General features: G+C 39.8%; 4 protein-coding genes across 6 annotated transcripts; 1 reads left to right on the top strand and 3 right to left on the bottom strand.

Moving 5' to 3' along the window:
- Nucleotides 1–30786: 30786 nt before the first annotated feature.
- On the bottom strand, nucleotides 30787–42092 carry LOC140936914 (uncharacterized). 2 transcript variants are annotated; one of them, XM_073386420.1, is made up of 3 exons: nucleotides 41974–42092; nucleotides 36923–37983; nucleotides 30787–36128 (listed from the first exon to the last, which is right to left on the bottom strand). In XM_073386420.1, exons 2-3 carry the CDS (start codon nucleotides 37932–37934, stop codon nucleotides 31081–31083), a joined length of 6060 nt encoding a protein of 2019 aa, XP_073242521.1. In that variant the 5' UTR covers nucleotides 37935–37983; nucleotides 41974–42092; the 3' UTR covers nucleotides 30787–31080. The 2 variants fall into 2 exon arrangements, with proteins under 2 accessions (XP_073242521.1, XP_073242522.1); XM_073386421.1 differs by lacking the exon at nucleotides 41974–42092 and having other exon boundaries at nucleotides 36923–38008.
- A 23315-nt stretch (nucleotides 42093–65407) lies between these two features.
- Nucleotides 65408–72444, bottom strand: LOC140936837 (uncharacterized). The gene is made up of 2 exons (XM_073386335.1): nucleotides 71592–72444; nucleotides 65408–70005 (listed from the first exon to the last, which is right to left on the bottom strand). The coding sequence occupies exons 1-2, from the start codon at nucleotides 72442–72444 to the stop codon at nucleotides 65945–65947; spliced, it is 4914 nt and encodes a 1637-aa protein (XP_073242436.1). The 3' UTR covers nucleotides 65408–65944.
- A 9299-nt stretch (nucleotides 72445–81743) lies between these two features.
- LOC140938724 (probable G-protein coupled receptor No18) lies at nucleotides 81744–83903 on the top strand. The gene has a single exon (XM_073388232.1). The coding sequence runs from the start codon at nucleotides 81745–81747 to the stop codon at nucleotides 82828–82830; it is 1086 nt and encodes a 361-aa protein (XP_073244333.1). The 5' UTR covers nucleotide 81744; the 3' UTR covers nucleotides 82831–83903.
- Nucleotides 83904–85192: 1289 nt separating this feature from the next.
- On the bottom strand, nucleotides 85193–101696 carry LOC140937573 (uncharacterized). 2 transcript variants are annotated; one of them, XM_073387130.1, is made up of 16 exons: nucleotides 101568–101696; nucleotides 96086–96955; nucleotides 95738–95785; nucleotides 95418–95570; nucleotides 94778–94910; nucleotides 94241–94326; nucleotides 94091–94132; nucleotides 93839–93948; nucleotides 93179–93369; nucleotides 92368–92637; nucleotides 91477–91720; nucleotides 89998–90211; nucleotides 89069–89365; nucleotides 88544–88593; nucleotides 88245–88362; nucleotides 85193–87739 (listed from the first exon to the last, which is right to left on the bottom strand). In XM_073387130.1, the coding sequence occupies exons 2-16, from the start codon at nucleotides 96890–96892 to the stop codon at nucleotides 87305–87307; spliced, it is 3198 nt and encodes a 1065-aa protein (XP_073243231.1). In that variant the 5' UTR covers nucleotides 96893–96955; nucleotides 101568–101696; the 3' UTR covers nucleotides 85193–87304. The 2 variants fall into 2 exon arrangements, with proteins under 2 accessions (XP_073243231.1, XP_073243230.1); XM_073387129.1 differs by lacking the exon at nucleotides 101568–101696 and adding an exon at nucleotides 99346–99748.
- Between the last annotated feature and the right edge of the window lie 23344 nt (nucleotides 101697–125040).

The following is a 125040-nucleotide window of genomic DNA, read 5'->3' as shown; positions in this document are numbered from 1 at the left end:
ATAAGTTTCATACTTAATTATTAACAATCATTTAACCGAGTACTGACAAAAAGCTTAAATTTAACTGACAACTGACATTGGACCGCCACCCTTCCCCCCCCCCCCCCCCCCATCCAGACCCTCTTTGGGGGTGGAGACGTGTGAACCTGATAACAGTAAGCAATTCAAGTTAAGACAAAAATCTGACGTTAAAGAATAGAGAAGGAAACGGAGAAATGCTCGTAGAGTTCCTTCAAATCACTAGTCGGTAGTTATTGCAGTCAAAGATCACCCTCCTAAGACTTTGTCGGCAATTGGATCAGTTAAACCGCATTGCTAACTGGCTACGACCACACCAGATTTTATCACGGTTCATAAGTTGTCGAATTTTGTCGGGGTAAAGATGAACATAAGTACGTGGCTCTATTCCTATGTGTAGAGTCTTAAGATAATCATAACGACGAAAGAAACCCAGTGAGCGCCTCAGAAAAAATTCCAGGGGCCATTCGATGGGATTACTTTCAAAAAGGGAAGCCTGTCTAAATACTTTCACTGGCCCGTTGAAAAACCCAGAACGACTGAAAAACTCATTTTCTCTAAGTCTGAATTCAGAAGGTTCTTGACTACTTATCCTAAACGATATGTAGCTGTCAAAAATGTACTGTAAGCTATCGCAAATTGAATTAAGGTAATTGTCAACACGTGGGTTTTTCTCATACTGCCGAACACTGTATGTAACCGATCTTGCATCTAAATGATAAAGTGGTCTAAGTCTGAAAGACAGCGATTTTAAACAAGCAAAAGCTCGAAAGACCTCCTGATTTTTCTCCAAAGCCATGTCACGAGCCAATCGTGATAGTAGTTTTCACGAGCTAAATCCAGGTTACGACCGAAGGAGCAACGAAATGATTTGTTCTCACTTTTTCCATACGACGTCAGAAACGACGTAATGAAGTGTTTTATCATGTCACTGAGATCTAATGTAAACTCGTATGGAATCCAGCCGTAAACGCCGTTATAAATTAAATTGTACTCAGCATCTTCTCTAGGATATCGCATCTCACCCCCATGTTGTTTAATTATCTGAATGACTTTTTTCCACGGATTGTCGAGGCCGTCTTCTACTCTCTGTTGGAAAAGATTTGCAAGGTACATGGGCGTTATCCCATCCGCATTGGCGCAATCAACATCTAACTGGTGTAAACCGCTTTCGTTAAACAACGTTTCTATAAATTTCACTAATCCACGAGATGCTGCTAAATGATATAAAGTCAGGTCTGGTTTGCTGGAGTTGCATCCGACCTTGAATCCACGAGAAACTGCGTGGCGCAGAAGCGTGATAGCTGCTTGTTCGGCCTGTATCAGATGTTGAAAATCTCCATCCGCTGCAACTCGACCCTCACGTTCCCACAATCGCCTCCTCCCTGCATAAAGAACTGCCAGTGTCAACGCGTCATGTCCATTTAGACTTAAAATAGAGGTATCTACACCAATACGAAGAAAATAACGAATTGCTGCTAGATTGGCTCCTTGTGCTGCCCTGTGCAGCGGTGTAAATCCCTCAGCGTCAAAACAGGAGCTTGTCAACCAATGATTTTCTGGGTAACGGTCAATACCCTCAACAAGAGGACCTTTTATCTCTTGGCACGATATTGAGTGCTCATCAAGTGTAATGCATCTTTCAGGTAGGTAGAAAGCGTTATTGAATTCAGAAGTCGAAGAGAGATAACTAAGTAGATGAAATACTGAATAATTTAAAGGCTTTCTACATTCGATGGCGCCAGACTCTGTCAAATCGCGGGGAAGAACAAATGTTGTTCCTTTGCTGTTGTGATGAAAGTAGGTAACCAGCCGGCTTCGTCCGAGGAACATATCAACAATGACACCGTCCTGGTCTCTCCCTGAATAAGCAGGGCAATTAACGGCTTTATGTTCTTGAGAAAGGAGACGATTAACAACTTCATTGTGGCCTGAAGCAGCAGCTGCATAAACAGCAGAAGGACGTATAGATAAATCATGTTTGTCATCATACAATGTTTTGGTGTCATCTGGTAATGGTTCTCCTAAAAGGATGCGCTGTTTGTCTTGAAACCATTCGCCAGATAGACAATCATCCTTGACACCGATGCTCAATAAGAATTCCACCACTTCTAACCTATTGTCTGCAGCTGCACGATACAAAGTCGTATGATCAACAACCGCGCCAGCATCATACAGGGTCTTAACAACCTCAAGGTGTCCATTTTCAGCGGCTTTTTGAATAGCAGTCAGCTGCCCACCATTCAACATAGAAATAGAAGCATTGTTCTTAATAAGATAACGAACAACGCTCGTGTGCCCTCCTTGGGCTGCTGCGTAAAGCAGCGATGAATCAAACACTTTTGATTTAGACTGATGGAAAGACATGTCTATTGCACGATTCAAAGCTGATATATCTGAATCATTATTTACGGCCTGTTGTAAGGCTCGTATTATCCTCTCTTTGTTAAATTCAACCATCGTCTTTGTTTTTTGGTTGATTTCGGCTCCTTTCTCGACCAACAAAGCAAGATTGTCCACAAGTCCATGCTCTGCTGCCAAAAACGCGGGTGTAATTCCGCGATCATCAACACAATCAATACAACTGAAATGCCTTAAAACAAGTCCTAATGCACCCCTGTTGTTTATTGTTGCTGCACGATGAAGTAGAGTTCTATTGTTCTGAGGATCTGATGCGTTGACTGTCTGTGAAGGGAGATTGATAAATTCTTGAACAAAGACATCTTCCATATCACTTAAGGCAATGTGCTGCGCTAAATTCAGAATATATCCCGACAGCTTGCTTTCCTCTGTTTCCCTTATCAGGCTGATATAGTACTCACAAAATGTTTCGTGTCCTTTCCTCTTATTCACAGAAAAATTCTCGTTCTCTTGACTGGTGAGCCACTCAGTTAGAGACAAGTGATACAGTGTTAGTGTATTGTCTTTTCTATATTGCAGAAAGTGGCTTAACCCCTTCAATCTGTTCTTAAAATCGTATTCATCTAGGCTATTCTCTTCCGTTCTGAGCAATTGGAAGATTTGGTTTTGTGTCAATGGCTCAAATGTCGAAACTAATAACTCCAAAATATGCTGAAGAGACTTAAAACTCTCTTTACTTGGATAAAGCCTCTTGAAGTATGCCGTATAAAAAAGATCTCCAAGCGACTTGGGCAAGTCAAATGCGTTGCTTAATTCAGTTGTTGTTTGCTCCCAATTATTAAGCAACTCATTCACGAACAGAAAGTTCCCTTGACTTTTGCTCAAAACCTCGGTTGTCAACTTTGTGATACTATTCACGCTGTCATCCCCGAACCACCGCCTTAAACGAAGCAACAAAGGAGTTTCTTGAAGTAGTCTTCTCGTCACAAAGATTTCAAGGTCTTCAAGGTTTCTTGAGTCTTCAGGATCAATAACTATCGTTTTCACTTTACTTGAATGGAGAAAAGCTTCAGATGCATTTCGCGAAGTCACAATGACCTTGAACCACGGCGGAAACCGGTGAATCTTGTTGTTAAGCAGATAGACAATACTGTGTCCTGTTTCACCTTGTGTAATACATTCATCCAAGGCGTCTACAACTACGAACCAGTTTTTTCTCGGTATATTAGTCACGTTTCTCAGAAGCAACAAAACAGCAAGTTCAAAACAATCAACAGGATCTTGATAATGAATGCAGTCCTCCTCCAACGAACGCTTAATGAAGGAATTATTAGAAAGAAGATAACCGTATTCAGGAAGCCTGCGGGCTATCATCTCTGCTAAATTTCGCACGAACTTTCCTGTCATTTGTGTGTTTTTATCGGAGTACTCACAAAAGTGGTATCCTAGAATAGAAGTGTGAATTATAGGGCTTGATGAACGGGAACATATCAGCTGAGTAGAAAGCGCGGATTTACCAGACCCAGGACTTCCAACTATTTGCACGCCAGCGATGTGTTTATCCTTAAATGCATCTTCGATCTCTCTATAGAGCCACTGACGACCGGTAAAGTTTTCAGCTCGGGCTGCGTCCAGGTAGTCTGGCATGTTGAACTCTTTGGTTTCGAATGGCGCACTAGCGTCTTCTACAGGACATCCTAGGAACAGAAAGAAACTATTAAAATACGTTTTCAGCCGTCAATTCAAAACATGTTTCGGATAAAAAATTATCCCTCTTCAGTTGATTTATTAACTGAGCTGTCATCCTCGATCCTTATTCCACATTCCCACTCTTTTTCCCGAAAATCCCGTCTCCCACACTTTTTTTCATCGCTTTCCCGAATCCTGGTTTTTGTCTCCCGATATATATAAATTTAAAAAGTCTAATTGCTGCAAAAGCTAATAAATGTAAGATGTAGATTAGCCCTTTCGATTGATATTTTGAATTATATCTCAGCATGAACAAGGGGAGGGGAAAAAGCAGAAGAAACATAGCAGGAGTTAGGAGGGTTTATTCCCCCTTTCTCCCATTCCCAACTCTCTTGCAGTTTTTTTCTTGCTCACTTCTCTATGCACCTCACGCACTATCTGAACGCCTGGAGCAGGCTATTCTGGCGTTAGAAGACTCGTCGGTGGCCGCAAGAAACAAGGACACCAAAACTAATACTGTCTGATTCAAAGGAGAAGAGCTGAGAGCAATATATACAGCATTAAATTGACGTAAATATACTAGAAAATAAGATGCGATGGGTACATTAAGTAATGATCCGGGTTGATAGCAGTTTCTTTTGTTATGAGACAACATTGCTTTCCCCACATAGGAATGTTCTCATTTTTACACAGAGAGTGCATAACAGGCGTACATGAAGGCCGTTTACGCAATAAAATGCATTTAAACTTTCGACCTCTTTGAAACGGTGTTTTTTTGTGTTAAAAGATTTTGACCAATCACAAGAGTTGAAAACAATAGCCAAGAAAAGTTTACAATTTTACATGTTCCCCACATAGGATTTCTTTGTTATTCAAACTGAGACCAGATTTTGTTATATGGAAGATGGTTGGAAAGTAAGGATGAATATATGTACTGCTTTATGAAGTTTTGTTAACTTTTGTTGTTTAATCCAATTAGAAGTAAGTACAGACAATAGAAAAGTTAGCACCTTTTTTGCATTCCAACACGTTCGTTGCCGTTGTTGCCGTATCGTTCTTATCTGGACCGTTTCTTAATAAACATTTTACATTATCGATGAATAAATGAATAAATAAAGGAAGTGAATTTTCTATAGAGAACGCAATAAATGTTATTTGCCGCCTTTGAGGGCCGTATACGAAAAATCGTGCCCGAAGTAGACCAGGAGAGAATGGGCTAGTTATATGCTCTCTTCTCAAGACCTTATGGGGACCCAATCCTCCTATACGGGCCAACCAAGGCCGGCAAGTAACTTATCTATTTTGTTTATCTTACTCTTCAAATTTACAGGAAAATGGTTTTCTGAAGCCTCCTAGAAATGTATGCTGGTGTATGAATGCAGTGCAGTTAAAGTTTTTTTTCCCCAAGAGTGCACGGAAACAATTCCTGTAATCTGTCAGTCAAGATACGCACTTACGGTCTATGAAAAGCCTTTGAAGACGACTTTTTGATACAGACCGTAATCCATTCGATTCCTCACTGTAAAGACCCGCTAGAGCGACTGCGAAGTTTGTAGTATAGACAATCTACCACGTTAATAGGGCATTTTATCGGCAACGATCTTTTTTGTTTTGTTACAGGAAATTTAAATCGCCCCAGGGCCCGGTTGTATAAAATCTGCACTTAAGTGCTCACTTAAGTAGGTCTTTTACAAATCCGTTATAGTGACACTTACGGGTGTTGCATGGAACGCACTCAACACTCTCGTAAGTTCCAGTTTTACGTGGAAACTTACGGGCTCACTTAAGGGCACATGTATCTTTGATATATTACTTTATGATTTTTGAGCTAACAATCGGTGAGTGTAAAGAAAGTGTCTAGTCGTTTTGAACACTTTTTAAGCCTCTCAAAAAAAAAAAAAAATTTGCATGCAATCGTTATATTACTTCAATATCTACTGAAAATGATGGTTCGTCTTCTTTTTTCTAATCGTCGGCTTTTAAGTGTACATCAGAGGTTAACAAAGCGCATTAGGACGAATCACGTGAAGGAAAATACTTTTTTTCACTTCTCAGTAAAAGATCTCGTTAAAAACAATAAGAATACGGGACCTACATAGGTCCCGTAAATTTACGTGCTATTTTTCCCGCAAAAAACGTTTTTTGCAACACCCGCAAATTCTGTTGCATAAATGACACTTAAGTGAACACTTACGAAAATCGTAAGTGCAGCCACTTAAGTGAAATTCCTAAGTGGACCACTTAAGTGATTTAATCCAACTCACTTAAGTTACGAGTACACGTACGTATACCCGCAACTGTTACGGGCGTTTTATGCAACCGGGCCCAGAGCCCGTAGGTCACTTACGGATCCGTTATGGGTACACTTACGGGTGTTGCATGGAACGCACTTAGCACTCTCGTAAGTTTCTGTTTTACGTGGTAACTTACGGGCTCACTTAAGGGCACAGGTAACTTTGATATAATACTTTATTAGTGACCCAATCTATTTTTTTTTAAGCTAACCATCGATGGGTGTAAAGAAATTAGCTGGTCGTTTCGAACACTCTTCAGCCTCTGTTAGATGATTAGGGAAATTCAGCCTGTTGAGATAACGTTTTATATAGACAGAAAAAAGTGTGTCATCATTTAACCAAAAAAAAATTATTCGACCGAGAAGTTTCGACATGATAAAAAATAGTTTATTGACGTAATATCTGCACAGGTTCTAAACTACTTGTTAATGTTAAGTTTTCGTCTAAACAACTGCAACTTAAGATCAAGCCGCTGTTCCTTCTTTTTTAGAATTCTCATTTTGACATCATGCTCTTCTTTTAAATGCTCTTCATATATCTTCTTAATGTTCCTTTCTCTATGTTCTTGTTCCCTAACAGAGTCGGAATCAGGTACAGTTTGGTTATTTGTTTGTTCTTCCCTTAAACGGCTTTCTTCTTACTCCTTCTCCGAAGTTCTCTAGCCACTTTCTCATTCAACCACCCTATCTGGGCCTACTGGAAGGTACGATGAAGTTGACGATAGGCTGTGTTTCTCAATGGCGCCACTTGAAGCATCAAGGGTGTGTTCTCTGGCTTGGATATTATCCCCAGAGTCTATTCCACCAACTATAGATACGTGGTAGGGATTTTCTTTTCCGAGTATCTGGGTGATTAGCTCGTCACCATCAGTCCACTCTATTGCACCTGCACCCCAGTCTTCTTTCGTTTGGCGTATTTGGCTTTGGTGGCTGACGACAAGTCCTCCCATTTCTTTTTAAGTTGTTCCTTGGTTCTTGGTGGGAACCCGGCGGCTATACTAACTGTGTGAACCTCCAACCATGTTTGCATTTTCAATATAAATGTCAGTGTAGGAGATAAAGTACCGAATAGAGTCATCTTTCTCCTTTTTACCTCACGGAGAAAAAAATTGTGATTTTATCCGTCTTAAAATTCGGCGCACTTTTTCGGGGGTTAAAGCCTTGTTCATTTTCAGAATTCCGTTTCATTGACATCCTAGAAATGTAGAAATGTTTTTCTAAACGATGATGAAGACGAAGCTACAGGTGACAGCAACAATGCTGGTGAAGGGTACCAAGACGACATTAATGAAACTGAAGAGGGTAGAAAAAAACTTTAGGAATTTGCTCGTTCGTTGTTTGTTTTTTTTTTTTCACAATCCTTATAATCTATTGAAGCTGATGACAGTTTTTAAATAATTTCAAATCATTCAGCAAAGAAGATTGACATTTTAATATCCTATGAGTGCAACTCATCAAGTCCGTTGACTTTCCTTGAAATACGTTTGCATGCCATCGTTATTTTACAAGAATATTTACTGATAACGTTTGTTGCATGTTCCACTTTTTTTCTGAAGGACGGCTTTAAATAAAGTGAACATCAGAGGTTAACAAAGCGCATTAGAACGGAATTACCTAAATAAAAAACTTTTTTTTCACCTCTCAGTAAAAGATCTCGTTAACTTTAGTAGAAACAGTAAGGATACGGGACCTACATAGGTCCCGTAAATTTACGTGCTATTTTTCCCGTAAAAAAATGTTTTATGCAACCCGCAATTTCTGTTGCATAAATGACACTTAAGTAGATACTTACGAAAATCGTAAGTGCAGTCACTTAAGTGAAATCCCTAAGTGGACCACGTAAGTAATTTAATGCAACTCACTTAAGTCACGAGTACACGTACGTATACCCGTAACTGTTACGGGCGTTTTATGCAACCGGGCCCAGCCCATTATAAATAATAAAAGAACTCCGATCACTTCGGTTTTGGTGAATAATCAAAATATGTAAGGAACCAGGGTGAAGAGAGGTTTCCTTTACAAGCCACATTCTTCAGGTCACAATTGCAGGACACTGATTTACTGATAGATAAATAAACCAAATTAATAGTTTTCCCTCAAAAAACGCCAGTTTGGATAGGGATTAAATATGATAATTCTGGTTCTGTTTATTTATTTGAAGCACGATGACCTGTATTCTAACCTGTCGAATGTAACCTGCAAAAACCACGCGAATAATCAAAAGATCTAGCAATATATCATCCGCTTATTGCTTACCGTCTTGGTACGATCTGGGATCAAGAAGGGTGACACTGAAATTACACAGCAAAATGATCATCAACCAAGGAGTAAGCAGCCGCTTCGACATTACTCGAGTACACTTGATTAGGTTGCTGGCCAATCCACGCAGTGAATTACTCGTCGAGAGAGGATTTATTCTCCTGTCTAAGCAAACGTATTTAAAGCTTTTAAATGGAAGTATTTCGAAAAGGGCCACAGTAGCTATCAGGGAAACCCAACAACAGTTTCCTCCCAAATGCATTGAAAACACTTTTTAGGCTATCCAGAGTATTTTTAGACTTCTAGAAATGCTTTCTAATCGTCGCTATAAAGTTTGTATCTGTTCGGTCATCCTCGGGGGAAAATTACAATTATTGTCGAAACTACAATTATTGTCGAATGACAAGGGCTTCAGTATAATTATAACCCCTGGGGAGGGTTATAGAGGATTTCCGGTACGTATTTCCTGGTGTCGTAGCCTTTCCACAGACGTTTTTCTTTGCTGTTGTTCCCGAAGAATGTTTTTCGCTAAACGAAATCTGATTATTGTTCTAATTGCTTGTGCGAAAAGGTTTTTGTCGTAGTGTCTTTCCTTTATTTTTTAAAACGAACGTCTCTTGAAGTGTAAGCTGGAAACCGAGCTGGAATCATGCCTGAGGCCTGTGTTGTTTTCGGTTGCTGTATCACGGCCAATCAAAACTTTACAATTAATCAACTTCTGAACAGCAGATCATGATACTATGTAGAAACTACTTCGCGGGAGACAAAAAAGAAAGGCCGGACTGACGTTTGCTCTGTAGTTTTTACACTATGTCAACGAACAATGATAGCGTATATTTCCCGGAATAATCAATCGATAAATCGATAAAAATCGGTAAATCTGATTTGATTCATATTGATTGTATCGGTCAATCGGTAGAAATCGATGACACACTTGTTGCATTTATCGATTTAACTTGATTTTTAACCGATTTCATCGATTTATATCGGAAGATCTATTTGTTCATCTGTTCATCCAAAAATGAAAACTGATTTCATGCAAACAGTTAATTTGTTGACAATTAAGTTGCAATTGAGAGTCGAAGGATCAAACAATTATCACTTTTTAAAATAATTTTTTAAAAAAATCTGAAAAATCTTTTATTTTCTTCAAGACCAGGTTTATAATCCTCTTCTGGTTTGTAGGCGCCGAGTTTTTCACCATTTAGACCTCCCGCCCTTTCAAAATAACGTCTATGCTGTTCCGGGTGTAGTTACATCCCGGAGTAGCCAATAAATAAAAATCGAAATCGACGAAAATCGTTAGCAGTCAAGTGATTTTTATCGATTGATAACGGTGAAAATCTATTTAGGGGAATCTATGAATGAATTTCAGACATCCCTTCCACTCGAGGGGATGTCTGAAATCTTTACCAACTAAAGGTTGTATTTCTCATGATACTTGCCTGCGAGAACCTGAATGTAATTATATAACCGAACCGTTTACGTTATTACAGTCGAACCTCCCGTAAGCGACCACCCAAAATGCGAAGACTTATTGGTCGCTTACGGGAATCGAATCGCAGGGGGTTTCTTTCGAGAAGAAGTCCGGACACATCTACTTTAAGGAAGAGAATTTATTGCATGCAATTTCCAAGTTACGATATGTGCAGTTCCATGTTGTTTCTAAAGTTCCTCGTATATTCTAAGTAGGATAGTGCACACAGAGACCACAAGAGATCAGAAAACTTGCCAAGTGGTCTCTTACAAGACGTTAAAAACAATGGGAAATCTGATTAGACCGTCAGCCCCAATTAGTTGTCGCGGTCGCTGAGGAGGTAGTCGTTTACAAGAGGTTCCAACTGTAAGACAACTGAGTAGGTTTTGGTGTTTTGGATAGGTGGTTGCTTAGAGGAGGTGGTCGCACATGGAGGTTTGACTGCTAGTGTACAAAACGAAGAGTTTTGGACAAAATTTCGCTGCATAAGACGAAATATCGCTTCGAAAGCTCGTTTTTATCAAGCAGATCTGATTCGTTTCACCAAAACGATATTTTGTCTGCGTGAAACAAAACATGGGAAATTGCTTGGCAATGAGGATTACTAAATGACTAAACCGTCCATTAACGCTGCATAATTTTGGTGTTCTCTCTATATTAAAGTACTGATTAAAGCAAATATGCTTTTGAATCCGGTGCGACACGATAAAAATATGAAACACTTAAGAGTTCTACCAAAAATGTTAGTTATAGAATGTGCTTATTTACAACATGACACGCTTTACCGTGGTCACCCGCTTCAGCATCAGCTGCGGCGTCTGAAAGTGTTTTCATGCACGATACACAAAACCACATACTGTACCTTCCTTATCACCCAGAATTCTATTGTTTTGTGCGACAAGTACTTACAGTGACCAGTTTCTCAATGCGCAGGACAATAATTGAATAAATTGAATGCCGACTACTCTCGTAAACCTCTAGGTGTGAAAGTGAGTACGGTAATTGCACTCTAATTAAAGGCGGGCCTCCCGTAACAAAGAATTTATTCGTGTGCAACTTTTTACCAGATTATCTGGATATCCTCGGACACGCAAGTGTGACTTGAAGTTGTTAATGCTTTCTTCAAATAAATTTTTGGAAGATTTTTCTCAGAAGTCTAAATTCTTCGCCTTTAATAAATCTTTTTTTCACCCCCGTAGTAGCGTGACTGGAAGTGAAATGTCTCTGTCGGTTTAAAATGTGTACGGATTTCAAAGATAGCGTCTTCGTAAAATCTCTCGTCCTTAAACACATTGGTGTCTGGGAAAGTTATTTCATTCTCTGAAATTTCACCTTAAACTTTATCCTAGGATAATGTGCGTTCGCTTCTAAAACAAACTGATTTATCGTCTCCCTTCCTGTTTCCCACAGAGACTGAAAACATCGCCGGATGCATCTTTTCCACTCGAGGGGTTTAGTCTTGCTTTCACTGATAACTTCTGTTTCAATTCTGGGCACAAAAATGTTCGCAAAGGCCACTGCCACGAAATAACCTGCCTTACAGAGAACGTATAGCACTTAAAGAACTCAGATCTAACACAGAAATAGTAATAAAAAAGGCAGACAAGGGCACCACAACGGTCATAATGAACAAAAATGATAAAATACAAGAGGACCAAGTTCAGCTTGATGACAGGCAAAACAACACGCCACTCGAAGCACCAATGGCACAAGAGACCTCTCAAAAGGTCCAAGAAATAACTAATGATCTCCATCAAGGAGGTCATATTGACATAATGACCAAGAAATGGCTTTCACAAACACCTTTCCCAACGGGCATACCACTTTTCTACACACTAACCAAGATTCACAAACCAACCCTAACTAGAAGACCTATAATTTCGGGCTGCGACGGCCCAACAGAGAGAATACCATCATTCTTAGACCACATTCTTCAGCCGACTGCTAAAGCACGAAAATCCTACCTCAAAGATACCACACAATTTATTAACTTTATAGAGGAGAGGAAAGTTCCTGAAAACGCGATCCTAGTTTCAATAGATATTACTAGTCTTTACACAAATATTCCTCAAGGGGAAGGAAGAAACACCGTATGCCAAGCATGCGAACTTCTTCGGTTATTTTCAATTCCCATAGAAGGCTCTGAAAAAACAAGCTTTGGTTTGTGGGGGCGATGAAAAACGTCTGAGTGGGAGGCTAAATTTGTGTCGACACAGATTTGCCTCGGTTTGAGGCGATTGCCTTGACGCGCTAACTCACGTGGCGATTCGTGTGTCCTTGGCGTTCATCTTTTAAACGTTTGCTGAGGTCTGCTATAGTGTCTCCGTAAAACGTTCATCTTTTAAAAGTGTGCTGAATCTTCGGAAAGCGTACACATTTAAGAGTTTGCTGACGGTCTACTATCGATCTGTGTTTAATGAATCTTGAAAGCGTTCATCTTTCAAAAGTTTGCTGAAAGTTTACACCCTGAGTAAAATTTTCCTTTGGATTAAGCCTTCACACGTCATATTTTTCTTTGGAAAATGCGTGCGACTTCTGGTGCATGCATCAAATCGGGTCGGCGTCCGTTGTGCCACAAAGTAAATTTAGCGGCGAGTTGTGAAGCTCGGCGTCCGTTGTGCCACAAAGTAAATCTACTGAGTTGTGTAGCTAGGCGACCGTAGTGCCACAGAGTAAATCTACCGAGTTGTGTAGCTCGGCGGCCGTTATTCCACAAAGTAAATCTACTGAGATGTGAAGCTCGGGGGCGCCGTTTCATCATGATATTTTCGGCACTGGACAAACGAACATTTTAGCTCTATGTTATTTATTCGGAAAAACGTGACCAGCCCACAGTAGCGCCACTCAAGCCACTGAAAGCATTAATACACTCGACCAAATTACTGGAAACGTTATTGACGAGAGCCGCACACACATTCCACCGAAGGCTTTGATGATTCCCTTGAAACGAGTGAAATTGAGAGGTGTAGTGTAAGTGAGCCAGTGTTAAAACACAATCATTGTGTCCCAGCGTTCACCTTAACCAGGCACTCTTTCGCTGCAGTTCACTCAACTTAAAATTTTCTAGACTGAAATGACACCGGTTTGAAACTTCACGAAGTCAGAATACTACATAAACGTTCTAAAATTTGCGTAATTTTAAATTTGGACTCGTTAGAATACTTCTAGGGACCATTAACTTACTGCCCGGCGTCAGATAAAGGGCTTAATCGGCCTTTGAATGAGTTTTATTGTTTTCAATTGCCAGGTAGTAGAATGAGTTGAAATTGTTGCTAACCCGGTTTTCAAAAAACTTGGGGTGCTTACCATTTGACAGAAAATTTCGGAAATTCCGGATGGAAGGTAAATGGTAAGGTCACTTTTCGGAATTTCCAACTGAAAATTGAAGAGTACGTTTTGAGGTAGTCTGTTCATTCCAGTTGGTACGAACCAAACGGAATGTTGCTTACCATTTAGCAATTTCTCGGTTCCAGACTCAGGCTATACAAATTCGCCCGTTTTTTGGATTCAAACCGTAAGGGATGTGGCAATTCTACGGTAAACTGTGGTAAACTGGTAAATCGCTTACCATCATGCTTTCGACACCCCAACCGGATTTTCCTGTCAAATGGTAAGCACCTCAGGTATATACTGATTAGGTTGTGTAATCCTGGGATAGAAGTACAGCGGCCGGCGTTTTATTTCTTTCCCCGTCTCTATTTTTTGCTCGCTTTCGCGCACCTCCCGCGCTTCTCACACTTGGTTAAAAATAGAGAGAAATGATTACATGTGCTGTCTACGAAGATACCTTCATGGTCCCCAGTCATGCTTTCCATCCTCTGAATAGCGTTGCACTTTGTTTCGAAGGAGCTTCGGGCCTTTGGAGAATCTTCTGTTGCAACAAAATGGCGAAGACATGCTATTGCAGGGATTATGTGTGTATAACTATAATCATATATGTGAAGTGCTGCAGATAAAGACTATGACCGAAGGGTATGACGGCCGCTCTCCACAGACCATCTGCTGAAAACAATGTACCTGAAGAAATTACAAACGTTACAGTTTTGGTGTTTTCAGCATAAGGTTCAGATAGGTATCCGCAAACATTTTTGTCAAGACTTCAGGGCAAAACTTGTAAGCGATCCTATTTTTGTTTCTTTTCATTTTTCTCTCTATTTTTACCTGATAATGCAGTGCCGTAGCAAGGTCAGATTTATTGGGGGGTTGGGGGGGGAGCAATCACGAGTGCCGAAGGCTTGCGGTGCTAGAGGGGTCCGGGGGCATGCTCCCCCGTAAGATTTTGAAATATAGCGTCTCTGAAATAGCATTTTCAGCCTTCCGAGAGCATCAATTTCCAGTAATTTTTAACTGTTGAAGACATAAATAAATAACTCGGGCTTTATCGAACCGAAATAAACACATTGAACCGAAGAGCAACGTGAAGAGCGTGGCAGCTGACCAAATTAAATGTGCCTGTCAAAATTATTGGGGGGGGGGGGGGGGCTCCCTATGCTACGGCACTGTAATGTGCCACTGAAGGAAATATAGTTGACATTCCTACCATGAGTCAGGCTGATCATCTTGTCAACTAACTCCTTTATCTGTTTGGCCCAGTTGTATTTCCTGCAATAGGAATCACGCAAGGTCACCGCTTCCTTAAGTCGACATTCCCTGTCCTTGTTCCAGATCTTTTGAATGGCTGTGGTCCACATTTTGGGGTTCTCTGACTTAATCACAAATGCTGAACCAAAAGCTGTCCTGTGCAGTGCTTCTCCAAAGCCAGAATTGCGACTGACAAGCACAGGGAGACCAGCTGACATTGCCTCGAGTCCTGTTAAACCAAATCCCTCTGTTCTTGATGGCATGACTACAAGATCCGCTTGCTGCAATAAGCGCTTTAATCTCTCTCGGTCTCGAACAAATGTTTTTACCTTCAATCGACTTGCAGGAACACCATACTTCTTAAACCGCTTCGCAATTTCTTCTTGTTTTCCATCCGGTGCCCCAACAAAAACAAGACGAGTATCTTGTAATTTACTAATCGCTTTCCCAGCGATGTCAAATCCCTTTAATTCAAAATCTTCTACGTCTCCACGACCAAACACCAAGACTGTGCGTTGTCGCCTATCGCTTCGGCTGACTTGCTTTATAGCCTCAAACTCTTCAAATACTCCAGGAGTGAGTTCAAAGACATTACCATCTTTATTACAACCAGACAGATATGAGCGATAGGTCTCGCTCAACTTGGGTCCAACTCCTACAACATGATCAGCCATTTCACACAGTTCTACTTCGTTGTTGTGCTTTTGTTCACCCTTTGAAATTGGGTGGGAATAGCTTTTAAACATCCCAAGTTCCTCAGGGTCTGTGTGCACTACTTGAACCCATTTGCACGTTTTAGATTTCTTAATGACCTGCGCTTGTTTACCAAGTTTAACTCCATGACCAACAGTTATGTCGATTTCCAAATCTTCTGGCGGAAAGAAAAGCCAATCAAGCTGTTCAACACAAGGAAGTGGCGTTGCCTCTACGATCTTTACTTTGTGGTCAAGGGCTTCCTTTTTGTCCTTTTGACTGCATTTTGGTAAAAAGAAAGTTATTTCCACTTCAGGGAACTTGGCTAACTGAATGGCTAATTCTCTGTTAATGGTAGAAAGCCCCCCATTACTTGTTCCCCATTCAGATGCCAAAATAGTGACTTTCACTTTGCGAGATCCATGCACTCGGTCATCATGCGTTTGAGCTTTCTGTAAAGGTGATGCCATGATCAAACATCAAAGTCGTCGTCCAACATCTAAAATAAAAATTAATAGTAATGCCTCAATTACAACTACTACAATGGACCAACCTCGTCCCCAGGGCGCTTTTCCCTGGCTTTGCACGGAAAAGCGCCCTGGGGACGAGGTTCACAATGGACAATAGAGAAACTACTACAATAGGAAAAAAATGAGAATCAATTACAGTTACTACTGGGAAAAAGGAAAAACGTTTCACTGGGTGGTACCGATATCGGTCTAAACAACCTTTCAGAACATGAAAAGTAGTAGATCACATGACCAGAAAATGCATTTTCTAACCGCTGGTGCTTTTTACTAGCCTGGGCTTTTCTAGAAGAAAGGAAAGATAGTGAAGAGAAGAAGAAGGCCTTTGTGTGTCAAGCCTTTCTCCTGTTTTGTCCCCCCACTGTTTCGTCTTAATTTCCCCTTACCTCTTATTAAGGCCTGAAACGCAGATTAGCGTGTGTGTGTGAAATATTGGTGAGGTCAAGGGGGGAGGGTGTAAAATCTGGCTTTAGAACAAGGGGCCTGATTACTTGGGCCTGGCTGGTTTGCTTTATAGCTAGAGATCTCGGCACCTTAGTTAAACGCAACAAAACTCAACTTTGCGATTTTATGACAACCGAGCCAGCCCGGTTAGCTGGGATCCCAGTCATCCCGGGTGGAAATTTTCCAAGTAATCACACTTGCCGGGCGGCCCGGTGAATTGCAAGTCAGCCTACCTCTGAAGAAAGGTCTAGATACTTAAATACATTTAGTGAAACACGAATCTCTCCAAAAGAGGACATGGAAGTTAATTCACTTTTTTTAATTGTTAAGGCAAATCACCAGAGAGAGCATTGCATCACCAAGAAAAAAAAAATGAATGAAAAATTTGTTATGCATCAAGTCAAATTTACCTTGGTTCAAGCCAGACTCGGGGCCAGTCGCTATTTATGTGTTTTTGAGGTGAGAGAAGATTTAGATCGGGGGTTAGGTTGAGTCGCGCACGAAACCCCAATCAAAAACTTCTCTCACCCCAAAAATACATAAATAGTGACTGGGTATGAGTCTGGGTTCAAGCTTATTTTCCTTTTGACAGGGAATGGTAAGGACTTCGAAACTGAGTATTTACACAAGAAAAATGTAATTTGAGATCAGTGCCACTTTGCCTACTCCACGTATCTGCAGCATGTTAAGGCATGACCCAAAGCCTATTTTGCATAAAAGCTGCAAAGAGTCATAACTTAAAGAAAATTTAGGTAAACATGATGAACCTTGGTAATAACATAAAACTTGACATCCTTAAGTTAGTGTTCTGTTTAAAACGGGAAATTTTTGCGTCACGTGACCTGTTATACCAGTTTTCGTACGTGAAGAGAAAAGTGAAAATGGGTCACAAGATGACATGCCATGGGTATATGTTAAAACACCAACGTAATTGTCTGGTTTCTAAACTTAAGAATCTGTCCAGAATGGATGACTACCATTTACCGTGAAAGACAAATGTAAAAATTAGGCCACGTGACCATTTTGTTCTTCTAATAACTTATTAATGAAATGAGATTTTTCTCCGTTCTGGACAGAATTTGAATTTATGCACCAAGTCAATGAATACTGCATGGTTCTTTGACTGCCACGTTTAAACACCATTGGCCCATTTCATTTTCCTCTTTAATTTCTTTAATCATGACGTCAACAAACACGTGACCACAGTTAAAAAACCCTTAAAATGTGAAGGATGTTGAATTATTTCTGCTTCGTACTTCAAATGGTCAAAGGAGCTAAAACAAAACTAAATGACACCGCAGTCCGTAAGAAATTTCTATCCAAAGAAATTCCATTCTTTATGTAAATCAAAGAAGCTTTCTAAAGATTTGCCGCTGAATGGATGGGAATTTGCATATGACCACTTTTGATTATAGAACCGTCCTCGACCTGTAGTCAAGCATATCATTGATATGAGGACATGACAGAGTAACTGCAGAGCCAACAAATCAAATATTAGTGAGCATTTAAACTCCTTCTAAGCTGCGAAAGCTGATAAAATGATGATAACGATAATGATGACAGTGATGATGATGATCATGAAAACAATCCGTACTGTTATAAATAAAAGCGGGATAAAAGTAAAGGTGGTAATGATAATGTAGATATGGATAGAGCTGGTTACTGCAAAAAGTAAAGGACATTGCAGTTTAGTGTATTAATAATAAAAACAATATTCATTCAACTAGAATATATGGAACTACACAAGTGTTTTATCAATAATGATAAACAGCTAATAATCCTCAAATGTGAGGGGTAGGCTGCAAGCAGTAAATGTAACTGTCACAAATAAAGTTACTTGATCTTTCAATGCCATCTAAAAAAATTGGCATTCCCCAACTTCCTGCCTTTACAAATTTTATCATTCCCCCTTTTGCCTTCAAAAACCTTCAAGATCCCCCCAAAAATCCTAAGCCCCCCACCCCAAACCCCCCTGTGGTATACATAATGAATGCAGCCTTATGGCTGCCCAATAGTCAGCTGTAGAGTTCAGGTCGAGAATGCGCGTGACAACTCCACCTAAAGAATACTAGGAAGGAAAACCAGCCAAAGAAAAATATGTACTATTTCTAAACTAGTAATAATTGCCAGTTAGGGAAGTGCATTTGATGGGGAGGGTGGTGGGGTGGTGGGAGTGAGTGGTAGTGGGAAGGGGGTACAAAACCTGATGGGCTTGTAATATTGAGAAATCAAAATCAAACACTTTTATCAATACGAATATCAGCAGCTGTCTTCATCAGTGTTATTGTTTATCCTCCCACTTTACAATTCGTTACTATTTCATATTTCCGCAAAAATGCAAGGTGACAAACAAATGGGCGTATGGAAAAGCCGGAATCCAGAATCCGGAAACGGAAACGGAACCGGAACCGGATCCTGATCCGGATCCGGAACCCGAACCTAGGAAATAAAAATTGGAGACGTTTCTGTCTTGAGAGTGTCACTAACAATAATTTCTCGATCAAGACTTTTCATCCCCACATTATATTTATTTAATGCTATTATATTTTTTACTGTCGCATTTTTTGCGCACGGCACAAAATTTTTCTTTGAGAATTTCATATACGCGTGAGCGTTGCAACTTGGGATCATGATTGGCATGAGTACTCCTCCTCCCTTTGCCGCCTTTCCCTCACAATGGATGAAACACGGAGCCCTTTTAAGAAAAGGTACGAGGAAGAATATAAAAGTTTTCAATCTTTCCGTTTTACTGAGTTTGAAAAAATGTTACCATTTTACAAAAACATATCTGTTTTCGGTTACAGATCGCAACAAAGCGACGAATCAATTGAAATGTGAGTATGTGTGAAAATGTGAAGTTGTTGTGCCTTGAATTTATGCTCGAGTCTGCGGCAGAACAGCATGGACTAATTCTTTGAATTATAGTGGTTATGTTCTTTTTTTTTGCAAGTCACTTTCTAAATGTGAGTATATCGTTGGTATCACGATCACTGTGCTGAAAATTTCTCAAAACAGTGATAACAGAGGACGCCACCTTGAATTTTATTTCCACACGGGTATCGGGAACTGGTTTCAGTGCTTCCTAGTTTACCCCAGTCTCAATTCAAGTTACGGTTCCGGTTCCGGTTCCGGTTCCGGTTCCGGTTCCGGCTCCGGTTCCGGATTCCAGATTCTGGCTTTTCCATACGTCCCAAACAAATGGTGACAAACAAAAGCAAATACAATGCTGTAAATAGCTTGTAAAAGCAAAAAGATGTAATTTGTAATAGAATTAAATATTGTCAATCCAAGCTGATCTTGCTTGAATCCATCAAAACAAATAAAGTGTGCAGAAAGCATTGTTCTCATAATATCTACACAGCCTGATATCTACATATCCGATTATCTCAGAATGAAAATTTTCCTATGTAAAAAAAACTTAATTGAAAAAACTATAAATAAACCTGTAGTAAACAGAAAATCGCCAACGTTTCATCTGCGAATGAGCGTCACAAAATAGATACCAGCTCCCGGGTGAGAAAAACTGAACACATAAGATCGAGGCAAAATGTGTCAGGCCGGTCCAAGATGGCGTCGCATGCATACAGAACGGTTACTACCTCATGTACGGTACGGAAAAAGACTCAAATAGTATGCGTTCTCCTTCGTCGAAAACGCAATAATTTTAGTCATTTTGCTACTTCGTAATTTCGGCATTTCGTTTCTTATACACTCCAAACCCTTTACAAAGATGTATAAACCAGAAAGAAAAGTATTCCGCCGTCTTAATGTCGCTCACGTTCCCCATTCGCTTGGCAAATCGACTAAAAGAAGATAGAATACTTTCAGGGGGTTACAGCAAGGCGTTTCATAGAAAACCAGTGTAATTTTCTGACTGCCAGGCTAGCATTCTCAGGCTCCTGGGTATTACTGCGATTTGAATATCAAACACCCCGTAAACAAGCGGAAATAAACGGGGACCTCGATTGATTTCATATCTTGAAACTATTGCTCAGTGTCCTCAGTTAAAACGAGGACAACAAAACGTTCGAGAGATACACAATGAAGTTATGAATATAAGAAAATCATTTATCCACTGGTTACAGACAGACGCGAAGATAAAGAATGATAACCATTTACGACTTGACAGACTTGATTCACTGTGCGGATGCAAATTGAACTGGTGAATTTGAGCACAGCGGCCTAGCGTTCATGAATTAAAGTTGCAAAGTGTCCAAGAGCTTAAAATCACAAAAAACTAACCTTTTTCCGTCCGTTTTCCATGGCAAAAAGACACACAACCAGCGATTCAGCAAAGGTAAAAGAAAGAAGGAAGTCTTCCCTTGGATCACTGCACCGACACCGAGAGCGATAGCCGCAATATGACGTCAATGGGTGTTAAAAATAAGTCATTAGAGACCTTTAGCATCAGGCAAACCGCAAACCGCATTTTGCAGTTACGCGTTTGCAGCCGACATTTCAAATTTTAGCACGGCGTTCAGTTCAGCCAGTTCAGTTCATTTTTATTTAGCCGAAATATAATGCAATACAAGAATACATATAGGAATTGTAAGGTTGCAAGGGAGCCCAGAAGAAACCAGAAGGCTTATGAAACTTATGCAGCCTGGGCTCCCCAGTCTCAAAGAAATAAGCAAAATAAAATGAAACTCGCGGAGTGATACGTTAACAACAGGAACTAAACAGAGACTGAGTTAAGTTATGAATTCAGTAACAAGAAAGAAAAAAAAATTAACTCTGGATTGGAACAGATACCTTTAAACGCAAAGCTGTCCATTTTTTTGTGGCCAAAAACCTTGCCGTAAACTGACTTACCGCTGTTCAAACCTGAACTATAAACGGGCGTCGATAAAACCGGGAACATGGAACATCCCGGAACATCCCGGAACATGAAAAAATAAAAATAATTTTCATGAATAAAAAAATAATAATAATAAAATAATTTTTGTAAAAATTAATAAGAACGTAAAATAACAAAAAATAATGAAAAATAATGAAATAATCAAGAAAAAAAACTGGTATCCTCTCTGAGTATGAGAAAACAATACTAAAATTTGTTGGGCGAGTGAGGGTTCATGCAAATGACAGTAATGAGTGAAGGCTTGCTTCTAAATTCAAAATATATTAACATGGGTCGCGATGAGGGGGCTTTCAAGCTTTCCTCACACAACCACCTCTTGTAATTGTTTGCCATGAGTTAATTATTTGGCGGTTATCCATTTACGGTTCTGCGATGGTCTGAAATGTCGGTGCAGTATTTCATGTCAAGCCAAGTCGGTAAGTAACTCATGTCAAGCCAACATATAGTCTCCTTATATATAACTGACATTTGCTTACTTAAGGTGCTTTACTTCACTTGAGGTTGACATGAATTACTCACAGACTAGGCGGCAAACCACTAGACTGGGCCGGGTTGTTCGAAGCTGGGTTAAGATAACCCAGGGTTAGTGCGAAATTTGAACTTAAATATAAGAGCTTAAAAGGCAAATTTTGTTTAATTCCCTTTGCCTACAATTTGGTGACTGTATACTCTAAAAAGAATAGAGAAAATTATCCGAAAAAGTGCTGTTGATAACAAGAAGAAGGAATCCGGGTTAAAATTTAACCCCAGGTTAGCGCTAACCGGCGTTCGAACAACTGGGCCCTGATGCTAAAGGTTTCTATTGCCTAATTTCATACCGCGCGGGAGCCTGACACTACCGAATTTTGCCGGACTGTTTGGTCGGACTTTTTAAATTCCGGATTCAAAATGGCCTTCAAATTAAAAGGTAAAGTGAAAACCCGCGAGTAAGAACCTGAAAATTAAGAACCTGTTAGCCTAAAATTTGCCATTTATACCCCCTATACACAAGAACATGTTTAGCCTAGAAAATGAAAAACAGGTTCTTATTTTTGAAAATCATATTAGTGAAATGCAGCTGCAAAGCTGTGCAAGAATCCTGTTTGGAGAATTAGGAGCTTGGCATTGCAGTGCAAATAAAAGTGCTAACTTATTGATGTAATAAAAAAATTAAGTGCAAGAGGTTAATATTTTGGAATTGAAGAATAGGCTGATTACCATCTTGTTTTGTAGCCTAAATAGCCTAAAATTGTGTTAACTACCATTTAAATAAGAACTTGTTTAGGCTAACTCCAGGGTGAAATGTAGGTTCTTACTTATGGGTTTTTACTGTAGTGGTTATATAAAAAATGCCTAATAATGAGAAATCACCCCACCGCGTCTCACCTTTCTCGCGTGAGGTGATTTTCACGCGCGCTCGCTTTTTGCTCGCTCTACTATCCCTAAGGAAAAATGGGGACTACTCATAGTCTATCAACGAGTGGAATCCCTCTCCTGTCATGCTTTCATACACCTGAAGTCTGAAAAAGGTACCCCTTTCGAGCGGGCCTCTCCGTATAGGCCATCATAGGAAGTAAACCTCCCGAGGTAGTTTTCGGTTGTTGTATCATGGCCGATCAAAACTTTATACCTATATACTTCGCGGGCGGCAAAAAAGAAAGGCCAGACTGACGTTTGCTCTGTAGTTTAAGCCCTAATACAGTCTAATACGCGACGTCAACGAAACGAACAATGATAGCGTATATTTTCATCACTGACTGATCATCCCGGGGAGGGGGCATGCTAATTATTACGCCGTGACACTGATCTGTTCCTGATAACCGAACGTTCGAGAGTAATCAGCCTAGCTACTTTCTTTACAAGTGCCCTGATATGTATTTAAACCTCTTTTTACGCAATTGCTCATTTTTTTGGTGAATACTTTCCGTACGTTTATGGTAACGGTCTTTAAGGCGCCTTGCCTGTTTGTTGAACGTATGAAAGTTGCATGCATAAAATAACATAGCCTTGTTACTGAAAAATATCCCGAGAAATTTAAATAGCTTTTCATTTCATGGGAGATCCGATCCGGCTGCATAAAAATCGAATGGCACGTGCAGACGGCCCCTTAATCGCACTTCCAGCTGCACTTCCTACGCTACTATACGTGAAAATAAATCCATCTCAGTTTTGTTGTGACTTATCATATCTTTACAGCTTAGTATAAATTACGGATGCGATCGTAATGACGGAACGCACCTAGTGTCCATTGATCCTGAATTCGATTATTGGGAAAACCAGTCTACATTAACCTGAACAGATTCCAGGCTGGATTTTTGGAGAATGTCAGGTGGAAAGTGTCAAAAAGCTGAACAATCAAACTTTCATAGAGTCCACTAAAAGTCGATGCATTTTGCTGGTAAAATATGCAACGAAGCACTTTTAAGATATACATAGGGATTAAATACATACCGTTATTCTTTCTCTGAAAAAAAAAAGTCCCTTAGTGATCTTTTTAGGTCCTGCAAATTTGACTTGACTTTTCAAGGACTGCCTCTGTCGAAACAGCCTGAATCAGTTCAGTGACACGTATTAAACACTGCGAAACTTTAAAGAATAAGTGAAATAAAAAAACTGAAGTATTATGCAAATCTGAAACACACCGGGGGCAAATTGATGAGGGGTAACGAATTCAAAAGGATCAGCAACCGCGACAGTGGCGATAGTGACAGGTAGCGCGCAGCAACTCTGATTGGTTCGCTTAGTGAATTTATATTTTAGTGGCTGCAAAATTATGCATGGCTCGTGCGACAGTGAATGCTAGGTTTACTCTTCTCTCTAACAGGCTATCAGTCGTGGATATGTGGTTGATGTGGACGTTTTTCTGCTGGGTTTGTTAAAGAAGGAATTATCGGTCTTAAGTGAAACGTAGTAGACATCTCAGCTAAGCTAAGTTATCCCTTGGGCATGCAAATGCCTATAGTATTCCACTTTCAAATCTATTACCTACTGACCTGAGACATGTATGAGTGTCTAGTCTCCCATTGGTTAAGCAAAAATGTCCGGATATTTTTTATGACATTTGTTAAATCCGGAAGATGACTTCCATGTGTGACGGGCGCACTTCGTTTCCGGGTTCTCTCTTGTTTCCTCCCTTGTCGTCGAGTTGAGAGACCCTGGTCAGACCTGATCATGTGGCCTCCTTTCCAATTTAAAACTGCAAGGGCCGGGTCTGTCCTCGACCACAATTTGTCGACGGGATAACTACACACTATCTCATAGGGGAGAGTGAAATTTCCGAGTGATATTTTCAAGATGGCCCCTTTGCTGTGATCAGACGGGGATCCGTTCGTCCATGTTGTGGCAGTTGTGTCGTTAAGTCGATATCTCAATTCATCTTTTAAATTTTTGGCTTATGTTACTTTTCACTATAAAAAATTGCGATAAAACATTTCTTAAAATCATTTTAAGATTAAAAAAATTGCTAAAAAGCGACGACGTTTCGACGTTAGCTGAACGTCATTATCAAGTCAAAATAAGTTAGTGATTTTTGGTCTATAAATACTAAAAAAAAACAACAATAGCTGATTAAAAAATTGTAACGTGAGAAAATATTAAACAAAGAGTTTCGCACGTATGGAGTCCGTCTGAATATTTAAATTGGGCTTAAGTTTCTTGATGAAGAGCATTTCAAATACTAAACAATCAAATTTGCTCTGGCACTTTCTTAAAACCGTGAATTGGCTTTCTCTCAAAAGGTTGTTGTTACCGTGAGCTTCTAAGGGACTGTTCGTTATTTATGCCTAAGGGGGGGTCGGTGATTTTCAAGCAATTCAGGCATATGAAAAATTTACCCCTCCCCGGAAGTGGGTATTTTAAAAAATTACCCCCCCCCCCCGTTTATGTGACAGGCCCAAAATGTAACCCCTCCTACCCCCACCCCCTCCCCTCAGGACGCGACGTGCCTCCGATTGCGAAATTGCATACAAGACGTGTTCTGGCCGGTTGCCGATAAACCAAAATCCATTGTAAGGTCATTTGTGATCGTACAGTATGGAAGCTCTAAATAAGGAAAGCGAATTTGCAGCGCCGGTGTTAACGTGGGCCCAGAAAAGATCAGATTTAAGAGAGAAGTCAACGGTAGGAAAGTTTGTAAGGAGCTCATTCAGTCATTGCAAGGATTGTTGTTGCTAGTGCCGTAAAATTGCGGCTGCAAGTTTGTTGTAGTCTATCTCCATATCCGCAAAAATGACTCCTATATGGCGTTGGCAAGCTGGACCAATCTCTAGTTTTGCTGTTTGAGGATTATAAAAGCACTGACAATACTGTATTACAACTACAACTGGCCCCGGCAAATGACACGTGGGTGGGTTTTGCTATTATTAAATATCAGATTGCATGTAAAGGGATTTAATAAGTTAATATATATTGGAACCTTTTAATAAATAACGCTACTCCACGTCACGTTTTCTTGGCTTTTCAAACTATAAAGACCAGGCGCTTTGTATTAAAATAGAATTCTCAATACAGAGTTCAACTTTTTAAATATGTCTGCAAAACGGCTACACAAGTGTTGAAACAACAGTTTCTAAAAGCTTACCCCCCCCCCTTATTTGTATTTTAAAAAAACACCCCCCTTTTTTCATTGATTTTGAAAATTTTACCCCCCAACTCTAAACACCGGCCCCCCCTTAGGCATAAATAACGAACAGTCCCTAAGAAATGTCTACCGATTGCCGAATTTTTGTGCTCAGCAATGCGTTGATGAAGGTGTCGGGCTGTGTACCCGACATAATCTGCATCACACAGATCACATGAAAAATTGTAAACAACACACTGCTTATTAACAATTGACGGCTTGATTTCTTTGGGTCTGAGGTCTTGCCCCAATTTCTTGCTCACGAAAACTGGTTGCAAAGTAAGGCCAATCTTATCACAGGCAGCCCAAGCTCACGTCACGTGAAAGGATTAGATTAATTATTAGCGGTGTGCGAGTCGGGACGTGACTGTTCAACGAAAGCGGTATTGGGTTACATGGCGGCCGTGAATTTATAAAGGATTTGTATGGGAATCCACGTTATAGATTTAGGAAGATAAATACTCGTAGAAATTCTCAATAAAAAACGTCTTACCTTATTTACATGGTGTGTTCTTGCTTGCTGTGTGGTTATTTTCCCGATCCGGTGCGATTTTTTTCATTTCTGAGTTTCCACTACTAAAGAGAGAGCAAGGCCGAACACTTCCAATCTGGACAGCCCGCCGAACGAAGCCAAAAATTCCAGGTTAAAATATCCCCACGGCCAAAATTCCACCGCAGAATCCAACTACAAAGGTTAAACTTTCATTTCAACTTTCTAGCCACGCAATCGCATCCCTGCGAGCGACGCCAGGCGGCAGTTTGTTTCCCCGATGAAACAGTAAAACGTTGGGCCAGAACCGCGTACAAATCCACCACGACACAACGACCGTTGAAATCGGCTTGGTAACCTCGTCACGTTGACAAACAAAGACTCACGGGGTACACTAACGCAAATTGTCAACATGAATTTCTGTTCTCATCCTGGGTCCCCTCGGGTGGTCGCTTATCTGGTTCCATCCACCAACAAGTTCCATGCTACTTTCCCTAAATTGCTGGAAAGTCTCCTGTGGTACTTCGGATTTTTTAGGATCTTTAGGTCTTAGGTTGAGGTAACAGCTTCGCCGATCTTTGCGTGGTCCACGCTTCACTAATTTGACTTTCTCTCCCCATATTTCACTAACAATTTTTCCAAGTAGAACGGAATTCAAGTTGGAGGAGAAATTTTCTTTCTGTTGAGATCCTGCCAATAAAATATCTTTAGCCTCCGTGAGACTATCTGCACTTTCTTCGTAGTTACACATCACCCTATGAAGAACAACGCTTTTTCTTACATCGATACGAGCAAGCGAATATTATGAGAAGCTTACAAAATCCGCGTAAAGGCGAATACTTACCATGACTTCCACTTGAGCAATGCCTTAATCTCCTCGTTTTCTCCTGAGCTTTCACTGTCGATCGGACGTTTCCTCGGCCTTGCAGCCATTTCAAAGAAATGTGTGTAGTGTACAACAGAACGGTTTTCAAAATTTGTAAACACGACACGGCGCGATTTTGATTGGTCGATTGAGACAATGCGGTATTGTCGATTCGACCCGAGGGGACCCAGGATGAGAACAGAAATTCATGTTGACAATTTGCGTTAGTGTACCCCGTGAGTCTTTGTTTGTCAACGTGACGAGGTTACCAAGCCGATTTCAACGGTCGTTGTGTCGTGGTGGATTGTACGCGGTTCTGGCCCAACGTTTTACTGTTTCATTGGGGAAACAAACTGCCGCCTGGCGTCGCTCGCAGGGATGCGATTGCGTGGCTAGAAAGTTGAAATGAAAGTTTAACCTTTGTAGTTGGATTCTGCGGTGGAATTTTGGCCGTGGAGATATTTTAACCTGGAATTTTTGGCTTCGTTCGGCGGGCTGTCCAGATTGGAAGTGTTCGGCCTTGCTCTCTCTTTAGTAGTGGAAACTCAGAAATGAAAAAAATCGCACCGGATCGGGAAAATAACCACACAGCAAGCAAGAACACACCATGTAAATAAGGTAAGACGTTTTTTATTGAGAATTTCTACGAGTATTTATCTTCCTAAATCTATAACGTGGATTCCCATACAAATCCTTTATAAATTCACGGCCGCCATGTAACCCAATACCGCTTTCGTTGAACAGTCACGTCCCGGCTCGCACACCGCTAATAATTAATCTAATCCTTTCACGTGACGTGAGCTTGGGCTGCCTGTGATCTTATGGCTAAGATCGCGTAACTGCTTACGAACCGCATTAGCGGCCACTTGATCTTTAAAAGGAAGACTAATTCTTACTATGCTACTATCATCATTGTTTCTTTCTGCTTTGTTCGCTGAGGAATTTAGAAAAAGAAACTTTTTGATAGCAGAATCAATAACACTCATTGGATAAACACCGGATTGCTCCTACATTTCCAAAGTCACACGGATAAACGCTATAAAGACTCTTTATTACAGACAATGATACATTGTGCCTATTCCTTGTCGTCTACAACAGAGGCTTTCAATGCAGAATGTGCCAAGTTGCGCTCTATATTTAGTCGCCTTGACTATCCAATGAGTGTTATTGATTCTGCTATCAAAAAGTTTCTTTTTCTAAATTCCTCAGCGAACAAAGCAGAAAGAAACAATGATGATAGTAGCATAGTAAAAATTAGTCTTCCTTTTAAAGATCAAGTGGCCGCTAATGCGGTTCGTAAGCAGTTACGCGATCTTAGCCATAAGATTGGCCCTACTTTGCAACCAGTTTTCGTGAGCAAGAAATTGGGGCAAGACCTCAGACCCAAAGAAATCAAGCCGTCAATTGTTAATAAGCAGTGTGTTGTTTACAATTTTTCATGTGATCTGTGCGATGCAGATTATGTCGGGTACACAGCCCGACACCTTCATCAACGAATTGCTGAGCACAAAAATTCGTCAATCGGTAGACATTTCTTAGAAGCTCACGGTAACAACAACCTTTTGAGAGAAAGCCAATTCACGGTTTTAAGAAAGTGCCAGAGCAAATTTGATTGTTTAGTATTTGAAATGCTCTTCATCAAGAAACTTAAGCCCAATTTAAATATTCAGACGGACTCCATACGTGCGAAACTCTTTGTTTAATATTTTCTCACGTTACAATTTTTTAATCAGCTATTGTTGTTTTTTTTTAGTATTTATAGACCAAAAATCACTAACTTATTTTGACTTGATAATGACGTTCAGCTAACGTCGAAACGTCGTCGCTTTTTAGCAATTTTTTTAATCTTAAAATGATTTTAAGAAATGTTTTATCGCAATTTTTTATAGTGAAATGCTTTTCAAAATCACTTCTTGTTCTTATGTTACTTTTAATGGGGGTTTGGCTGCTCTAGACTTTGTAACGGAGAAAGAAGCTAAGCCTTTTTAGCCTACACACTGTGTGGAAAATCTCCCCGCACAGCATCTACAGTTCCTTTCGATCATGGCCCATTAGTAATCAGATATCGGATTTTGTCTTCTTAGGGATGTTTTGAAAAGGAACAGTTCTCTGTTCCAATTACCCAAGTCAATACCCTGATACATATAGTTGCGTTTATATGATTCTACTTTAGGAAGAAAATTCAAATTCATGTCCCCTACAAGTATTTCGTCTCTTTGACTCTTAAAATGAGTCTAAATCTAAAGAGGTCGGATGGAGCCAAGTGATTTGGAAATATTTAATTTAAAAAAAGTACCGTAATTCGTCTAGAGCTAGCTGTTTCAGGGTCTGAAGTAGTTGGACGAGGCAAAAGAAAAGTGTGAAAGAGAAACTAACTAACTAACTGAGAGCCTGGAACAAACAAGTGTCACTAATGCAGTAAATTCAGACAATCTTGCTTTATAGCATTAGTCACCAGCCCGATCATACCAGTTTATTTTTAACTATTTAAGTCTTAGATCTCTCTCCTCTGCAGTTGCTCCTACTGGTATTGCACATAATAATAATTATAATTATAATAGTTATAATTATAAGAAATGTGAAATGATGTGATCAACATGTCACGAGCATAGGATAAAGAAAAAATCAGAGGTCTGGACAGGACTTCTGTACCTGGGTCAGATGCCCTAGCCACTGAGCTGCTGATCCTAGCAGTATACAGGACGGCATGTCATACATGAACTTTGTACATTGCCCAGCTCGCCACGAGTCCTTCGTAGCTCAGTGGTTATTAGAGCATCCGACCGGTGTACGGAAAGTCATAGGTTCAATTCCCGTCCGGAATTTTTTCTTTGTCCCGTGCTCGTGACATGTTGATCACATAATTTCTCAATAATAATAATAATAATAATAATAATAATAATAATAATAATAATAATAATAATAAGCGGATGAGAGGGGGTGATTCGATAAATGGCCCTTCTTTTGCTCTTACTTTCTTCTTCCGGTCATCGTCGCTCACACGCCGGGTTTTAGCCTCTCCCCAACCTCCTATTGGCACAAAAGAGGGTTCGGGTGAGGAGAGAAGTGTTAGATGTATCCCAGGCCAAGAATGGATTGGGCAACAGCCAGTTAGGTATCGATACTGAGCCTCGCGTAAAATAACCTCTCGAGTTCTAAGGTCTAAGGTGGAGCGTGCATTTTCACGGAAATGATCGATATCTAACTGGCCTTTGCCAAACCCTCTTGGGATTTCTACTTCTCGAACCACATCTAAAAAAAAAACTTAATTACGAAACTACGAAGGCGACAGCAACGAGAACGCAAAAAAAGCAATCGATACACTAGCGTCACGCTTTTCTATCAATTTCTTTACCATCCCAATGACAAAATGTTCAGTTCTTTAGAGAATGTAAATTGCAAAGCGATCTATTTTGCCGTATCTTGCTGAGCTTGGACTATGTCCTTTCTCTTCAGCTTTAACTTGTATAATTAATTTCCCAACTCTCAAAAGATAAAACGAGTCGGAAAATAATCGCGATTACGTTCGAAAGGGCGCGAAGTCGCCCTCAATTTCTCAGATCGTACAAGCCCGAGCCGTTAAGGTTCCTACAATTAACATGATTCTCCACACGTTTTTGCATCTTCTTATTTATTTTGTAATTGCTATGTCGCCGTTGATATGCGTGTCTTCGTCAAACCACTAGTCTGGATATAAACATAACAAATTGCCTCCTTAGGGTTCACAACTTTTCTTAGGATTATTAAAAAATAATAATAATATTTAATACTTCTAGAGCGAATTTTAACATAGGTATATGATCAAATGCGCATACACAAAAATTATTGTTTTCCCTTTGTCATAAATGACCGATCAGTCACATGCAGGTCTTCGGCAACTGTGGCAGAGGGATGCTACCCGGCTCCAAATACCTTGTGTCATGATCAGCTAGTACCAGAGCAAAACTTTACCACGTTCTACAAGATTTCTAATCTTATCAGGGTAAAGGTGAACGTAAGTGCGTGGCTCTATCCCTATGTATAGTGTCTTGAGATAATCATAACGACGATAGAAACCAAGTGAACGTTTCAGGAAAAATTCCAATGGCCACTTGATGATGGGCCTACCAGGATGAAGAAAATATCTGGATATTTTCATTCGCTCCTCGACAAAATCAGGTCGGCTGAAAAGTTCGTATTCTCTTAATCTGTATTCAGAAGGTTGTTGATTTCTTTCCCGGTGAGATGAATAATACTGGAAAATAAATCGTAGATTTTGACAAATTAAGTTAAGGTAATTATCAGGACCGCTTTTCTCATATTCACGAATATTATGTCTTGTCACTTCATCATTCAAACGAAAAAGTGGCTTAAATCTGTCAAATAACGATTTTGCGCAGGGAAACATACGGAAGACTTCCGTGTGACGCATCTTCATCAAATCGAGAAGTTCTTTTTGAAACCAGTTTCGCTGCATTTTGCTAAAGATTTCCCAATTCCCGCTTTTGGCGACTTTTTTCGGGTACAGCTGTCTGTGCAAATCAATTCTTGAGAGGTATCGATAAAATTGATCCACATGTAATAAACACCGTCTCAAGTCCTTACGAAAGTATTCTTCTTCACGAGAACACTGTTCTTTGCGCCTTCTTCGAGAAGTCGACGGATGTTCTTCTGAAAGCCTCAACATAGATACTGCTGAGCTGTTGACGTGACTCCACAACCATTTTATTGGCCAATAAAGAAACTCCGAATTAACTTCAAGATAAGGGGAAAAGGAGCAGTGAAATGGTCTCTTCTCCCTTTTTTGGAAAGATTTTAATAGCGACGTAATGAAATGAAAGATGTCAGGTCTTAAATCTAATGTAAACTCGTTTGGAGTCCAGCCGTACACGCCGTTATAAATTATACTGTATTCAGCCATCTTTTTAGGATATTGCATCTTGCCACCGTGTCGTTTGATTATCTGAATGACTTGTTCCCAAGGATTTCCTTGGCCGTCAAGTTCTTCATTCTGTTTAAAGATCTTTGCTAGATACATTGGTGTTATCCCATCCGTGTTAGCACAGTTCACATCTAGCTGATGCAAATCACGTTCGCTGAATATCACCTCTATAAACTTCAGTAGACCACGAGAAGCTGCTAAATGATATAAAGTCAGCTCTGCTTTGCTGGAGTCGCATCGTATCTTGTATCCACGACTTTTTACTGCGTGGCGCAGAAGCTCAATAGCCGCTTCCTCGGCCTCTACCCGGTGACGAAAATCTGAATCCACCCAAACAAGTTTATTGCGCTCCCACAATCGCCTCCGCCCTGCATGAAGAACAGCCAGTGTTAGAGCGTCGTGTCCATGTGGACTCAAAGTAGAGTCATTTGCACCAATTGCAAGGAGATAGCGAATTGCCACTAGATTGGCTCCTTGTGCTGCTCGATGCAGTGGTGTAAATCCCTCGGTATCAAAACAGGAGCTTATTACTCTTTCTTTCTCAGGGTGACTTTCAATAGCTACAGCAAGGGGACCCTTTTTTACTTCGCATTTTGGGTTCTGCCTAGTATCAGTGCATTTCCTCGAGTGAAAAAAGTTATTGCCTGGATCAGTCGGTAAGCGCCAACTTAAAAGATGAAACAATGAAGTGTTAAAAGGCCTTCTACATTGGATAGCAACAGACAAGGTGAAATCACGAAGAACTACGTCTATGAAGTCTCCGCCGTTTTGAAGGTAAGTAATAAGGGGTGTTCGTCCAAGACTATCTCTACATCTCAAGCTCGCTCCCTTTAGCAACAAGAGCTGAACGATGTTAGGCTGTTGGTTTAGGATTGCCCTGTGAAGCAAGCTACCATCTTTCTTCTTGCATTTCCCAATAGAGGCGCCATAACTAAGAAGAAGAAAAACGGCCATCTCATGATCAAGTAAAAATCCTCTTAAATCTTCTATTTTGTTCCCTGTAAGAAACGATGTATGAATTTTGATTGGTGCATTTTCAACAGCCACTTCCAACGGTGTCTTACCATTTATGTCTTTTATCTCCAATGATGCTTTCATCTGAAGAAGAACGTTAACAGCGTCAGCTAATCCATTCTGAGCAGCAACATGCAATGTTGTCTGCCCTTTGACATCAGCAGCATCTACTCTGGAGCCAGTGAAAAGTAACTTGAGAAGAGTGTCTAACCAGTGTAAACGGTCAGTACTCCTGATTTGCTTTTCTTCTGAAAAAAAGCCAGACAAATGACCCCTTCTGTCTATTATAACTGGCGTCAAAGTTCCATTGAAAACGCTGTCATTAAGGAACATTATGCGATTAAGTTCACTTGATTTGATTTTACGAACTGAATAGTGCAGTGCTGTCAGGCCATTATCATCAACAGCTGTCAGGTTTGCTCTTTTGTAACGTAGATAATCAATTACCTCCACAGCACCACATGCCGCAGCACTGTGAAGAGGGGTGGATCCATTTGAGGTCTTAGTATTGATGTCGCCCTCAATGTTTGGATGAGAAAATGTAAAAATTAAGCCAGCATGATTGTGACATGCAGCCACATGAACGGGTGTGGCTCCATTGCAATCCCGGTCATCAAGGCGAGCCCCTTTTTTCATGAGCGATATTGCCAATTGGTGACGGCCATACCTCGCTGCAAGATGAAGAGGAGTGTAGCCACAATGACAGACATCTGTATAATATTCACTTAGTTCGTCACATCTAAGTTCTTCTGCGTCGACGTCTTGCCAATATTCACACTTGTAGTGTATCATTCGCGGTTCTTTATCGAGCAAAATATCAACTATTTTTGGATGATTTTTTCGAACCGCCTCATGAAGTGGAGATCTCCCGGAATAATCATGGCAGTTTAGTGCATTATGTTCTTCGGCAAGAAGACGAGAAACAACCCTGTTATATCCTGACGCAGCAGCAGCATGAAGTGCAGTTTGACATAAAATTAAATGTTTGTCATCATAAAATTGATCTCCTTCTTCCGTTTCCTCCAACCAGGAGAAAGAGCCATCGCATTTTAGACATTCGTCTTTGACACCAACTTCTAAAAGGAAATTCACTACTTGCAGTCTATTGTTTGCGGCTGCATGATGCAGAGCGGTTTGATCTGGAATTGCACCTGCCTTGTGCAACGTTTTTACAACTTCAAGGTGTCCGTTTTCAGCGGCTATTTGAATAGCTGTCAAATTGACACCATTCACCGTCGATATGGATGCGTTGTTCTCAAGAAGAAAACGAACCACGCTTACGTGACTTCCTTGAGCTGCTGCGTGAAGCATGGACGCGTCAAAGAATTTTGATTTGATCTCAAAGACTGGATTAACTATAAAAGGAGCATGAAATTGGAAGAAATCATGTCTGCCTTGGTCAAACGCTGTTCTTTCCTTGGCTTTGTAAAATGCATTGATTGACTTTGTTTTGTGGTTCACATCAGCACCTTTTTTCACCAAAAATTTCAGATTGTCTCTAAGTCCACGTTTTGCTGCCAAAAACGCGGGTGTTATTCCACGACTATCAACGCAATCAATGCAACTAAAATGTGGTAATAACAGTTCTAGTACATCTGTACTGTTGATTGTCGCTGCAAGATGTAATAAAGTTCTGCCTTCACTGAGCAGATTCGACGAATTGACTGTCTGGGAAGGGAAATTAACAAATTCTTGGGTATAGGTTTCTTTTAAACCACCAAAAGCAACGTGCTGGGCCAAAGGAAAGATATATTTGGACAGCTTACTTTCATCTCCGTCTTTAACAAGATTAAAGTAGTACTCACTGAGCATTTTGTGCCCTTTTTTTCTACTCACAAAGTACTTCTCGTTATCTTCACTAGTTAACCAGTTAGTTAGCGATAAGTGATAAAGTGTGATTGTATTGTTCTTTCCATATTTCAGAAAGTGACCAAGTTCTTTTAATCTATTCTTGAAATTGTACTCTTCATCTAGGTCGTTGTCCTTTATTCTCAGTACTTCAAAAATTTCTTTTTGATGTAGTGGCTCAAATGTCGAAACCAATAATTCCAAAATATGCCTAGCAGGTCTAAAGCTCCTTTTTCCAGGATAAAGTCTTTCGAAGTAACCGTGGTACAGGTCTTCCAAAGATTTTGGCAAGGTATACGCATTTCCTAATTTGTACCTTGAGTGCTCCCAATGGTTAAGCAACTCTTTAACAAACAGAAAGTTTCCTTGACTTTTGCTAAGTAATGTAGCTGCTACCTTTGTTGTACTTTCGATACCGTCATCTCCGAACCAGGACGTTATGCGGCCTAGTAAAGCACTAGGTTGATATAGTCTTGTCATCACAAAAATTTCAATGTCCTCCAGGTTTCTAAAATCTTCGGGATCAATGACTAAGTTTGTTATTTTTGTTGAGCGCAGTAAGGCTTCAGATTCATTTCGTGAAGTCATTATAAGTTTTAACCAATGTGGAAACCGATTTATCTTGTTTTCTAGGAGATAAATTATGCTGTCACTTCTTTCACCTTGTGAAAGACACTCATCTAAGGCATCCACCATGATAAACCAGTTGTTTATTGGTTCATTTTTTAGGTTTCTCAGTGGAGTAATGACAGTTTGTTCAAAACAACCGACCGGATCATGATTCTGGATACAGTCCAGATCAAAAGAGCGTTGAATGTAGGAACTATTGGAAACTATATACCCATACTCGGGCAATCTGCGGGCTATCATTTCCGCTAAATTTCGCACAAACTTCCCTGCCATTTGTGTATTTTTGTCTGAGTACTTACACAAGTGGTAACCGAGGATATGAGCATGAATCGCATAGCTTGTTGTTCGAGAACAAATAAGCTGAGAGGACCAGGCGGATTTGCCAGTTCCAGGATTTCCTATAATTAGTACCCCGCCGATGCTATCATCCTTAAATGCATCTTCCACCTCCCTATACAGCCACTGACGTCCGATAAAGTCCTCAGCTCGTGCTGATAGCAAGTACTCTGACATATTAATATCTTTGGTATCGAATGGCACTTTAGCCTCCTCTGCAGGACACCCTGGAAACATGAACATTTGAATAAAAAAATATTAGTTCTTGTTCTATAAAAGAAACGCGAACCCTTTCATAATACGCAAGGCCTGTAGCCGACATGGGGCATGATAAACTTTAGCCAAGAGACCCAGACCCTTCAGGTAGGCCCTGATTCCTTAGCCAGACCTTTCAGCACTCACCTTTACAGCGCTCTTTATTTAAAACTAGCTTGAGCCTGATTCGGAAAGATGGGGGCTAGGTTACAGCTGAGGTTATATAGTTCTACTTTTTAGTATCCAATGCAAAGCTTAAATTATAACTTGCCTTCAGTTTAGCCTGCTTAACAGGCCGGAAATGTATCGGCTTTTCATTTGGCTAAAAATAACCGACATCCCAAGGTGCCGAATTGAAGTTCCTTCTTATGTAAAAACCAAAAGGGCAGAGCCATGTTTTTGGATGCGAATGCTATAGAGACGGACTTCCACAAATTTTGGACTTTCCAGCATCTAGTAAATCGCCAATAAAAATAATACAGCTACATGTAGCCATGTGCACGAGTAGTTCTTCTATACTTTGTAACAATTCAGGGGGGTGTTCCGCAGATATTTATAGTTTTGTCTTGTTATTTATTTTTTACTTTTTTTCCGTTTTCTCATCTAACAAATGACAAGTGATAAAAGAACCATAATACATTATTTAAGCTTTGCTCAGGCTGCCATGCCCGCATCCCGTTACCGTTTACCCGTCAATCTCGAGCTCGAGAAATAATACTGGGATATACATTTGTAAAACCAAACAGACCAAACATAATCTACTTACCATCCTTGTGTGAACTTGGATCGAGAAGGGTCACGCAGAAAATGCACAGGAGAGAGATCTTCAGACAAACTCTAAGCGGCAGCTTCGAGAAGGCCCAAATGCTCTTGATTAAGCCTCTACATAGCAACAGAGGGCCACCTTTGATGAGGTTTACACACGAATTTAATGCTCCTATCTTCTTGTTTACGTTTTCCAATGATTTTTGCATCTTGCGTAAACGTCCCTCCAAATGGCTTCGAAGTTTTTGGTTACGCTTGGACTCGTTTTCGAGTTCGCTCCGCAGGCGTAAGATACCTCTTTCGGTCATCTCTTTATATTCCTTGAGAACTTGGGCCTCAAAATTGCTTAAGTATGATACACATTTGAGTGTCTGCATTTTGCGTAGGGCTTTTTTGACGTCCGGATCGTGAGCTAAGTAAGGATCCTGCAGCAAGTTTTCTATTGATGCGAAGGCGTTAGCCTTGTCAGCTTCGGTCAACTCCAGCTTGGGCACATGTGCCCACTTTTGGTTCCTAATGTCACGGATATCTTTGATCAAAGCTTGAGGAATGGGCCGGAAGTGATCACACCAGTCTATTAGGTTCAAGATCCCCGTGACGTCCATGCCTTCCGCACTCGTCATCACGTGTCCCCCAAGATCCGGGAGGAAAAGCTTGGCTATCTCCCAAGGACCCTGGATTGGATCCGTCCATTTGGTGGAATCACTTTGTTTCCAGTTTGGCCTGCCTTTATGATGACGACGTTGAAGGAAGTTAGCCCACGTGCAGCTGCTCATGTCATGATATTGATTTGGTCTTCTTCCTGCGACAAAGACACAAGTACAGGGACCAGAAGCTACAAGTGTTGCAGTTACGTTTGTATAGAAAGCCTTCATCTCTCTGTTGATAAATGGGCGAAGACCTTGACAAAGCACGGTTGTTAAGGCATGCCCTAGAGCGAGCCAGTTCCTGTACTCTGGTGTAGTGTGCTGGTCCGCTGAAAGTGCTGGTGTAGAGGAGCTTGGTATAGCCATTCCTCTCTTAAGTCCAATTTTAGCGCACCACAAAACTTTTTCGGAAAATCTAAACGACCAATATCATCAATTAAGTAACTCCTGTGAATATAGAGAAAAGCAAGCTTGTTGGGTCAAATAGCTATAGTAAAATGGCTGGATAGTAGCCTAGTTGTTCTTTTTTTTTTTGCGTTTTTATGTCCGAGACGAAGTCAAGATCTGAATAAAAGTGCAAACAAGAACGAGTATCCAACCATTTTTCGTGAGCTGGCAAGATCGACCCCATCCTGCCCGCTGGTTGGCCGATCAGAACACAGGATCCGCTTCGTCTTGCACTCTCGCGCATTCAGCCATTTATGGGTCAATTGAAACATTCTGTGCGATAGAACAAGTGAATTTGTCAAACATAAGGTTCAAAGATGGCATGGGGAAAAATTGTTGTTGGTCGGAAATATCTGTATGTCGTAAGTGTTAATCATTATCTTAAGTGATATAAAATAAGCGACGATTCAACTTACAGGATAGGAAAAAACCTTTTTACTTCGCGTTCCGGCGAAGTAAAGGATTCGCGACGCTCAGGAATGTCCCAAAGTTGATATTTTGGGGACAAGATTGGGCACGCAAAGTCTGTAGGTTTTCGGTTTTATTCGGCTATTTGACCGGCTACAGAGAGAGCCGAATTAGTTCGAGATATCTCGAGATCATTTCCATTTCTTTGATTTATTCTTTAACTTATTCGAGGAAGAAAGAAGTCTTATTTTGTCTTTCCTGGGGTTTGAACCGACCCCGGGGGGCACTTGGGTATTTTTTGGGTGGGTATGTGCCGCCCGGGACTCCAAATTGGCACCGCGATCTAAAGAAAATTTCCCCTACAATTGATACCCCGTTCTAGAAATGGGCCAATTTTTTGATACCCCGTTCTAGAATTCGCCCTAAAACTGATACCCCGTTCTAGAAATGGGCCAATTTTTTATACTCCGTTCTAGAAAGTTTGTAAATTGAAATAGCCCTGTTTTTTTGAAAAGATATTTTTTTATTTGTTCGACTTACACATCAAATAAATGCTTCTTCATAATCAGCAACAATTTTAAAACACAGGGTGCAACAAGAGTACAACAGTTTGCTTGTTAACGCATTGAACCGTATTTTTAAAAGCAATCTGTCCTTGAATAATTTCAAATGGCTGCTTACAAAACTGGAGTTTTCGTGCGTTCGAAATACTATACCCCGTTCTAGAAAACACCTCTGAAATGGATACCCCGTTCTAAATCAGCAGCTTCAAAATCACGACCCGTTGGGCGGCACCTATCCGTATAGGTAATGTATGGGAGAAACCCCCCCCCCCCCCCGGGGGGAACTGACTCACCTGTGTGACCCGTCAGATCAGAGGAGACTCTAAGTTGAGGGATCAGCCGATTACGCTACTGCGACCCAAGGTATTTCGGGATATGAAAAATAGCTATGAAATTATGCACCAGTTTCGGGACAAGATTGGGCACGCAAGTTCGTGACTTTTCGGCTTGTTTCGGCTATTTCACGAAATGACACCGGACTACTTCGTGATATCTTGAGATCACTTCGAAATTAGTCATTAATTTACTAGAGGAATAAATAGAGGATATTACATGGCCGCGCAGAGACACGAAATTTCTCTTCTAGTGTTGAAAAACAGTTCACTAGTGAGCGCTCCTTTCGAACTGTTTTATGATGAATTTACAACTGAAATGCTGCGCAAAAACGTTTTGTCTTTGTTGAATGTTAAGTGGTAAAATTACTTTCATGCGTTGCGTGACTTTCTCGAACGTTCTCTACGCTTTTGGATTATTCATGAATAATTAATTAGGGCATGTTTACATTTCAGCATGAGTCAGCAGATTTGCATCAGTTACTGAAATCATAAAATATGTCGAAAATCTACTACTATTTGCCTGTTTAGTATTTTCTAGAACCTTATGTTAAACGGTATACAAGTTCCAAGCGAGTTCTTTTGACGAACTAAGTTTTTTCCCACGAGCTGGGGTGCCGGTTTTCAGTCAAGTGTGAAGGAGGTCGATTTTCAAGTTCTGTGTTTACAAGTTGGTGGAAGCCGTAAGATATTCAAGTGAGAGTTTGTTATTATTGGTAGAGGCTGTTTAGTTTTACTTAAGTTCAAGTCAAGTTTGTGTTGGTGGATGCTGTGTTTTAAAGCTCTGTAAAGACTATGTTCCTTTGGTATTAAACTTCCCGGTGTTAATCCGACACCCGGGGGGGGGCACTTGGGTATTTTTTGGGTGGGTATGTGCCGCTCGGGACTCCAAATTGGCACCCCGTTCTAAAATAAAATTTCCCCTAAAATTGATACCCCGTTTTAGAAATGGGCCAATTTTTTATACCCCGTTCTAGAATTCACCCTAAAACTGATACCCCGTTCTAGAAATGGGCCAATTTTTTATACTCCGTTCTAGAAAGTTTGTAAATTGAAATAGCCCTGTATTTTTAAAAAGATATTTCTTTATTTGTTCGACTTATACATCAAATAAATGCTTCTTCATAATCAGTAACAATTTTAAGCAGAAGATAAAGCCGTGATCCACAATTTTTTATACCCCGTTCTAAAGCTCCCCGCCTCTGAAATGGATACCCCGTTCTAAATCAGGAGCTTCAAAATCACGACCCCGTTGGGCGGCACATACCCGTATAGGTAATGTATGGGAGTACCTCCCCCCCTCCCGGGATCCGACATCCCTGCGTGCTGATAGTTAGTGAATAATTATCCTCAAAACATTCGAACTCGTAATGTTGAGTTTTAGCCAATTCCATGCTCAACGTAATTAAATCCTTTCCTTACATATTTTTAATGTTGCTCTTTGGTGTTTTGTCACGTGATTCACAGTAGAAATCACGTAACAAAATGCCCAAAAAGATTCCGCGATTGAATCGAAGCTTTCTGCGTAAAAAGTTTTTTCCTATCCTGTAAACTGGATCGTCGTTTATTTTATATCACTATGACAGGATTAAGTAACTCTTTTTTCGCAAACACTATCTTAATAAGGTCTCTATTAATGCGATTAATCCACTTTGCTAATATATTCTCTGCCCTGTTTTTCGTATCAGGGGAAAAGACCTTGTGAGTCTCGGTTCACCTACTCGTCATCTTGACGAGTAGGTAACCGCGTGAGAAATTACAGTGTTTGTATGAGAATTTAAGGTCGAATAATTTCCGTAAAGCGGCTGTTCTGAAAAAAATATGAATGGCTGTCAAAACAGTGACAAGGTCTGTTAGTCACTCATAAACATGTAAAACCTAATGAATTAACCCGATGTTTCGGTGACCTCATGACGCTATTATCAAGGAATGGAAATAAATGCAAGTTCAAAAAGGAGTTAATATAAAGTACTCTAAATTTGCATAAATGAAAAATACAGCTAGACAAAAACTTTTTAGCACGGAGCATTCATTAGTAAATTTCCCCTACCCTTCCCCACTCCGCCCCATCTACAGCCTCAATATTCACATACTAAGCGCACAAATGTATACTGTAGCGCAAAGACTATTCTAACGAATCGGCTATATTTTCACATACTTTACCAACCAGCTTAAAATTATCCTGATTTACTTATTTGTTTTCTAAGATTTTAAACTGGTTCCTTTCTTTCAAACTGACAGTGAAATAATGGATCTTATTGGGATCCCTAGTAAAGTATAGTTCTGAGTTTCTTTTCCTCGATGTTTAGTTTCTTATGTGCCGAGAATCAACCTTTTAACAAAGGTCCAAAGCCTAAATTGGGCTCTGGTTGCTAACGTACAACCGAATCGACAAACATTTTGGCCTACGATTTTTGACAGTGGCTTTTCGACCTATCAACGTCTTTTTAGCAAGCGCACATCGGCCAATTAGATGCTATATACACTATTAATCAGTTTTCTGGCCTAAACTACGCTGCCGAAAAATTGTATTCAGCGTTTACGGCGGCTAAACAGAGTAGGATTGTTTTAAATGTTCAGCCACGGTCAAATAGACGTGGTTTGCAAAGACTGTAAGCAAAAAAAAAGTTTCAAAGAAAACTTAGTAATACGTACTGTTGGTTATCAGAGCTTGATAAAAGATCCTTCTGCGGTGAAATGTTGATGAATGATAACAGGTACTCAGGAATACCGCCGTGAATTTAGGGAAAGGTTGTTTGTTGTGCAAAGCAATTTGCAGAGCAAAAGCGGAAGTAATATGCAAATAAGGGAAACATTCGACCTCAGTCCCCTAGGAGTGGTTTTGTTGGTTCACAAGACGTCACTAAAATTCAAACTACAAAACTATCGATCCTACCGAGATTTTACTTTCACGGTGCATTAGAGGAACTGAAAACTAATTTTCATACAAATTGTCACTTCAAAAGGGTTCTTGGTTTTGTGATAGAAGGTGCTTGAATTTCTAAGCTGTTGCGTGACTCAACATTTACTTGACGGCCAAGAGAGCTGCCACGTAGGTTAAAAATCAAAGGCTCCTAGGAGCGAGCTCATGGATGAATTGAATTAGTGTAGAAAAGACAGTTCAATAATCAAACAAAAACATATAAATCTTTTTGAACGGTTCATTGTGTACGGACTTGCCAAAATACAGCGTGACTCGAAGTATCAGATTGCATGTGCACCTGAATATTCTAGAAACTTGTCAAAGATAACGCTTTTTAGTTGTAACCAGGCGGTGTTGGACACGGTCCGAAGGGCATCATGGGGAAAAAATCAAAAAAGGCTCATTTGCATCTGACCTTCGCTCTGTTCACATCTCTCGTTACGCCATAAAAATACCGGGAGAAATAGTGTGATATGGGCATTATAGGTCTTTTTCCGCTTTTAAAAGATATAACATGCGATGTTCATTTGAGATCTTTCTCCGGAAAGGTGGCTGCAATCGACGTTTACTGCTGGCTTCACGAAACTGTTGTTTTCTGTGTCGAAGAGATAATTTTAGGGTTCGAAACAACGCGGTACGTATCAACACTTCGTTCTTACATGTGGTTAAAGTGCTTGATTTTGAACGTAAGCTTCTCATCAGTGCTCTTCTCACCTCAGATTTTTTTCTAGGTACATTGACGTGTGCATGAAGGATACTGATCTTCTCAGCGAAAATAAATAATAAATTCTGGTTTTCCAGAAGAAGCTGGAGCGCAAGGCAAAAAGTGGAATCCTCCTTCGCTAACTTGTTGTTGTTGAGGGCAACAGCAAGTTAGCGGAGGTTTTCTATTCATTTTAGTCCGTATGAATTCAGTTTTATTTGTCCGTTGTTTTTTGTATGATTTATCAGGGATCGTGAAGAATCTCGCACAAGTTTAACTCTTTGCAAACAAGGGCAGAAGGAAGAAGCCAAGGAACTATTCAAAGAGGAGGCCCTAAGGGCCGCTTCGATGACATATATATCACAAAAACATATCATATTTTTTAAGACGAATAAAAAAGGAAAGAAAGAAAGTATTCTAAGCTGATCGTGTAGTGAAAGTCTTCTAAGCCGATTCGATCGTGACCGCGCGAGTATATTTATAATACTAAAGATGCCGCGGAATGGAGTCACGATTCACGCACGCAGGTAAACTTCAAGTGGCATTTTGACCCTTAAAACGGCGGGGCCCGCTGGGGCCCGCCGACCATTTCAGATACTTGAACAACAAAACTAATAGATTATGCTAAAACTGGAGGTCAGGGGTCGTTGAACACTGAGAAAATGTAGACTGAAAAGCATAAACAATAGCTCTTAATTAAACACAGGGATCATGCGCATGAAGAATTCCAAAGAACAATATCAATCAATCTCGTTCCCAGAGGCCGCGATCCTTTTGGTCAGCGACAGGGTCCCCGTTGCCCGTTCAGGTTGACAAAGCAACGCGGACTCTGGGAACGAGATTGAATATCAATAGAAAACAAACATACATCATATTGTTTTAAGAACTGCGGCTTGCTACATCTGTCTACTCAAACTTTTCCAAAAAATATAATCGTAAACCACTTGTTAAACTGCGAAAACCGAAGAAAATCGAAGAGACTACCCGCACGAAGGAGAAAGAATCGGTCCGCCATCTGCAATGACGTGATTGGACAAAATTGGTCACGTAGTAACATAATTTTCTTTCTGATGTGACTGTCAAACACTTTCCGAACGACAGAGCACCTTCTTGTAAAATAACCAAGTTTTACATAAGTACGAGTTTTATTTAAACCGTGGTTTTAAACAATTATTTTAATGGACCTCGAAGGTTTCCTGAAAGTGCGATGCTTTTAAATAAATGTTTCCATATGATGAGTACGTAACGGTTAGTATATGTAGTACGAGCTATATTAAATACAGAATACAGGCGTTTATGGCTTAATTGAACTAAAGTTATTTTAATAAAAAGGATTAAGCTCAAAGCAGTACGTGCTCTGACCTAGCCAAGTAATTTAAACGCAGTCGAAGTATCCGATTGCCTTTCTCCACCTGAATGTTCTAGAGACTTGTTTATACCAGCGCAGCATTTCATGTAGAAATTACATTAATAGCACTGCTAAATGGAATCACCGACAAACAAAAGCCTACTTTAAGGCAAAGATCACCTTTCAAGAATTCAAGCAAAATAGCAAAATAGCGTAGCGCTTGTTAGTTCTAAAACCTGTGCTTCTAGTTGACACAACATTAATTCATTCCCTGTTTGCATACGAAGACAAATGGTCGAACGGATTCGTCCAAATAACTGAGTAAACCACAATAGATACTCCTCAATGTCGCTTTAACAATTCGAGGACCGTTTTTTGCAGTGACTATAAGGCTCTTTGGCTTATTCGCTTTTCGCTGAACGAGATCCCATCGTCAGGCTGCGGTAGCTCTTTCACACTCCTGTTGATCGCATCTTCTCCATATCAAGTATAATATCGGGAACAAATGTGCAAAATTCGTCCAAATATACAACAATGATCCACGCTCAATTATTTCAATGCCTTTTTAACAATTCTAAGTCCATTTCTTGAGGATGATATTATCAGTGTTCTTTAGAATATTTCCATTTATACAAAACCCATCTCTATAATTAATGTGTCGGGAAAAAAATTCGCCTTACTAGTACCCTCTAGAATATTCCAAACATATGCGTACTAAAGGCACTTGGAACAAAAGTAATACTAAGTAAGGGAGGTAAGAGTAAAATGTTTAATCTGACTTTAATGAATAAATTAATGAGAATCGAGTGAGTGAGTGAGTGAGTGAGTGAGTGAGTGAGTGAGTGAGTGAGTGAGTGGGTGAATGAGTGAGTGAGTGAGTGAGTGAGTGAGTGAGTGAGTGAGTGAGTGAGTGAGTGAGTGAGTCAGTGAGTGAGTGAGTGAGTGAGTGAGTGAGTGAGTGAGTGAGTGAGTGAGTGAGTGAGTGATCGAGTACCATTCGAGTGCCTCCAAAAGCCCATGGCATGACTACGTCATCCATGAGCTAAAAATGATTTATTTCAGGGAATTTTGCTATCTAAACAGTTCATGTGTTAGAAAAAAGTATTACGTTAATGTTTATGAGTTCCTCGAAGAATAAATTCACGCTTTTGTAGCAAAACTCGGTAACAGATGTTTCTGTTGGTTTCCGTCCGCCATGTTGGTGCTCATCCGGATGAGCACCAGCATGGCGTCTCCATACAAATCTCTATAAATTTGGGTAAAACATTTCTTCGGATATCTCGTATACGAAGTATTCCTCTGATCTGAATCGTGGCGAGAGTTTTTGCATATTTACCTCCTTTCATTTCCCAGATTCTAGATTTTAACTATCGAACGGTTTTGATTTTTATTTTTATTTATTTTGAATGGCCTGACACTGAAAACCAGCAATAAGGGGATCTGTGCTAAACAAGTGCCCCGATTCTGTTTTAAAGTAGTTTACCTTTATTAAGTTCTTTAAGTTAATTCACATCAACTCGCATCTCTTCCCCTCTCTATTCCCAACTCTCCTAACCACTAATCTCTTACGTCCCCTTTCTCTACAAGGTTCCGGCGCGTTTAACGCTCGCATACCACTTTCCAAAGACTGCAACTGATAATCCAAGTTACTAAAAGAAAGAATTTAAGTCAGAAATACTTGGCAAAATCATAGCAGCGTTCCTACGTTTAATGACCTGCTTTAAAACTGTGAACCTCTGTCGGGATGTGTTCTTTGTTCTTGCACCTGTTTGGGGGAAAACAGAAAACTTCCCCCCAGGGTTCTTCGATTTCTCGAGGGGAAACGTAAGATGAGTGATGTACGAAGACGCTGGAAATGAGGTTGAGGAAAAAACCTTTTTTACAAATGTCATGTGACATGAGATGGAGGTGGGGGACGAACGGTGATGGAAACAAACTCAGGGGGTGTCATGAGGTGCCCAGAGTCGGCGCTGAAGGAAGTCAAAGTAATTCTCTGTGTACTCTACAATTACCGAATTATAAAATGTTTTCTCGGCCTTGTGTTTTCTTTTTAATTTCTGCACTAAACCTAGAAGAAGCAAGTACCTTGTCTCTACATGTTAGATTTCGTGTAGGTTCAGACTGTCCCTAAATTCTGGGGAAAAAAATACACTTTACTTAAGTGTCAATGTATTTAGAACGGACATACTAACTGAATTGAGGGCACTCTTTTTACTTCTCCTTAGTACTGGAGATGGGACTGCCATTTTGCGTAGTTATCCGAGCCACACGAAGGTTTACCCATTTGGAGAGCAAAGGAAGTATCTTCATTTCTCAGTTATTTTAAGAACCTGAGTATTAGTCTGGTCCCGGTAATCGAGCCCACTACCTCCTGCTCTGCAGTCAAGCGCTCTGTCGAGTGAAACTGGATCATCTGTTTAGCCAGTTATCAACCATAGTTATCTTATGAGAGCTAAATAACATCAAAGAAAGCACAAGCGATAACATTAAATTTATTTGTAACGGCATCCTCGTATTTGTAAGGCATTGTTCCATCATGGTTGATGTGAAGGAGCTTTTTGGGAGCTGAGAGCAAGTCACAGGTGTTTGCACGTGTGCATAATTTGTTGAAGAAAATAGAAGACACTGGTAGTCGTATATTTGTTATGAATAATTAATATGATTATAACAGTACAACAAAGAAACAATCAACGAAGTTCTTAATGTATAAATTCATGTATTGACAAAAGAAAGATGGCCACTATGGACATGGTCATGTGATCGCTTTCACTTTACCAACCATACAGATAAATGGTGTAAGAAAAATTGCAATCCGTACAAGACTCAGCCACTGTTGTGTAACCAAAGGAAACAATATTAAGGTGATTGAAGGAAAATTTTTCAAAAGATAGACTAACTTGACAAAACGCACACTTTGCTACTAAAGGAATGAGAACATAGCTTTTACCGCTGAACTTGAAGTGTTCGTGGCTTACAGCCCAAACACACTATGTCCGCCATCCTGTAAATAAAGTCACTCTAAGGAAATATTGGGTTGAAAATGACAACAACAATCTTTATTTGTACTGTCACTCTATCCAGGACTACATTAGACATAAGGGCTAGTGGAGTCAGGGCAGCCAATAGGCTGCGTAGCTGGCGGGATAAGCGTGGGAGTGCTGTGGGTATACACCTGACTAGTTCAATCGATAAAACTGATAATCGATAACAATTGATAAAATCGATAAAAATTAGTTAATTGTATCGGAAATCGATAAAAATCGATAAAGGGATACATGGTGAGTAATCGATAATTATCGATTTTTAAATTATTGTTATCGATTTTATCAAACTTATCAAATTTATATCGGCGCAATATGTTTCCACGTATTTAAGGGCAGCGAAGCATCAGAACTTCCCGAAAACCAGTCTAACAAAAAATTACTCTCGTAGGACAAGTTTAAAGATTTATCTCACAAATCAAATCTTGAACAAATACGTAACATGGTCGGTATTATACTTAACATTATTCAGCGGAGAAACAAAACGTAACAACTTCTTCTTGCATTATATTTTTACTTAGGAACTATTCAAGTTAAACACAGCTAAGACATTGTACGACGGTAGTGCAGTGGACGTCGATGTAACGAAAGGGCCAAGGGACTGACAAAATGTGTTCGCTATGTAGAGGTTTCGTCATAGCGAGGTTCTTTCGTCATATATCTTACCATAAATACTGGGGCGAAGAATATCGTTCGTTAGGCCGAGGACCTCGTTATAGAGAGGTTCGTTAAATCGAGGTTCCACCGTAGCTGTCATTTCAAGTACCGAAACTACATTGTAGTTACAATTCTAGACATAATCTCCTGTAGACATTTTGTTAGAAAAACCCTTGCTGCGGCAAAAATCATACTGCATAGCAGAGTTTAAAAATCGTCTTTTAATAATGACAACAAAGTAGATGATGAACTCCGCAGCAAAACCAAAACAGAAGTATATGTACCAAAAATAACTGATATAAATGTGAGAGAAAATCGACATTAAAAAGTGCAGAAAACATGTGAAAATGCCAATAAAATAGACATTAGAATTATTGAGCGAACGAGTAGGTCTTAAGACGCCCAGATAAACCCCCGTATTAAACGCACCGGCAAAAACACAGCTTGAAGCTTGCAGAAAACATGTGAAAATGCCAATAAAATAGACATTAGAATTATTGAGCGAACGAGTAGGTCTTAAGACGCCCAGATAAACCCCCGTATTAAACGCACCGGCAAAAACACAGCTTGTTTTTTAAACGCTGTCTCGGAAGAACCGGTATTTTACATTTACAAGTGTCAACAATACACTGTCATTTAATGAAAACGATAAAATCGATAAATCTATAAATTCAATACCTTAAAAGAGCAGCGATGGTTGTGAGTATCGATTTCTATCGATTGATCGATAAAATCGATCACGTTTAAATTTGAATTATCGATAGTTATCGATTTATCGAACGGTTTTCCGATATCGGTTTTTATCGATTGAACTAGTCATGGTATACAAGTCAATTTCAAGATTTTCTCTCGCGGCTTCGCCACTCACTTCGCATGGTGGCTCCGCGCCGAAAAAGTTCCCCTGGCTCAAGAATCCCGCCAACTACGCAGGCTAGGCAGCCAGTTGTAGCCGCTATCTGTCTTGCTGACCTGCTGAACTAACTATATATTTGTAAACTACCGGGTATTGAATAGTCATTAACTTTGTCCTTTGTGTTGTTTTCCCTTTAGGATGTAAACACAGAAGTCTGCGAGCAGTTATTCTCATGGCTCTCACGATTTTCGCATATTACAAAGCATATGAACAGATGGCGTTTTCTTTTCTTTATGCTGTACTTATTATACAACCATAATGAAGATGTTGCCAACACTTTGTAAAAGCCATTCCCTCCTTAAAGGAAAACCCAATAATTGGTCTTTCTAAATGCGTCTCAATTACTGCCTGAAATCGTTTTTGTATTTTTAAGAACTCTTCTGTGCTACGTTTGAGCTGCCCTTAAAATCCTTTCTCTGTGAGGATGTTTTAGGGAAACTTTGGCATCTTTCTAATTATAGGGATTTCTTCGCCTCATCAAAAAGATTTAGCGTTTGTATTAGGACCTCCCTAAACGTCTTTCCCATAATTTCATAAACATTTTTAGGATTTTTTTTCCTTCTACCTAAATTTTAAGGAGGCCATTTTTACCTATAATTGCCTGATCTTTAGTTTGTGTAGTAGGCGCTTGGATGTAACGCGCAGAAAAGAACTGAGCGCGCGAGAGAGACACGCGAGGGAAGAGGGACCTACTTCTCTGGCGTGTGTCTCTCGCGCACCCCGTTCTTTCTTGCGCTCACCACTTCCAAGAGCCTGCTACGCAGGCTACCTGATCTTATTAAATGACACAACTCAACCTCCGAAAATGGTAGGGAAGTTGATTGCAAAATGGGGAATATCGTAGATAAATGAAGCGGAAATGTTTAGCTTTTCTTAACGTGTACCACGATATGTATGATTATTAAAGAATATTTTGGGGTGGAGATCTGTTGTGTGCAGTGTGACATGCCTTACTTACATTTGTGGGTGTTAAATAAACTCCTTAGACACTTGTGTGATAAAGTGTGCCTTAAAATTATTTACAAATGCGTATACTACCGTGTACTACACAAAATACAGTTCGGGGAATCAGCATCTCCAGCAAAAAATTCAATTCTGGCTTTCGAAAACGCTGCTCAAACACATATAGTGAGTGGGTCGCTTCCAGTTTTGGCCACAAACTAGGTTCGAAATTTAGACGCTTCCGTGCCTCCAAAAATTATAATACAATGAATATACAGTGTGTAGAGCGCTTGCTCCTTGGCGTGGCTTATGTCGGATCTTTGCTTATAGAACGAGGCACACACAGTGTGTAGGGCGCTTGTTCCTTGGCGTGGCTTATGTCAGATCTTTGCTTACAGAACGAGGCATACACAGTGTGTAGAGCGCTTGTTCCTTGGCGTGGCTTATGTCAGATCTCTGCTTACAGAACGAGGCATACACAGTGTGTAGCGCGCTTGTTCCTTCTCGTGGCTTATGTCGGATCTTTGCTTATAGAAAAAGAGACCTTTATTTCAGTTGAAGACAGGACACTTTTTCGGGGGAGAGGGAGCGTTTCGACGTTGTAGATATACTATTAAAGTAATGATGCCATTAGTTCATGAGCATAATAGAGAACCGGTCCTCAGTATCTTTAACTGAAATAGCTGTCTGAGTCAGTTTTCCGTCATTTTCAATAAGTAATGGTTGTCCATAAGCCCACTTCCTTTTTGTAGCGTGAATACTTGGCAAACTTCCGTCTTTGCCGCACTGGACGGCACACCTCTTTCTCCGGCTAACGATCTTTCATCAAACCTGGGGAACAGATTGAGGATATTGGCCAAAACTGTTTTGTGGCCAATCACAAGCACGGATTTCATTATATGCTTCTGAAACTCGTTTGTACGAAATTGCTGGTAAATATCCTTCTACTCCTGGGACCGACAATCTTCGAACCCTCTCAGCCGATATCTTTAATGCATTTGAATACAGAAACTACGTCTGTGAGTTCTAATGACAAAATCACTTCAGAAAAATTCCGCTGAGTCGTAAAAGTCGATAAGTCAGGAGTACTTTTTTTTAATAGGATGTGTCTTTCACTATTTACGTGATCAAACCGTTCTTCAATAGCTGCCTTATCAAACCTGATAACAGTAAACAATTCGGGTAAAGACAAGAATCTGACGGTAAAGAACAGCGAAAGAAACGTAGAAATGATCGCAGAGTTCCTTCAAATCCGACTAGTCGGTTGTTATTTCAGTCAAACATCCCCCTTTTCTTCTGACCCTATCGGCAATTGGATCATGCAGTTAAACCGCATTGCTAACTAGCTATGCATGATCATACCACATTTTATCACGATTCATGAGTTGTCGAATTTTGTCGGGGTAAAGATGAACATACGTACGTGGCTCTATTCCTATGTGTAGAGTCTTAAGATAATCATAACGACAAAAGAAACCCAGTGAGCGCCTCAGAAAAAATTCCAGGGGCCATTCGATGGGATTACTTCCAAAAACGGAAGCCTGTCTAGATACTTTTACTGGCCCGTTGAAAAACCCAGAACGACTGAAAAACTCATTTTCTCTAAGTCTGAATTCAGAAGGTTCTTGACTACTCATCCTAAACGATATGTAGCTTTCAAAAATGTACTGTAAGCTATCGCAAATTGAATTAAGGTAATTGTCAACAGGTGGGTTTTTCTCATACTGCCGAACACTGTATGTAACCGATCTTGCATCTAAATGATAAACTGGTTTAAGTCTGGAAGACAGCGATTTTAAACAAGCAAAGGCTCGGAAAACCTCCGTATGTCGCATCTTCATTAGAATGAGAAGTTCTTTTTGAAACCAGTTTCTTTGTGCCTTGCTGAAGGTTTCCCAGTTATCGTTCTTCAGGATATTTTTTGGATAGGCTTGTTTATGCAACATAAGTTTTGAAAGATATCGACGAAACTGCTTCACGTGCAACGAACACCGTCTCATGTCTCTTCGAAAGCGTGCTCTTTCCCTTGATAAACGGGGTCCCTTGCCTCTTTTCGAGGTCGACATATCTTCCTCTGAAGGCTTAATAACAGGTCCAACTGTATCACTGATTTTTCTCCAAAGCCATGTCACGAGCCAATCGTGATGGTAGTTTTCACGAGCTAAATCCAGGTTACGACCGAAGGAGCAACGAAATGATTTGTTCTCACTTTTTTCATACGACGTCAGAAACGACGTAATGAAGTGTTTTATCATGTCACTGAGATCTAATGTAAACTCGTATGGAATCCAGCCGTAAACGCCATTATAAATTAAATTGTACTCGGCATCTTCTCTAGGATATCGCATCTCACCTCCATGTCGTTTGATTATCTGAATGACTTTTTTCCACGGATTGTCGAGGCCGTCTTGTACTCTCTGTTGGAAAATATTTGCAAGGTATATGGGCGTTATCCCATCCGAATTTGCGCAATCAACATCTAAGTGGTGCAAATCGCTTTCGTTAAACAACGTTTCTATAAACTTCACTAATCCACGAGATGCTGCTAAATGATATAAAGTCAGGTCTGGTTTGCTGGAGTTGCATCTGACCTTGAATCCACCATTCACTGCATGGTGCAGAAGCCTAATAGCCGCTTGGTCGGCCCGTATCAGATGTTCATGATCTGCATCGACTGCAACTCGACCCTCACGTTCCCACAATCGCCTCCGTCCTGCATGAAGAACTGCCAGTGTCAACGCGTCATGTCCATTTTGACTTAAAATAGAAGTATCTACACCATTCGTATCAAGAAAATAACGAATCGCTGCCAGATTGGCTCCTTGTGCTGCTCTGTGTAGCGGTGTAAATCCCTCAGCGTCAAAACAGGAGCTTATGATCCATTCTTTCCCAGAGTAACGGTCAACACCCTCAGCAAGGGGACCTTTTATCTCTTGACACGATATTGAGTGCTCATCAAGTTTTATGCATCTTTCACCTAAGTTGAAAGCGTTATTGTATTCAGAGGCCGAAGAGAGATAACTAAGGAGATGAAATACTGAATCATTTAAAGGCTTTCTACATTCGATGGCGCCAGACTCTGTAAAATCACTGGGAAGAACAAATGTTCTTCGTTTGCTGTTGTAATGAAAGTAAGTAACAAGCGGTCTTCGTCCAAGGATGATATCAACATTTACACGGTTATTCTCCTGGTCGTCTTCATCAAGTGGAGCGCTTCCTGAATAAACAGAGCAATTCACTGCATTATGTTCTTGAGAACGGAGGAGTCTAACAACCTTGTCGTTGCCTGAAGCAACAGCCGCCGCAAGGGCAGAATCATGTTTCGTTGAGCAGGGGCCTATATCATCTTCGCCATCACAAACTGTGTTGGTTTCATCGGGATCTGGCAATAGTAAGCCTAGAAAAATGCGTTGCTCTACTTTAAAACTGTTAATGGTTCGACAATCATCTTTGACACCGATATCCAACAGGAAATTCACCACTTCTAACCTATTGTCTGCCGCTGCAAGAAAGAGAACGGTTTTATCTGCAACTGCGCCTTCCTTAGACAAGGTTTTAACAACCTCAAGATGTCCGTTTTCAGCGGCTATTTGAATAGCAGTTAGATGCCCACCATTCAACATAGAAATGCAAGCACTGTTGTTAATAAGATAATGAACAACGCTTGTATGCCCTCCTTGGGCTGCTGCGTAAAGCAGCGATGAATCAAACAATTTTGATTTGGACTGATGGAAAGACATGTCTATTACACGATTCGCAGCCGATATATCTGATTCATTATTAATGACTTGTTGTACGGCTTGTATTATCCTCCCTTTACTAAATTCAACCATCGTCTTTGTTTTTCGGTTAATTTCGGCTCCTTTCTCGACCAACAAAGCAAGATTGTCCACAAGCCCATGCTCTGCTGCCAAAAACGCGGGTGTAATTCCGCGATCATCAACACAATCAATACAACTGAAATGCTTTAAAACAAGTTCTAGTGCAGATCTGTTGTTTACGGTTGCTGCACGATGAAGTAGAGTTCTATTGTTTTGAAGATCTGACGCATTGACTGTCTGTGAAGGAAGATTGATAAATTCTTGAACAAAGGCCTTTTTCATGCCACTTAAGGCAATGTGTTGCGCTAAATTTAGAATGTATCCCGACAGCTTACTTTCCTCTGTTTCCCTAATCAGGCTGATATAGTACTCACAGAATTTTTCGTGTCCTTTCTCTTTACTCACAAAAAAATCGTTGTTCTCTTCACTGGTGAGCCACTCTGTTAGAGACAAGTGATATAGTGTTAGAGTATTATTGTCTTTTCCATATTGTAGAAAGTGGCTAAGCCCCTTCAGTCTATTCTTAAAATCGTATTCATCTAGGCTATTCTCTCCCGTTTTGAGCAATTTGAAGATTTGCTTGCGTTTCAATGGCTCAAATGTCGAAACTAATAATTCCAAAATATGCCGAACAGACTTAAAACTCTCTTGACTCGGATATAACCTCTTGAAGTAGGCGTAAAAAAGATTTCCAAGCGACTTCGGTAAGTCGAACACGTTCCTTAATTCAGTTGTTGTTTGCTCCCAATTATTAAGCAACTCATTCACGAACAGAAAGTTCCCTTGACTTTTGTTCAAAACCTCGGTTATCAACTTTGTGACACTTTTCACGCTGTCATCCCCAAACCACCATGCTAAACGATGCAACAAAGGAGTTTCTTGAAGTAGTCTTGTCGTCACAAAGATTTCAAGATCTTCAAGGTTTCTCGAGTCTTCAGGATCAATAACTATCGTTTTCACTTTACTTGAACGGAGAAAAGCTTCAGATTCATTTCGCAAAGTCACAATGACCTTGAACCACGGCGGAAACAGGTGAATCTTGTTGTTCAGCAGATAGACAATACTGTGTCCTGTTTCACCTTGTGTAATACATTCATCCAAGGCGTCTAGGACTACAAACCAGTTTTCTCTCGGTTTATTAGTCAGGTTTCTCAGAGGCGACAAAACAGCAAGTTGAAAACAACCAACAGGATCTTGATAATGAATGCAGTCCTCCTTCAACGAACGCTTAATAAACGAATTATTAGAAATAAGATAACCGTATTCGGGAAGCCTGTGGGCTATCATCTCCGCTAAATTTCGAACGAACTTTCCTGCCATTTGAGTATTTTTATCAGAGTACTTACAAAAGTGGTATCCTAGAATAGAAGTGTGAATTATAGGGCTTGATGAACGGGAACATATCAGTTGAGAAGAAAGCGCGGATTTACCAGACCCAGGACTTCCAACTATTTGCACTCCAGCAATGTGTTTATCCTTAAATGCATCTTCGATCTCTTCATAGAGCCACCGACGACCAGTAAAGTTTTCAGCTCGAGCTGCGTCCAGGTAGTCTGGCATGTTGAACTCTTTGGTTTCGAATGGCACACTAGCGTCTTCCACAGGACATCCTAAGAACAGAAAGAAACTATTACAGTAAAATACGTTTTCAGCCGTCAATTCAAAACATGTTTCGGATAAAGAATTATTCTCTTCAGTTAATATTATAAACTGAGCTGTCACGGTCTGGAAGAGGGATGGGGTTGGGGGTCGATCCTGATTCCACCTTCCCACTCTTTTTCACGAAAATCCCGCCTCCCGCACTTTTTTCATCGCTTTCCCGAATCCTGGTTTTTGTCTCCCGATATACATAAGTTTAAAAAGTCTAATTGCTGCAAAAGCTAATAAATGTAAGATGTAGATTGGCCCTTTCGATTGATATTTTGAATAATACCTCAGCATGAACAAGAGGAGGGAAAAAAGCGAAGAAACGAAGAGGGAGAGAGGAGGGTTTATTCCTCTTTTCTCCCACCCTCAACTCTCTCGCCGTTTTTTTTTTTTTTTCGTGCTCACTTCTCTATGCACCTCCCCCACTATCTGAACATCTGGAGCAGGCTATTCTGGCGTTAGATGACTCGTCGGTGGCCGCAAGAAGCAAGGACACCAAAACTAATGCTGTCTGATTCAAAGGAGCAGAGCTGAGAGCAATATATACAGCACTAAATTGATGTAAATCAGGGGCGGATCTAGGGGGAGGGTGCAGGGGTTGCGCACCCCCCCTCCCCCTGAGATGACCTGCGGTTTTCTAATATAACTGGTATTCTGCCAAAAAAAAAAAAAACTATGTGGTTTATTGGTGTTGGATCCGAGCAAGAGACAAGGCACCCCCTCCTAAAAAAAATCCTGGATCCGCCCCTGTAAATATACTATAAAATAAGATGCGATGGTTAAATTAATAAACATTGTACATTACGGATGAATAAATGAATAAATAAAGCAAGGATGTGAATTTTCTAGGCACGCAATAAATGTTATTTGCCGACTGTGAGGGCCGTATACGGAAAATCGTGCCCGAAGTAGACCAGGAGAGACTGAGCTAGTTGTATGCTCTCTTCTCAAGACCTTATGGGAACCCAATCCTCCTATACGGGCCAACCAAGGCCGGCAGGTAACTTATTTAATTTGTTCATCTTACTCTTCAAATTTACGGGAAAATGGTTTTCTGAAGCCTCCTAGAAATGTATGCTGGTGTATGAATGCAGTGCAGTTAAAGTTTTTTTTTTTCTCAAAACTGCACGGAAACAATTCCTGTAATATGTCAGTCGAGATATGCAATTACGGTCTTTGAAACGCCTTTGAAGACGACTTTTTGATACAGACCGTAATCCATTCGATTCCTCGCTATAAAGACCCGCTCTAGAGCGACTGCGAAGTTTGGAGTATACTAGATAATCTACCACGTTAATAGAGCTATTTATCGGCAACGATCTTTTTTGTTATGTTACAGGAAATTTAAATCGCCCCAGGAGTGCTTATGACCGAGATACTCGTAGCGTAAACATACAGACGGTCGGTCGAGATATTTCTGGTCCTTTAATTTGTAGCACGATGACCTGTATTCTAACGTGTCGAATGTAACCTGCAAAACCACACTATCTCTTAACTGTGTTGAATAATTAAAAGATTTAGCAATATATCCTTAGCTTATTGCTTACCGTCTTGGTACGATCTGGGATCAAGAAGGGTGACACTGAAATTACACAGCAAAATGATTATCAACCAAGGAGTAAGCAGCCGCTTCGACATTACTCGAGTACATTTAATTAGGTTGCTGCAGAAAAACAACCCGCTATTCTTGACATGGTTCATAAAGGAATATATATTGCCTTTGGTTTTAAGGAGGTTATTTGTTTTTTCCAACTTCTCCTCAACGATATTTAGCCGTTGCTCTAACCGCTTAAATTTTGTGTGGAGTCAGTCTGAAGGTCCAAGATCAATTCTTTATACTGGGTGAGAATTTGTGCTTGAAAATTGTTTACGTTTGTCACAGTTTTAAGTATCTGGATCTCATGCAGGGCATTCTGGGCGTCTCGATCATGGGCTAACTTGGGATCCTGAAGCAGCGCTTCCATTGCTCCAAAGACGGTGGCCTTTTCGGCATTGGTTAACTCTAGCTTGGTCACGTGCCCCCACTTGCGGTTTCGATAATGACGGACCCGTTCGATCTTTTTTCGAGGAATTGTTCGGAATTGATCACACCAGTCCATCAGATTCAAGATCCCCGTGACGTCCATATCCTCTGCGCTCGCTATCACGTGTCCCCCCAGATTAGGGATGAAAAGTTTGGCTATCTCCCATGGACCCTGGATTGGATCCGTCCACTTGGTCGAATCACTTTGTTTCCAGTTTGGTATGCTTCTATGGTGACCCTGGAGGATTTTAGCCCAGGTACATGTGCGCATGTCATGATATTCGTTTGGTCTCCTCTTTGGGACGAAAGTGCAGGTACAGGGTCCAACGTGCAAAGCTGCAACTTCTGCCGATACCTTATTATAAAAACTCTCCATCTCTCTTGTAACAGAGGGGCGTAGGCCATTACACAAAACATTTATTAGGCCATGGGCGAAAGAAATCCAGTTTACGTACTCAGGTGTAGTGTGTTGTGCCATCCTGAAGAGCGGCTGTAGAGGAACCTGATACTTCCGTTACTAACAACAGTACAGGTTGTACAACTCCATCGACCTTCACAAAAAAAACAAAATTGTGTCAAAAATTCTATAGTGATGGCAGGGCTGCCTGAAAGCTTACAGCTACAGTCAAATCTCACTGAGTGTTACCATGTCAGTATGTAACGACAATCAACATGGATTTAGACCATCAAGATCTTGTATTACCCAGCTACTGCAATTAGTACATGAGTGGTTTCAGGCCTTGGATAAACTTGGATCAGTTGATGCAGTGTTTTTGGACTTTGCCAAGGCTTTCGATAAAGTCTCCCATGCCTTTCTCCTATACAAATTGGAATGCTATGGTATCAAAGGCCAGATTTTAAATTGGTTAAGGGATTTTCTCACGTCAAGGAAACAGCGTGTAGTGATTAAAGGTCAAGCATCTGACTGATTAAGTGTTACATCTGGTGTGCCCCAAGGCAGTATACTTGGGCCTTTGCTGTTCTTTACATACATCAACGATCTTCCTTACCCAGTAACCTGGGACTCTTTAGAACTGAGACGGAAATATCTTAGCCTAGTTCAAATGTATAAGATTATATTTGGTTACTGTGATATCAATTGCCATCATTACTTTGATATTATTGGAATAACTCGAACTAGAAGTAAGCATGAGTATAAAATAAGGCCCAAAGTTGCTCGTACAAATTATTTTAAATATTCATTTTTTCATAGATATATTAATGATTGGAACTCTTTGCCTTCTGAAGTAATGTCATCTCCTAGCCTTCAGTCTTTTAAAGTTTCACTGATTAAGTACCTTCGCTCATAATTTACCTTAAAATACTAGGCATAGTGTCTTTACTATAAGTTTATGCATTATTATTAGGCATCTAGGTTTATAATTTATAGTCTAACTTATAGTCTTTTAATATATGTTTATATATTAATTAATTATTATTTTTTTCTTTTTTCTTTTTTGGAGGGTATGTCTTAGCATGGGAATTTGGTTTCCCCCTACTACCGTCCTGTTAACCATTTTTGTATTTTTGTTCGATTGTATATGTTAGTATTAGTTCACTTGTATCAGTTATGTATGGTTACGAACTGTGATTAAAGATTAAAGTAAGAAAGCGACCACCTGTCACCCTCTAACATTACCCATCCAAACATACTAACCCGAGATTAATTATTGATATATATATCGCTTTCAAGTTTTAAGGACATTTAAGACGAGAACAAGGTAAAGTGAAGTCTCGTTCACTGAAATCTGTTATGTTTCTGCCGCTATGATCAAGGTAAACTTCACGCAATAAGCCAGGATTTATACCCTGAAGTTACCATGCATATTCTTGGCTCTGCCCGGGTAGCATTTATTATGCATACCGCTGATACATGTTTCGACTCTTTTTATGTAAATTATTGGTGTAAAATAGTATAAAATTGCTGCATGAATTATACCCTATGTATGGAGCTGTACGGAAATCCTTATTTTTAAAAAAAAATCCTTACTTTTTTTAAAAACTACATAAACGGAAGCTCTAGCTAAATCCTATGTATTATTTAACATTTAAGAATTCCGAAGACCTCTGCCTTAGATCAAGACTGAGCTGGTGCAGTACTGCTGTGCAAAAGTCTTTACAGCGAACCTAACCCAAATTAACAAATTGCGATTTTTCGCCTAATTATAAGACGAAATATCCGCGAAATTTCACGACTAGTAAGTGGTCGATACACCGAAAATAAATTTCGCTGCATAAGACGAAATATCGCCGGGCCGGGAAAGCTCGGTTTGATCAAGCGAATCTGATTCGTTTCTAGCCAGAAGTGGGAAGTTTCTAGAAAATAAGAATTACTAAACGACTAAACCAGCGTTATTATTTTGGTGTCCCCATTAGGATTATAAATTGCTGATTAAAGCATTATAAGAAGTGGTGTCCCAGCTGAATCAGCCGAGTTTTGGGGGAGCAAAAGTGGAGAGTAAAGTTTAATAAACGCGTCATCATGAATTAAATGCTCGGGAAACTTGTTTAATTTATGCGTTCACACTGTATAAAAACGGAGCTTGGGATAAAAGTGAAACCGAAAACGGATTATGCAAATGTGGTGGCACACAAAGGATGCGGTACCTGATGTACCTCAAGCGCAATAACGTTTTGTTAGCAAGGACCCATCCACGCAATACATATCGATCAGTCGGTGCTATATACACTATCTGTTAGTCCTAAACTATGCTTTCAAAAAATTGAATTCATCGTTTACGGCCGCTGAACAGAGAAGGTTTGTTATAAACATTCAGTCACCGTCAAGCTATCCAGGAGCTAGAGACGATTTCGCTCAGTCTAAACTGTCTAACTGTACGCAAGAAAAAGTTTAACAGAAAGCTTAGTAATACGTACTGTTGGTTATCGGAGCATGGAAAAAGATCCTCCTACACTGAAATGTTGATGATTGGTAAAAAGTACCCAAGAAAAACGCCGTGAAAGTGTTGGGGAAGGTTGTGCAAAGCAACTGATAGGGTAAAGGCGGAAGTAATATACAAATAAGTAAAAGACGCCGCCTCAGTCCCCTTGGAGTGGTAAAGAGAGATACTGGAAACTTTGACTGTGCGTGTGTTAGCCCTACGGGTGATCAGCATCAAATTTCTCCCTGTAATATCAATGCTTTGTAAAACAGAATGGTTATGAGTGTAAGGGACATGATCACACAAGATGAATTTGTTTGATATTTTGTCAACTTCCCCCCACTACTTTTGTGGGAAATGAATAGGGGCAACAAATGAGAATTCAAATTTTGATATTAGGGTTTAAAGGGTTAAGATCAAAGTACCTTTGCTTTGATTAAGTCCTTTAAGTGTATTCTATCAACTCGCGTGTCTTTCTGTTGCAAAATCTTCAGTTGATAGATTTTACTTTACCAGATTCTATTTCTACGGTTTTTCGCCATCATACACTCATTTCCTTACACTATGCCGAAGTTTAGTTGGAAGAATATTAACTCCTCACGATTTCAAAGCCTCTAAAGACAAAATTTAATTGATCTTTCGATCTCCGTCTAATGCAATTAATTGGCCTTAATTCCATTTTTTTTTTAATTAAGAAATAACAACCAACAATTCTTTTCAATATAAGAACGCCAACGTTATACTCCATTTTACTCCACTATAATTGTTAGTTAACTGTTCCCTACTTTCAGTTTTCAACAACATTCGAACACGATGATGTCATGAAGGTTTCTGCGAGAGAAAGAGCGAGCTTTTCGCGTTTCGTTAGCGAAGAGAGAGGACCGAGATTTTTTTCTTCTGAGTAAGCAGGCCTGGTTCTGACTTGGAACTTCACATGTGATGACAAACCCAGAGTTGATGAGTAAAAATCGATTAGTTCTGCTTCCGATTATTAGGTTCGTCCAGAAGCCGATCGTTTTCTGTTTCGTCAAATGAGAAGGGCCATCATGGCATGACGTCATGTCAGCCATAATGGTGTTCCAAACCAGTCTTGTGGGAGTTTCACCTTACGTAAAAAAAATTCTTTTGTTCTGATAAATTTGCATAACTGCTGGTCACATGAGTAAAAAGACTCTATTTTCTGCGATCTGCGACTTTCAATTTCCATAATGCAATTTTTTGCCCACAACATCTTTGCGTAAGTGTTATTTAGTTTCTCAAGGGACGATTATTAATGGTTAGCAGCAAATGTTTACACGTAATATCGAGACAAAGTAATCTTGGGCGACTTGAAAAATGCCTTAAAAAGCTAATTTAAAAAAACAACAAACAACAAAGCAGTTGTCATCGCTTTGAGACGCGGAGTGAACACGGTGAAAGAATTAAGTTTTGAAGAAACTGTTTACAAGTACAGAAGTATCAAGAAAGAGAAGGAAAGAAGAGCAGCGTTGGTGACTGAGAAAATGCCTAAACTGAGTAACAGTTACAATCCGCTACGGGAAGCGTGCTACGATTTAAGTTTCCCGATTATTTTTTTCTGTTCATTGAATTAGACAAATAGATAAGATTCCTTTGTGCCTTGAGCAGGTCTTTTCGGTAATAGATCACAGAAGACGTCAAAATGTCTGCGGCTCATGTGCCAAAACACATTTTAACATAATCTTTATGTGATTGATTACTGAACAGGCACATGGCAAAAAGGAACCAAGTGGTAAACTATAATAAGTGATTCTCTTAGACATGATATTATGATATAAATCTTACGTAAATCGTAGATAAGTTATAAAAGAAGAAATGTGTAGGAAAAAAATTTCGTGCAAAGTCTGTGCCTCAGAAAAAAAAATCCTGCAGACACTGGGCTTAAAAAAAATTCATGAGCTTTTTATGGAGACGCCCTGTTCGTGTCCATCCGGATGGGCACCAACGGGGCGGCTGGAAACCAACAGGTACATCTGTCACTATGCCGGTATCGTTAACAACGAGTGTATTCATCTTCTTAAGGAACTCAAACATTAAATTAATACTTTCTTCTAATACAATGACTGTTCAGATAGCAAATTCCACCAAAAGAAGTCACTGTTTTAACCTACACGACAGCACTCTCGGCTGCCATGTACATGCTGCGCGCGTCACGGAAAAGTGAATATCCTGCACTATTCACTGATTCACCTCCAGTTCCTCTGAGCGAGCGACGCCAAACTCACGTAAGTTGCGAGCAAAATGCCTTCCCGGTCACGAGTGCTGCCGTAACAAACTAAGAAAATTCTCAACTAATCAAGCAAGCTATTCCCAAAATACATGAAGAAGGTGACGAAGTTCGGTTTGGAAGTTTTAACAGGTAAAGCTTTGTCTTTTTTACTTGAATTTATCGACTAGTAATAGTTGACACTACAGCTGCCCCCGCTCTGTAAATTGTCGGTCAATAGTATTCCGGGATAGTATTCTTGCTCGTTGTGTAGCTCTTTGAAATATACCGATTCATAGTGGAGATTTTCACACATATTACATACAATAGGTGAGATAAATACAGGAAACGCAAGGTTCCATCGGTGTATGACATTTGCAGACTGCAGACTGCAGACCGTAGACTGCAGACTGCAGACTGCGTGAGGCAGCAAGACTGTAAATTGAATGAAACCAAAAATATCGTAATAAAGGTGGCATCATCATCAACATTACCTTGTTCCAAGAAGTACATGTAAGGCCTAGAAGCGAAATTTATATTTTTCACGCAAATTACACCGACCTCATTTCTGAAGGAGTTGTTGGCTGTTCTTCGCGTATTGAATTAGAGCAGAATAATGTCTGCCGATGTCACAAACTTGCTCATGAATCGATAGCAACAGGCTAGCAATTGAGCCTGCTCCACAGACGAAACTAAACTCTGGTTACCGTAAAATTCCGAAAATAAGCCCCTCAAAATCGTAACGCAAAAAACCTTCCGTTAAATCACCCCTCCGAATATGAGCCCCCCGGGGGGCTTGTACATGGAATTTGCTCTCGAATACAAAGTAAAACAAAGCAAAAATGGTAAATTTCCTTCCCACTACAAGCTAGCCCAATCGATTTTGAAACGCAAATTTCCCTCCGTCCATAAGCCCCTCCAAAAATAAGCCCTTCAAAAGGGGCCTTTGAAAAATATAAGCCCCGGGGCTTATAATTTTCGGAATTTTACGGTATATAAGTCTGTCTGTGAAACAGCGCCGGAATCCTTATTGTGCGGGGGCCTCACCTGTGTACTAGGATTTGAGTATGAGCAATGATTGGCCTGTTAAAAAAGCCATTGTCGATTTGCCTATTTAGAAATTCAAAATGCACTTCCGGTAATTCGTCGAGTCCAGGTAGGATCTGTTCGGTTTAGATTATTTAGCATATCCTTAAATACTGCTAACTAAGATGAAACACGTCATTTGAAAGGTGTTAAATGTCCGTGATCTATCCTAGTTGTTTTTGTCGACGTAACTGTAGTGAGCACGAAGTGCTCGCAATCTAAAAACTCTTTTTTACAAAAGACTACTATTTAGACAGGCATTAGTGGGCACTACTACCTGTCATTATCAATTCACAATAATCAAAGAAGAATTAAGAATCAACGCAATTAGTGATAAGCCGGGTGAGTCAATAAAGAGTCGCGTCGGTGAAGAATAGCCAACAGTATCTTGGAAATGAGACCAATGTAACTTTGCGCAAAAATATCAACCTTGTTCCCAGGCTACTTTCTCACTTTCACACGATGTTATATTTTTGATGGCGTCACCTTTATTAGGAAGACTTTTGGTGTCTTTTAACTTACAATCTGCAATCTGTGGTCTGTAGTCTGTAGTCTGCAGTCTGCAGTCTACAGTCTGCGGTCTGCAGTCTGCAAATGTCATACACCGAGGTTCCATGCACAGTTTCAGTTCCATTTACACAACTTTGAACAAAACATTATCTAAACTTTCTCTTTCACATTTTACATTCAGTTCATTTTCTTTGCCGGAAAGTAAGCCTTAGAAATTAAAAGGACGTTTGACCAATTCACGCTCGCGCATTGTAGTCTTATTTTAAACTTTATAGCGGAAGGACATCTGTGAGCAGGGAAAAAGTCAGCACAGAAAATTAATCGTCCATTGTTCTGCTAGTGATAAGCTAGCCGTTGTTCACTGGTCTTGCTTGTTTGGGGCTGAATCTTATTCCGGTCAAAAAAAGATAAAGAGTATCTGGCAAGGTTTCCAATCAAAGATTTGTGAACTCGCGTCTGGCAAACTTTCCGAGTGTTTATCGATATACACAGTTATACGCACCTTATAACTTCATCTGCGCTTAACGAGTGTCTTTTGGGTAATACCTTTCAAAACAACTGCTCCACAGAAAGTCACTGATAACACGTAACGCAAAAGAGTATCGAGGTATGACTGCACAATAAATGTCACAAAATCTACCAAGGCGGATTTTCTGTCTTTCCGTCATCCTAACCATTTCGTACTTACGGGCGAAAACAATAGAAACGTCATCATTTCCTCACGGCCCCTGTTCAAGCAAATCGAGATTTTTTTCTGGTATACCGACTGTATATTTCATCTGTAAGTACTTTCCTTAACATACGCGCGAGTTACTAGAGTACCTCCTTTGGGATTTCCCCTTCTGGGCGAAATCCCTGCGGGGGCAACAAAACCGGTGAAAAAGTTTTTTGTTTACAAATGCAAATTAAGCTTAAGTCATGCGCTACTTTATTTAGTTTACTTGTTCATAAATAAGCTTAAAACTAAATTTAATAATCTTTTTTACAGAACAATTTTAAATAGAAAAATAATTCACAACTCCTTTTGAAGAAACTTCCCCGCAAGAGCTAAACAAACGCCTTCAAAAGTTTTATTTGTCGCCAAGAAAAAGTGACGACCGCGGCCGCTCGGTCATCGCGCGCCAAAATTGTAATCGTTGGCAACAGTAAATGAGTTTAAAATCATAAGTTTTGTGCTCAATTATCTCACTGTTTTAGTATATACTAAAACAATTATTCGCCTGAGTGTCGGTGGCTAGTAGTGGATATTTACCTCGCCGCTTCGCGGCCTCGGTAAATATTCACTACTAGCCACCTCCACTTCGGTGAATAATTGTTATATATCGTAAATACACTCGGACTTTGTCTATATTATTGTGAACTCTAATGACACGAAATCTAACTTCTTTGCGCTACAAATGTCAATTTCTGATTAATATTTAATCACAAAATAATCAAGTTAAGCATCACCTATTTCTTTCCCGACAGAGGGCACTTAAAATGCTTTCAAAAAAACTGATTAAAATCAAGGAACTACTGATCAGTTTTCGAATTTTATGTTTAATTCACATCATATTTGGCTTTTTAGCTAAACATTGGATCAAAAATAAACAAATAAGTTTCATGGTTAATTATTAACAATTATTTAACCGACAACTGACAAAAAGCTTAAACTGACAAATGGCCAAAATGTTTTAACTGACAACTGACATTTGGACCCCCCATCCAGACCCTCTTAGGGAGTGGAGACGTGTGACATTTCAGACTGCCTGAACCTGGTAACAGTAAGCAATTCAAGTTAAGACAAAAATCTGACGTTAAAGAATAGAGAAAGAAACGGAGAAATGCTCTTAGAGTTCCTTCAAATCACTAGTCGGTTGTTATTTCAGTCAAAGATCACCCTCTTTAGATTCTGTCGACAATTGGATCAGTTAAACCGCATTGCTAACTGGCTACGACCATACCAGATTTTATCACGGTTCATAAGTCGTCGAATTTTGTCGGGGTAAAGATGAACATAAGTACGTGGTTCTATTCCTATGTGTAGAGTCTTAAGATAATCATAACGACGAAAGAAACCCAGTGAGCGCTTCAGAAAAAATTCCAGGGGCCATTCGATGGGATTACTTCCAAAAAGGGAAGCCTGTCTAAATACTTTCACTGGCCCGTTGAAAAACCCAGAACGACTGAAAAACTCATTTTCTCTAAGTCTGAATTCAGAAGGTTCTTGACTACTTATCCTAAACGATACGTAGTTGTCAAAAATGTACTGTAAGCTATCGCAAATTGAATTAAGGTAATTGTCAACACGTGGGTTTTTCTCATACTGTCGAACACTGTTTGTAACCGATCTTGCATCTAAATGATAAAGTGGTCTAAGTCTGAAAGACAGCGATTTTAAACAAGCAAAAGCTCGAAAGACCTCCGTATGACGCATCTTCATTAGAATGAGAAGTTCTTTTTGAAACCAGTTTCTTTGTGCCTTGCTGAAGGTTTCCCAGTTATCGTTCTTCAGGATATTTTTTGGATAGGCTTGTTTATGCAACATAAGTTTTGAAAGATATCGACGAAACTGCGTCACGTGCAACGAACACCGTCTCATATCTCTTCGAAAGCGTTCTCTTTCCCTTGATAAACGGGGTCCCGTGCCTCTTTTCGAGGTCGACATATCTTCCTCTGAAGGCTTAATAACAGGTCCAACTGTATCACTGATTTTTCTCCAAAGCCATGTCACGAGCCAATCGTGATAGTAGTTTTCACGAGCTAAATCCAGGTTACGACCGAAGGAGCAACGAAATGATTTGTTCTCACTTTTTCCATACGACGTCAGAAACGACGTAATGAAGTGTTTTATCATGTCACTGAGATCTAATGTAAACTCGTATGGAATCCAGCCGTAAACGCCGTTATAAATTAAATTGTACTCAGCATCTTCTCTAGGATATCGCATCTCACCCCCATGTTGTTTAATTATCTGAATGACTTTTTTCCACGGATTGTCGAGGCCGTCTTGTACTCTCTGTTGGAAAAGATTTGCAAGGTATATGGGCGTTATCCCATCCACATTGGCGCAATCAACATCTAACTGGTGTAAACCGCTTTCGTTAAACAACGTTTCTATAAATTTCACTAATCCACGAGATGCTGCTAAATGATATAAAGTCAGGTCTGGTTTGCTGGAGTTGCATCCGACCTTGAATCCACGAGAAACTGCGTGGCGCAGAAGCGTGATAGCTGCTTGTTCGGCCTGTATCAGATGTTGAAAATCTCCATCCGCTGCAACTCGACCCTCACGTTCCCACAATCGCCTCCTCCCTGCATAAAGAACTGCCAGTGTCAACGCGTCATGTCCATTTAGACTTAAAATAGAGGTATCTACACCAATACGAAGAAAATAACGAATTGCTGCTAGATTGGCTCCTTGTGCTGCCCTGTGCAGCGGTGTAAATCCCTCAGCGTCAAAACAGGAGCTTGTCAACCAATGATTTTCTGGGTAACGGTCAATACCCTCAACAAGAGGACCTTTTATCTCTTGGCACGATATTGAGTGCTCATCAAGTGTAATGCATCTTTCAGGTAGGTAGAAAGCGTTATTGTATTCAGAAGTCGAAGAGAGATAACTAAGTAGATGAAATACTGAATAATTTAAAGGCTTTCTACATTCGATGGCGCCAGACTCTGTCAAATCGCGGGGAAGAACAAATGTTGTTCCTTTGCTGTTGTGATGAAAGTAGGTAACCAGCCGGCTTCGTCCGAGGAACATATCAACAATGAAACCGTCCTGGTCTCTCCCTGAATAAGCAGGGCAATTAACGGCTTTATGTTCTTGAGAAAGGAGACGATTAACAACTTCATTGTGGCCTGAAGCAGCAGCTGCATAAACAGCAGAAGGACGTATAGATAAATCATGTTTGTCATCATACAATGTTTTGGTGTCATCTGGTAATGGTTCTCCTAAAAGGATGCGCTGTTTGTCTTGAAACCATTCGCCAGATAGACAATCATCCTTGACACCGATGCTCAATAAGAATTCCACCACTTCTAACCTATTGTCTGCAGCTGCACGATACAAAGTCGTATGATCAACAACCGCGCCAGCATCATACAGGGTCTTAACAACCTCAAGGTGTCCATTTTCAGCGGCTTTTTGAATAGCAGTCAGCTGCCCACCATTCAACATAGAAATAGAAGCATTGTTCTTAATAAGATAACGAACAACGCTCGTGTGCCCTCCTTGGGCTGCTGCGTAAAGCAGCGATGAATCAAACACTTTTGATTTAGACTGATGGAAAGACATGTCTATTGCACGATTCAAAGCTGATATATCTGAATCATTATTTACGGCCTGTTGTAAGGCTCGTATTATCCTCTCTTTGTTAAATTCAACCATCGTCTTTGTTTTTTGGTTGATTTCGGCTCCTTTCTCGACCAACAAAGCAAGATTGTCCACAAGCCCATGCTCTGCTGCCAAAAACGCGGGTGTAATTCCGCGATCATCAACACAATCAATACAACTGAAATGCTTTAAAACAAGTTCTAGTGCAGATCTGTTGTTTACGGTTGCTGCACGATGAAGTAGAGTTCTATTGTTTTGAAGATCTGACGCATTGACTGTCTGTGAAGGGAGATTAATAAATTCTTGAACAAAGGCCTTTTTCATGCCACTTAAGGCAATGTGTTGCGCTAAATTTAGAATGTATCCCGACAGCTTACTTTCCTCTGTTTCCCTAATCAGGCTGATATAGTACTCACAGAATTTTTCGTGTCCTTTCTCTTTACTCACAAAAAAATCGTTGTTCTCTTCACTGGTGAGCCACTCTGTTAGAGACAAGTGATATAGTGTTAGAGTATTATTGTCTTTTCCATATTGTAGAAAGTGGCTAAGCCCCTTCAGGCTATTCTTAAAATCGTATTCATCTAGGCTATTCTCTCCCGTTTTGAGCAATTTGAAGATTTGCTTGCGTTTCAATGGCTCAAATGTCGAAACTAATAATTCCAAAATATGCCGAACAGACTTAAAACTCTCTTGACTCGGATATAACCTCTTGAAGTAGGCGTAAAAAAGATTTCCAAGCGACTTCGGTAAGTCGAACACGTTCCTTAATTCAGTTGTTGTTTGCTCCCAATTATTAAGCAACTCATTCACGAACAGAAAGTTCCCTTGACTTTTGTTCAAAACCTCGATTATCAACTTTGTGACACTTTTCACGCTGTCATCCCCAAACCACCATGTTAAACGATGCAACAAAGGAGTTTCTTGAAGTAGTCTTGTCGTCACAAAGATTTCAAGATCTTCAAGGTTTCTCGGGTCTTCAGGATCAATAACTATCGTTTTCACTTTACTTGAACGGAGAAAAGCTTCAGATTCATTTCGCAAAGTCACAATGACCTTGAACCACGGCGGAAACAGGTGAATCTTGTTGTTTAGCAGATAGACAATACTGTGTCCTGTTTCACCTTGTGTAATACATTCATCCAAGGCGTCTAGGACTACAAACCAGTTTTCTCTCGGTTTATTAGTCAGGTTTCTCAGAGGCGACAAAACAGCAAGTTGAAAACAACCAACAGGATCTTGATAATGAATGCAGTCCTCCTTCAACGAACGCTTAATAAACGATTTATTAGAAACAAGATAACCGTATTCGGGAAGCCTGCGGGCTATCATCTCCGCTAAATTTCGAACGAACTTTCCTGCCATTTGAGTATTTTTATCAGAGTACTTACAAAAGTGGTATCCTAGAATAGAAGTGTGAATTATAGGGCTTGATGAACGTGAACATATCAGCTGAGAACAAAGCGCGGATTTACCAGACCCAGGACTTCCAACTATTTGCACTCCAGCAATGTGTTTATCCTTAAATGCATCTTCGATCTCTTCATAGAGCCACCGACGACCGGTAAAGTTTTCAGCTCGAGCTGCGTCCAGGTAGTCTGGCATGTTGAACTCTTTGGTTTCGAATGGCACACTAGCGTCTTCCACAGGACATCCTAAGAACAGAAAGAAACTATTACAGTAAAATACGTTTTCAGCCGTCAATTCAAAACATGTTTCGGATAAAGAATTATTCTCTTCAGTTAATATTATAAACTGAGCTGTCAGGGTCTGGAAGAGGGATGGGGTTGGGGGTCGATCCTGATTCCACCTTCCCACTCTTTTTCACGAAAATCCCGCCTCCCGCACTTTTTTCATCGCTTTCCCGAATCCTGGTTTTTGTCTCTCAATATACATAAGTTTAAAAAGTCTAATTGCTGCAAAAACTAATAAATGTAAGATGTAGATTGGCCCTTTCGATTGATATTTTGAATAATACCTCAGCATGAACAAGAGGAGGGAAAAGAGCGAAGAAACGAAGAGGGAGAGAGGAGGGTTTATTCCTCTTTTCTCCCACCCTCAACTCTCTCGCCGTTTTTTTTTTTTTTTCGTGCTCACTTCTCTATGCACCTCCCCCACTATCTGAACATCTGGAGCAGGCTATTCTGGCGTTAGATGACTCGTCGGTGGCCGCAAGAAGCAAGGACATCAAAACTAATGCTGTCTGATTCAAAGGAGCAGAGCTGAGAGCAATATATACAGCACTAAATTGATGTAAATCAGGGGCGGATCTAGGGGGAGGGTGCAGGGGGTGCGCACCCCCCCCCCCCCCCTGAGATGACCTGCGGTTTTCTAATATAACTGGTATTCTGCCAAAAAAAAAAAAACTATGTGGTTTATTGGTGTTGGATCCGAGCAAGAGACGAGTGCACCCCCTCCTAAAAAAAATCCTGGATCCGCCCCTGTAAATATACTATAAAATAAGATGCGATGGTTAAATTAATAAACATTGTACATTACGGATGAATAAATGAATAAATAAAGCAAGGATGTGAATTTTCTAGGCACGCAATAAATGTTATTTGCCGACTGTGAGGGCCGTATACGGAAAATCGTGCCCGAAGTAGACCAGGAGAGACTGAGCTAGTTGTATGCTCTCTTCTCAAGACCTTATGGGCACCCAATCCTCCTATACGGGCCAACCAAGGCCGGCAGGTAACTTATTTAATTTGTTCATCTTACTCTTCAAATTTACGGGAAAATGGTTTTCTGAAGCCTCCTAGAAATGTATGCTGGTGTATGAATGCAGTGCAGTTAAAGTTTTTTTTTTTCTCAAAACTGCACGGAAACAATTCCTGTAATATGTCAGTCGAGATATGCAATTACGGTCTTTGAAACGCCTTTGAAGACGACTTTTTGATACAGACCGTAATCCATTCGATTCCTCGCTATAAAGACCCGCTCTAGAGCGACTGCGAAGTTTGGAGTATACTAGATAATCTACCACGTTAATAGAGCTATTTATCGGCAACGATCTTTTTTGTTATGTTACAGGAAATTTAAATCGCCCCAGGAGTGCTTATGACCGAGATACTCGTAGCGTAAACATACAGACGGTCGGTCGAGATATTTCTGGTCCTTTAATTTGTAGCACGATGACCTGTATTCTAACGTGTCGAATGTAACCTGCAAAACCACACTATCTCTTAACTGTGTTGAATAATTAAAAGATTTAGCAATATATCCTTAGCTTATTGCTTACCGTCTTGGTACGATCTGGGATCAAGAAGGGTGACACTGAAATTACACAGCAAAATGATTATCAACCAAGGAGTAAGCAGCCGCTTCGACATTACTCGAGTACATTTAATTAGGTTGCTGCAGAAAAACAACCCGCTATTCTTGACATGGTTCATAAAGGAATATATATTGCCTTTGGTTTTAAGGAGGTTATTTGTTTTTTCCAACTTCTCCTCAACGATATTTAGCCGTTGCTCTAACCGCTTTAGATTTTGTGTGGAGTCAGTCTGAAGGTCCAAGATCAATTCTTTATACTGGGTGAGAATTTGTGCTTGAAAATTGTTTACGTCTGTCACAGTTTTAAGTATCTGGATCTCATGCAGGGCATTCTGGGCGTCTCGATCATGGGCTAACTTGGGATCCTGAAGCAGCGCTTCCATTGCACCAAAGACGGTGGCCTTTTCGGCATTGGTTAACTCTAGCTTGGTCACGTGCCCCCACTTGCGGTTTCGATAATGACGGACCCGATCGATCTTTTTTCGAGGAATTGTTCGGAATTGATCACACCAGTCCATCAGATTCAAGATCCCCGTGACGTCCATATCCTCTGCGCTCGCTATCACGTGTCCCCCCAGATTAGGGATGAAAAGTTTGGCTATCTCCCATGGACCCTGGATTGGATCCGTCCACTTGGTCGAATCACTTTGTTTCCAGTTTGGTATGCTTCTATGGTGACCCTGGAGGATTTTAGCCCAGGTACATGTGCGCATGTCATGATATTCGTTTGGTCTCCTCTTTGGGACGAAAGTGCAGGTACAGGGTCCAACGTGCAAAGCTGCAACTTCTGCCGATACCTTATTATAAAAACTCTCCATCTCTCTTGTAACAGAGGGGCGTAGGCCATTACACAAAACATTTATTAGGCCATGGGCGAAAGAAATCCAGTTTACGTACTCAGGTGTAGTGTGTTGTGCCATCCTGAAGAGCGGCTGTAGAGGAACCTGATACTTCCGTTACTAACAACAGTACAGGTTGTACAACTCCATCGACCTTCACAAAAAAAACAAAATTGTGTCAAAAAATCTATAGTGATGGCAGGGCTGCCTGAAAGCTTACAGCTACAGTCAAATCTCACTGAGTGTTACCATGTCAGTATGTAACGACAATCAACATGGATTTAGACCATCAAGATCTTGTATTACCCAGCTACTGCAATTAGTACATGAGTGGTTTCAGGCCTTGGATAAACTTGGATCAGTTGATGCAGTGTTTTCGGACTTTGCCAAGGCTTTCGATAAAGTCTCCCATGCCTTTCTCCTATACAAATTGGAATGCTATGGTATCAAAGGCCAGATTTTAAATTGGTTAAGGGATTTTCTCACGTCAAGGAAACAGCGTGTAGTGATTAAAGGTCAAGCATCTGACTGATTAAGTGTTACATCTGGTGTGCCCCAAGGCAGTATACTTGGGCCTTTGCTGTTCTTTACATACATCAACGATCTTCCTTACCCAGTAACCTGGGACTCTTTAGAACTGAGACGGAAATATCTTAGCCTAGTTCAAATGTATAAGATTATATTTGGTTACTGTGATATCAATTGCCATCATTACTTTGATATTATTGGAATAACTCGAACTAGAAGTAAGCATGAGTATAAAATAAGGCCCAAAGTTGCTCGTACAAATTATTTTAAATATTCATTTTTTCATAGATATATTAATGATTGGAACTCTTTGCCTTCTGAAGTAATGTCATCTCCTAGCCTTCAGTCTTTTAAAGTTTCACTGATTAAGTACCTTCGCTCATAATTTACCTTAAAATACTAGGCATAGTGTCTTTACTATAAGTTTATGCATTATTATTAGGCATCTAGGTTTATAATTTATAGTCTAACTTATAGTCTTTTAATATATGTTTATATATTAATTAATTATTATTTTTTTCTTTTTTCTTTTTTGGAGGGTATGTCTTAGCATGGGAATTTGGTTTCCCCCTACTACCGTCCTGTTAACCATTTTTGTATTTTTGTTCGATTGTATATGTTAGTATTAGTTCACTTGTATCAGTTATGTATGGTTACGAACTGTTATTAAAGATTAAAGTAAGAAAGCGACCACCTGTCACCCTCTAACATTACCCATCCAAACATACTAACCCGAGATTAATTATTGATATATATATCGCTTTCAAGTTTTAAGGACATTTAAGACGAGAACAAGGTAAAGTGAAGTCTCGTTCACTGAAATCTGTTATGTTTCTGCCGCTATGATCAAGGTAAACTTCACGCAATAAGCCAGGATTTATACCCTGAAGTTACCATGCATATTCTTGGCTCTGCCCGGGTAGCATTTATTATGCATACCGCTGATACATGTTTCGACTCTTTTTATGTAAATTATTGGTGTAAAATAGTATAAAATTGCTGCATGAATTATACCCTATGTATGGAGCTGTACGGAAATCCTTATTTTTAAAAAAAAATCCTTACTTTTTTTAAAAACTACATAAACGGAAGCTCTAGCTAAATCCTATGTATTATTTAACATTTAAGAATTCCGAAGACCTCTGCCTTAGATCAAGACTGAGCTGGTACAGTACTGCTGTGCAAAAGTCTTTACAGCGAACCTAACCCAAATTAACAAATTGCGATTTTTCGCCTAATTATAAGACGAAATATCCGCGAAATTTCACGACTAGTAAGTGGTCGATACACCGAAAATAAATTTCGCTGCATAAGACGAAATATCGCCGGGCCGGGAAAGCTCGGTTTGATCAAGCGAATCTGATTCGTTTCTAGCCAGAAGTGGGAAGTTTCTAGAAAATAAGAATTACTAAACGACTAAACCAGCGTTATTATTTTGGTGTCCCCATTAGGATTATAAATTGCTGATTAAAGCATTATAAGAAGTGGTGTCCCAGCTGAATCAGCCGAGTTTTGGGGGAGCAAAAGTGGAGAGTAAAGTTTAATAAACGCGTCATCATGAATTAAATGCTCGGGAAACTTGTTTAATTTATGCGTTCACACTGTATAAAAACGGAGCTTGGGATAAAAGTGAAACCGAAAACGGATTATGCAAATGTGGTGGCACACAAAGGATGCGGTACCTGATGTACCTCAAGCGCAATAACGTTTTGTTAGCAAGGACCCATCCACGCAATACATATCGATCAGTCGGTGCTATATACACTATCTGTTAGTCCTAAACTATGCTTTCAAAAAATTGAATTCATCGTTTACGGCCGCTGAACAGAGAAGGTTTGTTATAAACATTCAGTCACCGTCAAGCTATCCAGGAGCTAGAGACGATTTCGCTCAGTCTAAACTGTCTAACTGTACGCAAGAAAAAGTTTAACAGAAAGCTTAGTAATACGTACTGTTGGTTATCGGAGCATGGAAAAAGATCCTCCTACACTGAAATGTTGATGATTGGTAAAAAGTACCCAAGAAAAACGCCGTGAAAGTGTTGGGGAAGGTTGTGCAAAGCAACTGATAGGGTAAAGGCGGAAGTAATATACAAATAAGTAAAAGACGCCGCCTCAGTCCCCTTGGAGTGGTAAAGAGAGATACTGGAAACTTTGACTGTGCGTGTGTTAGCCCTACGGGTGATCAGCATCAAATTTCTCCCTGTAATATCAATGCTTTGTAAAACAGAATGGTTATGAGTGTAAGGGACATGATCACACAAGATGAATTTGTTTGATATTTTGTCAACTTCCCCCCACTACTTTTGTGGGAAATGAATAGGGGCAACAAATGAGAATTCAAATTTTGATATTAGGGTTTAAAGGGTTAAGATCAAAGTACCTTTGCTTTGATTAAGTCCTTTAAGTGTATTCTATCAACTCGCGTGTCTTTCTGTTGCAAAATCTTCAGTTGATAGATTTTACTTTACCAGATTCTATTTCTACGGTTTTTCGCCATCATACACTCATTTCCTTACACTATGCCGAAGTTTAGTTGGAAGAATATTAACTCCTCACGATTTCAAAGCCTCTAAAGACAAAATTTAATTGATCTTTCGATCTCCGTCTAATGCAATTAATTGGCCTTAATTCCATTTTTTTTTTAATTAAGAAATAACAACCAACAATTCTTTTCAATATAAGAACGCCAACGTTATACTCCATTTTACTCCACTATAATTGTTAGTTAACTGTTCCCTACTTTCAGTTTTCAACAACATTCGAACACGATGATGTCATGAAGGTTTCTGCGAGAGAAAGAGCGAGCTTTTCGCGTTTCGTTAGCGAAGAGAGAGGACCGAGATTTTTTTCTTCTGAGTAAGCAGGCCTGGTTCTGACTTGGAACTTCACATGTGATGACAAACCCAGAGTTGATGAGTAAAAATCGATTAGTTCTGCTTCCGATTATTAGGTTCGTCCAGAAGCCGATCGTTTTCTGTTTCGTCAAATGAGAAGGGCCATCATGGCATGACGTCATGTCAGCCATAATGGTGTTCCAAACCAGTCTTGTGGGAGTTTCACCTTACGTAAAAAAAATTCTTTTGTTCTGATAAATTTGCATAACTGCTGGTCACATGAGTAAAAAGACTCTATTTTCTGCGATCTGCGACTTTCAATTTCCATAATGCAATTTTTTGCCCACAACATCTTTGCGTAAGTGTTATTTTAGTTTCTCAAGGGACGATTATTAATTCCAAGAGAAATTGAAAACAATAGTTATGTCAAATTTTGTGGGGAAAAATCTGCCGTATGGGGAACTCAAAAGTCGCATATAATTTTTTATTCGGTGGTCACTGCGTTCGACTAGAGTAAAAACCCCCCGACTAAGAAGTTGGATTTTAAGAACCTGTTAGGCTAGAATTTGCCAGTTAAGCCCCCACCCCGCCCCCGGCTATATAAGAACCTGTTCAGCCTAAAATTTGAAACAAGTTCTTATTTTCTAAAATCTAAGCATGAAAAAATTCATTTAAAATCCTCTTTTGAGACATAGGTGCCCATCACCCCAACTGCAATGAAATGGTTTGCAGATTTTACATGAGGAATAAGCTGAACCACTAAATACTCTGAGCTATATTGTATTTTTTTTCTTCAGAAAATTACAGCCTATTTAAGAACCTAAATAGGCTAAACTTCTGCTAACTACCATTTATTTTCAAAAACCTGTTTAGGCTAACTTGGACTGTGCCACTACCACTGTTCGAGAAACTGAGCACAGTTTTTTTTCTGGACTCGGGAAAAAGGCGGAAATCTCTCCTATCAAAATGTATGCCAAGGAAACTAAATCTCTCGATTTATTAGCATTAGGCCACCTTCAGTATTCGTCAATTAGAAATTTAAAATGCTTCCTTCCAATGATATTATCACTCCGTTTCCTGCCAGTCTAAGGACAAGTTGAAAACCACTTTCATTTAATAATGAATAAGGGGATATCCCTGCCATGTTTACTCATTCAGATGAATTTGTTGAGCGTCACGTTTTTATTTTCAATTGGAAACTTAAAATAATTTTCAACGTTCGGAGGCAACATTTAGATATGACGCTGACAGAGAATTTATTTAGCAAAACTGCCAGGGTAAAGATCATTCCTTTCGGTACACGTGACTTGTTACACAAAGCCATGTCATGTTTGCAAGTCATGTTTACCATTCAGGAGATTTTTATTGACCACGTGTTTTTTGTTGACCAATGCGATGCACTGTTATCCATTTCCAATTTGCAATTAACAACATCCAAGCATGATGTCATATCAAACGATTCTTAACAAGACAGCGCGTTAGCGAGAATATTTTCGAAAAGAAAAGAAAGCACCTTTACTATTCAAAAGGTAAGCAGTAAACTACTTTACAAAAATGCACGTCATTTGTCGATCGGCTTCGAGAACTTGGGCAAAACGCGCCCTATAACGAACTTTTTAAAATTCATTATGTCTGGAAACTCCTCTGGCTTCAATAGTTTACCGATGAATCAAGCGCCAAGTTTTGTTTAAGTTCAAATTTTTCCTTCAAAATGGAAAAACAATTACTTTGACTCCTTGCAATCCTGACCGCAGGAAATATAATGTTCGAAATAAGCAGCACGATTGGCAATTTTTTTTATCAAAACAGTAGCTATAGGTATACACGATATAATTACACGCAACCAGATTAAAATTTCAAATCTCGATGAAGTGAGGTATAAATGTTTAATGAATCTAGATTCGTACAGGACAGCCTGAAATAAGTATTTCGGTTATTACTACTTTTTCGTCTCATATTTAATTGTAGAAATTTGCATTATTATTCAAAAAGCCAGCTTTTCAAACCCAAAGACAGCGGGTCGCATAGTTACCATGGTTTGTAAAAATTAAACTTAAACAAATTTTAATTGAAAAGTAAAATATATTGATCGCATCATAATCAAAAACTTTCCAGTTGCTGATATTTTTTCTAGCGTTATTTCCAACATTGTTTGCATTTCTACACGCTTTATCTTTGTTTCTAACATTCAGCTAACACGTTAACGAAGTCGTATATGCAACCATATTAAAAGCTGGAATTAAAAACCCATCCCCGATTATAATTATAACGCTTATGCGGCTCATCTGAGTTATTGAGAGCCTCTCGCAAATGAATGTATGCCCTCAATTGCTACGCTGTTAAAGAGATGAAAATCATACATTATTGATCTTCGAAAATAAACATAAATGAACGAAAAAGAGAATTCTAAGAGCCTTTTTTTATTAAAAATGACAGGCAATAAAGAAGCAGATTTTGTTAGTATTTAACTGTGCGTGCTTTTAAGAACGTATTTATGCTGAGAAATACAAATGAATTAAACACTCCGTGCAAGTTCTTGCTGTTTAGCGAGTTGCCCTTCTCTTTCAACTTTTGCCGCTATAAACCCGATTCCCTGCTTCCGGTTGCTTTTAGGAAATTTTAAGTCTGGACCGAGCTCAGTATCAGTAACATGTTTTCACGTGCGTCCGGGACTCGGTTTCGGCGTCGGTTTATGGAATATCACTTACGAGAACTAAATATTAGCAAAATCAAACGGCAGCTTTGTTTTGCGTAAGGATTCTAATACTTTGTGATAAAAGGTCATTCGAAATGTGCCAATTTCGCATGCAGCCAGGGAAGATCCACCGAGACTTGAAATACGTAAAATCAACTCAAGCGGGCTAGTGCCGTTTCAAGTGCATGCTTTCTATTGAAGTGGAGTTATCCTGTGAATTCATCGGTTAAAGGGCGCGTTCTATAGGCCGTCATTTTAGTTCAGTAACCTTAAAACAATCTAACAACCTCTTTCAGGAACACGTGACGTTTCACATTTTGATGGGTGTTATGCACAGAATCTCTGAAGCGGTAGATCCCTTTTTTTTTTGGATACTAAAAATGGTATAAAATGTCTAAAAGCCCATCAGGCGTTCAAAATGTTACTCCATCGGTCACCCCTTCAAACCTCTCCTCGACACCTTCCTGACTTTTTTCTCAAACGTGTCTGAGAATGAATGAATTTAAACGGATTTTCCACCCCTAAATGAAACTTGACAAAGAGTGAAGACGGTAATGAATTATCTACCCTCTGATCAAACTAATTCGCCCTTTATCAAACAGGCTAGACAAAGTCTAAAGAGTATCTTCACGAAAAGCATTGTCTCTGTGCAAAACCCATGCCAAGCCAAGGTTTTGAGCTTGAGCTGGACTCGACATTTCATTTCAGCGCCTTTTTCTTTACGCTTTTATGCTGGATTTCCTTGGAACTCTACTGCTGCTGATTTTTCCTCTGCAAAAAAATCTAGAATGAGATCGGAAACTTTGAAACTGTGGTATTTTATAAAATGGTAATGCAAGCTGTTCTTCCGGGGCGCCGCCGCCTCGAGTAGTCCGTTTACGCCAAACTTAGAGATACTGAAGAAATTAGTTTGCTGAGCTTGAGACTACGAAGTTTTTTTAGAGTTGCTCTCAGTCAGTTTAATGGGAAAGAAAAAAATCCATAAGAAATAGAGGTCAGACGTACTAAGCTGCAGATTAATATCAAGCAGCGGGAATTAATCCCAAGTATGTCATCAGGCCGGGAAAAAACAGAAAACATTCTCCTTTAAATGTGTTATATTTACGAAAAACACCACCTGAAAAATAAGTCGCAAGAGAAATTAGTCTAGAGGTTCTAGAATGGTGAAAATACCGAGAGGCAACATATTAATCAGAGAAAAAAATTATCGAGACGAAAGAGCAGTGATCAATGTGTAACCACTTTTCTGAACAAGGTTGTGACTCGTTGCCTTTGAATTTTGCCTTCTTTCTTAAGCTCTAAGTTTCTTTCTTTCTTTTCGTTATTTCTTTCTACAAATTATCTATACTTAGTTTATGAATTGCGGATAATGAACTAAGACTGATACTAAATCTAAATGTAAATGAGAGGCAAAACACGCTTTTGTTTTGGTGTGTCAAATTGAAGTTTTCAGTGGTAATAATGTGATCTATCATCATAATGGCTTTCGTTTATTATAACTTCAGTGATGACGATAACATCTGTTTTGCAGACAGATCTGACTATGCGGATCAGTGAATCTTTAAGAAAGCGTTTTCAGGTATTGTACCTTCGATGTTGTATGAAGCGAAATGACGGCTCCAACTCTCATTCTTACTTTATATTGCTTTCTTCAAAGAGAAAAACGCGAGTAGAATGAAGAATGAGCTAAATTTCCAGCTGAAATATGGTTTTAAAAATATTAGGACTGGTGTACTGATTTCATAATACAAAACGCTTTGAAATAGAAATTTACAATATTTTTGGCAACATTCTGTGAAATTTTTTTTCAAAAAAGCCGCTTCTCTTTTTTCTCCGATAAAAACTATCAATTTAATTATCATTTATTTTCCAGAATCGACAATTCTGAAATTCAAAAAAACTTTAAAAAAATATATATATATGAAAAAGTAATATGAAATGTGGACGCTGATAAGTTATTCAAAGACGTTTTGACTTGAAGTTACACATGGCATAATTGCAATTATAACTTTTGCGGCATAATCTTTTTCCTAATGACACCTGTTTTGCAGGCGGATATGACTATTTCATGTCTTTCATGAGGACCGGGCTGCCGTTTAGAAAGACATTTGTTCTGATAAGCACGTTTTATAACGTTAAACGTAAACCATATCTTCACAATCTTGATACGTAATCGCGCAGGCTGGCAGTGCAATCAATTCCAAATTCTACAGTTTATCCCAGAGGAACAGGTAAAAGATCATTTTTTTTCTGAGACATTAAAATATTGTCAAAAATATGGCATCATTTTTGCGAATTTTCTTCTCGCAGAGTAGGCTTAGATGAAATCTGCTCAGTCGTAAAATGGCTTAATCCCTTTACCGACAATGCTCGCAAAAATTCTTCTCGAATCCGTCGAATACTGCTTGTCACCCGAAAAATTGTCCGCCCTTCTAGCCTTATGTATTTTTACGAACATGAAAGAGGGGCCTGTGTCTAAACCCCTTTTTTAATAGCAAAATTGTAATTCATGGCCCATAGTACTTCGTTCAATATCAATCATTTGTCGAGGCGGTTTATTTTTTCTTACAATCTTATAAGTCTTGCTTTGTATTTAGTTTTCAAATGTTATGCATATTATTAGAATTACTGATTTTTTGTTACATTGACGACAAATTTAAATTTGTGCAAAACCTATCGCAGATCGAGTCACTGATTTAGTGGCCATAAAACAGATAACCTCAATTCCTAGTTTTATATATTTCGGTTGGGCAGACGTATTCTAGATAGAAGATCATAGCATTCGGCAACCTGATAATTTGACCACGTCTTTCAATATGAGAGGAGGCAAATGTAACTTAATGAATTCTGAAATAATGTGAAGTATATATGAAATAATTCATTGTGAAATGTTTACTTTACTGCGTAAAGCTTGCATGCCGACCAGATAAACATTGCTAAAACCATACGTCAAATACTGGTTAATATATATTAATGTAAAAAAAAAACGTTTTTTATTTACGACATTTCTAAACGATTTATGCTAAAACACTGCAATTAATGATCTTTACTAATTTTGATGTGCTGTTTAAACCAGAGGACAGTTTTCCTTTCGGTTCGCAGGTGCCGGGGCAAAATACAGTCCATGCAACGGCAAAATCAACAGTACATGTATTTGGAATCAATTTTATCTCCTTACAGTTCCTTTTACTCATTTCAGGATTTACAGCACCCCAAAATAATGATAACTATTTCCAACATGTCATCTCCTCAAACAGAAAAATTTCATCAGTACAAGGCTACCACAGCAAAGTGGTACTGGACGCTTCGAGTGACCATAGCCCTGTTTACGATACTTGGCAACGGGCTTTTGATAGTTCTTTTAATGACGAGACGTAAGCTACGACGTAACCTGTCAAACCGGTTTGTCTTGTCATTGAACCTCGCGGACCTGTGCGTGGGCTTGTTTGTGACCCCACCCGAACTGCTCTGCACCCACTGGGTGAGCTGCTCTCGAGAAACGCAGCTAGCGATGTACGAGTTCTTTGTATATTCATCTGTATTGTGTCTCTGTGTAGTGACGTGGGATCGTTATAAGTCAGTGACTCGTCCTTTGACGTATCCAGTAGTCATTACTGTCAGACAATACGTGATTCCTATTGTCTTGTGCTGGGCAGTGCCTTTCGTGGTAGCTCTTCTTCACTTCACCTATTTGCTTGACGACCGCGAGAAATTTGCCTCGCCTATGAAAGTGTTTACAACAGTGGAAACCGTATTTTTCATTGCGCTTCCTTGTCTCGCACTACCACTTGCTTATCTACACATCGTCTGTATCATAAGGAGACACAAAGACCGCGAGAAACGCCAGCAAGACCAAGTTGACTACAACTACTCCTCGGCAGTGCTGAGCGACCACGATGACGCGCTCAGAGAAACCGAGTTCTCCGCTTCGAACCTGAGCACGCGTGCGCACGAGCCACCTCCAAGCGACAAGCTGAGCGTGTGTGGACCAGACTCCGATATTGAGCGCTCCACAGATAATGGCCGTTCCGTGCCACTAAAACCAAAACAGCGTCACCCAAACCATGACCGCTCCATTACTGTTCTTGGTATTGTGATCGTAGTTTTCGTTGCTTGTTGGCTGTTTGCCGCCTACCTCCATTTCGAAGAAGTTGGCGACATTTCTCATCCAGAGCCTAACACGACGATGAACTTGTCTTGGTTGCTGTTGTTGGCCCATTCAGCTATGAACCCATTGGTCTATGGGTTCGTCAAGAGAGACATTAAAAAAGAAATGGGCAAATGTCTCAGGTGCAAAAAATATTGAATAACTTAACAGTGACACTAATTCTGTGATGTTAACATCCGAAGCATGTGACAGCTGTTCATGCAGTCAAGTGCTTGATAAGGATTGAACCAGCCCAGTCACTCTACGTGCGTTCTCACTCGGTCAATCCTGGACTCTACCGGTACCCTTTCGTAGACTTCGCTCGGGCAGGAGACAACGGCCAGAGACAGGGCGCAAGGAGAGACCCTCTCTCCTAACGCCATGCCTAGGGACTTGGCTGGGACTGGCCAGCACTAGGATGACATGCAAGCGTCGCGCTTGATACGTAGTGCTCGGAGAAGACACTCCCATGGGGACAGTTCTTGTTTGGGGGTTGAAGTTACAGATTTTGGTCTCACTTAGGGTGTTCAGAACGGAATACCAATATTTTTGGCCATAAAGGTATCAGTTGGGGTTGTGCGTAGAGAATTAACCATTATAAAAAGACAAATGCTGTCACACATTGTTGGAATATGGTCTCCTTTCAAGAAGGGGTAAAATAAAGCCTCAGTCACACCCAGATTAGTAACCTTTAGGGATCTAATTCTAATTTTCGAAAAATTTTCCTGTCACTTTCACACAGGAGCAAGGGGGAATTGAATAAGAGAATTGCTTCCAGCTACAAGACCAAGCCGAAACCTTCATTTAGTCAGGCCACGGTTGTCGGGTTTTGAAAAGAGTTCTTGTAGAGTTGATGAAAACAACCCTTTCTAGCAAGGCCAACTCTATGCAGACATTTGGTTAGAATTAAATACGAACAAGGCTTAATACATATTTATAATACACAAGCTAACACTGCAGTGACAGTTATACTCGCGTCTAATTTTTTAAAGGAGCCTACAGAGTAGTAGGTTAGATCGAGATTTTTGATCAGTGAACCTCATCGACATATATCAGACCGCAGTTGAGATATATCACCAACGGTTTTATAACGAACTAGCTCAAATAACGCACAATTGAGTACTGCATACGCCTATATAGCTTGTATAAGCCCGGCGTTTTTATGACTTTTATAAGATAAATCAATTCAGGTCTTAAACGTACAATCAAAGCCGACATGTAAGTGATTCAAAGTAATAAAGCATACAGAAACCAGGATGTTAAATTGTTTGTCTCTAATAGTTGTCCTTGAAACTTATAATCGCATTGTGGTTCAGGGGCGTAGCTAGGGGGGGTCCTAGGGTGCCCGCGACCCCCCCTTGGTAGGCCTTCTTTTGAGCAAACAACCTACAATATTCAGGTAGCGAAAACGCCATGACAATATCTTGGTCTTAAAAGCCATTGTTGAAAAGCCCACTGTTTTAAAATTTGTTTTTTTGTGAAGTATTTTCGTCAACGGCTCTTGTCTTCAGTTAATATGGGCGTGGAGGTCGACATGACAATCTGGTGAGTAGCCTCTGTGACCCCCCCCCCCCCCCCCCCTTCGAAAAATCCTGGCTACGCCTCTGTGGTTTGAAGTAGAGGCCTAATGGCCCCTGTTATTGAAAAAAGCTAGGCGGAAACAAAACCTAGCCACTTATATACGCGCGATCACAAAACAAGCTCATGTTTAAATGAGCCAATCAGATCTCGAATTCAAGGTGGGCGCAAAACAGCCGTTCGTCTCATCGGTAGTATCCTGGAACTAGCTTGTAGTGGACGCTAATGTTGCCCGGCCCCCGAGCAAGCTAGTTCCAAAAGTAGATAAATATTTAGTATTATTAAGTCGAAATATTTCTCTCTAGTTTCTGATTGATTTCTCCGGATTATTTATAACCTGCCGATGCTGGTGTTTCAATTATTCCATCAATGACGTCAGATACAGATGTCAGTTAAGTAATAATTGCGAGAATATTAGGCAAGACAGCGGCCGGGGTCTCGGTGGATAACACTCTCTTTGATCTGCTAATTCTTCGTAACAAACTCGGTCTCATTTAAAGTGGGGCCAGATATCTTAGCAAGCACAGGTGCAATCACTACCAGCGAAAAACATCTTCCCTTATCGCTGTGCCTGTGAGATTCTGTCTCCTTAGATGTAATGAAATACGAAACGCATAATATGCACGGCGTGGTGTTTAAGTTGCTCCTACTGGAAAGCTGACCATGGGTCAAGTTTTAAAAGGACGTTTAATGCAAGGAGGTTAGACATTCGCTCCAAAACGTTGTCACAGTCGCTTAGGAAAAGTTCCAACTACGTTCTTTGTTTTTCTGGGAAAATTTTGTTCTGTTCAATAAGTTGTTGCCAGCATGATACATTCGCTTACAAAGGGTGGTAGCAAGTAGGGTTTGAGTGCAATCTTAGTGGATATTTCTGTGGAAGTTTTTAACATAACAGTCGAAAGTACTTTTCTAGTGGAGCAATTCTCAAGGAAGACAGCCATGCTCACATCCTCACCAATTTTATTAGCCTCTTTACCGAGTTAAAAGATACAAATTATTGTACAATAAAATATACTAATATGACAACGTGGGTAAACAATTTTTTTCTTTTTTAGTGTGCTATTTCCAGTCATTTTCTCTTACTAACGCGCTTGAATCAAGGAGAAAACTACGCAACAGTTTCGTTGCACCAAGACGGTCTGGCTTTCATTTTTTCGCAATAGCTTCAATATATACTGAAATGTAGGTGTTGAACAAAGCAACAACCCATTCTTCCCAGCAAACAAATTAAAGTCGCACGCCTTAATTGAATCACGTGACGTCAGGAGAATTTTGACGCCAAAATTTGCCCCGACCTAGTATACTATTTTACACAATTGGTTTTCTTAAGCAATATTTTAACGGCTAAATCTTGCCAATAAATCGCCTCTTAGAATTAAACAACCCTCCAATTGGTACATACGTAACGAAGAGGAGTAATGATTGGGGTATTTTGTTAAATATCACAATTTTAAAACTGCTGAAGACGAAATATGAATAAGCATTTGAGCATCTCGAGTCAAAGACTTTCAAACAGAACAACCGTTCCGTTCAGAAATACCATAACATAAACCAACGGAATAACCCGTAGATTATAAAATATTTTAGTCATTTTCACTGTGCTGGTTAAACCCACGTACAAATTAAGAGTTCTTAAAAATTATATATAAAAGCCCTAAAGAAAGATTCCAAGCAAAATTACATTCAACAAATAAAACCCGAAGTATATAAATACGTACTACAACCGCCACCCACATTTGCACGACTTTTAAAAAAATATCTAGAACTAAATAGTTAATTAGCAACTTAACGTATATGTAGCAAAGAAAAGAAAATTTCAAAACCTTATGAAAAAGTTTAAAAACGTTATGAATAGGACAAAAATCACATAAACTGCACGATGAAAACAGGACATTGTTAGACTCTATTGCTGACCTAGCCAAAAAATAGATCTTCACAATCACATGGTAATGTAGACGACTCTACGATTCTTTCACGAACGTCGCCTAATTCATTTAATATTCTAAATCTAACTGAAAGACGAAACACATCAACTCTTTAATACGACACAATAAACTGTCAACGAATCAAATCAAAACAATTTTTTTTCACAATCATAAAATCTATGGACACCACGTTTTAATATATAGAGATAACCTACTGATCCTTGAAAGAATAAGCGACTGCCTTCCATCAATTAAAGAGTCAATAAATACTAAAGGATACGAGTGCCACTATGTAATCGTTACTTACGTTCTCACACAACGCTTGTGAAATTTTGCGTGACATGCGTGACTATTCAAAACAATTCCTAATTGGATTGGAGGCTAGTAAATTTTTTAACTTCCAAGCCCTTTGTAAAGCCCTGGAAAGACTTAGGGCTTGTTTTACAAAAGCAAATATATGCTCTAACCGATCAATTATAGCAAACTACAAATTTGCACTTTCTGGTCTGGTAGGTCACGAGAAATAGCAAATGCTTTCAATTCTAACTAGTTCTCGAAAATTTCTCAATTCAAGAATCCACCTACAAAACGCATTGCAAAGCCAGCAGGCAAATAACTCGTCTAATTGCTTTACACTTATACAAAACAATTAGCGATTACAACTCAAAGGAGTTTCCATTTTCTTGTTTTCTGTCATTCAATCAGTCCACCGCGTCAATACTTGCACATTGACAGTAACCACGAGATCTCCACGTGAAGGCGGAATATTCAAAACGTGAAAAACACGTGATCAACACTATATTTACTTCCATCATATGACAAAATTGAAGATCTCACCGTTCATTTCCCGCTTAAACTGGACTATCTCTTCGATGAAAGCTTTCGCCACAGGCCGACACTTTAAAAGTGCTTAGGATTTAGATCAGATTTAGCGACACCAAAAAGAAACACTTCCAGTTAGACTGGGACCTATTTGAACACACGATAAGATTATTTGATAAAAACACCTAAAACAGGAAGGGTCTCATTTCACACTTGGTATTTGACTCGGCTCTACTCTATTTAGTACACAGGCCCTTGCTAATGATTATTTACACACAAAATTGCTAATTTAACAAACGCAACTGGATTCACTCTTGCACGCGGATGTCTCCATTACAGCCAGACGTCATCTTTGACGTATCCATGACATCATCATTGTTAGTCAATGAAGACCCACACGACCCGCGGAAGCTGCTAAATCCGCTGAACGCATCAAGCTCCCCGGTAATTTCACTACCTCCACTACTGCTAAAGCCAAGCCCCATGGGGGCCCCGCGGGAGATTACTTTCGGATACGGCTTCATGATACACCGGGGATCCGGAACAAGCCCCGCCTGCTGTACATCCCTGATAGCCAACTCCTGGGCGAGCTTACGATCATCCTGTTCTTGTTTTTCTCTCTGCTGTTGTTGTATAAGCTTTCTTCGCTCCTGAAGCATTCGCATATGCTCTTCTTTCTTCCTCCTCTTTATTTCGGCCTCGCTTTCTGCGCTATCAAGAGTCAGCATAGAATCAGGAGAGTCCTAAAAAAAATTATAAAACATAAGATAAGAGGACGAAAGAAAATCGTGAATTTAACTCTTAGGGCCCCGTCCACAAGTATTCGGATATTTTTGAACGCGGAGAGTTTTTCTCCTCCGTTTGCGAAAAAATACGCGTCCACACGTAGCGTATTCGAGTCGTTTTCGCCCGTCCACAAGAAAACGCTAAAACGACGAAATACTATAGCATCCCTCACAGAGCATGCCTACTGCTAGTAATATATGATGTATGACATCATCGTATTCGAAAACCTTTGTTGTCGTCCGTCCACAGGTAAACGAAAAGCCCAAAATTCATTTCACCTCCTTTACTAGAGAACACTTCATCACAAAGTAAAAGAAGGAATCCGCTCACAGAAACGTGTGGCAATCAGGGCAATTTGAACAGGTAACAGCACTTGACAAGACCTCCAACTGTACAAAGTTTATCTTCCAGTTATGCGCCACTCTCCCCAGCCTCCCCACCCCTGCTGTCATGTTCACTTACTTGGTGATCACCAACATCACGTGTTTTTGAAGTTTCTGGCGGCGTGCAGCCAGCGTGATCGTATTGCTCCTGAAGAGCTCGAGCGAACTGTTCATCTTTCTTAATCTGGTCTTCTTTCCTAATAAATCGGAACGAAGTAAACAAAGTTTTCAATAAGAATGCGTTGGGGACACTGTTATCAAATTTTTTCACAATCTTTAGTCAAAGCTACGGGTATGTTTCTTTTCTCGCTCTTACTTGTTCAGGCGAATGCATAAAAAAGCAGAAAATTCAAAAAAAGGGAAAGAATGCACTCTTACCTCGACCATTCATCGTAAGGAATCAATGGCGGTCCCCACAGTTTACGAACCTATTGATTGGAAAAAGTAGAAACATGATGAGTGAAGGCCAAGTAAACGTGGGAACGAAAAAGAAAACAGAAAGAGACCAATCAAATAACGAGAAAAATTACGGTGTTGGTAAATGACGGTACAGAACAGACCGTCACTGCCGCTTATATATCCTGTGCTTACGTAACTTCGTACGGGGTTCAAGGAGGGTTTATAAACGGAGGGGCATATATCCTAGGGGGTTTATAACCGGAGCAGAAAAAGCGGTTGCGAAACAATCTTTAGCAATACTGATCAAAATACGTTTGGCACTTACTGCTTTTCCATTAAGCTTCAAAACGTCACGATAAACCGACGTCACTTCCTGTTTTAATACATTTGGAGGAGGGGTTATCTCCGGGGGGGCTTTTTGTTTGGAGGTAGATGGGCCTAAAACTGAAGGGCTTAAAAATGGGGGAAGTTCACGGTAATACAAAAGTGAATTGATCTGCCAACCTCATTTCCATGCTGCCAAATTGTATCAGTAATCCCGGGAGGGGGCGGTAAGGCATTGTTGTCACTCCAGATGTCAGCCTCACAACCATGCTGCCACCCCACAGGGGACTGTTGCCTAGGTGACAAACTAGAGTTTGATGATTGGCTTGCAGCTGGAGAGTGACTCAATGGGGAGCTACTGCTAACACCACTGCTGGCGCTAGACAGGCCAGTGTCTTTCCTGGTTAAGGTGTACAAGTCCAGGATGTCGCAGTCAGCTGCTGTGTCGCTGCTTCGAGGAGAGGAAGAGTCGGCGTTCTAGCAGGTAAAAACAACGTGGTAAACAACTCACGTAAGATAAAGCCCATATGGTCAAGATTCCGGCACACACCATCTTATGGTAATTGTGTGCTTTTTTTTTGCATTTTAGTCAGCTACAAGAACCTACTCTGGCGTTGGCGTACGGAGCTTAAACAACAACGAAAGCGATGGCTCCGAAGACGTCACTAGAAAGTTAAGTCGCGCTGCTTCCAACTGTATCGCGCTCATTCCATCTCGTTCAGTTCTTCAAATGTTCGCAATTTTTTCTGAATCTGAATTCTGAAAGACTGTATCGAAGTTCAGGAAAAGAAAACAAAGTCGTTGTTTTTGCTCACGTCGTAGTCGTGCAGTGACGGCAAAGAAATGTACCAAAAAGCGTGATGCACGTGCAGAGTTGTTGTTTTGCCAATCTAAACCTACTGCTTTCTTGCCGTTCTCGTTACTGTCGCCGTCGTCGTTGCTTAAGCTCCCTAATACTGTTGTGTTCACGCTTTATGTCGAGGCAAGAGCCATGGTGGTGGTCGAGGCTATCCCCATCAGCTTATGAGATTGCTTCGCCCACGTTTAAGCTCATGCTCGCGTCACTAGTGAGGAGCAAGCTTTAATTTACTTAGTTAATAATTACCAACCTTTTCATCGATTAGATCGCTAGGAATAAAAGGACATCTTCGCTGCATCTGCTGAAGAATTCCTCTGCCCATCACTGCATCAGGAGAATCAAAATACGGCCGTCCATAATAATCGCGCCCTGTGTAATGGTATCCCACTATTCCCTGTTGTACTTGATCATACGACAGGGCCGTTCTCCCAGCATATGCTGCGCTATAATAGTCAGCTTGCGGACTAAAAAGAAACATTAAAATAGACATATTCAGTATGATTTTTTTAAAACTGCACACCCCTAATATGGAACATGGCGATGCAGCGAGCAATATAGCCGACACGAACGCCTACATATTATTACAAAAGAAACACTCTATACATATTATGTGCTTATTTTTATACATGAAATAATAACTTTAACCACATTCATTCTTTGTGCCACAAAATTTAGGACAATGAATTTGGGGATTTAAAGAACTACTTAGTATGTTTTTCAACAACATATCTTCTTGTCCCTTGAGGTGTGGAAAAAAAACAAAGCTTAATTGGCCCAAGTAGAACTCTTACTTCCACTGCTATGAAATTCTCATTACTTTACCAACGTTATAAAAAAAAATGGTAACCTGCGCCACAGACAAAACTAAGCCTCTAAGTTAAAGTTTTTGTTCGGTCACCATTTGGCAACCAACTCTTTTGGTTTAGCGAGGTTTTTTTTACAAATCAAGTCGCCAGCTCCAAAATTTTAGGCGCCATGGCGACCAAAATGGTCGCAACTTGAAGGGTTGCTCTAGTTAAGTTCATCTGTAAGCCAGTGCCAAAATCCTTGTTCTGAACCTCCAGCTGTGTACCAGGATTTGAGCACGTGCCGTGATTGGCCTGTTAAAAAGCCATTGTTGATTTGCCAATCAGGTTGAAGGGAAATTCAAAACGCAATTCTGGTTGTTGGATCTTGGCACTGCTTTACTTACATAACCCTTTAGGTCCTAATAGTGACCAACATCAATTTTCTCCTAATAATATTCATACATTGTCAAGAAATAAAGTTATGAGAATTAATAAAATGATCACCAAAGAGAAAATGCCTTGATCTTTTATCAAATTCTCCCAACTAATTCTTAAAGGAAATGTATAGAGATCAGTTTGGAGAATTTGTATGTGTATACTGGGGCTTAAAGGGATAACTAGGCAGGGTTAGATATGTCTGTGATGCAGACTAAAACAGGGTTCATACAAAAAATTGCGACCATTTTTCAAGGACTTTTGATATGAGCTGTGATTTACATTCTGTCTTAGACAAACACAAACACTTTCCAGGCCACTACATTCAAATTTGAAAAAAATTCAAGGACTTTTCAAGGACTTGCACAGAAATTTAAGGACTTTTGAGGGAAAAATGGAATTCAAGGACTTTTCAAGACTGTATGAACACTGTAAAAGATTTTTAAAGAAACTTATTCAAATATATAAATGTACATGCAATAAAAACTGTCTAAATGATTCCCTACCTACAATACCCAGTGGGATCAGATGGATAACCATAAGGCTGATCATAAGGTTGATAACCATTATGGGGTTGAGATCGTATGGGTGCCATGTCTCTTCTGGGTTGTGCCGCCCTGCCATTATACAAGGTGTGATGGTGGTTCACGTGACCATTTGTCATTCCATTCATACTACTTATGCCATTCACTCCATTCATTGCTTCATCCTGAATAGTTAGCGGAGAGTTTCGAGGTGGAGTCATGACACCTACACAATTAAAAGGGAAGAATATGTAGGTAATATTTTATAATATATAGCCTAATATTATTACACGCCTTATGCCAAAATTTATGCTGCTTCAGGGCTTTGAAGCTCTGACAAATATTCTGTTAAGAATCATGCCTTTGTAGGCCTCAATAATCAACAGAGTTCTGACAAGAATGGTCATAAACTACCACCTAAACTTTTTTTGTCAAAATGGTTTGAAAACCCTGCTGGTTAAATGTTGCTGTTGCCAAGTTAAACTCAAAACATGGCTGGCAAACTGTCAGAGATATGCAGGGGTGCCCTTAACAAATCACAGGGACTTGTAGGTCTTTTTACAGCCATTCTCTTGAGGTCAAAACGTTAAAGTGTCGCTGATTATCATGGCTTGTGCTTGCAAAGTGTTTTCCATCTGCTCCCTCCCCTTTCCCCCTACTGTAAGTATATGGTAAGTATCTAAGGTTCCACTGGTAAGCAGTGTGATGGTGCCTGGGTGGATGCAATTCTGTGGATTGACAAGGTTACATATTGCACTTGGCTGCAGTTTAGGGCTCCATTAGCCTGACAGGGCACCTCCCCCCATGCTCATCTCTGTTTATGAGTTTAAAGCCACTGTCTATTACAACACAAAGGTAAAACAGTTTTCTTACCAACTGGAACATCCTTTCCTCTAGACACGACATTAGAATATGAATTGCCAGGCGGGTAATACTGGAAATATGCACCTCTCTCACTTCCAGAAGAAGCTATATAAGATGGCTGCACATGATCATATGGTGAGCGAGGCCCCCCATAGCCATCACTCTGGTACATGTTCAAGTGCTTCATTCGCTGACTTATCATCTGAACTTGTTCCTGGCTGTCTCTGCGGGTTACTTGTGGTGGAGGACCGTAACTGGGTGTCGATTGTGACATTTCACCTGACATAGAGGAACAGAAAATATTCTGTTAGTTTTCTACATGGAGACATAAGACAGAAGTACAGTGTAGTACTGTATGCTATTGCACTAATCTAAGGCATTTGAACACACATAAGTCACAATTATTAATCCTTGTCTTTGAGCAGTGAATCATTGCTAAAAATATACATTCATGCAATATAAGTCTTGTTCTTTATTGATCATCACCATGAAGTAACATGTCAAATAAAACACACAAACTGTACAGAACATTAGTCTCTCCTATAGATATCTTGCTATCAACAGCAATGAGGCCCTTGTAGCAGGGTGCATGTCCTACCTCTGAATTTTAAAACCAATCATTATGGTTTCATGCACAGAGAAGAAAGCCATGTCCCTGTCGATACTGTACTATTGTATTTCCTCTTATCTTTGTGGCAGTCGCAACATAAATGGCTTAACTTAGGAGGCATGGGTGAGCCCTTACAAAGGGAATTACATGTACAACGTAAAATATTATACTGTATTTTGTACAAGACACTAAATTCTTCTTGATTCATACCTGTAACATAGTGTGGAGAAGATCTGGCCCCACCATTGACAGCATTGGTAGGAGCTTGGGTAACAGTTGGGCTTGTGTCACAGCCATTTTCTATGGAGCCATGAGGAGAATACTGATCAGGCCCTGCCCCAGGCCCCGATCCTCTGGGTATTGTTGTAGGGCGGGGTCCCCGAGTTCTCCTCTTGCTGAACCTAATGATACATCACGTACATAAGATGAGAGGTATATCCCTCTTCATAAAAAGAACATTGTAATCAAGTAAGGGTTCACAATAACAATTATTGTTGCTTAATCAAGGTATCATTTTTAAAAAACTGAAAAGGTTCAGTTATGATTGACTTTATTAAATTACGACCAGGAAAATTTTACTCTGTTGTGGAATTGCAGTTTATTTTTAATGAGGAATCTCTGTATTTTTTATGAACTGACCTAATTACCCACATATCACCGTTCATGATACATTTACTGTGTATATAGTTTTTTTGTTTTTTTCTTTTTTACTTCTTATTTACTAGTATGTTACTTACTTTTTGGAAGAAATCTCATGCTGAAAATAATAATAACAGCATCCTTTCCAAGGAAGGATGCAGCTTGCAATCAAGACAAGTAGATAAAATTACCAGCCTGAAAAACCCGTATTAAGATGATTAAAATACTCACCTCTCCATCTCCTCCTCAGAGTGTGCAAATGTGCAGTGAGCTCCCCTGGGGCATCCTCCTCGTGAGTGATCTCGGCACATGCTGGTTTTAAATTTGTTGTTGCTGTAAGGCTAAAGAAGACAACATTTAATTCAAATGAGTCGTCACTAAATTCCCCTATAAATTGCATATAAAGTAACAATTAAGTGAACTGCATTTGTATGTGATCTAGAGTATTGGCTCAGGATCAAGCCATCACTGTCGATAACTAACCTGAGGTGGATCACTAGAGCTTTTCATTCCCTTGCCATGTGCCTAGTACACAAGGAACAACAATTACAAAGTGAGAATAGAACCCAAGAAACTGATCGACAAAGTAACAATGCACTCTTTAATAAAAACAATCAATAAGAGGGCACTAACTTTTGAAAACTTTACAAGTCCATGAACAACAGAATGTACTGCAGCCATTGCATTCTCTAATTCTTTCCACTCTGGACAAGCTGCCTCTGTTATAAAAATCAAAGAAACTGAAACATTAATGGTTAAGAAATTTAATGCCTAGTACACTCAGCTGTTCTAGCTAAAATGCTGGCACTCCTCTCAAAGGATCATTAAAAAAATGATGGACATGTAAGTACCAAATCCAGCATGTGGCACGAGTGAGCTGACTCAGTCCACTGTCAATAACAGAGATTGTCAGTAGAGTGATGATCTCTACAGAATTAATTGCATTGCTTCTGTCTTTGACAGACTGAGAAAATCATGTACCATTTCTCAACAATCAAAACCAAATCTCCAAATTGTGACTTGTGACTAACTAACCGAAGTAACTTAATTCACATCTAGTTAAACTTACAAAAACGTAGCAATACAAATTACATTCTATCAATTCCCCAAAAAAGAATTATTTTATAACACCTCTTATTATGCAATACAGGCCTCGCATAGCACACAAACCTGGCGAAGCATCAATCTGTGAGAGTAGATCAAACTGGTCACGCATCTGGCAAAGGTCACCTGGGTCCCCAGACCTCTGCAGAGCAATGATCAACTCCTGGATGCTCTGAGAAAAAGATGCTGGAGACTGAAGCTGAAATGTACAAAAATAATATTAGATTTATCTTCAAGACACCCTGGTATAATACAAAATATCACAATAAGGATGTGAAATATTGCTTAAAATAGAATGAATTTGCCTCGTGCAAAGAAAGTAGTGTCCGATAGCCTGCATGGGCTGGTGGATTTTGATATCGGGCTATTTCTATTCTTAACTTGCCAGATGGGCAAATGAACTTTTTTTGAGGAATTCAAATTACAGAAGAACTGTAACCAACACTCATCAAAATTCTTTTCCGGCTAGTTGAAAAGACTTTAGGGCTAGCACATGCTAGCTACAGCTTTCCCAAACGGCAAGCTGTAAAACTGACTTTCTTTGCACCCTGATTTGATGATATACCAACGTAACTAAAAGATAACTATTCAAGGCAAATTTCTTGCACACAAGAATTCCTTACAAGGAATCCTTACTGTACCAGTTACTTTGCTTTCTTTTGCAAGAAAAAGTAACCAACATGAAAGACAGTAATCATTATTGCACCTTGTCGATAATGGATTGCATGTGGGACTTGTGATCTAGATCTCCATACAGCAACGACGACCACTGGTCTGGAAGAATACGCAGCCCTGCCTCTGTAGCAATCTGTACAATCTGTGCATCATGTTCTTTTCGCAGCGCGTCATATGTTCGGAACTATGTAAAGCAAAAGAACAAGTGAGTGAAAAATTAATTTAGATATCCCAAGCCTACATCATGAGGTTTATTTTACATGTACAAATGTATACATGTTCACATTGTTGAATTATCAGCATAACTCTCGAATATTTCTTTCACCTTCAAACCAGGAAAAATTACTGTACCTGTTCTTTAAGCTGCATCAAAGATGATTCATTGCTCTTTTTTTCCACCTAAAACATAGTCACATGAATGCATACATTAATTTACAATTACAATCACATTGAAAGACTTTTCAAGATTTCCGAAGATTTCTGAGCTCACTTCAAAGAGTTCCAAAAAGAAACTTAATATGCCCATACAGACTTTGATTTTATTTTACTTTATAAATTTCCCAAAAATGACTCAGTTTAAGGCTGTAACTAGTACAAAATTTGTTTCTTCCAGGTGTAAGAAAGTGGTCCACAAGTAGTGTGTGATTGACCAGTAGGTGTTCAAGGTACATTTATAGCAGATACAGTGCAATAACTCACCTTAAAACATGATGCCCTGTAAAGTAACTGTACTACATGGCCAATACTTGTCTTAGAGGCTTGTGGAAACTGCGGCTCCAACTTTTGAACAACAAAAAGAACTAAAACTTTCCTAGACAGAGCTTCTCCTCCCTCAAGAGCCAATAAAATCAGTTTTAAAGCTTCCTCTTGCATTGCTGGTCCTAAAAATTGACAACCACGGTTCCTTACCGCAGCCCATAAATTTGCTGACAATTGTTGCTGATTTTGGTGCAATAAAATAAGCTCTGTAACTGTTCTTTCTCCAAGGCTTCTCGCTGCACGCATAGCCCTGGTTCGTCCATCAACTTCAGCAAGCTGACAGTTTATTAAAGTAACCAGCTTACGTTGCATTGGTCTTGTTAGTATACTGTTTCCACTTCCATTAAGAGAACCAACACAAGCACTTCCGTTGCTGTTACCGTTAACTATTCCATTTGGAGCACTGGACACAGGTTGTAAAAACAGTGCAAGCTCTTCAATAGCACGTTTGGCCGCTCGATATTGATCTGCATTCTCCCTTACACTTTCTATGGCTGGAAGTGAATCATCTGGCACTTCTACTCCAACTAACTGAAGCAGAGCATAGTTGTAAGGAAGCTTGGAAATGTCTGTGTCAACAATAGCCTGGTCAAATGGACACTGTGTTCTTGGCAGCTTTGATAAGCAGGAAATGCACATTGTGTGGCCACATCCAAGGCTGATTGGCTGTCTGGTCTGTGCGTCGAAGTCGTTGGTACATATCGGACACTGTAAAAATTCTGTCCACTGGGGCGTTTGTATCGGCATGATTGATTTCAGCTATAGCAGATTGCAGCTTAACTTAAAATAATGCTAAATACCATGGGTATCCTAAAAATAAAAACAGTTATAATAAGAAGACTTGCTCTCTTCATTCAAGTCAATGTTAGTGACGGTAAAGTTCTTACATCTGTATAACACTAAATAGAACATGATTTGTAAGATTGCAAGAAATTACAGACTGAGTCATACAGTCACGTGTCAAAACTGAAAGCACTTCCAAGAAGCTGAAGAGACATGCTTCCAAGAAAAAGAGCCGCTTTGGACACTCTTCCCCCTTGGGGAGCACATGAGCTGTGTAAACTGACAAAAAAAAAACCACCCATAACAGACCATGTTTAGCTTCACTAGAAATGTTTTTGGATATCTAAAATTATATAAATATCTAAAACTTAGAGTTCTAGTTAATAAATTCTGGTATCAAATGTGTACCCCTAATACTCTGAAGAATCTAGTAACTTATCATGCCATTCTCTCAAAACTAAAGTATTCAAGCAACTCAGTTTGTGTTGATTTTCTCTTGAGTAGTCATCTCTCTGCTACAATTTCATATTATTTCATATAGGTCACCATTTCATGAAATTCAATGCAAAAGTGCACCAAGGTTAAACATGAAACCATTTTAATTCCCTGCAGAACTATTGCAGCAATATCAGGATATTTTCTAGAGAGAATCTTAGACATTCTAACTGTGTGTGTACACATTTATTAGAACAGAAGAACTGAACTGCATCAAAGAAAAGTCAAAAACCTACATGTACCAAAAATAGAAAAACTGAATAATTAACAAAGGGCTTCCTGTTTACAACTGATCAACTTGCATAAAAGAATTTACATAGCTTGTGATCTGCCATCTCACCAATTAAAACCATCACTGTCCCTTACACATGTGGTACAAGTTTAAACCAAAACAACAAGAAAAGACTTGAGCATCAAAAACTAAAACTGTAAAAACAGCTAGTGACTGTTGGACACTGTAGCTAACTTTCCAAGAAAACTGCATGAAAAAAAGAAAAAGTAACCCTTTCGTCAAAAAATAAAAAGGCAATAACAGTCGTAAAATTCCCCTCCAATCAGATTATTGGTTTCATCTATGACAGTCGGAAAGCGCGATCAACAATCAAATCTACATTCTACTACAACAAGTCATCCACAAAAAATGTAAACAGTTAGTTGGACATTATTTTCAGCATTTTCTCCTTCATAGGTGAGAACTTCCTTTACACTATGCAGAAAACTAAATGTTTTACTATTTTAAACATAAACTTTAGGGAATGATATTTTCAGAAACCACATATTGTTTACTCCAGGGCTAACCTCGAGATGTGATAGAACTTGAATCATGATATTGGAAGCATTCAAAACTATTTTCTTATGAACACTTTATTTCTGTACAGTGGTCCATTTAGTATGACTTGTTTCAGATTTTGTGTGAGCAATATTTTTTTTTTTCCCTCACTATGCCAAAACACAAGACTAAAAAGACTACTAAATGGATAAAAAACAGAAAAAATAATTTAGAAAAATATATTAATGCTACAACATCCTGGCGACTGATCCGTGAACCCAAAAATGTTTTAACGAGATTACGCCAAAGTTTAGCAACGAAAAGCTCTAACAATTTTCGGACCCCTTTGATCAACAAGAAAATGAACTTCTTTCAGTAGTTTTACAGTACAACGATCGGATCCTTGCTCGATCAATTCTTGAACAAGCTATTTCGTGACCCAAGCTGGAATTTGCATTGACAAGCACAAACCATGGCATCGAGACTTCCTGATGCATACTAAAATATTGAACTTTCTACGAAGCTTGATAAGAAAACAACAACATCGACGAGCATTCTTTCTATTTTATGGCCTTCAAATTAATTTCCGGTAGTTAACGTCAAGTAGACGCAAAAACAAACACCAAAGAACGAGTACAAGATTTGGAAATTCCAGTGAGTGCTTTGAATAGACCGAATAGGTCATGCGACGAATACAAAACAAAGCTCAATATGATCATTCGTACGTGCGAATTGCAGATTATCCCGAAATTATAAATCAAATATGCGGATAAAATGGGATCTATTTAACCAGTTCTACGTAGAAAACTACCACCTGAGCATTGTAAATATTTCCAGATCGTGAGATGGACATTTTCTCGCGAAATTTCTGAACAGTTGACAAGCCCAAACAAAGACTCACAACAATACGCACGAGAGAGCAACATGATTAGTTTTAAGCGCGATCCCACTATATACCGATTTGTACCAAAAGCTAATGTAAAGAGATTGATTCTACAGTCTTAAGGAACGAAAACAAATACAGAAACGCTAGGAAAACTCCACGAGAACGACAGATTCAAGGCATAAAACATAGTGTCAGTTTACGTGTTTCTGCACGTTCCCACGGACTGCAAATCGATCAAAAAGCAGCATTCCGCGCCAATAAACTCACCTTAAACAAATACAAAATCACTATCCAACACTGGAAAATACTTGTGTGCACAATAAATGTCGTCAGCAATTAACTAGGCTTTTCCAGAAAGCAGGAACGTTACGATGAATCGCAGTTAAACAGTACCAAAGCGGTCAATTATCCTCGCAAGCTGAGGAAGTCAAGTTTCGTTTCCAACACGGAAAGAGGAATTTAAGCTTTAGACACACAAAAGATGTCGTTAACGGGTCCTAAAACACTCCCAAAGGAAGTATGGTGAAAGTATTAACTCTAGTGAATGAGCTGAGCTCCTCGCATTTGAAAATACCTATTCGAGTCGACGTATTTCACGACGATATTCACCAGCTTCGTCAGTTTCATGATTGAAATATACGCCATGACCGGATAAAGCAACTGACGGTATCTCCCCCCGGGGATAACGTCATCCTTCTACGCCTGCGCTCTAACTCTTACCGGAAGCAAAAATGCCCTTCTGGCAATATCATTGGTTGATTGCACTCACAAAGGAGCAAAAATCTGCTATTCTCTGGGGTGGGGGAGGGGTGATGAATAACTATCTCTTTGTTTCTCGAAAGATCAGCTGTAATCTTGTTAGCTGTGAATTAAATTAGGCATTACATCTTACGAGGTGTTTGAGTTTCCTTTCACAATTGAGCGCTTTTTAGTAACAAGCCTGTTTGACAAAATGCCCTTTTTTTGTTATATTCCCTTCTTTTCGGACTTTGACTCGCTTCAAAAGTGAACTTTATAACCTGCTTTTGATGCATGAATAATTCCTATTGGATACAGGCCCAGGCTTGTCTAACTGTCGCAGTAGCGGTTGTAATTTACATTGTTTGTTCCTAGCTTTTGGATCAATATTTACCACTGAAATTTTTTTATCCTAGCTATGTCAGCTACAATCGTAGCGTTCTTTACTGCCATTGATCTAGAGATGCGTGGAAATATAAACAATTAAATACGATTCCAAACATTCACAAAAATATTTGAGCACAAATTTCAGTCCTATCCTAATTCACAACCTGGCCTGGCGCAAATTAAAACCATAGATACGTTTCAAACTTGCTTTCCTATAAAGCCAAAGTAATACAGATTTCAAGATATGAAAATGCAAATAAAGCATATTTATTCTTCAAAAAAATACAGACAAAATCTGCTGATTCACATCTCCGACGCGCTGTTCCGATTTCACACAACAGGAAATGGTTTATGTGACACACCGGAAGTGTATGAAACAGCGGAGCTATTCTACGTTGATAACTATTTCAAAATGAATATTATTACTTATTCAAATACTGGTCTGTAGTCCAAAATAGGCTGAAACATATAATGCAGGGAAACGTGAAATATTAATTCCGGTCTTTAAATCGAAGACATTTTTCGCCCTAAATATAATGCTTAGGAAATCTGAAGGGACTTGTCTTTTGGGCCCACGCACGCTGAAACTGACAACGAAACAAACTTCCGCCAGTTAACGAACCGTAATAAACAGAATGCCGATTTGTTCTTAATTTTTAAAGTTGGGAGTTTCGTAAACTGTAGGCTTCATGCCCCGCCCGAAATTGCGACTGTTGTTTATGAGATCGCAGGTCGTTCAACAGGTATTTTGAGGTCGAAAATTTCTTATGGGCTATGGTTCATACGTAGTTATATAGGCGTAAACAAGCCATCGCCGTGTAACAACAGTCCAACAAAGGCATCGAGCGAACGTTTGCTAAGAAATACTTCTCTTTCTGGCTTCTTCGAGAGAAAGTGTTCCTTTCATTTTACTCCAGAAAAGCTCACGTGTGTTTGGGTAGTGTATTTAGAAAGTGTACGCAACAGGTGGTATTGAGAGAAATACATACGGCATGAAAAACGAGCCTTGTGTCTGTTTAAAGCCTTGTCTGTTTAAGTGAAACCGTTTTTCAAAAAAAACGAGCTAAGCTCTAAAACAGCTTATCATAAATTGTATAAAGCGACTAAATTAAGTACATTTACTCTGAAAGTATTTGCTCGAAATTGAGCTGGATCGGTGTTACTAATATTCCAAAACAAAAGGCAAACTTCTCGCATTGTGATGTGATAGATATGTGTTCATAAAGACTTTTTCAAAATTTCGCTCGGACTTACAGTAAATTCTACCAAAAATCCACAAATATACAGAAAAGTTCGATTTTTTTGTTCGAATTCACAGAAGGCGACAATTAAAATTGCGTATACGTTCTAATAGCTTTACTCACCTTACAACCTGGCTCCAAATTCACCCACCAAGGACAAATTCTCGTTTTGGTCCGGTTGGAAACTTCACCCTCACAGCTGAGGGCTTTTCTCGACGCTTGCGGAAACTTATGGCTCACACACCCTGGTTGCAAGCGGGGAAAACAAAAAAAAAACACTTATAAAAAACAATTACGCCATAAAACTTGAGGCAAATTGTTGACTGGTGTTTGTTCTCACATGCGCCAGATTAAGGCGTGGCAATTTGTTTACGGCGAGTCGTCGTGTCACAGTAAAATATAGGCTGCATGTGAGATGTTTAAAGCTGTTTTCGTAACTTAAACTGCATGTAAAACTTAGAGGCTATAAGGAAAATATGAACGGTCGCCTGTCACCTGTCTGTACAGTATTAATTTGGAGCAGGTTAATAGGGTTTTGTGAAAAGGGGGATGGTTTTCGCACGTTCTTTTCATGACAATGAGATTGTTATTGTCAATGTGATTCTGGTTCTCACCAGTTTCGACCGTGCAGGTATCGGAGGGGTAAGTGTGGGGGTTGGGGAACGCAGGATTTTAGAAAGCATAACCGTTTTGTTGTTTGAAAGTTCGAAAATGTTGCGTAGTATGGTCTAACATTGTTCAAAAGTAACACGACTTTGTTAAGTAACTCCACATTATATAGTTCTAAGTGAAATCAGCGATAGGCCTAGTGCGAAGAGAACTATATATTTCAGTATGTTCAAGTCAGAGTTTTAACATTACTCCCACCAAAGAATTTCGGAATCTTTGCTCCCCCCGGGTTCGCGGACAAGGCAATAGTTTGTTTATTTTGAAGATGTGAGTTCCGCAGTAGTCTGCCAGCATGCAATGAAACAGGTGTGGTCTCTGAAATCGAAACTAAATGGACGTTTACTAAATATATATATAAATGGATAGCACTTTAAGGTGCCCTGCATACCATTATTTGTATTCTGGGTCTTATCCTGACTAGCAATGAGACATAGGATGTAGGACTTTCATTTTGAACACCAAAAAAGAACAAAATTTACAGAAAACAACATTTTATGTTATCATGATCCTAAATAATAGGTGAAAGTCACTAGTTTACCTATTTCTGTTTTAACGTGTCTAGCCAAACTAGAACCTGCCAAAAGCCATATATGTATAGTGCTTTAATTCAACACTCTTTTGGTAATTTATTCCTGCGAAATTTGCGCAATAGACAAACGTGTGCTCGAAGGTGCCACCTGAAATGTTCTCAATCATGGCATATGATTTTTAGGAGCTGAATATTAGCATGAATACAGATACAAATTCTTAGCATTAAGGTCAGTTCAGGGCCCGTTTACAGCTAATCCGGGATTAAAATTTTAATCGACAATTGTATATATCCTCCCATTGTTTAGGGAATGATTTTGTGTTAATCTCTGATGACTGCATCACATCTAGCAGGAGTAAGAGCTCAATACACATTTCAGTTAAGTTCCTAGTTTAGAAAAAATTGGATTTGAATTTGAATTCACCACTTCACCATGGGTAAAACTGACTTAACAAACGATCTTGCGAACTGACTTGGACTATATTAGTTTAAAATGGTGCATGTTTCTAACGTATTATAAACTAAACATAACAAAATGAAAAGTCACTCTCGTTTAGTGACCTCAGTTTGCTGTCAGTCTATATTTATAAAAAGCGCGCATCTTGAAACTTTGTTAGGAAGAGACTGTTCTCCCACGGATAACTCCTACAGTAAGTGTTTAATTAATTTGTTTTTGTTAATATGAACGATTAACAAGCGATAAGATTGCGGTTATGAACTGAAATTCTGAATGTCAAAACGGTTGTTTGTCGCCAAATTCATATGGAAAAGGCTACATTTTGTCCTCTGCATATTAAACAAGAACAAGTGCAGAGTAACTTGGTTAGCAGGTTTGAAACAAGGAATTGTATTTGGAATCAACTGCGGTATTACGCGATGTGTACACCTGCAGAATTCTGAGGATGTCTGCTTCAATTTTTTGCATAAGTGACAAAATAATTATAACTGAATACAAGGGGAGCTATATAACCTGTCGGCAACAGTAGCAACAAGTTCTGTCTTGTGGTTCAGGAAGCGTATCCCGGTAATTAACAATTTGCATGAACAAAGCCGTGATCAACGAAAATAAACATTGAAAATGCGCCCGGGTACCTCAGTATATGCTGTACATTCGACAAAAGGGGCAAAAAGCCTTTATAAATGACAGCGGAGAACTGGAAACGACCAGCCCTTATCGTGATTGTAACTCTCAGTCGATCAGTTTTTAGTTGCCCTTCCGGAATCAATAAAAAAAGCACTTTTTGCTTCAGTCAACATGTTCTACGGTGTTAGTTCTTCTTTCTTCTAGTTTTCTTCGTTTCCACTTAGTCCACTTACTCAATCCTAAACGTAAAAAAAACTTGAGATGTTTTCAAAACTGTCCGCCATGTTTATAAATAAAAAGAGAAACTGCCTTCGCTTTGTCAAGTGTTATGTACAAAGTGCGTCAAGTATTGTCAAAGACCAATCTGTCAAAATGAGTGCAGAGCAAGGTTTGTTCAGCGCGGGCGGGCAAGATAAAGCGTACTCGAACGGACTAAAAGAAAACGCCAAAAAAGAACTCAGTGACCGATATTCAGTCATTTTGACCTCACGCTTGCTGAATAACGCATACCTTAATATACGTTATATAATTGTATGCAGACCATATTATTGCATTTTGCACTGAACACTTCAGCCCTAATAAAAAGTACTGAAAGACTATTTAGGGTAACAAAGATTGGTTTAATGGCATGTCCAGTTATTTTTAGAAGGGACTTCGGACGGCCTACTAAATGAGTTTATAAAACTAAAAAAGACTGCATGCTTAGAATAAAGAATGAACTTACGAAGTATCCTAACCTTAGACGGAGTTAAGTCTTTTTTGCCAGTAAAAAATACACAGACCTCATTAAGAAAGACTAATTTTAACGTTCAGTTTTGATAGCAGTGAACATAGTGTACCAGCTAAAATACTTTATGCGGAGTGATCTTATCCGGATCTTTGATACAGACAAAAGTAGGGTGTGCAATTGTGAGAGTAAAATAAAAAAAGTAGTTCGATCGTAAATCGAACAGGTTTTCAACGAGGTCGCTTAATGCAGTCTCTTTTCATACTAGTATTTGTAAGGGAGCTGTTTGGCCAGAAATCTAGTTTGACTCGTTATAAACAGTCATATCATCCGATGGCCCAATCCCATCCGTAACTAGCCTTGACATCGCAAAGTAAAAATTGTGAGGGGCAGGGTAATGTGCGACAATGCCCAAAGTTGTTTTAATTTGTAGCAATTGATCAACTTGCAAGATATGTGCTCTGAGTGTGTTATTTAATACTGTTACATACTGAAAATAATTTAAAATCAAATTTACGAAGGTAAGCTTTAATTTTACTACAAAAACGGAAGTCCGTCCTTCACTCAGTGATCCATTTCACGTGCACTCCTAGTCTAGAAGAAGAACTCATGGTTTTGTTTGATGTTATTCCATTCAGATTGTTGTTCTATTATTATTTTATTTTTATTTTTATTACTTTGCACTGAATTTTAAAGAATACATCTCATGGATATAGAATCAGAGTAGGAAGAATATAGATAACCGAAATAAAACTTTGACCTTCACGAGACTGATGGATGTCCAGCATGCTACAGTTTGTTTTGTTGTGTAACGTGAGCATTTTTTGTTATTATGACCATGGTCAATAACTTCTTGTCATCGACAGTTATATTACGAGTGAAATATTTTTCGTATTTTTAGCCCCTTTTATAGGTTTAGCCAAATAAAGCTATTTCTTGGGTCTTCTTATCTTTAAACACACAGGGCATTTACCAGTTTAGAGACATAAGTTCAATGATTGCTCACTAGCAAATAAATTTCCGGAGATTGTCAGTAGAGTTACAACTTTTACAAGTTACAACTGATTTTGCCATCATCAAACCGTTCAAATAGGAAGTTTAAGAGCCTACCTTGAAAGCCAGAACTTTCATAACTTCAAAAAAATATATGATTTTCCAGTTAATCGACCGACTCCTCGACCGTTCATTTTCACATGTAAGAACGCAACTGAACATGTTAAATCGTTGTTAATAATGATCAAATGACTGAGCACATGATGCATTTATGATACGATAATGAAACACGAACTTCAAAATTAGAAGATTACCTTCAGCTCTTCCAAAAACCTGAAATTTCAAAAATATGGATTTCATTTGTGAACCATACTACACTGTACCAATTAATTCAGCTTCCATATCGCTCCGCATGGAAGTTCAATTTCTTTTATTGGCTCTTTAACTTTGAACTTAAATGTTAATCTCGGATTTTAACAATTAACTTACTAAGAGCTGGCTAAATAAACTCATCAATGGACGCTTTTCAGAGTTTTGGCTCTGATGGTACATTATGAATTGGAGTTGGGATACAGGCCATTTCCGATGAGTTCCAAAAACCATCACTTTCAATTAAACTGTCTTGCAAAAGTGAGTTTTATTTGTATGAGAATTAGCCTGTATACCGACGTTTACGGGCTGTCGGTCAATAAACCTCCTGCGGTTTATACTTTATCACCCTACGCTCGACGGACTTTGAAGAGAGAATAGAGGGTCTGTGAACAGGCTATATGAGAATAAAAACAATCATTTTCTTGTCAAAGGCTTCGCACTCACCCTAGCCTGTTCCAGGTTCCGATATAGTCTGGGTCGTGGGGTTTGAGGAATTGGTAGCGGTCGCGTCTTCCCCACTATCTGAGAGCCTGGAACAGGCTACACTCACCCTCGTTTTGAAACAGAGGATTCAGGCCAAAATTTTTGAAAGAAAACAGCAAAAAAGGTCCAAATGGAGATTCATTACTCATAGTAGAAGGTTCCATCAAAACCTTACGTGGGTGCCCAGGCTCTATTGAGGGCAAGCGAGCTGATTAAGTGACGAACACAAACTGAAGAACGGTTTTCCTGAAAAGCAGTGCATTTATCTTGTGTAACTACACACACAAAAAAACATAATACTCTTGAATGCTAATCTTCGTCCTCATTTACAGAAAGATCTTGGCACGGGCCGGCAGGTGCTAAGCATTAACCTTTTTTAACATTTTGCAAAAAAATGTAGGTACGGAACGCAGCGGTACAAAAACGTTGGCCAAAAAAATGTTTATCTCCTATAATTAAGTTCGTAGCCTACTTTGCATTTGACAATTGAGCTTAAGCAACTAGTTCAATAGCAACTGTCTCCTCGAACTTTAAATACACCGCACCATAACAAAAAGCTGAGCGGAACACAGCGGAGCTGGGCTACGCCTGTACATTGATATTTAAAGAACCATTTCATAGAAAGTGAAAATAGGAAAAAATTTAAGAACGTACCCCACCTTAGTTGTCTAACTGTGGCCTTACGGTCTACCTATCTATCCATTCGTCCATCCCTACATACAGGTACATACACAGTCATCCATCTATTTATATTTTCACACGTATTAGTAACATGACTCTGACTGATGTTTGAACAAAAATAAGATTTTCCCACCTACAGTTTCTCAATGAGCAGATCAAAAAATCACCACGTAGAACTTATTCAACTGCTAAGACAGAACGCTGATAACCAAACAGATACGAAGGCGGACTCGCTGAATGAAACAAATTTTATTGTGAAAATATTTTTAAAAATAAGTTAAAAATTAATTGTAATCGTTTTGAGACTCAATTCATCTAGAAAAAAAAATCAGTCTCAGCTCAGCGTCAGCTCAGAAATAGAGACTCTTCTTATCACACGTAACACGTCACGTTTCAGCTCAGTTTCCGGATCGAAACCAACCTCGTTCCCAGCGGAAGTTCTATGTTTCACCCGGGTCAACGTACGGCAGCCGGATGCTTGCCGGAGACGAAGTTAAAGCTTTTTAGAACCTTCTTACGGTAAGCACCCGTGTTGATACGCTGATATTGACGTAGGATGTATTTTTTCCTTGTTTTTGACCAAAAAAAGAATTCCTTTCTCGTCTTGTCTCATGAGTGAAGAACGAAAACAACCTCGAAAACAGCAAGCAGTCTCTTTTCGGTCTGTCGCGTCGAGGCTTCTTGGCAGGGCTACCCTACAACGCTCGTCACAAATCGTTCAAACAGGAGCCATTTGTCTTGAATTTTCTCCAATTTTTTTACATTCGCTCTTCACACCCTTTTTCTCACTCAAATGTGCCCCTCTCCTTCCCCAATGTTGAGCCGAGCGTATTTTGGAGCACTGAAATGACTGCAAACCCAAATCAACATGACTGGGGAGCGGAAAATCACTCAAGTGTTTCAACAAGATTTGTGACGAGTATTGTAGTTCAATTGCCGCGGTTTTTTTTTCCTTCTTTTTGGGGCCGAAGGAAACTCGAAACTCTTTACACTTCTCGCCGCTGGTGAGCAAGAAGACCTCTAATATTCAGGCAGGTAGATGGCATGACTCGTTAGAGCGGCGATTTTATAGCCTTGAAGTGAGGTGGCGGTTTGCCTCATTCGCTCGCACTTAGCATGTCATTAGCCAACGTAACAACCCTACAAACCGTAAGGGACTGCTAACAGTCAATTAACCTCGATTTTTGGGTGTGAATAATATCAAGCAGCCCTTCAGCAGTTCAGATAACTGCTACACCACTCCCCAAAATTGTCGCGCGAGCTACCGGCGAATCGTGTTGAAAATGTTTTGATAGCCGCGGGTTCAGACTACAATCCGAGCGAAAATGTTTCTCCCTACGGTCCTAGACCTTGAGATAAGAGCCGGGGGGCCGGTTATCCAGATCCTGGGGGGACCGATCTCAGGGGTCTACACTAGCAGCTTACGAACAGTTTTATTTGGTTATATAACAACATGGCAAGACCCCGTACATATGTGTAATCGCGTGCAGTAGAAAAGTGTCAGCAACTTAAAGTAACTTTTGCGGCGTAGGCAGGCAATCCCTTCAAAAAAATAATAACTTGGAGAGATTCACATGGACTTCAGGGCCAAAGCCCACGGGCAAAAACATTCTTTAGGAGAAATCATCGATAAATTAAGAAGAGAACAAGGGCCCTCTTTGATTCACCCGGGTTTTATACCACTTATGACCATACGGTCGAAAGGTTTACCATGCGAAAAGACCCTCTTCGAATGTTAGTAATGTTATGCTCTGTTGTAGGAAAATTTTCCGCTTCCCACGTAGACCACATTGTCATTGTTAACCAAACTTGCTGTCAACTGAATGTAATGCATAAAAATAACGATTTAATAATTTTTATAGTAATTTTGAAAGCAGACTAAATGTGAAACTTTTTCTTTTTTGCAAAAGCAAGCAAGTCAATTCGAGAAGTATGAAGCATTTTTTCAGTTTTATAATGCTGTAGAACATTTTTAAAACGTTTGCAGTTACAGTTCAGTTCTAACAAGAAAAACGTGAAATGTCATGCATGGATTTTCAAGAAATAATAAATAGTAATCAAAACACTTAGTGGTTGAAAAAATGCTGACAGTTGGAAATAGGAAAACAAAATGTTTCGGAACGGGAATGCTAAACTGAAACTTACAATTCAGCAAAATAAGCTCAATATTTTTAGGATACACAGATTTTTTTCCTCAGTGGTTGCTATAAACAGCCTATTGCAAAGAAAGACTTTTCTTCTATTTCTTATGCAGTGGCTATGATGAGCGCTGGTTTCACATATGAGAAGAAGTTTTATTTTATTTAGTTATGTCTCAACAGTCTAAGTGTGTGCGTGCAGTACACTGAAATAAATCATCTCTAATCTGCTCAGTTTGCTTATATTAATAGGAAACCTAATTTTTAAAACTGAGAGCATCCATAAGTGTGATCAATTCAGGCTTGATGTTTGAATCATGGTGCTTTTGCTTTATTTTACAAGCACTGGTACTATTGATGCTGACAGCGTTTAATAAACGTAAACACGTTGTATGAAGAACAGTAATTTCTAGGGATGCAGTGAATCCGTCAAATATCTTAATAAAGTTCTCCCAGAAAAGTATTCATAATCATTTTTCCATGCCACGGGAATGTGATCCGTAGGACTTTCATCAACGACTTTGAATTACTTTCTTCAGCATGAGCCTTTTAGTTTTGCATACTGAAATTATAAAGCTATCTACAAACGATCTATCAAAACCTCTAATAACAGAACCAAGGATCACCCCTCGCTCATTGCTGCTTCATCGACTCCCACTGTTAAAGCTGGCTGTATTTCAGATCGATGATCCATTATCTAGCTCTAAAAATTTCGGGGCTTATTGTATATTATTGCTAAATTGTCCTTTTTGTGAATATCCTGAAGATATTATTGATTTTGTCAAGAGGCATTTTCAGTGGAATTGAGGAGTTAACAACTCTGCAAAAGTTATATTAACAGTCTCCCCATGCAGATAATCTCAGTTGATAATCTCTGATGTACCTCTACAAGAACTAAATTCGCTTTCGAAATACTAAAAGGAAAAAGTATAAGGGTAAACAGTAGGAATTTCTAGGGACTGCCGTTCAGGACTGAAATTAATTGATGTCGTATATAAAGATGACCTAACTGGTGCCCGTAGCTGAATCCTTTACAGGCTATTCACAACAATGCCATCCTAATGCCGCACCCATTTAATTCACAATGACGAATATAAGCCTGACACTAACATCTTATGCTAAGCCATTGAACAGTTACCTGAAAAGCGGATTCCTTCAAAGCTGCTTTCCTTGAATCTGGTTCGATCGGCGCGCACTTTCGAAGCAATACTGCCCTGCTTGGATTAGTCTCGTATGTTGTACTCTTTAAACATACCAGGACGCAGTGACTAATACGGGGGCAGATTTGTCTTCTCGCTGTCAAGGTGCTGCCAAATTCCCATGATAAAGGTTCCCGGTACCCTCTTTTTCCTAGGAGCAGTAATTTCATTTTCTAAAGCGCCCCATTTGACGGCTACGCAAACTTCCGTTCTTTCTAGCATTTTGTTTGACGGTCATTTTATCCCACAAAACTGGTCGATATTGGAGTTTCAACAGTCGAAACTTGCAGCATCAATAGCTTTTGTTGCAGACATTTTTTGTTGAATCCTTCTGAAATCACACATACTCCTCTTTGAACATACGTCGCGTTTTTCTGCCTTGACAAGCCTGAAAAGCGCCGTTTTCTTTGTTGACTGTGCACAGATTGGAAGTGCTCCCCCATGTGTGCACACAATCTTTCAACAAGTGACGTTCAGGGAAAAAATTGGTTCCAAAAGAGGCCTGGACACCAATGAGTCAAAATTGAAGAGGAGGGGAGGAGGAAGTGGGGAGAGCGATTATACTCTCCCGAGTCTCTATCTAAACTTCAAGTCTCTTGGTCAGCCTGAACATACAGCAAACCCGTAAATCAAGTTAGAATTTACAGTAATTTTTTACTCCTGAAAAAGAGTTTTTTAAACTCCCAGTCAGGAGTTAAAATATCTCCGAAAATGGAGCTAATTTTACTCCTTACATGGGTCGTTTTTACTCTTTTCGGAGTTACGTTAACTCTGAAACTGGAGTGAAAATTTTAGGTAAAGCCATAACTCCTTTATTGGGGTTATTTTAACTCCTCAATATCTGGCGTGATTTTTACTCCTGAAAAAGAGTTCTTCCAGTTCCAGTTTCTGGAGTTAAAATAACTCCCCCCCCCAACCCCCTAAACAAAAACAACTCCACTGAAAGGAGTTAAATTTACCCAACTAGAGGAGTTATTAGAGGAGTTATCATAACTCCTTGAAAATTACTGCGTGGACTTTGAATTGTTAAGTTTTCATGAACAAGTATCTCCACTAGGTAGGAGGAGGACAAGAAACGTGGACTTAAACTTTAACAATTGTGGTTTTTTATCTATGCGTAAAATGGAGGACGTATCCCTGGCTTTAGCTTTTATTCACTGGCCTTTAAGAAAAGCAATAAACAAGGCTCATAAGGCAAACTAGCACTTGGAGAAGCAACTTAACTTTAGTAATAAAAAGCGTCTTTAGCTACAGATCAGATCACCCACAGGCACTGATCTAGCTGTTTAAGTCTGTTTATCCTCACTTGGTCTGTTCATGTAAGCTCTTCTGCCATCCTTCCTTACGCTTCTCGGTGCTTTCAGAGTTAGCGATGTTTAATTCTAACAGAATGTAATTTGATTTGTAGCCTGCGAAAACGGAACGGATGTTTTCGCAGGCTATTTGATTTGATTCTGTACACTTATACGTTCTGGGTAAGCAGGGCAAAAGTTGTTCAAACTGCTATAAAGTGGATAAATTACTATCCAGTGGATAGTTATCAGGAAAATAACAATTACGTTATTCGGCTGGATGAAGATTTATCCGGTGGACTGGCACCATCCACCTTTTGTGGTCAAATAATCCTCAAATCAGCACCAAATCGTAACGATGCTGGAGCCTGGGCACGAAGTCACCTCCAGGCTCCTATTACCTACCAAACAGTACAGGGGTAGTCAGCATTGAGAATCACTGACAACGATAATGCTGCCAGTCATACGAAACTGCTTTCCGCACATTTTCGTACCTCTACAGTTTTCTAGCTGCCCGCCGGCTAAGTGAGACAGGAGGAGTGGAGAATGCTTCTGGCGGTCAGACTTACCTGGCGACATAGCGAGATATATGCGACCAGATTCTTTCTTTCGTTTTCTAATAAAAGAAAGGCGTTGGATAAATTGTGTAAGGCAGGGTTCTACTGTGGTGCAAGTAGGCAATTTCCGAGTTCCAAAACTTTCACTTTCGAAACTATACCAAGTGCGGAACCTTTATTGTGAATGCTCAGAATGCTAATTTCATTTGCATGTGAATAAAGAATCAGTTACCCTGGCAGCCAGAGACTTTCATGCGCGGTTTCCGGTTTCGGTCAAGCTTCGACCTGCGGCCGAAGTAGGAAGTTTTGTCGGCCTGCAGTTGACACCGAAGAGGCCCACCGAAGAATGCCGCCTCACGCCAAAAACTTTCCCTTCCGGCGACAGATCAGGACTAACTTCGGTTCCTCTTTCAACAACAAACAAGAATACCTGCAAACTAGCATGAAAAACCTCTACATCCTACGCAACCTCGTCTCCAGTCCTTGTTCCTGCTCAGAAAATGCGACAGGCCCCACCCTACTTTCTAAGGGAAAAACCCAGGGACTAGGTTGTATCCCACGGGAAGCCAAGATGGGTGGTGCTTCTCTGGTAACAAAAACATTCCTTTTGGAAACAGCAAACTGAACAAACCCATGAAGTCGTTTAGTCGAACCCACAGTATCCTTTTTGGATAGCCTTTCGATCTGCCTTTTTTTAGGAGCATTCGTAGCCAAACAAATTCCCATCACTTGCCTCGCATCTTATGATACGCACAACAATAGCGACACTTTTCAAGAGCTCGTCCAAAAACCTCAAATTTCAAATATATGGATTTCGTTTGTGAACCCAGTACTACACTGTACCAATTAATTCAGCTTCCATAACGCTCCGCACTGAAGTTCAATTTCTTTTATTGGCTTTTTAACTTTGAACTTAAATGTTAATCCCGGATTTTAGCAATTAACTTACTAAGAGCTTGCTTAATAAACGCATTACTGGACGATTTTTCAAAGTTTTGGCTTTAACGGTACATTATAGATTGGAGCTGGGATACAGGCCATTTCCTATGAGTTCCAAAAACCATCACTTTCAAGTAAAGGTCAAGGCAAAAACTGTCTTGCAAAAGTGAGTTTTATTTATATGAGAATTAGCCTGTACACAGACGTTTACAGGCTGTCGGTCAATAAATCTCCTGCGGTTATACTTTATTACCTGCGCTCGACGGACTTTGAAGAGAAAATAGAGGGTCTGTGAACAGGCTATATGAGAATACAAACAATCATTTTCATGTCAAAGGCTTCGCACACACCCTAGCCTGTTCCAGGTTCCGAGATAGTCTGGTTCGCAGGGATTGAGAAAGCGGTCGCGGTCGCGTCTTCCCCACTATCTGAGAGCCTGGAACAGGCTACACCCACCCTCGTTTTGAAACAGAGGATTCAGGCCACTCGGAAACGGCCAAACTTTTGAAAGGAAACGAGTCCGCGAAAAAAAAGGTCAAAAAGAAGACTCATTACACATAATAGAAGGTTCCGTCAAAAACTGTATCACGTGACGTTAAAAAACACCGATTTACGTGGGTGCCCAGGCTCCTTTGAGGGCAAGCAAGCTGATTAAGTGACGAACACAAACTGAAGAACGGTTTACCTGCATGAAAAGCAGTGCATTTATCTTGTGTAGCTACAAAAAAAAAACATAATACTCTTGAACGCGAATCTTCGTCCTCATTTTCAGAAGGATCTTGGCACGGGCTGGCAGGTGCTAAGCATTAACCTTTTTTTAACATTTTGCAAAAAATGTAGTTACGGAAAAGCTTCCGGATCGAAACCAACCTCGTTCCCAGCGGAAGTCCTATGTTTCAGCCGGGCAATAACCAAGTCAGTACGTACGGCAGCCGAATGCTTGCCGGATACGAAGTTAAAGCTTTTAGAGCCTTCTTACAATAAGCACTCGTGTTGCTACGCTGATATTGACGTAGAATGTATTTTTTTTACCTTGTTTTTGACCAAAAATAGAATTCCTTTCTCGTCTTGTCTCCTGAGTGAAGAACGAAAATAACCTCGAAGACAGCAAGCAGTCTCTTTTGGGTCTGTCGCGTCGAGGCTTGGCAGGGCTACCCTACAATGCTCGTCACAAATCGTTGAAACAGGAGCCATTTGTCTTGAATTTTCTCCAAATTTTTTGCATTCACTCTATACACCCTTGTTCTCACTCAAATGTGCCCCTCTCCTTCCCCAATGTTGAGCCGAGCGTATTTTGGAGCACTGAAATGACTGCAAACCCAAATCAACATGACTGGGGAGCGGGGGAGCGGAAAATCACTCAAGTGTTTCAACAAGATTTGTGACGAGTATTGTAGTTCAATTGCCGCGGTTTTTTTTTCCTTCTTTTTGGGGCCGAAGGAAACTCGAAACTCTTTACACTTCTCGCCGCTGGTGAGCAAGAAGACCTCTGATATTCAGGCAGGTAGATGGCATGACTCGTTAGAGCGGCGATTTTATAGCCTTGAAGTGAGGTGGCGGTTTGCCTCATTCGCTCGCACTTAGCATGTCATTAGCCAACGCAACAACCCTACAAACCGTAAGGGACTGCTAACAGTCAATTAACCTCGATTTTTGGGTGTGAATAATATCAAGCAGCCCTTCAGCAGTTCAGATAACTGCTACACCACTCCCCAAAATTGTCGCGCGAGCTACCGGCGAATCGTGTTGAAAATGTTTTGATAGCGTTCAGACTACAAGCCGAGCGAAAATGTTTCTCCCTACGGTCCTAGACCTTGAGATAAGAGCGGGGGGCCAGTTATCCAGATCCTGGGGGGGACCGATCTCAGGGGTCCACACTAGCAGCTTACGAACAGTTTTATTTGGTTATATAACAACATGGCAAGACCCCGTACATATGTGTAATCGCGTGAATAGAAAAGTGTCAGCGACTTAAAGTAACTTTTCCGGCGTAGGCAGGCAATCCCTTTAAAAAAGACTTAACTTGGAGAGATTCACATGGACTTCAGGGCCAAAGCCCACGGGCAAAAACATTCTTTAGGAGAAATCATCGATAAGGTTTTATACCCTCATCTTTCCCAGGGATGTTTTATTGACAATGTGTCCGAATGTTCTTTACCCCCGTAATGGACTAAAAGACGGATTTTAATTTTTTTTTTTTAAGTTTCACATTTAGTCTGCTTTCAAAATTACTATAAAAATTATCAAATCGTTATTTTTACGCATTACATTCAGTTGAGAGCAAGCTTGGTTAACAATGACAATGTGGTCTACGTGGGAAGCGGAAAATTTTCCTACAGCAGAGCATAACATTACTAATACGAAAAAATTTGGAAGAGGGTCTTTTCACATGGTAAACCTTTCGACCGCATGGTCATAAGTCTTTTCCTGTAGACGAAAAAGGATGGCCATGAAACAGCTATAAACCGGAGATGGCGGTAAGCAAGATACTAAATGCATGATCTTTGATTCGGTATATTACTATTTAATATAATTTAGACCGAAAAGATAACTTCAAAAATATCGTACAAATATGCAATGGAAAGCAAAAGCAAGCAAGTCAATTCGAGAAGTATGAAGCATTTTTTCAGTTTTATAATGCTGTAGAACATTTTTAAAACGTTTGCAGTTACAGTTCAGTTCTACCAAGAAAAACGTGAAATGTCATGCATGGATTTTCAAGAAATAATAAATAGTAATCAAACCACTTAGTGGTTGAAAAAATGCTGACAGTTGGAAATAGGAAAACAAAATGTTTCGGAACGGGAATGCTAAACTGAAACTTACAATTCAGCAAAATAAGCTCAATATTTTTAGGATACACAGATTTTTTTCCTCAGTGGTTGCTATAAACAGCCCATTGCAAAGAAAGACTTTTCTTCTATTTCTTATGCAGTGGCTATGATGAGCGCTGGTTTCACATATGAGAAGAAGTTTTATTTTATTTAGTTATGTCTCAACAGTCTATCTGTGTGTGCAGTACACTGAAATAAATCATCTCTAATCTGCTCAGTTTGCTTATATTAATAGGAAACCTGTTTTTTAAAACTGAGAGCATCCATAAGTGTGATCAATTCAGGCTTGATGTTTGAATCATGGTACGTGCTTTTGCTTTATTTTACAAGCGCTGATGCGGACGTTTAATAAGCGTAAACACGTTGTATGAAGAACAGTAATTTCTAGGGATGCAGTGAATCCGTCAAATATCATAATAAAGTTCTCCCAGACAAGTATTCATAATCATTTTTCCATGCCGTGGGAATGTGATCCGTAGGACTCTCATCAACGACTTTGAATTACTTTCTTCAGCATGAGCCTTTTGGTTTTGCATAATGAAATTAAAGCTATCCTCCATACGATCTATCAAAACCTCTAATGAAAGAACCAAGGATCACTGTCGCTCATTGCTGCTTCATCGACTCCCACTGTTAAAGCCGGCTGTATTTCAGTTCCATGATCCATTATCTAGGTCTAAAAATTTCTTGGTTTATTGTACATTATTGCTAAATTGTCCTTTTTGTGAATATCCTGAAGATATTATTGATTTTGGCAAGAGGCATTTTCAGTGCAGATAATCTCAGGTGATAATCTCTAATGTACCTCTGACAAGAACTAAATTCGCTTTCGAAATACTAAAAGGAAAAAGTATATCAAGGGTAAACAGTAGGAATTTCTAGGGACTGCCGTTCAGGGCTGAAATTTATTGATGTCGTATATAAAGATGACCTAACTGGTGCCCGTAGCTGAATCCTTTACAGGCTATTCACAACAATGCCATCCTAATACCGCACCCATTTAATTCACAATGACGAATATAAGCTTGACACTAACATCTTATGCTAAGCCATTGAACAGTTACCTGAAAAGCAAATTCCTTGAAAACTGCTTTCCTTGAATCTGGCTCGATCGGGCGCGCACTTTCGAAGCAATACTGCCCTGCTTGAATTAGTCTCGTATGTTGTACTCTTTAAACATACCAGGACGCAGTGACTAATACGGGGGCAGATTTGTCTTCTCGCTGTCAAGGTGCTGCCAAATTTCCATGATAAAGGTTCCCGGTACCCTCTTTTTCCTAGAAGCTGTAATTTCATTTTCTAAAGCGCCCCATTTGACGGCTACGCAAACTTCCGTTCTCTCTGGGATTTTGTTTGACGGTCATTTTATCCCACAAAACTGGTCGATATTGGAGTTTCAACAGTCGAAACTTGCAGCATCAATAGCTTTTGTTGCAGACATTTTTTGTTGAATCCTTCTGAAATCACACACACTCTTCTTTGAACATACGTCACGTTTTTCTGCTTTGACAAGCCTGAAAAGCGTCGTTTTCTTTGTTGACTGTGCACAGATTGGAAGTGCTCCCCCATGTGTGCACACAATCTTTCAACAAGTGACGTTCAGGGAAAAAATTGGTTCCAAAAGAGGCCTGGACACCAATGAGTCAAAATTGAAGAGGAGGGGAGGAGGACGTGGGGTGTGCGATTATACTCTCCCGAGTCTCTATCAAAACTTCAAGTCTCTTGGTTAGCCTGAGCATACAGCAAACCCGTGGATAAAGTTAGAATTTACAGTTATTTTTTACTCCTGAAAAAGAGTTTTTTAAACTCCCAGTCAGGAGTTAAAATATCTCCGAAAATGGGGCTAATTTTACTCCTTACATGGCTTGTTTTTACTCTTTTCGGAGTTACGTTAACTCTGAAAGTGGAGTGAAAATTTTAGGTACAGCCATAACTCCTTCATTGGGGTTATTTTAACTCCTCAATATCTGGCGTGATTTTTACTCCTGAAAAAGAGTTCTTCCAGCTCCAGTTTCTGGAGTTAAAATAACTCCCCCCTCTAAACAAAAACAACTCCACTGTAAGGAGTTAAATTAACCCAACTAGAGGAGTTATTAGAGGAGTTATCATAACTCCTTGAAAATTACTGCGTAGACTTTGAATTGTTAAGTTTTCATGAACAAGTATCTCCACTAGGTAGGAGGAGGACAAGAAACGTGGACTTAAACTTTAACAATTGTGGTTTTTTTATCTGTGCGTAAAATGGAGGACGTATCCCTGGCTTTAGCTTTTATTCACTGGCCTTTAAGAAAAGCAATAAACAAGGCTCATAAGGCAAACTAGCACTTGGAGAAGCAACTTAACTTTAGTAATAAAAAGCGTCTTTAGTTACAGGTCATATCACCCACAGGCAATGATCTAGCTGTTTACTTGGTCTGTTCATGTAAGCTCTTCCGCAATCCTTCCTTACGCTTCTCGGTGCTTTCAGAGTTAGCGATGTTTAATTCTAACAGAATGTAATTTGATTTGTAGCCTGCGAAAACGGAACGGATGTTTTCGCAGGCTATTTGATTTGATTCTGTACACTAATACGTTCTGGGTAAGCAGGGCAAAAGTTGTTGAAACTGCTAAGTGGATAAATTACTATCCAGTGGATAGTTATCAGGAAAATAACAATTACGTTATTCGACTGGATGAAGATTTATCCAGTGGACTGGTACTATCCACCTTTTGTGGTCAAATGGTCCTCAAATCAGCACCAAATCGTAACGATGCTGGAGCCTGGGCACGAAGTCACCTCCAGGCTCCTATTACCTACCAATCAGTACGGGCGCAGTCAGCATTGAGAATCACTGACAACGATAATACTGCCAGTCATACGAAACTGCTTTCCGCACATTTTCGTACCTCTACAGTTTTCTGCCCGCCAGCTAAGTGAGACAGGAGGAGTGGAGAATGCTTCTGGCGGTCACACTCACCTGGCGACATAGCGAGACATATGCGACCAGATTCTTTCTTTCGTTTTGTAATAAAAGAAAGGCGTTGGATAAATTGTGTGAGGCAGGGTTCTACTGTGATGCAAAAAGGCAATTTCCGAGTTCCAAAACTTTCACTTTCGAAACTATACCAAGTGCGGAACCTTTATTGTGAATGCTAATTTCATTTGCATGTGAACAAAGAATCAGTTACCCTGGCAGCCAGAGACTTTCATTCGCGATTTCCGGTTTCGGTAAAACTTCGACCTGCGGCCGAAGTAGGAAGTTTTGTCGGCCTGCAGTTGACACCGAAGAATGCCGCCTCACGCCAAAAACTTTCCCTTCCGGCGACAGATCAGGACTAACTTCGGTTCCTCTTTCAACAACAAACAAGAATACCTGCAAACTAGCATGGAAAACCTCTACATCCTACGCAACCTCGTCTCCAGTCCTTGTTCCTGCTTAGAAAATTCGACAGGCCCCACCCTACTTTCTATGGGAAAAACCCCAGGGACTAGGTTGTATCCCACGGGAAGCCAAGATGGGTGGTGCTTCCCTGGTAACAAAAACATTCCTTTTGGAAACAGCAAACTGAACAAACCCATGAAGTCGTTTAGTCGAACCCACAGTATCCTTTTAGGATAGCCTCTCGATCTGTCTTTTTTTAGGAGCATTCGTAGCCAAACAAATTCCCATCACTTGCCTCGCATCTTATGATACGCACAACAATAGCGACACTTTTCAAGAGCTCGTCCAAAAACCTCAAATTTCAAATATATGGATTTCGTTTGTGAACCCAGTACTACACTGTACCAATTAATTCAGCTTCCATAACGCTCCGCCCTGAAGTTCAATTTCTTTTATTGGCTTTTTAACTTTGAACTTGAAATGTTAATCCCGGATTTTAGCAATTAACTTACTAAGAGCTTGCTAAATAAACGCATTACTGGACGATTTTTCAAAGTTTTGGCTTTAATGGTACATTGTAGATTGGAGCTGGGATACAGGCCATTTCCGATGAGTTCCAAAAACCATCACTTTCAATTAAACTGTCTTGCAAAAGTGAGTTTTATTTGTATGAGAATTAGCCTGTATACAGACGTTTACAGGCTGTCGGTCAATAAATCTCCTGCGGTTATACTTTATCACCGGCGCTCGACGGACTTTGAAGAGAAAATAGAGCGTCTGTGAAAAGGCTATATGAGAATAAAAACAATCATTTTCATGTCAAAGGCTTCTCACTCACCCTAGCCTGTTCCAGGCTCCGAGATAGTCTGGTTCGCGGGGATTGATCGGAGAAAGCGGTCGCGGTCGCGTCTTCCCCACTATCTGAGAGCCTGGAACAGGCTACACCTACCCTCGTTTTGAAACAGAGGATTCAGGCCACTCGGAAACGGCCAAACTTTTGAAAGGAAACGAGTCCGCGAAAAAAAAGGTCAAAAAGAAGACTCATTAAACATAATAGAAGGTTCCGTCAAAAACTGTATCACGTGACGTTAAAAAACACCGATTTACGTGGGTGCCCAGGCTCCTTTGAGGGCAAGCAAGCTGATTAAGTGACGAACACAAACTGAAGAACGGTTTACCTGCATGAAAAGCAGTGCATTTATCTTGTGTAGCTACAAAAAAAAAACATAATACTCTTGAACGCGAATCTTCGTCCTCATTTTCAGAAGGATCTTGGCACGGGCTGGCAGGTGCTAAGCATTAACCTTTTTTTAACATTTTGCAAAAAATGTAGTTACGGAAAAGCTTCCGGATCGAAACCAACCTCGTTCCCAGCGGAAGTCCTATGTTTCAGCCGGGCAATAACCAAGTCAGTACGTACGGCAGCCGAATGCTTGCCGGATACGAAGTTAAAGCTTTTAGAGCCTTCTTACAATAAGCACTCGTGTTGCTACGCTGATATTGACGTAGAATGTATTTTTTTTACCTTGTTTTTGACCAAAAATAGAATTCCTTTCTCGTCTTGTCTCCTGAGTGAAGAACGAAAATAACCTCGAAGACAGCAAGCAGTCTCTTTTGGGTCTGTCGCGTCGAGGCTTGGCAGGGCTACCCTACAATGCTCGTCACAAATCGTTGAAACAGGAGCCATTTGTCTTGAATTTTCTCCAAATTTTTTACATTCACTCTATACACCCTTGTTCTCACTCCAATGTGCCTCCTCTCCTTCCCCAATGTTTAGCCGAGCGTATTTTGGAGCACTGAAATGACTGCAAACCCAAATCAACATTGGGGAAGGGGAAAATCACACAAGTGTTTCAAGATTTGTGACGAGTATTGTAGTTCAATTGCCGGGGTCTTTTTTTCTCCTTTTGGGGCTGAAGGAAGCTCGAAACTCTTTACACTTCTCGCCGCTGGTGAGCAAGAAGACTTCTGATATTCAGGCAGGTGGATGGCATGACTCGTTAGAGCGGCGATTTTATAGCCTTGAAGTGAGGTGGCGGTTTGCCTCATTCGCTTGCACTTAGCATGCTATTAGCCAACGCAACAACCCTACAAACCGTGAGGGACTGCTAACAGTCAAATAAACTCAATTTTTGGGTGTGCATAATATCAAGCATCCCTTTAGCAGTTCAGTTAACTGCTACACCACTCCCCAAAATTGTCGCGCGAGGTACAAATCGTGTTGAAAATGTTTTGATAGCGTGCAGACTACAAGCCGAGCGAAAATGTTTTTCCCTACGGTCCTCCTTGCCTCGTTCGTTGCAGTGCCGGGTCCAGACCTTGAGATAAGAGCGGGGGGCCGGTTATCCGGATCCTGGGGGGGACCGGTCTCAGGGGTCTACACTACACAGTTTTATTTGGTTATATAGCAAAATGGCAAGACCCTGTACATATGTGTAATCGCGTGAATAGAAAAGTGTCAGCAACTTAAAGTAACTTTTGCGGTGTAGGCAGGCAATCCCTTTAAAAAAAAACTTAACTTGGAGAGATTCACATGGACTTCAGGGCCAAAGCCTTTAGGAGAAATCATCGATAAATTAAGAAGAGAACAAGGGCCCCCTTTGATTCACCCGGGTTTTATACCCTCTTCTTTCCCAGGGATGTTTTATTGACAATGTGTCCGAATGTTCTTTACCCCCGTAATGAACTAAAAGACGGATTTTTATATATTTTTTCATTAAAAAGAAAAAGTTTCACATTTAGTCTGCTTTCAAAATTTCTATAAAATTATTAAATCGTTATTTTTATGCATTACATTCAGTTGACAGCAAGTTTGGTTAACAATGACAATGTGGTCTACGTGGGAAGCGGAAAATTTTCCTACAACAGAGCATAACATTACTAATACGAAAACAATTTGGAAGAGGGTCTTTTCACATGGTAAACCTTTCGACCGCATGGTCATAAGTCTTTTCCTGTAGACGAAAAAGGATGGCTATTAAACAGCTATAGACCGGAGATGGCGGTAAGCAAGATACTAAATGCATGATCTTTGATTCGGTATTACTATTTAACATAATTTAGACCGAAAAGATAACTTCAAAAATATCGTACAAATATGCAATGGAAAGCAAAAGCAAGTCAATTCGAGAAGTATGAAGCATTTTTTCAGTTTTATAATGCTGTAGAACATTTTTAAAACGTTTGCAGTTACAGCTCAGTTCTACCAAGAAAAAAGTGAAATGTCATGCATGGATTTTCAAGAACTATAATGAATAGTAATAACCAAGAGAGAATGAGATCATTCTCTCTAGTCATAACCACTTTGTGGCTGAAAAAATGCTGACAGTGGTTCATGAAAAAATGCTGACATGAAAACAAAATGATTCGGAATGGGAATGCCAAACTGAAACTGACAATTCAGCAAAATTACATCGTAATCTCAATATTTTTAGTAGACACAGATTTTTTTCCTTAGTGGTTGCTATAAACAGCCCATTGCAAAGAAAGACTTTTCTTCTATTTCTTATGCAGTGGCTATGATGAGCGCAGGTTTCACATATGAGAAGAAGTTGTATTTTATTTAGTTATGTCTCAACAGTCTAAGCGTGTGTGTGCAGTACACTGAAATAAATAGTCATCTCTAATCTGCTCAGTTTGCTTATATTAATAGGAGACCTATTTTTTAAAACTGAGAGCATCCATAAGTATGATCAGTTCAGGCTTGATGTTCGAATCATGGCGCTTTTGCTATATTTTACAAGCGCTGGTACTATTGGTGATGACGGCGTTTAATAAGCGTAAACACGTTGTATGAGGAACTGTAAAATCTAGGGATGCAGTGAATTCGTCAAATATCATAAGTTCTCCCGGACAAGTATTCATGATCATTTCTCCATGCCACGGGAATGTGATCCGTAGGACTCTCATCAACGATCGACTTTGAATTACTTTCTTCAGCATGAGCCTTTTGGTTTTGCATACTGAAATTAAAGCTATCCTCCATACGATCTATCAAAACCTCTAATAAAAGAACCAAGGATCACCCCTCGCTCATTGCTGCTTCATCGACTCCCACTGTTAAAGCCGGCTATATTTCAGATCCATGATCCATTATCTAGCTCTAAAAATTTCTTGGTTTATTGTACATTATTGCTACATTGTCCTTTTTGCGAATATCCTAAAGATATTATTGATTTTGGCAAGAGGCATTTTCAGTGGAATTGAGGAGTTAGCAAAAGCAACAGTCAACAGTCTCCCCGTACAGATAATCTCAGTTGATAATCTCTAATGTACCTCTACAAGAACTAAATTCGCTTTCGAAATACTAAAAGGAAAAAGTATCAAGGGTAAACAGTGGAAATTTCTAGGGACTGCCGTTCAGGACTGAAATTAATTGATGTCGTATATGAAGATGACCTAACTGGTGCCCGTAGCCGTAAAGATTGCCGAATCCTTTACAGGCTACTCACAACAATGCCATCCTAGTGCTGCACCCATTTAATTCACAATAATGAAAATAAGCTTGACACTAACATCTTATGCTAAGCCATTGAACTGTTACCTGAAAAGCGGATTCCTTCAAAGCTGCTTTCCTTGGATCTGGCTCGATCCGGCGCACACTTTCGAAGCAATACTGCCCTGCTTGAATTAGTCTCGTATGTTGTACTCTTTAAGTATACCAGGACGCAGTGACTAATATGGGGGCAGATTTGTCTTCTCGCTGTCAAGGTGTTGTCAAATTTCCATGATAAAGGTTCCCGGTACCCCCTTTTTCCTAGAAGCAGTAATTTCATTTTCTAAACTCCCCATTTGACGGCTACGCAAACTTCCGTTCGTTCTGGAATTTGTTTGACGGTCATTTTATCCCACAAAACTGGTCGATATTGGAGTTTCAACAGTCGAAACTTGTAGCATCAATAGCTTTTCGTTGCAGATATTTTTTGTTGAATCCCCCTGAAATCGCACATACTCTTCTTTGAACATACGTCGCATTTTTCTGCCTTGACAAGCCTTAAAAGCGTCGTTTTCTTTGTTGACTGTGCACAGATTGGAAGTGCTCCCCCATGCGTGCACACAATCTTTCAACAAGTGACGTTCAGGGAAAGAATTGGTTCCAAAAGGGGCCTGGACACCAATGAGTCAAGATTGAAGAGGAGGAGAGGAGGAGGTGGGGTGAGCGTTTAAACTCTCCCGAGTCCCTATCAAACATACAGCAAACCCGTGGCAAGTTAGAATGCACAGTAATTTTTCACTCCTGAAAAAGAATTTTTTTAACTTCCAGTCTGGAGTTAAAATAACTCCGAAATGGGGTTAATTTTACTCCTTACATGGGTTGTTTTTAGAGTTACTTCAACTCAGAAAGTGGAGTAAAAATTTTAGGTACAGCCATAACACCTTTATTGGGGTTATTTTAACTCCTCAATATCTGGGGTGATTTTTACTCCTGAAAAAGAGTTCTTTAAACTCCCTGTTTCTGGAGTTAAAATAACTCCTTCTCCCCCGCCCAAAAAAACTCCACTGTAAGGAGTTACATTAACCCCACTAGAGGAGTTATTGTAACTCCTTGAAAATTACGGTGTTGACGTTGAATTGTTAAGTTTTCATGAACACGTACCTCCACTCTGTAGGAGGAGGACAAGAAACGTGGACTTGAACTATAACAATTACGGTTGTTTATCTATGCTTAAAATGGAGAACGTATCCCTGGTTTTAGCTTTTCTTCACTGGCCTTTAAGAATAGTAATAAACAAGGCTA

Source organism: Porites lutea, chromosome 5, assembly GCF_958299795.1.
Source record: "Porites lutea chromosome 5, jaPorLute2.1, whole genome shotgun sequence".
Taxonomy (NCBI): domain Eukaryota; kingdom Metazoa; phylum Cnidaria; class Anthozoa; order Scleractinia; family Poritidae; genus Porites; species Porites lutea.
The sequence above is the reverse complement of the archived record's forward strand: the minus strand, read 5'-3'. Positions and strand labels throughout refer to the sequence as shown.

What these genes read in the sequence shown, in the direction of transcription:
- LOC140937573 (XM_073387130.1), bottom strand. Translation starts at nt 96,892, where the DNA reads ATGCCGATACAAACGCCCCAGTGGACAGAATTTTTACAGTGTCCGATA. An exon ending in ACAGGGCATCATGTTTTAAG is followed by an intron (nt 95,786 to 96,085) that starts GTGAGTTATTGC and finishes ACTATGTTTTAG; the next exon opens with GTGGAAAAAAAGAGCAATGA. An exon ending in GATCCCACTGGGTATTGTAG is followed by an intron (nt 90,212 to 91,476) that starts GTAGGGAATCAT and finishes GTTTCTTTTTAG; the next exon opens with TCCGCAAGCTGACTATTATA.
- LOC140936837 (XM_073386335.1), bottom strand. Translation starts at nt 72,444, where the DNA reads ATGGAGAGTTTTTATAATAAGGTATCGGCAGAAGTTGCAGCTTTGCAC. An exon ending in TCCCAGATCGTACCAAGACG is followed by an intron (nt 70,006 to 71,591) that starts GTAAGCAATAAG and finishes TTCTGTTCTTAG; the next exon opens with GATGTCCTGTGGAAGACGCT.
- LOC140936914 (XM_073386420.1), bottom strand. Translation starts at nt 37,934, where the DNA reads ATGGCTATACCAAGCTCCTCTACACCAGCACTTTCAGCGGACCAGCAC. An exon ending in TCCAAGTTCACACAAGGATG is followed by an intron (nt 36,129 to 36,922) that starts GTAAGTAGATTA and finishes TCATGTTTCCAG; the next exon opens with GGTGTCCTGCAGAGGAGGCT.
- LOC140938724 (XM_073388232.1), top strand. Translation starts at nt 81,745, where the DNA reads ATGATAACTATTTCCAACATGTCATCTCCTCAAACAGAAAAATTTCAT.